Raw genomic sequence first — 144,179 nt, 5'->3', positions numbered from 1 at the left:
TACCAAGTCAGCCATGGAATGAGTCAAAATCTCTCCTCATTTTCTTTTTCCCACCTTCCCCTGCCCCCCAATCAATTACAATGCTCAAATATCCCAAAGTGAGATCTGAAACCAGATGGAGCAGTTAGTACCTTTGTTTTCCTATCATTCACTGCCCTAGATCACCTGGGAAGTAAAGAAAGCTGGCGAAACATAGCAAAGATAGCATCTTTGCCACATAAAAGGGAAAAATTGGAAAGCCATTACAGGTGCTGCCCATCCCTCTATGGGCTGATCTGATGCCTGGATAAGGTTGGGGGAGACCCCCATGGAGACAAAGATCAAAGAACTTTCATCATTCCTCATCTTTAGCACTCCTGAGACCTCAGTTGTCTAAAGAAAATCTTTCAAAAAATCTCATGTTGGATACATTTGTTCTGTAGCTAGGTTCTTCTTCTTTCCCTAGGATGTGTTACTTACCACAGTTTAAAAAGGTATTTACCATCCAGTGTGTTAGCTATCCCTCCAAGCTTTGTGTCCTTTGCAAAAATGATAAGCATACTACTTATGCCTTTATCCAAGTCACTCATTTTAAAACACTACCACCAGTAGCAACAACAGCAATATTAAAAAGCACAGGGCCAAGAATCTCAGGGACTCCCCTGGAAATGTCCTGCCAACTTGACACTGAACCATTAATCATGACCTTGATGTGGCCATTCAACCAATTCTGACTCTAACCGTATTACGATCTAGCCTACCTCTTTCTAGTTTTTATCTCACACAAATAGAATGAGATACTTTAGTAAAAGCTTTGCTCAAAATCGGCTAGGTGGCAAAGTAGATTGGGCCTGGAGTCAGGAAGACCTGAATTCAAATCCAGTCTCAGAAACTTATCAGCTGTGTGACCCTGAGTAAGTCACTCAATCTTTGACTACCTCAGTGATACCTACCTCCCTGGGTGGTTGTAAGGATCAAATGAGATAATAATTGTAAAATGCTTAGCACAGTGCTGGCCACATAGTAAGCTCTATTTAATGTTAGTTTCTATTATCCTAAAACTTGCTTGTGCATGTCATCCTTGCTCCTTCCCTTAGCATCCCCAAGCTATTTTTCCAGCCTCTAAGATGACCAACACTAGGCTGCTTTCTGACATATTTAAATAAGCTTGGGGGAAAAAAAAACCAACTTGCAGCTGCTTACCTTCACAGTCACAGATACACAGTTGTTCCTCCCTACCCATCATTTGACATTTTACACTACAACTGACCTGCAGAGCTGGTCAAGTTTGGAGGGGCAAGGAGGAAGAAGAGAGATGATGTTAGAAAATAAATATTATAACCACAAATGTGCTTGTTAAATTTTCAGTTTGAGCATTCACACCTCAAAAATCATAAACCTGCAAACATTGCACATCAGGGTCTGGTTCGTTGTTTTGTTATCTATCTAGTTCAGGGGTGAGGAGCTTCAGCCCCGACGCCACATAGGTCTTCAAGTATCGCCCTTTGACTGAATCCAAACTTCACAGAACAAATCCGCTTAAGGAAAGGGCATAGAGAGAACTTATCGTTAAACATTTACCAACATAGCCCTGATTATAACAAAATAACATAAGACTTAAGGACTAAAGATCACAGACTCACAAAATTTCAGGATATAAAGGGATCTTAGTTGCTATCAAGTCTTATCACTACATAAAAAGACACTCCTCTACCGCATATTGAAAAAGTGGTCTCAGACTTTTTCTTGAAGATGTCCAGTGAGGGAGAACTTTGCTTTGATGACAACTACAATGTTATCCCGAGTGTTTTTTAATCCAGGCTAAAAATCACCAGTTTTTTCAATTAGGCTTTGCATAGATCCTTAGCATGGTAGATGCTTAATAAAATTGATTGATCAATAGTCTTCATATGGTACATGAAGTCCCATTCACTATCCCAGTGACCTTCCTCTGGATACTCTCAAACTAGTAATGGTAGTACCTTAAATGTAGTGGCAAGAACTAAACACAATACTCCAGCTGTGGTCTGGATGAGGCAGAGTTATAGTTAGAACATTATTACCTCCATTCATGAATGCTTTACTGTCATAAGCTAAAATTGCATGAGCTTTCTTGCATGACTCAAATTGCACTTATGGTCCACTAAAATTCCCAGATCAATCTCTCATCCCTCATATTGTACATTTGAAGTTGATCTTTTCGAGCTAAGTTCAAAATAAAACCCTCCATACTTAGTTTCAGAAAGGACAGTAAGAGAGTTACTTCCCCATCCACTACCTTAAGGCAATGTCCAGGTGCTTCCTTGAATCCTTTGGTTAAAATTATTTCACTGAGTCTCTGTTCCTTTTGCATCCTTAATGCTGACCCTGAACTCTCACAAACTTTGATGAGTTGGCTTATGATCAGAAAGGCAAAATAAAGAAGAATTTCTCTGTTGTTTTATTTCCATTTTCTTTGTTGCTATTTTAGGTCGCCCACTGGAATGATGGAAGCTATAAATACCAACTTTCCCATATGGCACAGGTTACAGCCCCTAAACAGTCTTTACACATGAAATTCAATTAACCACATGACTGAGACCAAACTTTAGTTGAAAGACTTTGGGGAAAATGTGCAAAATATTTTGGGGATTTTTTGCATATTATTTTGCCAATGGATTCTATAGAACATATATCAGAATCTACTGAGCTCTTCCATTCACTGATGGACTGATTGATCTCATTTGTGACAATGATCCCTTCTTCCCACCATTTACCCTTTCACCTCACCTAAGCCCTCTACCTCAGTCCTGATGCTGATGGGCCCGGATGAGAAGAAGTTAAAGCAGTATCACTTATAAGGCTTTTGGGTCAGTAGGGCCTAGGACTATCCACCCCCGTTGATCTTAGACCAAAACAAATTTTGATTATTTGACCTAATTTATGTCTTAATTTGGAGGATAAAAATAAGATCAAGGAATTTAATGGGGAAAGCACAGATAGTTTCTAGACTACAAGTCTAGAAACCTCTGGTGTAGTGGGAAAAGTTTAGACTATGAAGCAAGAGAGACCTGAGATGAATTCTAACTCTGATACTTATTGGTTGAATGATCTTGGTCAATTCACTTAGCATCTCCAAGCCTCAGTTTCCCCATCTATAAAATGGATCATTTCATTTGCGTGATACATTCCTCACAACACTTCTCTAAGGTAAGTAATTTAAATATTACTATCTTCTCCATTTTAAGATCAAGAAAATGAGACCCACCGAAGAGAAATAGCTGTCCAGGACCACAGAGCTAGCAATTAGTAAGACCAGGATTTGAATTCAAGCTGCTTGACTCTTGGACCAGTGGATGCTCTTTCTGCTACACCATAATGTAATCTTCTTGAATATATTTGAAATATGAATAGAGCCTATTCAAGGCAGTGGAAGTTAACATTTTAGAAAGAATGAGTCATAGCAATGCCTTCACAAGGGGGCCATTGTTAACTGTTCTGACCATGCTGATCATTTCAGTAGGATGACATAATATCCAGAAGTTGAAGGTCTCAGGGTAGGGTTCTGGTTGTCCTAGATGTATTTGAAATTTGCCAAAGTATTACTGATGCTACAGATCTATTTAGAGCAAACATTAGTTTTTGCTTTGTTTTTCAAATTTTTATTTTTTCTAATTACATGTAAAACAATTTTAACATTCCTTTTTAAAATTTTTGAATTCCAAATTTTCTCCCTCTCTCTCCTCCTTGAGAAGGCAAGCCAATTAATATAAATTGTATAATTACAGTCACACAAAAAAATATTTTCGTATTAGCCATGCTGCAAAAGAAAACAGACCAAAAAAACCCTCAAGAAAAATAAAGTAAAAAACAAAATATGCTTTGATTCGCATTCAGCTTCTAACAGTTCTTTCTCTGAAGACAGATAGCATTTTTTCATCATAAATCCTTTGGAATTGTCTTCATCAGAACTGAAACAATTCAAATACCCACTTTGGGGATTTAGATAGCAATGTGCTAAGTCTGGGTAGTTATGTTTAGCTGTTGATGCTTCTTTACCTTTTGGGAAAGCATCAGCTGCTCTCACCTAGACACTTGAGAACAAAGAAATCACTTATCATTGGTCTGCCCAGTTAGGCCTTGCCCCGTGCAGTATGGCCCAAAGAGGTTGCAAATGGGGCAGCTAGGTGGCACCATAGTGCATAGAGTACCAGTCTTGGAGTCAGGAAGACTCATCTTCCTGAGTTCAAACGTGGGCTCGGACACTTACTAGCTGTGTGACCCTGGGCAAGTCACAAGTCAATTACCTCAATTTAACCCTGTTTGCCTCAGTTTCTTCATCTGTAAAATGAGCTGGAGAAGGAAATGGCAAATAATTCTGGTATCTCTGCCAAGAAAACCCAAAAGTGGGGTCACAAAGAGTCAAACACAACTGAAATGACACAACAAAAATAAGTCAGGACCATAGAGTGTGGGAAAGGGACTAGTAATAGTGTCTAATAGGCTGGAAAGGTAGACTTTGGACAGGATGTGAAGAGCTTTAAATGCCAAGCAGAGGAATTTATATTTGATCCAGGAAGCAGTTTCTTGAGGGGGAGAGAGGCAGTTTTTGAGGGGCAGCATGGGCAGATCTACATCTCAGGAAAATCATTTTGGCAGATGTTCTTACCTGTGCATATTGTTCTCTCTTTTTCCCTGACCTCTCTTCCCTTCTCCCCCACCCCCCATCAATAAACTCCCTATTACCTCCAGTCAAGTTGGGTTTTTTACTCTTCTTCATGCTTGGCACTCCAATTCCCATCTCCATGACTTTGTGGTGGCTCTCCCTCATGCCTGGAATACTCCTCACCACCACCTCTTTGTATTTTTAGCTTCCTTCAAGACTTAGCTCAAGAGTCATCTGGGCATGAAACGTCTCTTGATCCCTGCAGCTACCAGTGCCCTTCCCCTCCGGTCACCTTATAGTAATTTTGTATATGTTATACATTCCTACATACTTATGTCACAGAATGTTAGGAGCTAGAAGGGACCTCAGTGATCATCTAGCCCAACATACACCCAAAAGGAATCCCTACTGAAACATGGCCATCTTGAAGTACTCATCTTGAAGATCTTCCAGGGGGATCCACCTCCTGGTCCACTTCCTGAGGAAGCCCATTCACTTTTCGGACAATTCTAGCTACTAGGACATTTTTCTTTACATTAAGCCTCCATTGTAACGTCCATGCATTGCCCCTGGCTTTGTCCTCTAAAAACAGTCTCCTAGTGACATGTGAATCAATTTGATGCAAAAGCAGCCAGGTGATGCCCATGGTGTAAACAACCTCCACACTAGGATCTTTCTTTTCAGCATGACTACCAGCAACAAGCACAAGCTAGAAGTTCTCTGATCTAAAAAGCATAGCTACTTGTATGCCCCAGAGCTATTTATGGAGTCCTTTGGGAAATTCCAACATATTCCATTCTATAGCTGAACCCACCTCTCTGTGTTGTCTTACTCAATTAGAAAGTGAGCTTCTTGAGATATGGGTGTTCTCAGCTGGGCCTGACTCAGGCCAGTCCCCTGTTAGTTTGTGTTAGGTATTGGAATGAAATGAGACAGTGGTAGGTCATTCAACAGTTAACAGAAGGAGATTTACTTAGACATAGCAGGAGAAAGATATTCAACAAGGATATGCATTGAGGTCCCCTTAAATTGATTTCTTTGCACAAAATTTCCTTGCTTGATTGCCCAACCTGGTTGAAAAGCCAAGTATCAGAGGGAGTGTACCTGGAGCTTCTCATGGCTGTTTTGTACTCAGACAACCAGGTAGAAATGCCAACAGTCTAAACCTTTGATCCCCTGAGCCAATCAAGTCTCAAGGATGTCTTCAATCCTTTTCAAGGAAAAACTAGCCCAATCTGCATGGGGTTGGGATTGCTTTCTCCTGACCATACTTTACCCACCCCGTTGGTGGTAAGACAATTAAGGTCTTCCACAGCTGAAATGTCAAACACCCTGTGTGCAGTTCCAGATCAAAATGTAATTGAGAAATATTTAACAAAATAAAAATACAATAGAACTTAGATAATGTTAATATGTGGTTTTCTGAGTCAATATGCTGACCAAAGGGATACTTATGCATGGTTTAGTGGCCCCCATTTCTATTTGAGTTTGGTACTACTTTTCTAGAGGACTTTCTACCAGTTAAATAATTGTAGGGCTGTTAGTGGTCCAACTGGACCTCCAATATTCAAGGAACCTGATATAGGCAGCACTGAAGACAGACACATAGCAAAAAAAACAAAACAAAACAAAACAAAAAACCCCAAAACAAAACAATGTGACTACTCCCTGAAGGAGTGACTAAACATGGAAGGACAAAGATCAGAAATCCCAGACCTCGAACCTCCCATGCTCTTGAAAGGACCAAGCCCCAAATCTAAATGATCAGGTCTATGTGGTGGGTAATGACAAAACTTTGCAGTTCATCATGGGATGGGAAGGGTCCTCTCCATGAAAAGGAGTGACCATGAGCAGGAATAGCACTAGGAACATTGGGGCTGCTAAAAAGATGATGACAAGTGCTGATTAGTCACCAATCCTGATCACGGGTCAGGCAGAATTACCCTGTACTGCTAACAATGTTGCCTAGCCCACTACCCAGGACCTCTCTCTCCCTAAGAACCTTTTGGAGTGGGAAGAAGAAATAACAAATCCTTTCCCCTTACAGGCCTATAAGGGACTGCCCCTTTCTTCTGTGGGGATCTAGTAGACACTTTCACCTCTGCCATCCCTTGATCTGCTAAGTACTCCCTGGGTGGGGGGGGAGGGCATAATACTGGCATCGAGTACAGCGAAGAGTCAATCATTTCTAAATTACAGTAGGCAAAGGGCCACGGTGGTCCTGATTTTGCCACTGTCCATGCCAGTGCTTATTCTGCTGCCACTGGGAGCTACTCCCACCGTCCACTGCCACTGGGGCTGATGTCTGTGCCAACTATCCCCCAGCTACTTCCTAGGGCCCCATATCTGTGCCCACTGACCCCATATGGGGTTTTCTTGGCAAAAATACTAGAGTGGTTTGCCATTTCCTCCTCCAATGGATTAAGGTAAACAACAGTTAAGTGATTGGCCCAGGGTCACACAGCTAGTGAGTGTTTGAGGCTGGATTTGAACTTAGGTCTACCCCACTCCAGGCCCAGCACTCTATCCACTATGCTACCTAACTGGGGGGGTGAGGGATGGGGCGGGGAGGGGTAGTGAGGAGTGTTGGCGGGGGAAGGGGAAATGGATATGGAGATGGAGAGTTCCAAACAAAGTTGCAGTTCACAATTCAGGAACGAGAGTAGAAACTTTTAAAAATGATACCCCTGCCTATTTTCAGCAAATTAACTAGGGTACAATTGGTATATTTGTTCATATCCTCAATTCTAGAAATGTCATTTCAAGTGCTTCCCTCAAAGGCTTGCACCTAAGAATCATGACATAATCCATAAGGCACAATTCTGGTAGTCAATTTTTTTAAAAATCTCTAACAATGCCTTCAGTACAGTGGTTAGGCAATCCTAAAATTCCAGGAATCTATCTTGGTTTACATGATCTCAGTGTTAGAGTTTCTCATGTCATCCCATAAGTGGCTGGTTACATCCATATACAGATAAGGACAGCTTATTTAGCTAAATGGTCGCTTCTGAAAAGCCATTTAAAAACAAAAGTTCCCCCCACCACCATTTACACTCAAATATAATTCCTTTAAAACTAGGAGGAACCTTTTTTATTAGGTCTTCTCTGAGGCGTGATGACCAAGGCAAGGAAAGAGCAGATTTCATTCTTCTGAATCTTTCCTTCTCTATTAAGGGGAAAAGCTCTTTCAATCCCCCAAAATTCAATCCCTCCTGGCTACTTTGAAAGTAAACTGAATTCTGAAAAAATTCTGAAGAAAAGAGGAGGCTTAAATTGCCAGGCTGGGAGGCCTTATGACAACACAGCTAGTAGGCCTGAAAGACGGTTTACTGAAATTATCTTTCTCTCCTAGCTAAATAGCCAAAAGCTGATTACTGTCTAATCTCCTAGAGGTGGAGACACATCATAGTAAACAACCACCAACTGTAGAGGCATCACCTAAATATATCAAAGGCATGAAGGCCAATCTGGGCTTACCTTCCTCCGCACTCCTCATACTCCTCTGCGGTAATATCATTCACAATTTTGCCAGTTTTCTGGAATAGGTCTGACTCAAGCCAATCAAACAATAAACATTTGTTAAAGCCTACTGTGTGCCAGGAACATGCTAAGCACAAAAATAGAGGCCTATCCACTGGTAGTTGATGTCTATATCAGAACAAAATGGAACACCTGGCCATTCAACAGTTAACAAAAGGAGATTTATTTAGCCATTGCAAGAGACAGAAATTCATAAGGATAGATGTTGAGGACACTTTGAGTTGATTCAACTGAGTAAAGTTAACTTGCCCAAGTTGAACATGGTCTTCTATCAGATGCCAAGAATCAGAGAAATAAGGCATGGAGCTCTTCATGGTTGTTTAGTACTCTGGCAACCACAACAGGAACAACAAAAAGAACAAGAAAAGCATGTATATGACCTCCAGAATCTAGGCTGCAAACAAGTTATAGTCAGGCATGATCAGTGTAAAACTATCTGCTATCACTTTTGTCTTTAGCACATCAGTGTCACCAGTGAAGGCTATCATGCCCCCTGTGTCATAGGCCATGGCATATCTGACAGGTCCTATATTTTTTTAACATGGACAAAGCTTTTCACTCTCTTAGAATGTTTCTGCTTACTTTCCCTAATGAAGCAGAATGGGAAAAGATAGCAGAAATACAGCCACCATACGATCTCCATTGACTCAATAGAATAACTATGGCACCTTCTAGGGAAGTCCAGGAAACACAAGAGATGCTTTAGAAAATATTTCACGAATGAGAGAAGCCATAGCATTTGTATCCTACAGGGAGAATAGAACATATATAGTTAAATAAATACAAACTAATTTCAAGAGAGTGAGAATATTAATAATTGCTAGCATTTATAAATATTTGCAAACTTATAAATTTGTAAATATATTTTAATATATAAATTTAATTTATAAATGTAAATTATATTATATATAATATGAATTATATATAAATTTAATATATAAATTTGTAAACTTTAAGGTTTACAAAGTTTACACAAATTAGCTCAATTTGCTTTTCCGTCGTATCTGACTTTTTGTGAATTCATTTGGGGTTTTCTTGGCAATGCTACTGGAATAGTTTACCATTTCCTTCTCCAGCTTATTTGACATATGAAGAAACTGAGGCAATCAGAGTTAAGTGATTTGCCCAGGGTCACCCAGCTGGTAAGTATCTGAAGCCAGATTTGAACTCAGGAAGATGAATCTTCCTGACTCCAGGTTTGGCACTCTATCCACTGAGCCACCTAGCTGCTTTATCTCATTTATCTTCACAAATAGCGTAAAACACAAAATAAAAACTAATTTCAAGACAGTGAAAATACTAACGATAGCTACAATTTATATAGAACTTTAAAGTTTACAAAGCAGTTTACATAGATTATCTCATTTTAATCTCACAACTACCCTGGGAGGTAGATACTATATCATCCCAGTTTTGTGAGGAAACTGAGACAGACAGAGGTTTAAGTAGCTAGTCCAGGATCACACAGCTACTAAGTGTCTGAAGTCACATTTCAACTCGGGTTTTCCTGGCTCCAGGCTCAGCGATCCATTCTCTGCACTACCTAGCTGCCTCTTGAATACTAACTAGGCATTTGTCATTTCTGGTGTTGGTACTGGTGTGTAGTCATGCCCAACTCTTCATGACCCCATGGACCGTAGCACGCCAAGCCCTTCTATCCTCCACTCTCTCAAAGTCTGTCCAAGCTCATGTTCTTTGCTTCCTTGACACTGTCTAACCATCTCATCCTCTGCTGTTCCCTTTTCCTTTTGCCTTCAATCTTTCTCGGCATCAGGCTCTTTTCCAGTGAGCCCTATCATTACATAGCCAGAGTATTTAAGCTTCAGTTTCAATAGATTGAATTGATTTCTTTAAGTATTGACTGCTTTGACTCTTAGTGGTCTCCTCTAGCACCATAATTCAAAAGCGTCAATTCTGCAGTCCTCAGATTTCCTTATAATCCAACTCTTACAGTCATACATTGCTACAGGAAAAACCATAAGTTTCACTATGCAGATCTTGGTCAGCAAGGCAATGTCCCTGTTTTTTAGTATGCTGTCCAGATTTGCCATATCTTTCCTTCTAAGGAGCAAGCATCTTTTCATTTCATGGCTGCAGTTAGCATCTGCAGTGATCATTGAGACCAAGAATATGAAATCTGACACTTCTCCCATTTCTTCTCCCTCTGTTTGCCAGAAAGTGATGAGACCAATTGCCATGCGCTTAGTTTGTTTTTTTTTTTATGTTAAACATTTATGTTTTTTTATGTTAAGCATTAAGCCAACTTTTAAACTCCTTCACCTGCATTAAGAGGTTTCTTAACAAATGACTCTGGGCTTGATTTAACAAGGAAAATAAGACCAGCCAAAAAGCCATCATATTTCACAATGAGGTATTTATGAATGACCTTGAAGAAGATGGATAGCAACAGAAGCCAAATCATAAACCAGATTGTCTCATACTAAGAGACAGCACAGCCAGGGGAATGAGACTAGGCATGACATTAGAGATGAACTAAGAATGAATGGAAGTGTGGTACAGTGGATAGAACAAAATCAGTAAAGACCTGGGTTCAGATCCCTTCAACATTGAAACAAAATGCGATGTATAGCTCACTGTACAGTTAATAAAAGGGGGTTTTACTTAGCCATAGAATAGAAAGGACATTCAGCAAGAATACAAAACTGTATCAGGCAGATGTCCTCCCACTCCCACTCTTTAGTATCTTTATAAAAAGACTATCATGTCGTCCTTAGATCTTTTTTTTTCTTCATGCTAAACAACCCCATTTCCCTCCATTGATCCTCATATGTCATGAACTCATGCTTTTTCCTGCCTTCCTTCCTTCTTTCCTTCCTTCCTACTTTTTCTTCCTTCCTCTTTTGAGACTAGATCTCCCTAGCTCACCCAAGCTGAAAGTGCAATGACCATTCACAGGCCTAATCCCAGTACTAATTGGCATAGAAGCTTTAACCTTCTCTGTTTTTCCAATCCGGGCCCCTTCACCCCTTCTTAGGCACCTTGGTGGCCTTCCATTCCCCAGGGCTCACCACGTTAGTGACATATTTAATGTGGACACCCAATTGGTTTTAGCCCTACTACAATTCAGAACCCCCTGAACTCAAATTATCTACCATCCTTAAGACTCTCCCAAGAAATAATTAAAGAAAATTGTCCTGAAGCATTAGATCAAGGCAAGGAAGTAGAAATAGAAAAAATCCATCGATCACCACTTAGAAGATTCCTATGAGGAAAACGCATAGAAATATCATAGTCAAATTCTGAAACCCCCAGCTCAAGGATAAAATATTAAAAGTATCAAGATTAAAACAATTTAAATATGATGGTACCACAATTAGAATTACATGAGACCTAGCAGTGCACAGTACACAGCAGAGAACAAAAGAAAACTCACAAGGAAGCAAAGAAAAGATGGACAATTCTCAACATGTGTATTATTTATCATACAGGCTTTCTTGAAATGAAAATTTATTGTTACATATTTTGAAACCTTGCTTACGTTCTGCTATGCACGACACGCTTTTTTTTCTTACTTTGTATTTAAGTTTCAATGTTTAAGTTTATGATATGTTTTGTTTCTTTTCTTTATTCTATATTTGTGTTCTGGCCCTTGAGTCTAAAATACAATTTAAAAAAATACTCTCCCAAGAGCAGGAACTAGAGGCTTGTACCACCATGTCTGGCCTTTGGACATTTTCCAGTTTATCAGTGGCCTTCTTTAAAATGTGTCTAGCACTGAACGCCATATTCCAAGTGTGATCTGCCAGGACAGAATACAATGGAGCTATTACCTCTGAGATACCAGAGTGATATCCTCATTGCCTAGCCTTGTTAGAATGTAGACACAATTTGTCTTAACCATTTCATTCTACTTGGCTAACTAGTTTAGAGATGACATAAGCTAAAGTACCTTCAGAACTCTATCAGGCAATTGTATCATTTGGAGTTTGTAGGTTCAAGTTTAATATAAATCAAAAGTCCAATACGGTATCCAAGAATGCAAATGTTCTAGGCCTGAGTGGCTCCACTCCAACAACTAAAAATGTTTTTGTACACGTAGTGAATCTCTCAGGCCTCCCTCTCCCAGAGTGGGACTAGCTACATACCCACTCTCAGATATCCTGGGGGGTTGTGGAGTATCTTTAATGCTATCAGCTTAAGCTCCCATTCTGCAATGCTTCCCTACACCACCACCTCCAACTCCCAGTGATTAACACTCCAGTTTCGTTTAACCAATAACATAAATTGAATTTTACAAAGAGAAATTCACTTGGCAGATATAGCAATAATAGAAGCACAAATATCCCCCAACCAACACTTGGAGGGAAGGCCCTCCCCTACACCCCTCCAGTCTCTGGGGAGAGTAGGCTCAGATTTAACAAAGTTTCTACATAGCCTTGTTCCCGTGAAGTTTGGTTCCAAATCTAGCATAAATTCTGGATGAGTCCTCACTTCAGCTTCCACTGGGCTGGGTCCCAGATGTAGTCCTTTTCCTTGGAGCTTCAAGGCTGGATTAACTAGATGTGAAAACTCAGGATGGGCTTCACTCCCATATCTCCTGGTGACTCACTCTTTAAACTTTTCCAAGCTCATAATATTATAGCCATCTCCAATGTCCTTTAATCTGGAAGGAAGAAAAAAACGGACAAAACAGAGACCTAAGCAAAAGAAAGTCATGATGGCATTTCTGAGTGAAAGAAAGATTCCTCCCCCATTCAGCAGCACTTAGCCATTCATCCTCTTTCACCAATTCCAGCAAGTTCAGAAAGAACCCATTCAAGAGAATACCTTTGTTGTCTAGTGCCTTTTTTAATGCACCCTAGTTCTCTCTACTCAGCTAGTCAAAAATCTTCCTTTTCACTATGTGGTAAGCAGACCAGAACCAGTTTCACAGTATCTAGGCATGCTCTAATCCAGAAGTTCCCAAACTTATTTGGCCTATTGCACCCTTTTAAAAAAAATTCCTCAGCACCGCTTCCACCCCGGAAATCTACTTTCTTTAACTTTTTACTTTTTTTTGAAATTTGTGTCATTTCAAAAAATATAAAATATTTTTTTAAAAAAGAATGCATCTTAAACGTAATAATTTATTGTAAATTTGTGTTTTTCCCCGCATTGAAATTTTGATGATACAATATCACAATATAGTATCATAACCGTATAGTATGATAATATAAACAAGTCATTACACACACATTTTCCTGACAATGCATGCTGGGCTTCCCAACAATGCACAACATGCTCAACTGACAATAATTGCTTAAGACCTGCTGGCAGCCTTGACCACTGATGGGTTATAACTTACATTTTGTGCAAGAAGTTTTTTGGAAAATAATGAAATCACTATGACTTTAACTCTGTTACACAACAAATGAAGAAGAAGAATTAAGAAGTCTTTTGATGAAGGTGAAAGAGGATAGTATAAAAGCTGACTTTAAGCTTATCATCAAAAATATTAAGATCTTGGCAACTGGTCCTACCATGTCCTGGCAAATAGAAGGAGAAGAAATGGAAGCAGTATCAGATTTCATATATTTAGGCTCAAAGATCACTACAGACAGCAACTGCAGCCATGAAATGAAAAGACACCTGCTCCTTGGAAGGAAAGCTATGGCGAATCTGGACAGCATACTAAAAAGCAGAGATACCGCCTTGCTAACAAAGGTCTGTATGGTCAAAGCTATGGTTTTTCCAGTAGCAGTGTATGGTTGTGAGAGGTGGACTATAAGGAAAGCTGAGTGCTGTAGAATAAATACTTTTGAATTGTGCCACTGGAAAAGACTTTTGAGAGTCCCTTGGACATTGAGGAAATCAAATCAGTCAATACTCAAAGAAATTAGTTCAGACTATTCACTGGAAGGTCAAATATTGAAGCTGGAGCTTAAATACTTTTGCCACATAATGAGAAGACAGGACTCACTGGAAAGGAGCCTGATGCTGAGAAAGATTGAAGGGAAAAGGATAACTGGACAGCAGAGGATGAGAAATACAGCTAGTGTCCTGGAAGCAGTGAACATGAGCTTGGACAGATTGGAGAGATAGTGGAGGATAACTATGGTCCATGGGGTTGACTGAACTGACTGTTGACTGAACAACAGTGTGTTCTCTGATTGTTAAGTCCTGCTTGTTGACTTATGAATTCTGTGCTAAGGGAGGGGAAGGCGGAAAGGCTGTATGGAGAATCCTAGCCTGAGTCTGCCTCTGGAGGGAGCTAACTTCATTCTACAGTTGTCACACGACTATCATTCATTGAAATAACAAAGACGGCAGATTGTGCCAGGGGTGGGAGGGGAAAGGGGTTGGGGGGGGGGGTGGTTCTCAGTGCCATTTTGATTGGATAGAGCATCAAAGCAATACACACCGAGACAACTCCCACCTGTGGGGCAGAAATGGCATCATCCCATAGAAAGAAGTCCAATTGAGGAATAGGACTCTGGTAACCATAACCAACAGGTTATGAACTCCACATTTCCACCTCATTGGGGCATGCACAAATCAACAGTGAGCCCCTGCACATTGAGGGGCTCTTAGCACCACCTAATGGTTACAATGAAATAAATCATCTCTGCTGCTGGTCATTTAAAGACAGAGGGTTACCATGGGGAAGGAGGAAGAATGCTAGATCACCCATTTACTCTGTTCATGTCATGTCACAATTTGCTCTTTGGGGAAAAATTCTATTCTAAGGTTATTCTTCTCACTTAGAGAACAATCTGGGTGACACACGAATTCATCATCTCTACTTCCTTGACACTCATCTTTGTTGCAACCATGTATTTTACTTTCTCTGGACATGGAGACTGTTTAGAGGTTTATGGAATATGGGCAAGAAGAGAACCTATACACGCAGGGCAAAGTGGGGGGAGGGGAGTATGGACTTTGTCCATCAAACACTCTAGATTTACACATAGCCAAAAATGCTCAAAGTACTTTCTGAAAGAAACTTTAATTTACAATGACTCCGTAGGGCCTACTTACTGGTAAAGACCTATAATTATGCATAGGAAACCTCGTTAGTTCTGCCAGAGTGAAATGTGTGAGCAGCGAGTTTTTTGACTTTCACGATCTTTTTAGGGGAGCTTCAAGTGTGGTCTTCGGCATTTTTCTGAGGTTCTTAAACTCAGTCATGCTTTTCTCTGCTTGAGTTTGAAATAATTTCTTCTTTCTAACCACCTTTCCATATATACATCAGTGAGGGGTTTTCCATTCAGCCTTCACCCTCAGTTCAATTCTTTGTTGATACAGCTACCATGTAGGACTGAAATTCATTAGAGATTAATTGTGCTGGCAGCCATGTGTGCCTGTGTATTAATCTCCATCTTCCATCTTTCTGAGCTCTGGAACACTTTGCTCTGTATGTCATAGAGTCAAATTGGTGACAATTTATACGGCTGCTGTCAGAACAGGCTGGGTAATTTTCATGAAATTAATGTCAAGTCCTATACAGTTTCCTTGTTGAAGGACCTTTTAAATCTCTACACTCAGCCATTGGGTCACACCACTATTTTTAAAAGTTTCAGAGGCGGGTCAGATCTGGTCAAAGTAATTTGTCAGACCTCCTGGGCTCATTTCTATGATGATCTGACTCTGTGATCTGGCTTGCTGCCCTCACCTTTTGTACTTCAACCAGGACAATGGTTTCCTTGTTCAGGTTTTCTTCATTTGTTTATTTTTAATGTGGATGAGGAGTAGCATGAAATGAGGTTCAAAAGTTAGAGCATTGCTAGGTTATGGACAGCTAGAATCCTTGGGATTTTGGAATTTTTTACTAAGTAAAAAGGAGTAAGTCAATTAGATCTTTGAAATAAGGAAGATTAACCAAGAAATAAAGGATAGATTAGAGAAGGCAGAGTAAAAAACTAAAAACCTATTGCAGCAGGGTAGAGAAGGGAGGTTTTTGTTTGTTTGTTTAAGACAGTTCTGCTCAGATGTCTAGTTAAAGCAATACAGATAGACACTCGCTTCACATGCATTAGTTTCTGGCTTAGATTATTAAGGTCAAATTGCTGTAACTATCAAGTTCCAGAACATGAATTTAATACTTATCTAGATGATGCCATGGATAGAATGCTGGGCAAGCTCATCCATTCCTGTGGCTTCAACTATTACCACTGTGCAGATGTCTCCCAAATCTATCTCTCTAGTGTTAGCTTCTCTTCTGAACTCTATTCTTGCATTTAGAACTGCCTGCTTGATATTTCCACTTGGGTTTCCTCAGATGCAGCATGTTCTAACCTACATATACTATCTTTCTTCTCAAAACCTGGTCTTTCTCCTAACTTTGCTATTTTTGAAGCTTTAGTGTTATTTCGGACTCTTCTTCATTTCTCCGATCTAATCATTCCCCACTTCCTGCAGATTTTCCCTCTGCAATATCTCTTAGATCCATCCCAACCTTCCTAATTTCACTGCTATTACTCTTATGCAGGCCCTCTTTACAACCTGCTGTTTCAGTTCAATTATTTCAGTTGAGTCTCACTGAAATGACCCATTTGGGGTTTTCTTGGCAAAGATACTGGAATGATTTGCCATTTCCTTCTCTGGCTCATTTTACAGATGAGGAAACTGAAGCAAACAGGGTTAGGCGACTTGCCCAAAGTCACACAGTTATTAAGTGTCTGACGCTGGATTTGAACCCAGGAAGATGTCTTCCTGACTCTGGGCCTGGCACCCTGTGCACCATGGTACCACCTAGCTGCCCCATTTACAACCTCTTTGGGCCATACTGCATGGGGCAAGACCTAACTGGGCAGACCAATGATAAGTGACTTCTTTGTTCTCAAATGTCTAGGTGAGAGCAGCTATGCTTTCCCAAAAGGTAAAGATGCATGAGCAGCACTTCTCTCACAATCCCCAAAGTGGACATACGGATCCCCTCAGTTCTGAGGACTTTACCAGTCATCTTTGAAAGCTCTCCCTCCAGTCACAAGCATGCTGCCGGACTCTCTGGCAGTGTGGCTACCAGCATTCAGTGGCATGCTCTTACCTGAGGACAAAAACCATAAAGCAAATAGAAGACGGTCAAGGCCCAAACTTTGTAGAATACCAAAATTAAGGAGTTGGAGGGAGGCCCAAGAGCCAGTGAAGGAAATGAAGGACTAATTGGAGAGATAAGAAAAGAAGCAAGAGATCACTGGTAATTTTGGATAGAGCAGTTTCAACAGGGAAAGTGGTAAAAGTCAGTAGAGCATTAAGTGATAAAAGGAAGGAGGATTATATGTTCTATATTATTATATGTACAATATATATTATTATATATAATATGTATTATATTATACTTTATGATATATTATAAATGGGATTATAATTTCAAAGGCCAGACAAGTAATTGAAGCCTTTTGTTTTTAGTATGATCATGTCTGTAGGTAGTTGAGGCTGAGGCAGGGAAAATGGAGGCTTGAAGATGTATGAATGAGGAAGGTGAAATGGTTGATGGAGCAAGATCCTGGAAGTGGTAGAAGGAAATAGGATCAAAGGCACAGATAGAAAGATTAGCCTCAAAGGCAGCTAGGTGGCACAGTGGATACAGCACTAGCCCTGGAGTCAAGAAGATCTGAGTTCAAATCTGGCCTCAGACATGTACTAGCTGTGTGACCCTGGTCAAGTCACTTAACCCCAATTCAAAAAAAAAATTAGCCTCAGGGAAGAAGAGGGTTACTTCTTGACCTCATAAAGAAAAGTAAGATGAGAGAATAGATAAATGTTTTTAAAAGTTCAGGGTCAGGTTGAGGGAGCTCAGGCCACACGGCCCTAATCATCTCAGTGACATAAGAGAAGCATTGTAATGCATTTTAGCGGAACCAGTCAGAAGGCATGGAATCTAATCCCAGATTTGCTTTTTAAAATCTACATGACCTTTGTCAGGTCACATCCTTTCTGGCCCTTAGTTTTCTCATTTGTGAAATGAGATTGAACTATGTGATCTTTAAAATTTTTTCAAATCCTATGATACAGCTATGAGTGTAAGGTGTACCACAGGGGCTTTGAGCAGAAAGGAAAAAATGAAGAACAGCCAACAAGAGGAATAAAAGAAGAAATCAATGAGGGCTGTCTAGGACGTTTGCTGAGCAGCAGTGAGAGCCCAGATCATGTTAAAGACTGAAATTTAAAAAGAGCTTCTTCATGGCCCTGGCACACTTCCTCTGACATCCTTAGCTTGACAGATGCTCACAATATCTCAATTAGTTACTTCAATAGTTCTCCATTGTTCCTTATGACCAATTGAAACACCACTCCTAAACTAAAGGACAAATTAGCCCAATTTGGAACAATTACTTGGGACTGACCACATGGAACAGGCCATATGGAACTGAAACTATTATAAATGGTCAATTCCACCACAAGGTACAATTATTTCCTGCTTGCTATCCCTGATTTTTATAATACCTTTCTTTCCTTTATGCTGCTGCATTTATGACTCCTACATGTATCCTATATGCCAGCAATTGAGTATCTTTTAGGTTGGGCAGCGAAGTTGGCACGGTAGATAAAGCGCTGAGACTGGAGTCAGGAAGACCTGAGTAAAATCTGAGCTCAGACACTAGCTGTGTGACCCTGGGCAAATCACTTAACCCTGTTTGCCTCAGTTTCCTCATCTATAAAATGAGCTGGAGAAGGAAATGGCAAAACACTCCAGTATCTTTGCCAAGAAAACCCCAAAAGGGGTCATGAAGAGCCTGAAACAATTGAACACAACACAATGAACATAATACAAAAGCCAGCCATATTCAAAGAATTGTTTAGCCTCCTTCTTCTTTTAGGAAATTAATTCTATTAATATTTTAACTTAAATCAGTCTTCTTGCTTATTCCCATTAGCTCTCCTTCAAAGGGAAAGATAATAGAAACACCTGCTCTTCATTGCCTGCCTTTCTTCCAGAGTTACTGCCTTTATCTTCCTTCCCTACCTTGCCATTTCCCTGAGCATCTGTCTTCAATTTTATGGACTGTTTCTCTTGATGCCATGTGATCAATAGTGCGTTCGCACTCTTTTCCACCCCAGACTGGAATCTGCATTACAGGAAATAAAATGTGAGCTAGAGTCTAATGGATGCTAAAAGTTTGCATAAATGAAGAAAATAAATTCACCAAAAGAAGGAAGGAAATAAGAATGTAGAGGGGTTTAAAGTCTGCTTTCCATCAGTATCAAGACAAACAAGCCACACCTCAAACTTTCTGCTGAATCAACCAGATGATATTCCCCTTTCCTTCAAACAAGGTCAGGGAGTGCAGTTTTCTTTGATTGGAAATCTGGTCAATCTTTTCTTCATTCAGTCATTGATTTTGGAAACAGAAAATCATGAAAATGGCCAGAACAGGAAATAACAGAAGACAGGACAAGCCATGCAGTGGATCACAGTCTTCATTCTTCACATATTATGCATAATCTCCAAAAGCATAAGACTGAAATACATTCTTTTGATCTAAGAAAGTAATAGGAACTAGAGAGGAAAAAAAAAGCACAGAGTGAATTTGCTGGAGTAGCATGGTGATTTTTAAGACTTTTATCTCACTTTAATCTCATAGACAGGGCTGGCAGGAATCTGAATGGATGACATTTCCCTGGGTCTGGTTTCCTGTGTATGGCCCCCTGAAGGTTTTATAGTCATTATGAAAAGGCATAAAAATTAAAAATAGTAAATCCAATAATGTTGACAGTGCTTGGCAGCCTTGATGAAGCTAATTATAGAAGCATAAATACAGAAGCATTTCAGCTCAACAGTGCCTCGCAAATAGAAGATGTTCCATATCTGTTTGTTCAATGAATGAATTAATGAATGCACACACTATAAACCACATCCTAGGTGGTATTTGTGGAATTTAGGTTAAGTCTTCTATTGAGGTTAACTTCAAATTTTCCTTGCCTTCAAAGCCTCCTTAGAGAACAGCATGTCTCCCACCCAGAGAGCACCACAGCATGCCAGAAGGTTGAGCCCACTAGATTGGCATGGAACCTCCTGTTCTCCAATGGCCCTACCTTGAACCCTAGCCACCCAGATCCTACCAAGATCTCCCCTTCCCAACAAGGCACCCCAAGACTCTTGACCTTTGTCACTTGTTCTTCTGCTAAATCTTAAAGACCACTGGGATTTTCTAACCACCCTGCAACTATACCTTACATGTGCTACCTCCTTCAATTAGTATGCAAGCTCTCTGACAGAAGGGACAATATCACTTTTCAGTTAGTATTCCCAGAATTTAGAACAGTGCTTGGTGCAGAGTAAGCACTTACTACATGCTTTTTCACTCCATCCAATGAAGCTTTCCTTAATTCCCCCAGTTGAATTAAGCATTCTCTACGCACCCCCCCTCTCCCTCCCTCCCTCCCTCCTCTCCTCTTCTAAATTTTATTTGAACCACTTTTTTGCATTCATTACATTTAACTTTATGACCCTATTTTATGGGACCATGCTATGCTTATATTAATCTTCTGTTACTTGGCCTTGCTTCCACCTTATGTATATTTCTTTCTTTCTTTTGAGAGGGGGGGGGGAGAGAGAGAGAGAGAGAGAGAGAGAGAGAGAGAGAGAGAGAGAGAGAGACGTGGAGGATGAGCAGTGGACTAAGTCATTGCACTCCAGTCCATTCTATTCTTTTTTTTAACAGTATTTTATTTTTTCCCCAATTACACATCTTCTCCAACATTTATCATAATCTGATAGTGTGAGATGGTATCTCAGAGTTGTTTTAATTTGCATTTCTCTAATCAAAAGTAATTTAGAGCACTTCTTCATATGCCTATAGATAACATTGATTATTTTATCTGAAAACTGCCTGTTCATTTCCTTTGACCATTTATCAATTGGGGAATGGCTTGTGTTATATATTGTAAATTTCTTTTTTAAAATCTAAGCTTGTTGGTTAGTTATCTCTGCATCTACATTGATCTCTTCAGATAAATCCCATTTTCCCTCTCCATTGGAATTCCTCCTTCATGTCTTTAGATTTCTTGAACATTTCTCTTGGGCTACTTCCCTGGTAAAATTTTAGTTGTGGGATCCTACCAGCATTCCTCCAAACCCCTTCAAATCTGCTTTGCAAAATCTAAAGTGCATGTCTGACTTTGACTTTATATCTTCTCCTCTATCACACATTCTAGAAGGGAGAGTTCAGTTTCCCCCAGGGTTCCTATCATTTGCACCCCAACAGGCAGTAAGAATCAGATCAGGGATAGAATTTCCCTTTGTCAATTCCTCTACCTTTTGCAGGATGAAACTATTGTCAGGACAAGAAGCTGTTAGGTACTCATCTTTCGTCAGAGAGAGAACTTCAGCAGATGTCTGGATAATTGGAGTCCCCAGTTCTTAGACGGTTGTAGCCTGCTCCCCAATCTCCTCATCTATGTTTCTTATTTGTCTTGATGATTTAAAGTATATCCCAATGATAAAATTACTCTTGTTTCTTCCTCTTTTTAGCTTTACCCACCATTCCTTCATACCCCACACCCTCCACCATACTCTTCTTCCCAACCCCCACTACCTGGATTTCCTCATATAAATATATTGGGTTTTTTTGTTTGTTTTTAATGTACTAATATACCATGCTATCTTTGCTTTTACCCATACTATTGTTTTTGACTAAGGTGTGCTTATGCAGAGATATTTTCCATCCATGGGTTTCATCCCATCAAGTCTCAGAGGTCAAAATGTACCTCCTTGGATTAAGATTTCTAGTTCCTTTTGCTTGTTAACTAACCTTTGGCCATTTGTGTATCGACATGTGAGGACAGGGGTTTTACTACTGATTCCTTCTTTGGGTTTTGTTTCTTGTGAACTTCTGGGTGACTCTACTTTCTTTTTCATTGTAGGTAGCTTTTATGGTAATTCTCTAATGGGGTATTTACATCAGCAGGATTCTTCCTCCTCTACCCTTTTCAATTTTAAGATCTTTTGAATCACACATTCTTACCAGGCTTTGTTAGGTACACTCAGTCTCTGACCTGGAAACTATCATTTCCATATCTTAAGCCCAAAGCTTCTTAGTTTCTTAATTAAGTCAATTGTTTTTCTTAGCCAAGTTCACCTTCCAAGTCAATTTTTCTTCTCTACATCCTTTGTAAGAAATTAAGCACCAACGAGGAAAATCCAGGCTATGCTCCTATGGTCTTCAATTGCTGAAATATTCTGTAATATTCTAGGTACCTTCTAGCAGTATCATTTATATCTATGTGGATCACGGGAAATGGGTAATCTGTTTTGATAAGACTTGGGAGCTCTCTGTTACATTCATGAACATTATTTTGACACACCAGACGTTTCTCAAACATCCCCAACAAAATTGAACTGCCTAATAGTGTAATTGTGACTGATGTTACATGTCACTGGCCACCTTGATAATTTACTATTTGTTACTAGAAAAGAAAGATTTCCTATGTTGCAACATTCACCATTGGATCTGACCCTGTTTTTGTTGCCTCTTAGCAATGACTGTATATTGTTGTAGCAGTTGGCTATGTTATTCACTTTATATCACTTCATATATCTTCCTAGATTTCTATGAATTCTTTCTTTTTCTCACTCCTTATGGTACAATCATATTCCATTACATTTGTATGTGTGGCTTGTTACTACCAAAAATACTAATTTTATTATTTTGTATATGAATGTTTTCTTATTGTCAATAATCTCCTTCGGGTATAACAGCAGGAAAAATAGAAATACTTTCATATATAAACTGTTCTGGGCATAATTGCAAATTCTTTTCTATAACAATGGAACCAGGTCACAGTTTACAGTTGTACAAGTAGTGAATAGTGTGACCATCACTCAAGAATGCCTACAAAAATAGCTTCCCCTCTTTTAGCATCTTTGCTAATTTGATAATTATGAAGTTGTATCTCAGGGCTGCTAAAATTTACATCATTGTGGTTAGTAATGATTTCTAACAATCTTTCAGTTGGCGTTTGGAGTTCCCATTTCTTCTTTTGAAAATTGTCCACATTAGAGTGAAGCTATCCCAAGAGATGAGACTCCCCTGTCTCTTACACCAAGAGTGACCGGGACATGATGTACAAGAAGGGCCCCATGTAGCCAAGGATAAGTCCAACAAGGTCATCCTAGAAGCTCAGAGAAGAACAGAAGTAGAAACTTCCAAGGAAAGGGCTGCTGGCCAAAACAAACAGCACTCCATTCCAGAGAACACGGCCAAACTCGACTGAGAGACTGAGGAACTTCACCATGACAGAGTCATCTTAGAAGTAGGCATCCAAGAGGGCCTGACTGACACAGAAGGATCTAGCCATAAAAATCAATGGAAAGCTCCAAGTTATGGCTTTCTATGACCGAAGGCATGCTTTGGAGTCTATAAAACCTAGATTCAAGTCCTGCTTTTGATATATAAATGATTGTGTGATTCTTAGTGCCCCAAGCAACTCTCTTAAGCCTGAGATGAGTCCCTCATCTGAATTGTTGGAAAGAGTTTCTTCACTGGAAATGCCTTGCATTGGTGAAACTGTAGATTCAGAACAAGGCTAAAAAGTATATCTCTAATTAGACACCTAACTCATCCTTTGCATATTTACAATACCTCAAATGAAAAAAAAAATCTTTCCTGGGGAAAGATGTGCTTAGAGCTGTGATCAGATAAGAAGCTCAACACAAGTTGCCCAAGAAAGAAGAGATGAGCACATATGGTAGATATTCATGGCCTAACCCAGCTCCTTACACTTGCTTCAATAAGAACTGAGTGTGTGATTGCTGGAGGAATAGAAGGATGCAGAATGTATAGTGATAGCATGTATCACCAAGATCTGCAACTGTTACCACATGAAAGTTTGAAAAAGACAGCAAGACAGTAAAGCTGGCTCTGCCTTCTGAAAATGAATCAAACTAGAGCTTGGAGCTTAAGAAATCACTACCTAGAAAATATAAGCCTGAGTCTATTATCTAGCCTCAAGTTCAGAACATATACTAACTTACTGCATTTTCAGTTACTTTGAGCTACGAAGAAAATCATAAAGATAGAAATATCCAACACCACAGGGTACTAAGTGGAGCTGAGAATAGAATTTAGGTCACCTGCTGTTTCATCCATCATAACACCATTTCTCCTTAAATATAGTCATACCCATCACAGCTGAATTCTTGTTCTTCCTTTTTCCCAAAGACATAAAACTCTTTCTCTAGAAGTCCACAAATAACACTGTAGATTACTGAGTCATGCCCTCCAGATTTCTTAGAGAAATAATAAATCATATTTACATAGAATGTTACAGATTATGGATTACTTTTATCACAACAACCATGATGTAGATGGACCCTATATTATTATCCCCAGGGGACCTTGATGACCCCAGGGCTTTTATTCTTCACTAATTCCTAAATCTGTACCAATATCTAACCTTTGGCCTGAAACACAGCCCCTGGTTTTCCTGGTTTCTTAACATAATTGACTTCCTGAATTCAGAAACCTGAAGTATTTTAGCTTTCTTCCATTGTCTTCAAGACTGAATTACGTCCAATTATGACATCTGCTCCCTCCTTCCCCCGATTTTCAGAGTATCTTTTCCACAGTTTATTCACAAAAGCAAAAAGAAGATATAAATCTAAAAATAATACCTTAAGGCAGTAGCTTCCAAACTTTATTGAGTAATAGCCTCAGTTTTCCTAAAAAAAATTGTCCATCTCTGGACACTTTTCATAAAAGAATCTATATAATTTTCTTAGCTTGTATTTTATTTAAATAAATTTATGAATTTATAATTTTATAACTACATAAATCTTAAGCATACAATTAAAATAATATATCAGGTATTTACTTAAAATCCCACATCATTTTCATATTTTCATTATTATTATTAATTATAATAATCATATGACATGTAGCCTTGAGTTTTGGTCCAAATTTTCTCAAAACATGTCATTAATCATATTGTTACTCACAATTCTTTTCAACTACTATATCCATATTTTGCTTTATAGCAACTAAAGCAGAAAACCCAATGTCATACAAAGAATGTTAAGAGTGGTAGTAAAATAAGTCATCACATTATTTGGGAAATACTCTTTATTTACCTATAGGCAAAACCTAAGATATTTAGGTTCAAACACTTATTTCTGCATGAGAAAAAAATACTAATATTGTATTCCATTTTAGGCATGTCTATTAGAAACTAATTCTAATTAATTTAATGAATTTCATATTATTCTAAACCTAAATACTTCTAGCTTTGAAAGAGAAATGTCCAAACCAACATGTCCTCCTCCTAAACCCCCACTCCTCAAGACATCTACATCTCCCTCTCTCTCTCTCTCTCTCTCTCTCTCTCTCTCTCTCTCTCTCTCGTTCTATAATTTGAGATACATTTATAAGACTCTTGAATGAAAAAAGGATCACAATTATGTTAAAATATCTTTTGAGTTTATCATTCTAAAACAATAATCACCTAACAATTGTCATTCTAATCTTCTTCTAGAACTACTCAATTTCTTCCTTGACTATTCCCCTCAAGGATTAAAAGAGTCTCTCTTCCCTCTGATCTGAATGGAAAAAGAGAGTACTTCCCTTGAGTGGGATGTATTGAGTGAAATTTATCACTGTACCCAACAGTGTGTGTGTGTCTGTGTGTGTGTGTGTGTGTCTGTGCGTGTGTGTGTGTCTGTGTGTGTGTGTGTGTCTGTGTGTGTAATCTTCCTCCCATGACTAGGTAAGAGTGAGGTTCAAGAGTCAGCTGCTCCCCTGACCCCTACCTCCTAGAGTGCTATTTCTTTACCTTGATTATGTGAGATAATTTTCTTTAATCTTCCTTTCCTTTCCCTACATCCTAGTTTATTCCTCTTTTCCACTCTTTCCACTCTTCTCTTAAGATCATCATGATATAACAGAACCATTCCTGATCCTAATTGAACTCCTAATGACCCTTAATGATGATAGAGTTCAGAGAAGACACATGTATCATCTCGATTAGAGTGCAAACAGTTTATGTTGTTTTGTTCCTTGTGGCTGTTCATTTTTGTTTACCTTTTTATGCATCTCTTGATATCTGTGATTACACTTCAAAGTTTCTGTGCAGCTCTGGTCTTTTCATCAGGAATTCTTAAAAGTTTTTTATTTCCTATAACATTATAATCAGTTTTGATGGATATGTCACTCTTGAATGTAAACCTATATCCTTTGCCTTCTGGAATATAGTATTACAGGCTCTCTCTTTCTCTGTTGTGCTGGCTGCTAAATCTTATATGATACTGACTGTGGTTCCTCAGTACTTGAATTCATTATTTCTAGCTGCTTCCATTTTTTTAAATCTAGAAGTGCTGGATTTTGTCTATAATGTTCTTCAGAGTTTTCACTGTGGAGTTTCTTAAGGATGTTTTCTTTTCTTTCCACTTTTTCTTCTGGGTCTAAGAGATACAGGCAGTTTTCTATTATGATTTCTTGAAATACAGTATCTAAAGCAGAATGAAATGAGCACATCCTGAGGAACAATTTATACTATAACGTCAATTTTATGAGGGCTTTCATAAACTGATGAAGAATAAAATAAGCAAAATCTTTTAAGGGATTTTCATATGGTATGATCTGAGACATTTCACTCTCCTAGGTACCATCCTCTGGGAACCATCTAGTTTATCAATATCTTTCCCAAAACGGGGCACAGAAGCGATGACAATACTAGAAATGTGGCTTGGCCAGAGCGGAGTACAATAGGATTTTCACCTCCCTAGTCTAGAGAGTTTTGCTTTTCAGTGAAGCCTAATGCCACGTTCACCTTTTTGGTTACAATCTAACAATAAAATTACCCCTATTGATCATGTCATCTACTAAAAACAGTAGATCTTTGTCAGAAAACATGTTATCTAGATATTTCCCCCATTTGTAATTGTGAACTTGATAGTTTGAATCCATGTAAGACTTTACATTTGAGTCTATTAAATTTCATCTTATTAGAGTCAAACTAATGTTCTAGATTGTTGGGTTTTTTAAAATTCTGACTTTGTCATTCAATGTAGTATATATGCATATATGTATGTGTACACATATGTTTGTCTATGTGTGTATAATGTATACATATATATGTGTGTGTATATGTATTTCCTAGCTCTTTAGTTTCTGCAAATTGATAGCTATGATAACTATACTTTCATCTAAGACAATGATAAAAATGTCAACTATCACAGGGCCAAACATGGATCCCTGGAACACTCTACTGAAGACCTTCTCCAAACTGATATTAAACTGTTAATGAATAATCCTTGCATACAGTCATTCAACTATTTCTTAATTTCCCTAAATTAACTAACATCTGGACAACTTCTCTTCACCTTGTCCACCAAAGTAGAATGAATCCTCATTGTGTTTTTGTAGCATGCCTTTGGACTATGCTACCATATTTGTACTCTCCTTAGCAGGTTGGGTTCTCTAGAAGATAGGTGCTATCTTGGATTCTAGGGTGATTCTTTGGGTGGCTATTCACACTATTGCATCTTGTGAGCCCCCACCAGTGTGTTTTCAATTAACAATCAGTCAGTAGACTTAATTAACTCTAATTAAATGTAATTATTCAAAAAATACAGCAAAAGTAATAGTTACAAAAGCATTCCTCCTGACCCATGAGTCTAGGGCACACTTCCATAAATACCAACAGAATCCAAAGGAAAAGTGGGCTAAAACAGCATACAATATTAGTATTGTACAGGTACAGGATATGGCAAATGAAACTCACAAATTAGCACTGTAGGGCCTTGAAGTCCTTTCTCTCTTCATAAAAGCTTCACATAGTTCTTCTCCCCCATCCGAGGCATAGCATCACTGTTGAGAGTGATGGTTATATTAAGCAGTTTGCTCAACTGGGCTCAAAAGGCACAATGTCTCTGCTAGCAGGGGTCCCATTCCTTGAAGCTATTCCCTTCCTCTGGTGACTATTTCTCTATATCTACATCTGTCAGGAATGTATGTCTCTGGCCCCTAGTGTGCCCTAAAGTAGAACCTCCTACTGATTGAATAGCATCTCTCAAAGTTACATAGCTGATGTGGTAGAGAGAGGAGAGGAGAATTCTCTCCTGATTCCCTGCAGGGATCTCCTCTGGAAGCTTCTAGCTTGTAATCTTTCCTACTCTCTGATTCAAGCTGCAGAAATTCTTCCAGGGCTGAGCTCTTTAGAGCCCCCTCAGGTATGCCCAATTTGCTTACTCAGACAATTCTTATTATTCCTTTCTCTGACTCAATCAAAAATGTTAATCTCTCATAAAGGTATCCAAGAATAGACACATCTTTATATTATCATTAACATCTTGGGATTACATTCTGGGCTTTCTGTGACTATATGAACTGAGCAGGAAAATAGGGGGAGAATTATATTCTTCCTGTCTTGCACCTCAATAAAAATCTAAGTAGAATACATCTACAAGATTTCCCTGCTAGACCAGTTGTGTAACTCTATCAAAATAAGGTAGCAAGGTTAAGCTAACATAACCTGTTCTATTTTAAAATTTTATTTTTTTTAATTAACAAAAATCTAGTTTCTCTTCCTCCTACCTTCCTCCTCCCTAAAAAGAAAAATAAAAACCAAAATCTTTGCAGCAAGTATGCGTAGTCAAGTAAAACAAATTCCCACATTGGCCGTGTCCAAAAAGAAAAGTATCAATCTGCATTCTGAGTTGATCACTTCTCTGTGGGCAGGTGAGTAGGTTAGAATAATCTGTTCTTAAGAAAGTCATGCAGGTCCTTTGTGATCACCATTCCTTTTGTACAAATCCATTCACCATATCTTTAACAATGTATTCTAGAAGTTCACTCACTGACCTTTTTTGAAAAATCAAGACATTTGCCCTTATCTGATGCTGTAGCAACTGTCCCATTCTCCCTCATCTTTCAAAATCCAACTGATACCCATTCTATTAACCAAACCTAATAACTGCACATTCAAGACAAAGGCATTTAAGGAAACAGATTAACTTGGAATTAACCCAGCTATTAACCTCTCCTAGAACTTATTCTCAAATGGCTGCCACTCACCCTCTGACAGTGGTTAATCGATCATACCTTCTAGTTTCTTCATTACTCTGGGATGTAGTTCGTATGGTCCTAGTGACTTGACTTTGTTATCTTTTTATTTATCTTGGCTTTTGACTCCCCATTAGTCATATTTATTCTGTTCTTTCCAGTTCACAGACTAGTCTCCTTGGAAGAGAAAACAAAAGGAAATAAAAAATGAATAGTTATCCTTTGGCACCATCGTCAATTAGCATCATTTCATTCGCTAAAGTACCGGTCCTGTTCCTTCTTGATATTCCTTTTCTACCCAATATTAATTTTTTTAATCTTTTGTTGTTGCTCTTGGCATTCCTTGCAAGCTTTCCAATCATGACACTGTTTATGAAGGACTGTGACAGACTTTGTACTCTTCCTCAGTTACCTCTCCTTGCTTCCATCTTCCAGGAATGTTTTTTTTAGTCTAAATTATTTTATAAATTCCCTATGCATGCACTTGCATCATACTCCTCGGAAAATTTGTACTCTGTCTCCTCCTTAAAATTGTTTCTCTCTGTGTGCTCAGAATTTCACTCTTGAGAGTTTCCTTTTAGGCTGATTTCCTTTGTAGAGTTTGAGGCCATTGGATCCAACCTCTCCTTTCACTGACTCTTTTGAAATCTGCTCTCACCAAATCTAGGGCACATGTCGGACTGTGCCTAAACATTTTTATAGTGATTTCCACACATTCACTATCCAGATTATCAACTCCTTCTAAGAAGGGATATTCTTACCTTCTGTCACATCACTTAGCAGAAGGAGGTACGTCATCATCATCATCATCATCATCATCGTGGTCATCATAACTAACATTTATATACCATAATGTGCCAGACACTGTGAAAGCACTTTATCATTATTATCCCATTTGATCTTCATGGAAACCCTGAGAGATAGGTGCTATTGTTACAGCGTGTGTGTGTGCGCGCGCGCGCGCGCGCACGCTCAATTAGTCTATTCCTTTTCAGTCATTTTTCAGTAGTGTCTGACTCTCTGTGACCCCATTTGGGATCTACAGCCAATTAATCTATATATTGTAAGTGCTCTATATATACTCGTTTGGGGCAGCTAGGCAGCGCAGTGGATAGAGTGTAGAGCCTGGAGTCAGGAAGAGTCATCTTCTTGAGTTCAAATCTGACCTAAGATACTTACTAGCTGTGTGACCCTGGGCAAATCACCTAATCGTTTGTCTCAGTTTCTTCGTCTGTAAAATGAACTGGAGAAGGAAATGGCAAACCGCTTCAGTATCTTTGCCAAGAAAACCTCAAATGGGGTCACAGAGAGCCAGACATGACTGAAAAATGACTGAACACATGCACAAAATATGATTGTTTAATAAATGATCCATTTGAGGCCACTACACTGTATTTCTTTGCTATCTTGCCATTTGTGAAGAATTTGGGACACTTGAAAGGGCTATATTCGTATACTACCACCCCCTTTCTAAAAGAATTGTTACTATTTCTCTTTGGCAAAGGTCATATTATCTCATAATTTGTTTATTTTTCATCTTCCTCTGCTGACTTCTCAGTTCTTCCCACTACAAACTCCTTACATATTCTCCACCCCTACCTGCTACCCACTCTCTATCAGCTGGTGAGAAAACAACAGGATAAACTTCCTTTGTAGCAATGTTACACCTCGGATGGGGGAGAAGAACTATGTGAAGCTTTTATGAAGACAGAAAGGATTTCAAGGCCCTACAGTGCTAACTTGTGAGTTTCCTTTGCCATACCCTGTACCTTACTACTGTACCTCAATAATATCGTATGCTGTTTTAGCCCACTTTTCCTCTGGATTCTGTTAGTATTTATGGAAGTGTGCCCTAGACTCATGGGGCAGGAGGAATGCTTTTGCAACTACTATGCTTGCTATATATTTTGAATAATTACATTTAATTAGAGTTAATTAAGTCTATTGACTGTTAATTGGAAACACTCTGGTGGGGGCTCACAAACAAACAACTCCCTCTCTGGAGGGAGGTGTTTGGCTTAACAGTCCAACAAAAAGAACCAAAATTATGTTTAATAATAATGTCATGTGTGTGTATGTATATATATACATATATACATACATATATATATACAGCATTTAAAAGTTTATAAAATATTTTCCTCAGAACAACCCAGGGAGCTACATGCAACAGTATATAGATTGTGCACATAGACTGTAAGCTCCTCAAGGGCAAGGACTGTCTTTTGCCTCTTTTGTATCTCCAGTGTTTTACACATAGTAGGTGCTTAATAGCTGTTTATTGCTTGACTGATCAAATGAGACAAAACTAAACACACATATGCTTGTCCCCTTTCTCCCCAATGCGAATGTCACAGAGACATTATCACCCCCATTTTACAGATAAGAAAACTGGAAATCAAAGAGATTAAACAACTTCCCCGAGACCACATAGTTTATTTATCGACTGTTGATATTTAACCTGGATGTCTCATTGATATCTCAAACCCAACAAGTCCAAAGCTGAACTCTTTGGTTTTCCCCTCCAAACTCTCTCCTCTTCCTAACTTCACTAATACTATGGAGGTTACTGCCATTCTTCCAGGAACCCAGGTTTGCAACCTAGTTGTCATCCTTGGCTCCTCCTTCCCTCTCTTCTCCCACATCCAATAGTGGTCAAGTCCTTATATTATCTCTCATACACACTCCTTATTCTCCTCTGACACTGCCACCACCCTGGTGAAAGCTCTCATCACCTCATACCTGGACTATGGTGGTAGCCTGCTGGTTGGACTCCCTGCCTCCAGCGACTGCCCACTCCAGCCCATCCTCCACTCATCTGTCAAATTCATCTTCCTAAAGTGCAAGTCTGAACATGTCACCCCACTCTTCAATCAACTTCAATGGCTCCCTATTACCTCCATGATCAAGTATAAAATAATCTGTTTGGCTTTTAAATCAAATGGAGAAGATCCCCCTGTATACCTTGGCCCCTTTCTACCCTTTTCAGTCTTCTTACACCTTATATTTCATCCCACCCCTCCCACATCTCCCAGCTCTGGACGTTTTCACTGGCTGTCCTACATTCAGACATGTAGGAACTCTCTTCTTCCCCATCTGTGACTTGGCTCCTTTGGCTGCCTTTATGTCTTAACTAAAGTTTTGAGTTAAGCCAAAGTCACCTGAAGGTGAATCCTACATCTGAAAGAAGCTTTTTCTAGTCCACCTTAATGCTGGTGTCTTCCTCTGATAATTATCTCCAATTTATCTCGTATATATCTTGCTCGTACATAGTTACTTACATGTTGTCTCTCCCATTAGAATGTAAGCTTTTTCAGAGCAGAAACTGTCTCCCCCATGTGATTACGAGTTCCTCAAGGGTAAGGGCTGTTTTCTGTCTTTATATTCCCTAGACCTTAGCACAATGCCTGGCACACACTAGGTGCTTAATAAATGCTAGTTAACTGGCATCCTTCTGTTTCATCATGCACTCCCAGAAGGAAGTAGGATCCCACCCCCTCACATTTACAGTTGTGGGTTATTTATTCAGTCTGATTTTTGAAAAACTTTCACCTTTTGGTTAGTTAATCTAAATGTTGAGTTCATTCAGAGGCTACCAAATATTATTTTCCATCTCTCTCTAGCCACCCTCTATCCTTGACATGTTCCATAGGAGGTTCTTAGACAGGAAATTTGTACATGATGATGGTGATCCGGGAGTAGATTGAATTCTGAAGGCAGAAATACTTCTTGGGCATAAGCTGGGGATGGAAGGAAAGAATGATTCAGGTGGAGCATGTTTGCTGTTATTTAGAGTTATATACCACTCAAAACTGCGCTCAGACTGCAATACAGATGTCCCCTATTCACTTGTAACTTGCAGCTTAGTTTCTTGAAACATTTATCTTATTGGCAGAATGTCATGCATAGCAGCAGAGTAAATTGTTCCTGCATTTGCAATCGCTCCTTCTATCTCTTCCCTGATCTCTGGAGGGGTAAGACATGAGTTAAAACCCATGCTACATGAACAGCAGTCAAACCATGAAGACACAAGAGAATTCATAGTTGTACATTATAACCAAATTAAACTTGGTAAATGCAATCTGATATATGCTAATTACACACACACACACACACACACACACACACACACACACACAGAGGAAGACCTTAGTCCAGGGGTAGGGAATCTGTGGCCTCGAGGCCAAATGTGACCCTCTAGGTCCTCAAGCTCAGCCCTTTGACTGAATCCAAACTTCACAGAAAAAAATCAAGTCAAAGGACCCCACTTGAGGACCTAGAAGGTCCACCTAAAGCAGGGGTGGCCTCAAGGCTGCAGGTTCCCCACCCCTGCTTTAGTTTTTGATCTCCTATCCCCTTTCTGATCAGCTTTCCTTGTAAAGAGCATAAATCAGTCTGTCAGGCACTAAATATCTATTAAGCACCTACTGTATGCCAGGGACTGTGCTAAGCACTAGAGATGCAAAAGGAGGCCCTACACGGGAATGTGTGTACACACACACACACACACACACACACACACACACATGTATATACACAGAGAGACATGCACATACATATATGTATATTACATATATGTTGTATTTCATGATGAAGTAGGATTCACAGTGAGCAATTCAAAGAAATGTCTATAACTATTATCGTTTTAAGTGAGAATAGTCAAGGGATGTACATCATGCTTCCTTTGGGAAACGACATCATCAAAAACTAGAGTATAAGTCAGAAATTTTCATCTTGCTCACTTTAAGAAAAACAATGGCATAATAAAAATGATGGGGATGTTGGTTGACATTTATATGGCACTTCAAGGTTTTCAAGTTAGAAGTTTTTATCATTCTCAGTTTAAAAGGAACAATATGATAATAACAATACCTAACATTTAAATGGCACTTTAGAGTTTGCAAAGTGCTTTCCATATGTTATATCATTCAGTCCTCATAACTCTATGAGATAGGCAATGAGATAGACAAGCAAATTCTGGGACATATCTGGCGTAATTTTTTAAAAAGTATATATATATATATATATATATATATATATATATACATATATATTCTTCCCTCTCCTTTGAGAGTTCGTCCTCTTTGATTAAGGGGAAAGACCTAGACTGGGGGAGCAGCTGATCCATTAGATTGTGAATTCCTTGAGGGCAGGAACTTTCTTTAGCCTCTTTCTGTAATGCTTAGAACAGTTCCTGGTATGCAGTAGGCATTTAATAAATGTTTATTTCGTGACTAATTTATGCTTTTTACAAGGGAAACTTGTCAGAAAGGGGGAAGGAGAGCAAAGACTAAGACCTCCCAATGCCTCCATCTGGTAAGAATGAGAGCTAAGGCCCAAGTTTCTCATTTAAACTTCTCTCTTCTTCTAGGCTACCCATTTCCCTTTACTCAAGTTTCAAATCCAGGGATCCATGAGTGAGATAGAAGGGCAACTGGTGGCTATAAGAAATCTATTATGTAAAGGAAATAAGAATTATCATGGGGATCAGAGGAAAAGAGAGAGATGTTGGGAATGTGGAGTAATGCAAAGAAAAACAGGCCTTAGTGTAATACTGAAGTGGAGACTTTAGAGAGCAAAAGGACAGTGTGAGGGCTCCAGACTCATGTTTGGATAGCTCTGTTAAGTCTGGAATTAACGCCAATGCGTGCTAATACTCCCCTCAGAGAGAGTGTATGCTGGAATATGAGAGGACTAAAAAAATCTTGACAGGTTAGAACCCTGGGATAAATCTAATAAAATGTAATTCAGTTGGGAAGGGTGTGGGGTGTAAAGTCTTATTTGTTGTACTTGGGTTCAAGTATGTGGCTAGTTCTTTTGAAAGCTGTCTGGTGGTCTGAGTGGACTGCAAGCTCCTTACAAATCAACAGGATGACATGGTAGGCAAAAAACACTAATGGGATCGCGAGAGGCATAATGTCTAGATAAGAGAGGCAATTTTTTTCATTATCATCTGTCCTGGTCCCATCACTTCTAAAGTATTTATTTTAGTTCTTAGCAAGGACATTGATGAGCTCTGGAGCATCCAATGGCAGAGTGTGCCAGGAAATTTTGAGGAAAGAGAGATTACTTTGGCAGGAGAGAAAACAACGACATTAACCATGATGATAGCACCAACAAACACAAGAGGCATCATGATGTTGTGAATAGAGAGCTAGCCTTGGAGCCAAGAAAACCTGGGTTCAAGTCCGACTTCTCACACATACCCAGTTCAGGGTTGTGTGTCCTTGAACAAGTCACATGACTTCTGTTTGCCTCAGTTTCCTCAACTGCAAAATAAGGATAATAATAGCACCTAACCCTTTCCCCCACCAGGGTTTTATGAGAACAAATGAGATAATATTTATAAAGCACCTAGCATAATGCATGGCACATAGTAGGCACTCTATAAATGTTGATGTTATTATTATCATTATCATCTACGTAACTCCCTAAGTTGCAGACAAGGTGCCCACCTGCATTGCTAGGAGTTCCTCTTTAAGACCTCCCTAAACCATTGAAATTATAGTTCTATTCCCTATTTGGAATGCAATAAAAATATACAACCGGCAACTCAAACCCCTTTTGCATGAGACTCTCTTTATTGGTGATTAATTATTCAATGCTCTTTGTGAGATACAGAGTTGACAAGAGCCTGGGGGGCAGGGAATGTTCATGGTCCTTTGTGTTTCCAGCTTTGAGGAGAAAAAAAAAAAGATGTGTTCTAAATTCTCTTCAGGTCCTTGAAGGGAGAGCAAGACTCTGGAAGAAGTCCAAATGTAGAGAAGCCAGCACCTTGATCATGTCCCTATCCCCAGTTTACTAGACTAGAGATTTCAGGGAATTTCTCCTTGGGTGAGATCTGGAACTATCTTTCTTGGTTGAACTAAAGTTCCTCATTCCCAGTGGGAGATCTCATTTATTCTATATTGTCTGATATATTTTCGTCTATGTCCTTTCTCAGATTTCTGCTTGTTATCAACTTGGACAAATGGGTTTATTTGCTAGGTATTCATTGTGGAACTGGCATTTGGTAGGAAAGGGATTGATTCTTAGCTATATAACTTAGGATACCCCTTTTCCCCTAGACTAACAATATTTAAGGAGGTGAATAGACATAATTCTAGCCCAGTACCGTTTCTCTTAGGAGAGCAGAATGACTAGTCTCTGGTCCCGTCTCTTGGTTCCCTCCTGGAAGGAATCAAAATCTCCCTAGGACAAGGGAGGAAACATTCCTCTCTGTGAGCCACATCTAGAAGTTCCCATGTGGACACACATAATCTACATGAGCAACACACACACACACACACACACACACACACACACACACCCTTTATAAATGTGAAATGGACTTTCTATTCTATATTTAAATGATAAATGTGGCATTTTTCCCTAAATATTGGAACCAAAAATTCTGTAGTCTTTCAAATGCCTTTTATCTAGTCTTGAAGATTGTTACTGCTGCTTTGTGATGGGGACAATTTAGCCCCAGACGGAGGGACCTCTAAGTCCCTCCTAAGGATGAGGGACATCTGAGTATGCAAGGCACTGAGAAAAGGCCCTGAATAGGAAGCTTCACAGAGACAAAAGTAAAGAGTTCAATGAAAACAGGTCATGAACAAACTTGGCACTTTTTTTTTTCTTTCTTGGTAAAATCCCACAAATGAAGCCTGGGTAGAGGCATTCCTCAGAAATACAGCCCGAAACCATCCCTGCCAGAAATGACCAGGCAGTTTAGAAACAGCAGGCTGAGGCTAATTCCAGAGCCAAGGTTGTGGCCTTTTCTTTTTCATGCCTCAGGCAGAACAATTATGATTTTATCTTACTTCTTCCTCAGCTTCTATTAGTCAGTTTAGATCTTTCTCTTCTATCAGAGCAGCCTGGATTACTTACTTTCTTCCCATGCTTCAGGGCATAACACAGGGTCAGCCATGATCAAATAGGGGGATAGTATTGCTGTAGTGATTGGAAAACTCGGAATCTTCTTCAAATAACCCAACAATATTTCTGGACCTGCTTCGTCTGCTAGGTATACCACATCGGGAAACCAATCAAGACAAAAAGAGCAACGTATGGGTGGGGCTCTTTTCCCCTTTTGTTACCCTAAAAATTTATTTTATTTAGATAACTGCATGCTATAATTGTGGCTATGTTTTGATATAGTATTTCTCTTTTCAGTGGGTTGTAGTTTACCCTTCTACCAAAAAAAAAAAAAAAAAAAAACAACCCAAAGCCTTAAAAGACAGCTAGGTGGTGCAGCAGATAGAGTGCCAGCCCTAGAGTCAAGAGGACCCGAGTTAAAATCCAGCCTCAGACACTTACTAGCTGTGTGACCCTGGACAAGTCACTTAACCTCATTGCCTCCAAAACAACAACAAAAACTAAAGTAACCACAATAAAATGCCCAAAAGCTTTGTAACCAGATACTGTTGACTTCCAATATGGCTGCCAAAAGCCCAAGTCTCCATCCCTGAGTTCTTGTATCTCAGTACAAAAAGAACCTGGTTACAATCGAGTTTGAAGACAAAGAGCAGGGTAACTGGACCAGGCATCTCTCCCTGCTCCAAAGAAGAGGACTAGCCAATCGAGAGGGTGGAGTCTGTGCCTCCTGGTAGCTAGTGTATGGTACTTCAGGACAAAAAAAGTATTGTATGTTAATCTAGTATGGAGAGTCCTCACAAGTGCCTTCCTGTCATTCACAGGATTTAGCTCCCTCCTGATTCCATGCTCATGAACTCCAAAATTCCTTTATCTGATCAAAATCTTTTATCATTCCATCTTTCCCTAGGCTTTATGACCTATAACCTGGTTCTTCATCCTCAAAGTCACCCAATCCCTCAATCCCTTGGTTCTTTCCCAGGCCAATATCTCATCATCAGCTATATTCTCTTCCCTTCCTTATCTCCTCACCTTGGTGAATCAGTTCAATCCTGTACTGTCTCTATACTCGTGACCCCTGGTCAAATTATCGTCAATGATAATGGCCTGGCCAGATCTCAACCATGATTACTCCCACCATCTGCCTCCTTCACCCTTATTCACATACTGGGTTTTTTTTTGGAGGGGGGAAGGCAAGGCAATTGGGGGTTAGGTGACTTGCCCAAGGTCACACAGCTAGTAAATGTGTCAAGCGTCTGAGGCCGGATTTGAACGCAGATCCTCCTGACTCCAGGGGCTGTCCATTGTGATACCTAGCTGCCCCATTCACATACTGTTGAACAGAGCTGGAGAAAATCACGAAACCGTGAAGATTAGATCCACTATAAATTTATCTTACATAGTCTCAACTTATCCTTCAAGGCAGCAAGTCAATCCTTGCACACCTCCCTAATCAGTTCCCTATCCCACTCATGCCAGTAGCTATCCTAAACTTTTCCATTCCTTTCTTAAGTTCCTGGTGGCATCTCCTCCCCCTACCTTCTCATACTTCACTGAAAAAAAAAAACAAGGCCATTCATCAATCCCACCTTCTCTCCCCTCCTCCTCTTCTCACATCACTCAGCAATCTTCCCACACTATCTCCTCCTTCACCTCTGCCCTGAAGGTATAGCTCTGGAGTGAGTGATTGATTGACTTAACCATACCCTCCTTTAAAGTAAGTGATAAAATACACAGTCAGGCCTCAGACTAAGTGTGAATGACTTCTCACAAGACTCCTGTTCTGACAGTCCCAGGAAACTTGACCATACCCCAGAGATCATTTTAAAATTATCACGGGAGTTGAGAAGAAATTCAGTCCAAAAACTGGGGCAAATGTGACTTTCTAGCACCGCCCTCAGGAGTAAGAGAAGTAGTGAGTTATGGAAGAAGAAAGGAGATATCCAAGAGGGTCATTAGCTCTACAGGCATCAAAAAGAAGACCTGAGCTAAGGAAAGCCCCAAGAAAATGTTGGTTCTTTTCCCAGCTTCCACTCCTGGTACCTGTTTCTGGAAATAATAAGAATAGGAATAACCAGCCTTTATTTACCTCTTAGGGTTTACAAAGCATTTTACAATGTCCCATTTGATCCCCGTTTTAGCTAGCTCACAAAAACCCTGCTAGATAGGAGCATTATACAAATGTAGTAACTGAGGAGAGTAGAATTTAAGTGACTTACCCCGCCAGGGTGACCTATAGCTACTAATTGTCTGAATCTAGATTTGGACTCAACTATTCTTGACTCTAGCTACCCAAATGTTTCCAGTAAACCCAAATTTTGCCTCAACCACAAAGAAACCAGGGATTAGCTAAAGACAGATATAAAGTTACACAGAGAACCCAACCTCTACCTAAGTGCTAGTAATTTTCAGAACAAGGGGCTCAGAGCGACTGTGATTCAATTCAAAACTTTTTATCTAAAATAAACTACCTAAAACTGAAAGATTTTAGAGGCCAAAGACATGTGGACCTTAGAGGTTATTATCTTGCTCCCCATGGTTTAAAATGAGCTTTTTAAAAAAAAAATAGGGTTACATATGAAGTGGTAGCCCTTCTCTTTGCCAAAGCAAACCTCTCTACATGCACTCTTAATCCCCTTCCCTCCCGTCTTCTTCAGAAGACCATTGTCACTATCATTTCCACTGTCTCTAATCTTCACTCTTTCCCTATCTAGTAGCATTTTTTCTAGCCTGTACTGACACACTCATGTCTACTGATCCCTAAAACAAACAAAAAGCTCCCTTTATAAACCATATCTGCTAGCTATGATTCTGTATCACTCCATCCCTTCTCAGCTAAATTCCTCGAAAAAAACCCACCTGTCTACACTCAGGGCCCCTACTTCTCTTTTCACTTCCACCTAGGCCCTCTGCATTCTAACTTCCAACCTCATCATTTGACTAAAATAGCTCTCTTTAAAATTACCAATGATCTCTCAATTGCCAGTGGACATTTTTTTTTCAATACTCATCTTTCTTGACCTCTCTGCAAGCTTTGACATTATTCATCATCTCCCTCCTTATTCTCCTCCTATGTATCTGACGACTCCTTCTCAGTCTCCTTTGCTGGCTCTCCATGCTGGTCATGCCCACTGAGCATGGATATTCCCCAAGATTTGCCCGGGCCCTTTGTGCTTCTCTATAGTAGTATCTCGCTTAGAGATCTCATCAGCTCCCATGGATTTAACCATCATCTCTACGAAGGTGATTTCTAGATTTATATGTTGTCATTCTGTCACGTCCAACTCTTTCTGACTTCATCTGGGATTTTCTTGGCAAAGATACTGAAGTGCTTTGCCATTTCCTTCTCCAGCTCATTTTACGGATGAAGAAACTGAGGCAAATAGGGTTAAATGACTTGCCCAGGGTCACACAGCTAGTAAATGTCTGAGGCCAGATTTGAACTCAGAAAGATGAATCTTTCGGACTCCAGGTCGAGCACTCTATGCACTGCACCACTTAGCTGCTGCTCTAGATTCATATATTTAGCCATAATCACACTCTAGAGCTCCAGCTACCTTTTGGGCACATCAAATCGAATGTCCTGTTGGCATCTCAAATCAAGATGCCCAAAACAGAATTCATTATCTTTTTCCACCAAACTCTTCCCTCTTCTCAATTTTCCCATTGAGGGTGCCACTATCCTCCAGGCTCTCAGCCTATACGACATCCTTGATTCGGCATTAGAACTTGTCCCATATATGAAGTTTGTTGTCCAATCTTATCATTTTTACCCTCAGTATTTCTCTTATATTTCTTTTCCTCACACAGCCACCCTCTCTGTACATCACCTTACACCTGGACATTGCAAAAGCTTTCTAAAAAGTTTTCCTGCCTCAAGTCTCTCCACATTCCAATCCATCCTCCACTCAGGTTACCAAAGTGCTTTTTACTAGAGCTCAAATCTAACCATGTCACCTCCCTACTCAATAAACCCCAATGGCTCCTTCTTACCCCCAGGATCAAATACAAAACCCTCCATTTGTCACATAAAGCACTCTACAACTCGGACCTTTCCTCTGTTTCCAGGCTTCTTATACTCTACTTCCCTCAATGCACTCTGTGATTTAGCAACACCATTCTACCTGTTATTCGTCACACATAACACCGTGTCCAGGCTCCACACTTTTGCACTGGCTGTGCCCCATGCCTGAAATGCTTTTCCTTCTTACTTCCACCTCCTGGCCCTCTTGACTTTCTTCTAGACCTGTCTCAAATTCTACTTTTATCGGGGGGCCTTTCCCAGCATCCCCCTCCCATGCTAGTCATCCCTTTTCCCTGATATTGCCTTCCATTTATACTGTGTATATCATGCATCTATTTTACTAATACTACAAGAACAGTAACAGCATTTATACAGTGTCTTAAGGTTTGCAAAGTGCTGTATGTAGGTATTTGATCTGTAAGGTACATCCTATTTCTAACCCCATTTAACAGACGAGTAAACTGAAGCTGAGGGAGTTTAATGACTCATCCAGGGTCACACAGTTAGTAAGTTATAATGGCGTTTGCACGTTGTCATCCCCATTACCATGCGAGCTTCCTGAGAACAAGAGCCATGCTTTTACTTTTCTCTATAGTCCCAGCCCTTAGCTTAATGCCTGGCACATAGGAACTATTCAATAAATGCTTGTTTTCTGATTGACTTAATGGGACACCTTTGGAATGAGAAGGATGCTGCAGTCTCAGTCCGGACTGTGCTTGAGAGTCTTGAAAGAGACCATTAGTTGGAACAATTAGAAAAGGCAACTGTCCAAATAAAAGGAACCCAAATGAAACAGCTGCAGGTGCGTTTGGGAGAGCTTCACCTCATTACTGCACTAGACAACCACGTGCAAACGCTCCTTTCTGCACTCTAATGAGATCAAGAGTGTTCTCTGAGGTCCAAGATTTCTTGAATGATTGTCCTTGGGCCACACATAATGACTTCATTTACAAGTGTTGGCCTGACCATCTGCATGACAAACCATGAATTCTCAGGTTGGGAGCATGGTCACTCAAAAGTCACATCTATAACAATATTTGTGATCCTGTTGTTAAGAGGAACAGGGATCCCAGTTTTCATGTAATCTTACATATAACCGAGCTTCCTAGCAAGCATGAGATGTTTTGTAGGCTGCTACATATTTGGAAAGAGACAAGACTCCAGAATCTCAGGGGTGGGGAACCTACAGCCTTAAGGCCACATGTGGCCCTCTAGGTCCCCAAGTGTGGCCCTTCCACTGAATCATGAAGTTTGTATTTGGTCGAAGGGCTGCACTTGAGGACCCAGAGGGCCACATGTGGCCTCAAAGCTACAGGTTCCCTACCTCTGCTCCAGATTGGTAGAGAGAATGCTGAGTGCCGTGTCAAGCTGGATGGAATGTGCCAGAGTTTCTTGATAGGGAGACATGGAGATACAGAAACACTTGGAGATACATGGAGACATATGGACATATATGCAGACATATAAGGGAGGCTGAGTGTTCAATATGTCCCTAATTTCCATCTTTCTTCCTGAGTAACATTGGGCCTTTTTTCTTGGATCAAACTGATAGTTCATGCTCATCTCATCGTATCTGCAATATAGTTGGGCTGCATTTGCTGTATTAAAGTGTGGACAACTCCATATTTATAAGTCAATGAGAGTAATACTTGCTACTATTTATATGCAGCTTTAAGGAAGAGCATATTAAAAGTAAGATCCTAGAATTAATGATCAGGTATTGTATTCAAGATTAGTTTGTGCTAAATGCAAAAGGAAGGAGGGGGGTTTATTTGGATGTACATACCCCTAAGGCCTCAGTTATGTTACAAATATTAAGAAATAAAAACATGACAATGTCCTCTTCTAATGTTCTTGGTCTTATTTGATTGAAAGATCTAATTGGTCCCTAAATAAAAAGAAAATAAATTCTCCCCATTAAGGAAGGAATTTTGATAACACTTCCAAGAAATTTTATCTTGTTTGTGATGACCAAACTAAGATTGGAAGAATCTTTTTGTAATCCAGTTTAAAAGCAGTATCTCTTTAAGTTTACTTTTGATCAGATTGAAAAGGGAACTCAGAGTGGGGGTTCTTAACTTTGTTTTTGTCATGGACTCCTTTGACAATTGGGGAAGCCTATAGGCCCATTCTCAGAATAATGTTTTTAAATTTATAAAACAAAAAGCACAGGATTAAAATGAAAGCCAGTTATATTAAAATAGTTATCAAAATATTTTTTTAAAAGTTCACAAATTCCAGGTTAAGAACCCTTGTAAAGGGAGTGACTAAAGAAGAAATAATTGGTTTAGGGAAGCTATTTACCCAAGGATATACAGACATAAACATTATATTTCTGTTTGAACTGTCAAAAGCCCTAACCTATACAGCCTTATCTTGCTGTGGAATTATTTTGTCTTGTTTCTTGAACAGTATAAAATGGAAGTAGACATTGCCTGGAAAGGGAGAATTCCAATTAACAGGGGAACCTTTGTCAGTTTGGCTCTCCCTCCAAGCAGCAATGCTCATTAATATCAACAAATTATCTCTGACAGACATTGCCTAATAAATGAAGAATACAGTTTACTACCACTAGGCCTAGAAAGAAGCCTAAGATCCAAATGTTTCATCTTACAGACTCACTTCCTGAACTTTCAGGTGCGTCTAACACTATGGAACACCCTTCATAGTACAATAGCCAACAGGTTGGACTCCATTCAACAAGTCTCTCCCCACTCCACTCTATCCTCCTCTCAGCTATCAAAATGATCTTCCAAAAACACCAGTGTGACTGTATCCTACCCCTCTAAAATAAACTCTAGAGGCTCCCTATCACCTCCAGGATCAAATATAAAATCTTCTGCCTGACATTCAAAGCCCTTCATAGACTGCCCCTCTTTCCCTTTCCAGTCTTCTTATACCTTACACTTCACCCCCACCAAGGACTCCCCAGTCCAATGGCAATGGCCAGCCTGCTGATCCTCCAACCAGACATTCTAGGCATTTTCCTTGGCTGGCCTCCATGCCCAGAATGCTCTCCCTCCTCATCTCCAACACCTGGCTTCCCTGCTTCCTTCAAGCTCCAACTAGAGTCCTGCCTTCTACAGGAACCCTATAGTACTAACACCTTCACTCTGGTGATTATCTCCTATTTATCCCATACATAGCTTGTTTGTACACAGTTGTTCACATGTTGTCTCCCTCATTAGATAAGGAGTTCTTGAGAGCAGGGACTATTCTTTGTATCCACAATACTTAGTACAGTGCCTAGCACATAGTAGACACTTAGTGTTTATTGACTTTTATTGACTATCTCTTCCTTTGATTTGTTTTTATTTTTTATGGTTGTATTATTGCTTTTTGTTTTTATACCAGCATCATTTCCTTTGACCACACTCAAAAGGAGGGAGGAAAAAGGAGACTTTTTTGGTTTTGTTTTTTCAAATTACAGGATCCTCTATTGGCCCTGCCACAGTCTAGATCAGGGATGGGGTATTTGTGGCCTTAGAGCCAAATGTGGTCCTCTAGGTCCTCAAGTGCAGCCCTTTGACTGAATCCGAACTTCGAAGAACAAATCACCTTAATAAAAGAATTTGTTCTGTAAAACTTGGACTCAGTCAAAACGCTATAGCCAAGAAGGTGGACTCAATGTCTCAAGTTCCCCACCCCTGATCTAGATGCAATTTGGCTCCCTCCACACATACACACACACACACACACACACACACACACACACACACAGAGCCACACTCCCTACCCTCAACATATTCACATTGGAACATTCTTTTTGGGCCAGAGGAATTCAAATCCTATCCTGAACCAAGGAAGTAGTATGCAGAACCAGAATAATGGGGTGGGAGAGGGGAGGCTATTAGCTTATTTAATATTTTAGAGGACGAGTCTCTCTGGTATCAAGTTTTTTTCAAGGCACCTTTTACTTACATGGTACAGAACACACTTTGGGCTATTTTTCAAATGCTTTGATAATAGTGATCCTAGAACTACTTAGCATTTTAATGAAAGAAAACTTTTAATGAAAGAAAACTCCACTACTCATAACCAAAGTTTCTCATGTAGCTATGGATTTTGCACTACCTGAAGAAAGAAGCATTATGGAAGCCCGTAATAAAAGGACTGTTGTTTAAATTGCCTGCTGTGATAATTTTTAATTATCATAGTAGAAAGTAGTAGAAAGACCATAGGATTTAGAGTCAGAAAAGCTAATTTCACATCTAGGTTCTACTTTTTATTAGTTGTATGAGATCCATTCCCACATCCCCCACTGCTTGGGCATCTCTACCTGAATCCCCCATAGATCCCACAATGTCTTCCCTCTAAACCGCCCTCTTCTTATTTTCCCTATTGCTGTTTGAAGGCATCACCATCCTACCAGGTTATCAGGTTAACTCTCCAATTATCCTAAATTCTTCAATAACCCTCACCCCATCTCCCATATCTAATCAGCTGACAAATCATATTAATTCTACTTCAACAAAGTAGAAACAGAAATTTCATTTAATGACCCTGAAAGAAAAGAGGTAGGGGGAAGGTTGTTCCCCTTACGCAGTAAAATTCAGGAGACATCTACGTCTTTCTCTCCAGTTACACAGCCACCTTGTAATTCAGACCCTCATCCCCTCTGGCTTATATTACTGAAATAGGCTCCTTTGAAATTGGTCTCTCTGCTCTCCAATTTATCATCCACACAGCTGGCAAAGTGATATTCCTATATTATTGTTGAGTCATTACAGTAGTATCTGACTCCTCATGACCCCGTTTTGGGGTTTTCTTGGCAAAGATACTGGAATGGTTTGCCATTTCCTTCTCCAGCTCATTTTACAGATGAGGAAACTAAGGCAGAGTTAAGTGACTAGCCCAGGGTCACACAGCTAGCTAGTAAGTATCTGCAGGCTTGATTTTAACTCAGGCCTTCCTGACTCTAGGGCCAATGCTCTATCAGATGGAATCCTATTAAAGCTGCCTCTGCCCCAATATTCTAACTTTCTTATAGGCCCATTGAATAGCAGGCCCACTGCCTCTACCTGGCCACTCACCCCACACATACACACACACATTCTATACCCTAACTTTTTCATATATGCCTCACTGCTCACTAGAACAACAGGTGTGTCCATGAACTCATAGTTCTAACAGAACAGCAGGCATGCCCATGTGATGGGATCCCAGCAACTGCCTCTAGCTAGGCACTGCTCCCAGACCCATTCCTCATATTTCCCACAGAAAAAGCAGGTGCGTCCACGCACTTAACCACAACTACATCCATCTAGTCTCAGACAGGACCACAACAGTCAGCCAATCGGAAAGCAGCACCACCAGGATGCCCAAGCAGGATGTGGACTCCAAAACAATAGAAGGGACTTTCCCTAAGTAGGCACTTGCACAGTAATAGCAAAAACTGTCCTTTAGGTGAACTTGTGACGTAGAGAGGCTTATTATAATATCATTATCATACACACATACCTCCCAAATGGGTTTTTCTGTATGCATTGTGGGTAATCGCATACACAGTTCCACTGTGGCTGGGACCCTTCCCCTATAACCTAATCCCTTAACAAACCTCTCCTTCCTTTTTAATATTCATAATTTGTGTTATGTAATTGCATCTTTACCCTGTAAAAATCCATCTTGCTTTCTCTGAAGTTGTTGGTTCCTCTTGGAATTTAGCCTGCTTCATGAGAGGCGTCAATCTCAATAAATGCCTATACTTGGATTAGAGGTGGTCTAACTTTGAATGCTTTGGGATGGTTCCACCACAACACATCATGAAACCACAATATATCTACTGCACCAACTAGCTGCCCCAGTATTGCTATAGCACAGGTCTGAGCCTGTCACTCCCTGCTCAAATGGCTTCAATGGTTCCCTATTACCCCTGGGACAAAATATAAACCGTTCCATTTGGCATTCAGAGCCCCACACTATAGGAACCCAATTTAGCTCTCCAATGTCATTGACCTTGACTCCTTAGCCAAAATGTTCTATTTCCATCTCCTGCCTCAGTACCTATGCTGTAACCCCAGTGCCTGGAACATTCTTCCTCACCTCCACATCTTAGTGCTCCAGGCTCCCTTGAAGGCTCAGCTCCTCACCTCCTACTTGAGCCCTTTGCCAATTCCCACAAGATGACTTTGTGCTTCTTTCGAATCTATATTGCATCACCTTACCCATGGGTATGTTGTTCTTGCTATCCCTGCTGATAAAATATAAGCCCCTTAGAGCCAGGGAAAGTTTTCCTTTTAGTTTTTGTAGCCCCAAAACTTCTCATGGTTCCTGGCACATGGTAGGAGTGTTTATGGAATTGAATTGACCTTGCACAAATCATTTACATTCCTTATTTGTAAAATGACATTTCTCATACCTGCCTCAAAAAACTTTGAGGGAGGCCTAAGTGAGATAATCTATGGAAAATTTTAATTCAATATCAACTTCTTCTTCTTTATTATTACTGTTACTATTTCTGCTGATAATAATGCAGCATTCAAAACTGAATGCAACATTGGAGGTACGGCATGGTCAATGCAGGGGACACCTGTCAGGTGGGGACAACCATATCTGACCTTGTCCGGGATACTATGTCTCTCTTAACTGTAGACAACTATCAAAACAATAAAGATAGTTTTGATCTGAAACACTTGTGGTTTCTTTTTTTTTTAATCTAAAAGTGTTTTTTTTTTCCACTTACGTGTAAAGACCATTTTCAACATTCACTTTTTGAAAGATTGTGACTTCCAAATTTTTCTCCCTACCTTCTTCCCCTCCCTCTCCCTAAGATAGCAAGCAATCTGATATAGGATATATGTGTACAATCATGTAAAATGTATTTCCACATTAGTCATATTAGTGAAAGAAGAAATAGAACAAAAGGAAAAAAAACATGAAAGACAAGTGAAAATAGTAAAGCATTTGTGATTTCTAAGGTGTAAATGCTCACACTGGAAATTTAAATCAGGTAATCCTGCTCCTGCACACCCTTGATAACTCTATTCCTTCAGGGGTTGGGGAAGGTGATGATTTAAACCACACAGGAAATATTTTGTGTTTTGAATTTAGTTACCACCTTTAACCCATTTTCCTGTCCTTAGCTTAAGTTCTTGACCTTTTACACATTTTCTTTAAAAGGACTTTGCACTAGAGAAAGCTTAAATTCCTTATACAGTTATCTTTTCCACATCAGGACTTTCCCTGTTGAAGTTTTGATATATTGCAGGTCAGCATAAGAAATTAAATGGAAACCTGAGGGGAGTTTTGTGGATGCCACAGACAATACACAAAGGCCAGCAGATAACACAGAAAAAGTTTAGAAACTCAGAAATGCGTAAAATATATGCATAGAACTGTATAAAATCAGCATGTTTTGTCTTTTAGTACAATAATAATTCAGACTTCTTCTCTGGCACAAAAGGAGGGCCAAAAAATTTTACACCTACTTTCCAAACCGATGGGGTGCGATGCCCCTAACATTCACCCACCACCACACCATCCCCCTTCCGTGTGGAAGGAAGAACTGTATTCTGAGTTGTCAAGTCAACAAGTATTTATTAAGCACGAACTTTTGTGTCAAACCCTGCTAAGCCCTGGGGTTACAACGAAAGGGGAAAAAACCCAACAGACCTTTCTCCCAAAGAGTTCACAATATAATGGGGAGACAGCATGAAAACAAAACATGGACAGGATAAACTGGAAATAATCCAGAGGGAAAGCACTAGCAAAAAGGGAGGCTGGGAAAGGTTTCTTGAGTAAGGTGAGATTTTAGCTGGAACATAAAGAAGGTCAAGGAAGCCAGGAGGCAGGGGTGAGGAGAGAGCATTCCAGGTGTAGAGAACAGATGAAATGCCAGGGAACCAAGAGGGGCAGAGTAGCTTAGGAGCAAAAGTGAGGAGGCCAGTGTCACCGGACCTCAGAGTACCTTTAGGTGAAAGGTATAAGAAGGATGGAAAGGTAGACAGAACTGAAACATACTTTAAAAAAAAAAGGTTTCTAATATGTTTCTACAAGGGATAGGAGGCAGGCAGAAAGTTCACCTTCTAGGAAAACCAAGAGTCCAGGTAGAATAGACTTAGCATAAAAAGATATCAATGGTCTATCAACATAATATTCCAGAGCTGTTGCACCAGAGGGTATTGGGTGAGGGACAGTCTTTCTCTTTCTTATCAGAGTTATTATGCAGACTTTTGGTTTCTTTTGATACTTCAGGCCCTATCGACTCCTTGGACCTGCACATACTGCTAGGCCTCTTTTCTCCACCTTGTGTATGATGAGATAAGCCTTGGACTTGTATTTTCTTGTTTCACTCTATTATGAATTCCAGGAGAGACCTTCTCTAATCTCTGGCTGCTCAGTTATTTCAGTCATGTCTGATTCTCTGTGATCCCATTTTCTTGGCAGAGATACCGGAGTGGTTTAGCATTTTTCCTTTCCCAGCTCATTTTACAGATGAGCAAACTGAGGCAAACATGGCTGAGTGACTTGCCCAGGGTCACCCAGCTAGTAAGTGTCTGAGGGCAGATTTCCATTCAGGAGGATGAGGCCCAGCACTCTAACCACCTCACCACCTAGCTGCCATTCTTTAATGCCTAATTCAATTCAGTTAAACAAGCATTTATTAACCACCTTCTATGACTATATGCCAGGCACTCTGCTAGGCTCTAAAAATTAAAAAAAAAATCATAGTCCCTCCCTTAAAAAATTTACATTGGACTTGGGGTGGGATGGAAATACAAAATGTACATTGCTTCGCTAATACAAATGGCAGAGGGGATGAACTATAGCTACAGAATGAGACATACATTTTCAAACATTGCATTCTGTTTTACTTACTCATTTGTCACAAGTTTGCTTACTCATTTGTTGCACAGAGAGTTATTGAAGGAGGGGAGGGGAAGGGAATGATAGAGATACTAAAAAAGGAAGGAGTATTAATAAAATATTAAATAAATATACCAAAGAGAGCAGAAGGAAGTTCAGAGGAGGAAACAGGAAAGCATTGGAATTACCATGTTAAATTCTCTATATGCATTTTTTAAGAAGCTGTATGTAGAAAGGTTCATGATATCTTATGATATCCTCTTTTTCTGTTCTTTGTGTGAAGAAATGTTCATGTCCATGTATGTTCGTCAAGCTCATTGTAATAAAAAAGATAATTTTATTTTTAAAAATATATTAATATTTTTGTAGTTTTAAGTGGGGGAAGCTCTAAAAACCACGAGGATCAGGAAAAGCTTCCTGTAGGAAATGATGGATGACTTAATCCTTGAGGGCAGCCAGGAATCCAGAGGCAGAAGTAAGACGAAAGGGCATCTCAGGCCTGGCTGGGGGATGGGGAGGACAGCCTATGCCAAGGCAGGAGATAGACTGCCATGTACAAGGAAGAACTAGCAGTCTATTTTAATTGGAACATAAAGTAGGTGCTCAATATAGTTCAAAGATCTGTGATTTCATTACTGTGGATATTTTTCCCACCAAGGCAGCTTACAACCCTATCTCGAGTTCAGAGATAGTCTTCATGAATTAACATGGCTGAAAAATCCATCTCCCTGCCACCAGGAGTCTTTTTGAGCTGAATCTCATCACATTTTGTCTGGCTTGTCCTCAGATGAAAGACAAACAGATCATCACCAGGCCTGTACTCAAAGCCACTCCAGCTTAGTACCACCTGCCACAGCTTAGGCTCTTCTGACAGAGCTTTCAGAAAACCAAGGTTATCTTCAGGCTATATTGATGCATCAAAATAAGACTTCCTTCCTTTTCTTCCCTTCCTTTCCTTCTTTCCTTTGTGCCTTCCTTCCCTTCTCTTTTTGCCCCTTCCACCTTTCTCTTCCTCCCTCCCTCTCTCTCTCTCTCTCTCTCTCTCTCTCTCTCTCTCTCTCTCTCTCTCTCTCTCCCCCCCCAATATCCTCCAGTAGCATTAACATCTTGTGCCACCACTTTGCAGAGGATCTTCTCAGTCAACTAAAAAAGGCATGATCTGATTGTTCTAGAATAGAATCCATGTCATCTTCCAAGTTTACTTCTTGCCTTAAACTCCTCCAGAAAATGGACAGCTCAATCATCCTTACTTCCATAGCGAGCCACATGGTTCTATCAACAGGGATGAGTGATTATCCTGCAGGAAGAGAAGAAGGGCTCTTTCAGCCTCAAATCACAGATGCCGCATAACATTTCAAACAGCTTGCTCAATAATAATAATTTCATTAGTCTCTTTGCATTCCTCTTATGTTTCTCTTTTGTATAGACCAGGTGTTTTCTTCACATTTAGGGAGGCCCTAACAGACTAAAAGCCAAGGAGGAGGGGGAGTGGGGAAGAGGGAGACAAGAGAGTAGAAAGGTTCTCCGGACTTAGTCTTAGCTATTATTTCTACAGTCACTCCTGCTGCTTTTAATCACTACTTACCACTACCTGAGTAAGGTAGATTTCACTCAGTAGAGAGGGGAACAAGGGAAATATGTTCCTGGAGGCATAAGAAAGTTGGATGGGGTTATAGAGATGTCCCAATATACACATGTTTGGACAGTTAATGAAATGGAACAGATGCGCATTGCTGAAATTTTCTTCTCACTGAATTATAACAACTGGGAATACCTAATAGCATTCAAAAGTCAAATAGTGTCCAGAATTATTGGTAACTAGGTGGTTTACTGGATAGTGTTGGCCTTGGAGCCAAGAAGACCTGAGTTCAAATCCTGCCTCAGATAGTTACTAGCCATGTCCTTGGACAGTTCACTTAACCTCTCAGGCTCAGAGACACTTGTTTATCTCTAAAATGGAAATAATAATTGTATCTACTTCATGGAGGTTTTGTGAGGATCAAATGAGATAACACATATAAAGCTCTTTGCAAATCTTAAAATGCCATAAATGCTAGCTACGCCGTTGTTGTTCAATTACATGGCCAAATAAATGAGGGACAAGAAACCTAACTGAAGGAAAAAATTGATTTTTTAAAATACATGTATAGTGATGGAGCAAGTCTCATTTGTCGAGACAAGGGGAACTAACTAATGCAGAAAACAATTATAATTCAGAATATGGCAAAGGGCATACCAGTAGCAAATGACTGCCCAAAACCTGCCTCCTCCTAGAAACCCTCTGTCGGAGAGAAATCATCCCCAAAGTACTGAGAAGATCTCTTTCCCCAAACTACAGTCATTTTCCAACAAGCTATTTGAGACCCTCAGGTGAACAATGAGATGGGGAGAGAGACAAACCATGGAGGAAGTGGCCTTGAAATACTCCTTTATAAAAGTGACAACAACCATTCATCAACATTTGGTAAACAAGTCTCCCCTCTGTTGAACCAACACATGCAATCTGGATGTATAGAATCTAAAGGAGTGGTGATTTGGATTAAAAAAACAAGAGATTGTTCTATAACACACAGCCTCTGGGGCATTAGAATTTGTTCTTCTTCAATCATTTTTCAGTTGTGTCTGACTATTCGTGACCCCATTTGGGGGTTTTCTTGGCAAAGATACTGAAGTGGTTTGCCATTTCCTTCTCCACCTCATTTCACAGATGAAAAAACAGAGGCAAACAGGGTTAAGTGGCTTGCCCAGAGTCACACATCTAATAAGTGTCTGAGGCCAGATTTGAACTCAAATCTTCCTGACTCCAGGCTCAGTGCTTTTTCCACTGTGCCACCTAGGCTGCCCAGAGATGCAGCCTCCTAGAGCAAATGAGAAGGAATGCTATCAAAGGAATGTGTAAAGAGATTGGCCTTGACAAGGAGTAGGACCATCCCTTCATCAGACACTGGAGTGGAGGATATAGTGAAGGACAATGTCAGAGGAATGTGTAAGATGAAGAGGAAGGGAGAAGAGGGGAATTTTTGGCAAATGGCCTAAATGTTTTTCAACAGAGTAGGAGTCAATTTTTTCATCCTAGAGAATGGGAGGAAGAGTTGCCATGGAGGGCTTGAAAAGACACAAGAAAGTTTAGAATAGTCACTGGGGTGAATGGGATTGAGAACTGATTAGTGAGTAATAGAAGAATCACCCTTACGTAGCGAGGGCCCAGTTGAAATCAGGTAACATAAATTCATAGTGAACACAATCGCAATAGTTTTGTTCAACAGCTCTGTTCAGTAGTGTGTGAGGAGTGAAGGAGGCTGATGATGGCAACAACCCAAAGCTGGGGGTTGGCAAGTTGTGGTCAATGAAAGGATGGAGGTGCAAAAGACTTGAGTGTGGAGTAAAGAGTAAAGTTGAATTGGTTGAGGTTGGGAAAGAAGAAGGGTGTAGTCAGTGATGGCTTGGGAAAGTACCGAAGGGTAGAATGATGGGAGGTCATGGAGAAGAAGTCGTGAAAAAGACCAAAAAAACAGGGATAGAATTGGTAAGGCATACAGAAAGATGGAATGATAAAAGGATATGATTAAATAAAGGAATTTCAGAATTTGTGGGTGATGGCAATTTCAAGGGTATGACTGTGCAGTTGAGGTAGAGAGGAAGAGATTATGGGAATTGAGTAAATCAAGGGACTAGGAAGTTAGGGTATTTGAGGGAACACAAACACATGTATCAAAGTCTCCTAATATGAGGGAAGGTTTTGGGATATAGATGAAAAATGTGAGCCAGGCACTAAACCAAGGGTAGGGAAGCTGCGGCCTCGAGGTCACATGTGGCCCTCTACGTCCTCACATGTGGCCTTTTGACTGGACCCAAACTTAAAGTCTTCCCTGTATTGAACCAACATATTCAATCTTGATCAGAATCTGAAAGCTGCTTTAGCCAGCAAATACTTGATTCTACTGTCAAAAATATACACAGCAATGAAGGACAACACCAGTATAGAATATAAACTCTTGTCAAATGAGTCCAATATTCATTCATTATGTTCATTATATTCAAATAGAATATAAACTCTTCGAGCCAGAAGATATAAGATTATGAACACTACCACCTAATACAACATCAAGAAGCAGAGAAGTGAATGAGTTTACAAAAAACTCAGCAAGAGATCCAATGAAGCCAAATCATCTCAAGAGCCTCTAAGTATGAAATTGGAAGGAAAATAACCTCCAAAATGGAAAATATCTCTCAAGATGTTTATTAAAAGAAACTCTTTTTCCATCAATGATAGTGAAACTGCCACATCTGGATTCTAACATTATAGTCTCTGGTGTCCTGCACGAAGAACTAGAAATAGCACTAATGAAAAAAAGATGGGAAGAACAGGTGGAGTCAATCAAGTATACCCAGAGCAGGTCCATACTACAGGTGGTACAATTTGGAGGGCATTAAGGGATTATTACTGAGATCTCTGAAAGAGAAGAGGATGCCCAATTTTTGGGGAAAATCATGTATCTTATGAATATCAATAAAAATGGAGACAGAGAAAAATGACAATCATTATTACCTAATTTGCTTACTTTCCCATCTCTCCAAAATCTTGATGAGAACAACCTAAACACATGTGTGTGATGTCATGAGAAGGTATGAAGGTATCCAAAGGGAACAGGTACATTTTTACAAACAATATTCTATAACAACCCATCTCTCTGGACACATCATCGATGCAAGAAAAACAACATCCCACTTAAACATTATTTGTTGACTTTCAAAAAGCAATTCATTTGGCAGGGAAAAAATGCATCCTTAAATGTTCTCTTCCAACATAGCGTGACTTCCTCACGTGTATACTAATATTATATGAGTCCTTAAAAGTTTCACAACACAGATAATAATGTTCAATGATTCTCTGATTATTAATATTAAGCAATGTATAAAAAAGAGAGAGAGTAATACTTTCCAAAGGTATTTGCCACTGTCATAGTGGATATCTCATGCAGAGTTCAAATGAAAAAGAAGATTCCCTGAAGATAACAAAGTGCTCCAGAAGTTCCTGTTTGTGCATAACACTGTGAAGATTACATCAAGCTCTGGAATTTTACAGCCTCCTAAATGGAATCCACGCTCACCCAAGATTATCTACACAGTCTAACTATCCACATGGGAAAAACCAAATAGATGAAGAATGTCTATTGTCCAGATCATGATATGCAGTTAGATGGACAACCTATAGAGCTAATCCTTCAGCATATGTATGGACAGACTGCAAAATGAGAATAATCTAGGCTTGACTAGGTGGAGGAGAGTAGGCTTGATTCCATTTTGGAAAATGCATAATGCTTTTAATGACCTCAAAATTCTCCCTTAAGCAAATCTTCTCCTTTTAACATCATAATTCTTCCAGCGATGCTGTATGGCTTTGGGCCATGGAATGACAGAATGAAAGTTAAAGGCCATGCCAAGGAAAACAGTAAGATACTTAGTGGGTGGGACTACACCAAAACATCTTATTAACAAAGAATGGTGCAGAATGAGTATCATAAAGGATATCATGAGAGAGATTACAGTATCATAGGATTACAGATTTAGAGTTGAAAGGAACTTTTAAAGAGGTAGACCAATTATGTAGTGAAAGCCAGGGATGGACAGGCTACATGCTCCATTAGCATCAATGCACTGTCATGAGATCTAAAAGAAAGCCACCAACATGTCTAGTGGACTCCACGTCAAAGGATTTACAGAAGCCTATGGTCAAGAATAGCACAGGATGAGAAGGTGTATATGGGTTGCATCTCCACCATTGGAAAGAGTACTTCCATCTACGAGATCATAACTTGATATAAGCATTGAATCGTTCCTGAATTCTACTTATACTTTTCATCTCCATGACTTTTCCCATGTTATTCCCTACCTAATAGATTATGCCTTACACATCTTTAGATCCCTTTCAACACCTGTCATACTATAAGCATGTCAGTAAGTATGTGTTGAATTATTTGAAGTCTCACACATAGTGCTATGGTTTAACAGGGATGTAGTCTGTGGTTGATAAAAATCATAACATCTGATTCCCATTGCTAACTCTGTGTTTAGTTCCCTTGGCCACTTGAATTTCTATCTATTAAAAAAAGGAAACATATACTTTCTGTTTTACCTAATGAGGTGTTGGATTATTGAATGTAGGGAACTTGTGACCTTTTCCAGAAAGAAATGCAAGGTAGCATTTTCTTTTTGTCAAAACCAGAAATACACAGTGTTCCTTTATGAAAAGACAAAATGCTTCAGTTCCAAGGTTCTAGATCATAGTTTCCCATAGCAAGAGCATGAGGATCACCAGTAGACCACTTACTGACAGTAAAACACATTATTCCATACACACAGTGAAGTTTTTGTTTTTGAAGTGGGCTGTTATTGACAAGTGCTAAGACTATTTATGAAGTTCAGTCTCAAGTATGGACAGACAAATATATCGATTTATCTTTTGCTCATTGTTAAGTTGCCAAGCCATTGCTTATGAAAGGTATATAGTGGCTCTAGCACTATTAGTCCAGCATAATCTATCGGCTAAGGAAAACTGATGTGGATGCAGGTCCTGTCTCATGGGCCATATGAGTCTAAAGCTATGGCAGTGCTCACAGAAAGAGTGAAGGTGATTTCTGTAGAAATAACTGAAAGTCTGGGACTTCTGCTTGAGAATGTGCCATCAGTGAATGGGAACTTTGTTACATTGAACCAATTCTCCTTTTCCACTTCAATTCAACAAACATTTATTAAGCATCTACCATGTGCAAGGTACTAAAACTAAGCAGGCAAAAAAAAAAGCAACAAACCAGTACCCAGCCTCAAGTCGCTTATCCTATACTGGAGAAATACAACACAAAACTACATTCAAAGTATATGCAAAGTAAAACAATGTAATTTCAAGAAAGTACAAACGTCTAGGGAAACCAAGAAAGGCCTCATTCCTTTGTAGTAGGCTAAGGATGAAACGATGGCAAGGAACTAGGGTTGGGGGGATGAAGAGGGAATACGTTCCTTATATGGGGAGGGACACTTGTAGGAAGGCAGAGAGGGAGAAGATTGTATGTCATATTGAGGGCACATTGAGTGTGATGGGGAATAATGTGAAAAAGGACAAATACTATGGATGGGAGACAGACTATAGGAAACTTTAAATGCTGAGGATTTCGAATTTTATCATGGAATCAAGAAAAATCATTAAAGACATTTCAGTAGAGGAGTGAATGGACAAATCTACATTTTAGGAATGTCAGTTTGGCAGCTCTTGAGAGGATGACTTATTTGGACAACTGGCAGTGGAAGTAATTATGTAATGAAAATGAGGCATCTAGGTAGCACAGGAGATAGAAAGCTGGGCCTAGAGTCACATAGATCTGATGTCAAATCCCACCTCAGATGCTTACCAGTGCTTGGGCAAGTCACTTCACCTCTGTTTACCACAGTCTACTCAACTCTAAAATGAGACCAGTAATAATAGCAACTGCCTCCCAGGTGGTTGTGAAGATCAAATGAACTAAGATTTGTAAAGCACTAAGCACAGTACCTGGCACATAGCAGAATCTCTATAAATGCTATCTATTATGAATATCAGGCCACTGGGTCCAGATGGCTCTGGAGGTGTAGCAACCATCCAGCTAGCAGCAGCTGTGGCTGTGTAAAACCAACAATGGCCAGCAACAACAGCTGCCAGCACAGGTTCTTTGATCTGCTTTACTAAAGAAAGTAACTGTAAGGGGTTAACAGTCTTACTTTAATCCAACATATAAATATCATTCACTTAATTCAGGAGGAAAAGCCAGCACCCTGAACTTCAGAGCAAATACAAACAAATTACAAACATACGCAATATAAACAGACCAAATCACAATTCATAGTTACCAGGAAAGCATCAACATCTGGGTTTACAAGTCAAGGAGCTCTTAAAATGGCTGCCCAGAGTCCCACACCACTCTTCCAGTGACTGAGAGCCCCAAGAGAAGACACAAATCTTGAGTTTATATATTCTGTTCAGGGTCAAAGGGCCTCACAACATACAACTCACCCACATGGCCTACGCTTTCCCTTGAGGTAAAGAGGTCATCAAAGACTCCTGATTTAATAAAAGAAACAAAGGCTGGACTCATCAAGGGCACTTGGTTAAATAAGTGCTCCAAAAGAGAAAACAGTAAAAAAGTCCCACCTTAATTAATATTACAGGAGGAGAAAGTGAGGCTGGTGACTTTGCACAGCCCTCCCTCACTCAAATCAAAGTCAACTGCAAGTCATGCCATCGTTTCCCTGATGCCATGGTCCTCTTTGAGAATGAAGGACAAAACAAAATGAACAATTATAAGAAGTGGTGCAAGTCAAGAAATGATACAGGCATCATCCTCAAGGGCATAAGTTTTGTTCTCCAAGGGAACACTGTACTGATAAGAGAATGGCAGAAATTGGAGTTATGCAATTAAATACTGAACCACATTATATATAACTGATGCCCTATTCATTGCTGTTACCTAAAGTATTTCACTTATCATTAAAGCACTATAGAATGACTTTGAATATATGTGTTGAAAGAAAACCCTGGAACTGGTATGAAATAGATTCTACTAGACCAAAATGGCAGCAGATGCTTCTAGAAATAAATATGAGACATACACTTAATAAGTTCAAGGCAAAATGATGACTAATTTGTGCTGCATAGTTGAAGACAATAAGTCCTTTGGTGCTTGAGTGTGTAGCCTTTTTAACTTTGGAAGAAGATGGGAAAATATAAGCAATAGCCTAGAAGTGTCAGAACCTTCACTTGGTGTACAAAAGCATACCTGATCAGGAACTAAAAGGCTTCTACAGTTGCTAAGGTGTTGGAGGAGGAGTTTTCCCTATATGGTTTCCTTGCCAGATTCCACTTTAACCAAAGTAGAGGCTTTGAAAGCTAACTATTTAAGGAGATGTTAACTTTGGCAAGAATCAAGAATTCTAGAACCATACCTTACCACCTTTAGGGAGACCCACGGTCTGAACATTTCAATTGCATACTTGCTGAAAATGCTGGAGCATCAGTGGATAATGATTGAAGGCAATGGTGTCAGCAGTGGCATCGCATTATTTATTAGTGTATCCCTATTTATATTGGTCAAGTAGGGATTCAGATTGGCAATACCTTCTGGGAATTGTGTCAAGCTTGGAATTCAGCTTAATGATCAGAGGCCAAGAATAAAACCATAGACAGTGAGGATGATTCATTCATTCAATACTTTCTTCAATAAACATAAGACCGGCAAACACCTACCCAGAGCTGTTTGTGGATTTCAAGTCAAATGTGGTCAACGATGGGCACACAGAGTCAACTTTCTGTCCTGAATTGCTGATAACTAGAAAAGGGGAAGCAGCTACAATTTATGCCAGGGGGTCATCATACCATTGATAAGGAGAGTATGGAGCTGGTCCTTGATCAAATTCACAGACTCTCAGATTTGTGCCCTGCCGGACTTCCTCATATCCCTTAGCTTTAGAGGGGGCACTGGTTCCAGAGTCTCCATCAAGGCCCATAGAAAGTCTCCTTGCTGATTATGGCAAAAAGTACAGACTAAAATTTGCCATGTAGTGGGGCCCATACTACTCCATTGTCACTACACACACAACCCTGGAACATTCCAATAGCAGTCTTCATAGTCAACATTGAAACCATTTATGATATATGTCAGTCTACAGATACCAATTAAATTGTATTATTGGGCATATTATCTCATCCATTTAAAAAAGGGGGGAGGTGTAGCTAGGTGGCACAGTGAGTAGAGTACCAGCCCTGGAGTCAGGAGGACCTGAGTTCAAATCCAGCCTCAGACACTTGACATACTTACTAGCTGTGTGACCTTGGGCAAATCACTTAACCCCAATTGCCTTCCCTTCTCCACTCAAAAAAAACAGAAACAAACAAACAAAAATCAAAAAAGCTTTGCTGTTTCTATGGGGTGTTTAATGTCAACCTGACAATTTTAGACCAACCTTGTGCCATATCCATGTATCCATTTCCCCTTGCCATATATACACCTATCTTGTTGTCTAGAGAGGCCTTCCCCAAGTAGCTTTGTATGGCAAAGATCACTAATGCCTGCTTTGAGCCAGGCAATCAGATGGCAGAATGTTACCCCTACCATAAGTATATCAACTGTTCTCTGTTATCATTGACATGATATAGTCCCCAAAGATTTAAACACAGAATTTACTACTATCAAGACAAAGCGTATGTTTAGTTTGGGGATTGCTACTGAGTTGGATTTAAGGTAGATGTTAACTAACCCACCTCCTACTACCTTGCCAGGAGGTTGCTCGTCCAAGCTGTAGCTTCTCATCTGTGAGCTCAGTAACACTACTGCATTGACAGAAGTTTGGCCCTCATTGGGCCATAATTTTAACCTGAAGTATATAAAATATGCCTTTGTATACTGGCATGTTGGGGAGGGTATGGAGAAAGGTGAATATCCCAAGGCCAAGAAGGATCTGGCTACTCTTAAGAAAAATTATAAAGAAGTGGGGGATGATTCCATAGAACCAGAAGCTAAAGAAGAGGAAGAATACCAAACAGAAGAACAATGTCAGAAAGCCCAGCTTTGTAACTCACATGCATTTACCTGGTTACATAACTGATTACAAATAAAAGTTTCAGTCTAAAAACAAATAAAGAAAAATTGAAGAGCGTGCTAGGGTTCCTGAGGCCTAAAGAAGGCACAATGGAGTCAATATGGTAACATTCCCAGTACAGGCAAAGCATAAGTTACATGCCACATATATTGTGGTTATATACTAAGTATTCCCCATAAAAAGAATTGTTTCCCCCAGGGAATGCATGCTAGAAAACCAAGCTAATATACTTCCCCCAACTATACCTTCTATTTTAAGTGTGACTTCTAATCAATTTCTGGCAGGGTTTCTTAACTTTGGGGGAGGGTGGTCATAGACCCCTTTGACAATCTGTTAAGGCTTATAGATTCCTCCTTAGAACAACTATTTTTAAATAATTAAAGGAAATGTTAAATTTCAGTTAAAAATTAGAGAAAATAAAGATGTAATTTTTTTCTCCCACTCAAGTTCATGGCTCCCTGCAATTACAAGTTAAGACTCCTGCCCCTAAACTGTTACCATTTTACTTGAAAGAAGTATTCCTAAAAAACAAACAAATAAACAAATGTGAATGTGGGATTTTAGTGGGGGGGGAGGGGAGCAGGAAAAGAGTATGATGAAACAGAGATCTGGGCCAGGAGGTGAGTGAAAGAATGACACACCTCACATGTAGAACTTAAGAAAAACAGGGGACAAAGGGAGGATGAGGGGGACTCTTCCTGTGGCAGAGTGAGCTGAATATTATGAGGAGGAAGTTGGTGCTTTTCCTTCAAGGTGGAAATGACCAGTCAATGTGGGACATGAGGGAGTAAGGGGGCACTGTTCCCTGTGTAAATAACAAGGAACAAGGTCCAGAAACATAGCTTTGTGGCTCTGAGTCCAAGAGCAGAGGAGGGACTCAGTTCTAACCTTTGGTCTACTTTGTAAGCCTTCAGTGGAATAAACCAGGGGATGAGACCAAGACCAAGGCAGGGCCAGCAGTTCAGTCACTCTGAACCTGCAGAACATTCCAGTGGGCTAACTGTGACTAAGTCCAGCGGCAGTCTAAGGAAATGTACCCATGCACAAGCCAACAGACCCAAACTGGGTGAGCAATTTGCAGAACGCAAACCAGGAAAGCAGAAAATAGACTGCTCATGTAAGTCTATGGTTTTTCCAAAAGCATCCTACTTATCATTTCTTATAACACAATTGTATTCCATGTCAATCATCAGTCACAACTTGTTCTGCTGTTTCCCAATTAATGGGCATCTCCTCAATTTCCAGTTCTTTGCCACCAAGAAAAAGTGCTGCTATAAATATTTTTGTACATATACATTCTTTTCTTTTTATTTTTTAAATCTCTTTGGGATATAGACCTAGTAGTAATATTACTGGGTCAAAGGAATGCATAGTTTTATAGCCCTTTGGACATAATTCCAACCTGCTCTCCAAAATGACTGGATCAGCTCACAGCTCCACCAACAGTGTCCCAATTTTTCCACAACCTGTCCAGCATTTGTCATTTTCCTTTTCTGAGGTGGTACCTCAGAGTTGTTTTAATTTGCGTTTCTCCAATTGAAAGCAATTGAGCATGTTTTCATATAACTATAAGTATCTTCGACTTCTTCTGAAAACTGCTCGCTTCTCTTGAGTTTTGTATTTGAAAGTCACATTTTCTATTTAGGTCTTTTCATCAGGAATGCTTGAAAGTCCTCTATTTTACTGAATATTGATTTTTTTCCCCTGAAGGAGTATACTCAGTTTTGTTGGGTAGGTGATTCTTAGTTGTAATTCTAGCCCCTTTGCCTTCTGGAATATCATATTCCAAGCCCTCTGATCCTTTAATGTAGAAACTGTAAAATCTCATGTTATCCTATGATTCTGTGATACTTGAACTGCTGCTTTCTAGCTGCTTGCAGTATTTTCTCCTTGACCTAGAAGCTCTGGAATTTGGCTATAGTATTCCAAGGAGTTTTCATTTTGGGATCTCTTTCAGGAGGTGATTGATGGATTCTTTCAATTTCCATTTTACCTTCTGGTTTGAGTATATCAGACAGTTTTCTTTGATGATTTCTTGAAAAATGATGTCTGAGCTCTTTTTTCAATCATGGCTTTCAGGTAGTCTAATAATTCCTAAACTATCTCTCCTCAATCTGTTTTCCAAGTCAGTTATTTTTTCCAATGAAATGTTTTTCAATATCTTTTTTTTTCATTCTTTTGACTTTGCTTTGTTTCTTGGTGTCTCGTAAAGTCATTAGCTTCTGCTTGCTCAATTCTACTTTTTGAGGAATTATTTTCTTGAGTGAGTTTTGGCTAACTCTGCTTTTTAAAGAGTTCTTTTCTTCAATGAATTTTTGCATCTCTTTTTCCATTTAGCCAATTCTGCTTTTTAAAAAGTTCTCACAAAAAAATTTCTTCTCTTCAGTGGATTTTTGTGCCTTTTTTACCATTTGGCCAGTTCTGGTTTTTAAGATTTTTTTTTAGCATTTTTTGTGCCTCCTTTACCAAGCTGTTGACTCTTTTCCCAAGTGAATTTTTTCAGTGGATTTTTGTGCCTTTTTTTTATTTCACCATTTGGCCAATTCTGTTTTTTAAGGTTTTTTTCAGCATTTTTTGTGCCTCCTTTACCAAGCTGTTGACTCTTTTCCCAAATTTTCCTCTACCACTTTTATTTGATTTTTAAGAATATTTTTCAGCTCTTCCAGGAATTCTTTTGGGGACTTTGGCCAAGCTACTTTTTTTTGGAGGGGAGGAGCTTTGCATGTAGCTGTTTTGACTTTGATCTTCCCTGTCATAATAGTAACTTTCCTATGGTCAGGTTCTTTTTTTGTTGTTTGCTCATTTTCCAGCCTATTTCTTAACTTATAACTTATGTTAAAGTTTGTCTCTGCTCCTGAGGTGGAGGGGGCACTGTCCCAAGCTTTAGGCTTTTCTTGCTGCTATTCTCAGAGCCAGCTCTGGGGGTCTGTAGGTTTTTGGTTCTTCTAAAGTGATATGATCAAATGAGAACTGTGGTTGCTGCTTTCCTGGTCCATGCCAATCCTGTGAGTGATTTATAACTATGAACAGGGTCCCTGAATCCCTGCAACCACAAGCACTAGTACAATAGTGCTCCTCTTTACTCTGGGACTACAACTATGAACTGCACATGGGCAATCTGACAGGTTCCTGCACCCAGTGCCAGCAAATCTTCTTTTGACCAGTTGTCCAACCTCCTTACTCTCTGTGTGCTGATTGCTCTGCACTGGGCTATAGACAGATCTTTCCTGATGACCTCCTATGTTGTCCTGGGCTAGAAAATTGTTCCACTACAACCTTTTATTGGTTCTGCCATTCTACAATTTGATTTGAGATGTTATTTTAAGGTTGCTCAGAGGAGAGTTTGAGAGAGCTCAGGTAAGTCCCTGCCTTTACTCCACCATCTTGGCTCTGCCTCTCCTGTCTCTTTTTAATTAAAGAAAAGAGAGTTGCTTACTGATGCCCCACACAGAAGATGGGGCCTTGTTAACATGGCAGAAAGTACTGAAGTAACTCTCTGAGGCAGGGTCCCTGGTATTCAACAATGGTCAACCCATACCTCTTAGTCTTACAAACCCTTCCCCCCAATATCTTCATTATCCAATTTAGAATAACAATAGTATGCGCTGTGAGCCATTTCCATGTAAGTAAAGATGACAGCTGAACTCAGAAATGATGGGAGTTGTTAAAAGCGGGCATTAAATATGCTTTTATTTAATTCATATTGTTACTAATTTTTTCTTAATGTGTGCCCACTTTGCCTCCCAAATAGGTCTGCAAGCACCTTAGCCAAGAATCATTTCATATATTTATTTGTATATCCCACATTTGTATAATGCTGGACAGCATATGGGTGTTCATTTAATATCACTGAACACATAAATTATTCAAATTCTCCTTTGAGTCTGTATCTAGTTACACACTGGATATCCTTTATCTGTGAGGGAAAACTACAGACGGAAAAGGATTCAACAACGCAATTCATTAAGTAAATATTTATTATTAAGTCCTTAGATTTTTCCTCTTTTTCTTCTTAGACAATTTTGATGATAATGATATTTAAAGAATCATGGAAAATAGGAGAGGTGCCACAAGATGGAGGAGGGGTAAATATTGTCCCAACTTCAAAAATGAGGAAGGAGAACAAAGTCTTCAAACTATAGGCCAATGAGTTTAGCTTCTATTGCTTGGGAAATTCTAGAACAGATGGGGACTGAACATGAAGAAAGGGAACTGGTGAGAGCCAACATGGCTTCAAGAACAGAATATGCCAGAAAAATTTCATTTCCTTTTTTTGGGCAGAATTATTAAAGTGTTAGATAAGGGGAATACTGAGGGTAAAGTTTACATCCATTTTTAGCACAGCTTTTGATAAAATATCTCATACTATTCTTCTGGAGAAGATAGAGAAATAGGGATTAGATGATATAATCTGACAGATTCCTGAGTTGTTAAATGGCAGGAATCAAAGGGTGATGGTTAGTGGTTCAATACCAGTGTAGGAGGAGGTCTCCAGCACAAGGATCTGTGTTTGGCCCTGTGTTGCTTTGCAGATGACACAAAGCTGGGAGGAAGAGCTGACTCACTTAAAGACAGTCAGGATCCAAAAGGATCTTTACAGTTTAGAGAGCACCAGACTGAATTCAATAGGGAAAAATGTAGCCTTGGCTTTGGGTATAAAAAATCAACTTCATAAGTAAAGTTTACATATGAGACTGTCTACACAGAGTGAATGAGATTTCCTTTTGGGGGTGAGATTGCTGAACAAAGAGAAGGAGTCCCAGATCTCATCTAAGGAGAAAATTTCCATAGTAAGCTGAGAATAAGGACATGGTCAAAGTTCTAGTTCCTCTACATGTTGATCTCTTCCCAGAGTCTTCTTTACCTTCAGGGACCTGAAGAGAAGCTGAAATGATTCATCTTCTCTCTTAACACTGGAAGATAGGTGTTTCAATTGAATTTTAACAAAAGGGTAAACTGGGGCAGATCTCCAAGCAAGATAACATTTATTAGCAGAGGAGTGCTACCTGTCAATTAATGGGTCAATGACTTGCCCTCATTAATGCCAAATACCCTGAGCAAAAGGACAGTTCCCCCTATATAGGTTTTGGGGAGTACAGAACAAAGGACAGGGTAAATGGCATCATGGAATTAAGGGCAACATAACTGGTTATAGAGCTGAGGCACAGTGAACAACATAATTGGCTGAAAGTTTGGTCATGGAGACTAGCAAAGATCCCCACACACACACACTTCTTCTCTCATGAGACTAAGAAGTACTCTTTGTTTGAATGCAAGTGCCAGATGGTGGCTCGGACTTTTGGACAGCAAACCAGACATCCTTGAAGGCTGACTCCCTTTCTTTTCACATGCATTCTCCTAGGTCAGTTAAATTCCTTGAGGAAGGAGAGCTGGATTTTTTAACTTAACCCATTACAGGCCAGCTGAACTCTGCACCAAGTTCAGAGACAAAGAACCATGACTTTAAGCAGTTACAGGACAAAATCAATTAATTATAAATAGGATCAATAATAAAATGATACAGAATCAATTTTAATCTTCTCACAGATGAGATTTATTTTCTCTCATGTACTTGCCAACTCTGGCCCATCCTTCACACCAGCATGGGAGTAATAAATTTCCACCAATGAGGAGAGAGTCCTAATTGACCTTTTGAGCCAAGAGGTATAGAGGGATAAATATAGTCTTGCACTTGGATAGTAGAAGTCAAATTCATAAGTAAAAGTGAAAGGACTGGATTGTTTTTGGGTTGGTTTTTTTTTTGGTCCTGTTTCTTCTTTCACATGATTCATTTCGTTGATCACAGTTCTTCTCCATAACTTGACTAGTGTGTAAATTAACTCAATGTGAAGTTATACATGGAAGCTATATGGGACTCCATGCCATCTTGGGGAGGGAGGGGGGCAAGGGAAGGAAGAAAATCTGGAGCTCAAAATTATGTAGAACCGAATGTTGTATACTAAAAATAAAAAAAATAAGCACAGTTAAACAAAAAAAAAAAAAAGGACTGGACATGTATAGCCTGGAAAGAAGAATATTTGGTGGATGGGGTGTCATTGAAAAGCTGTCATATTTTGAGAGAGATGAGATTTATTCTATTCATCCCCCAGAGAGTAGAACCAGTAGTAATGGGTAGACGTTGCAAAGAGACAAATTTAGACTTAATATCAGGAAAATGTCCTTAACAAATAGAGGTGTACAAAAGTGGAATAAAGTACCTCAAAAAGGAGGTAGGCTCCTCCCCCTGAAGGTCTGCAGTCTGAGGCTAGACAATCTCATTTGGTGTGTTATAGTGTAGAGTTGAATAAGATAGCCACTGAGGTCCCTTCCAACTCTTAGAATTATGTGATTCTAAGATTCCTACCCTTTCTCAAGCTGCCCTTACTCCATTGGTTCTTCCCAAGATTCCAAGCTGGAATGATTAATGCCACCACCACTGCCTGATCTTGCTGAGTATTCTGATGCTCCTTTTGACCTATTTGTATAAAATTCCTTTTTCCCTTTAGTTTAGGTCAGATGATTCTAAAAGGAATTTTTCTAGGAAACAAAAGCAAAACAAAGAAAATACAAAAACATGACTGCAATTAATTGGGTTGTCTGATGTTCAACTATGTAGTTCACTGTGCAAATTAGCTATTATCCTATATTCCTCCTCCCCTTTGTGGCTGAACTTCTTGAGAAACCTAGCTACACTAGATGTCATCGCTTCCTCTCCTCTCACTTGCTTCTTAACCCTCTCCAACCTGGCTTATAATCTCATCATTAAACTGAAACTGCACTTGCCAAAGTTATCAATGATTTCTTAATTACCAAATCTAATTGTCTTTTCTCAAACTTCATCCCTCTTGACCTCTATGATACTCTTTGATACTGTCAGTCACTCTTTTCTCTCTAGATTTTCATGACATTGATCTCTCCTGATTCTCCTACCTGTCTGACTGCTCCTCAGTCTTCTTTTCTGGATCTTCATCCATGTCATGCACACTACTATGGGTGTCCTCTGAGGGCCCTCTTCTCTTTTCTCTCAATGCTATTTCACTTGGTGATTTCATCAGTTCCCATGGATTCAACTGTCATCTTTATGCAATTGATTTTCAGATCCATAAATTTGGCCCTAATCTCTCTCATGACCTCCAGTCTCACATCATCAGCTGCCTTTTGTAAATTTTGAGTCAGATGACCCACTACATGACCACAACAGAGCTCATTATCCTTCCCCAACAAACCATCTTTTCTTCCTAATTTTCCTATTACCATCAAGGGTACCATCATCCTCCTGGTCATTCAGGCTTTTGTGACATATGTTTATGTCTTTAGAACTTTTTTATACGTCACACTTTAAACCCTAGTGTTATCTTCAATTCCTTACTCATACTCACCACATATACCAACTCTGTTGCCAAGTCTCATTTCTGTCTTTACAACATCTTTCATATAGGTCCCATTCTCTTTACTCATACAACCAGCACTGTGGTGTAGGTTTTCATCATCTCATGCCTGGACTATTGCAAAAGCCTTGTAATTAGTTCCCCTACCTCAAGTCCTTGCTCATTCAAATCCATCCTCCACTCAGCCATGAAAGTGATTTTCCTAAAGAGCAGATCTGATCATGTCGCTACTGCCCACCCCTCAACAAACTCCACTGGCTCCCTATTACCTCCAGCACCACACATAAAATGTTCTTTTTATCATTTAAAGCTCTTCACAGCTCTGCCCCTTTCTGCATTTTCAGTCTACTTACCTTTTAGTCCCATACACCTACTCTGCGATCCACTGACACTGACCTTCTTGCTGTTCCTCAAATACTACACTCAGTCATCCAACTCTGTGCCCTTTCACTGGCTGTCCTTCATGCCTAGAATACTCTTTGGCTTAACTTCCACCAACTCGCTTTCTTAACTTCCTTCAAGACTTAGCTCTAATTCTTACATTTTACAGTAGGTCTTTACCAGTCCCCCCTCCCCTCACCCTTGTTAGTACTTTCCCCCTGAGATTATCTTCCATTCATATATATGTGTGTCTATATATGTATATGTATATATGTGTGCATATGTATGTGTATGTATATGTGTTTGTATATATGTATGTATATGTGTGTATATGTATAAATGTATGTATACTTGTGTGTGTGTGTATATATCATATATACATGTATATATATGGATGTGTGTGTGAGCTCCTTGAGTGCAAGGACTGTGTTTTTGCCTTTCTGTGTATCTCCTGCATTTAGCACAATGCTTGGCACATAATAATAGATTAATGAAGATCCATTGACTGGCTGGCAAACAACCTGTCCTTTTTCTTCCACTTGATTTCTCTGACCTGTGTAGACTATCTGACGCATACTCACTAACTGGTTCTTAAAGCTAGCTCTACCCCCTCATGAAGCTGAGCTTCCTCATCTATTATTCTGTATTAACACTTCAACCTAGCCTCCCTAAAAGCCAAGAGGCCTTGTTGGTGGGCACCATCATTCTCTAGACTTTGTCTACATTAATAATAGCTAGCATTTATATAGCACCTACTAAGAGTTAGGTACTGTGCCAAACACTTTAAAAATATCTCATCTATACTCACAAGTACTATGTAAGACAGAGGCTACTATTACCTTCATTTTACAGATGGGGAAACAGGCAAACAGAGGTTAAGTGGTCCAGGGTCACACAGCTAGTAAGTGTCTGAGGTCACAATTGAACTCAAAATCTTCTTGACTCCAGCCTCAGGACTCTATTAACTACACCATCTAGAAACCTATATCAGCCCCTTCCAACTGCCAGACACTGATTCCTTATTTCTTCCAGTTTCAAAAGTATATCGTCAGTGGGCTCTTCACTAGGTCTTTGTGTTATATCTGAGATATGGCTCCCGCTCTCATCTAACGTGAAGACCAGACATGAGTCCAGAGAATGATCATGCCTTCACGGACTCAGGTTACTTACTCTTACTAACTCTTGTGCATGACTCCTCACTCATGTACTTCTGGGGAACTTTTTTTCTACAATCTTATCACTAAAGGATTACACTGTCAAACATTCAGATACGATAAGGATAGCTTTCTGTTTAAAGTTTATCAGGAAAGGGTCTGTCATTTAGCAGGCTACTTACCAGTATATTGTGAGATCCCCAGTTGAGCTGATATATACATATATATATATATATATATATATATATATATTTCTGTGCATGTGTAAATGCATATGCATATGTAGATGTAGACATAGGTACATACACATATATAATATTTCTATTTTGCATTTATATATAATTTTATAGTTATATAATACTTATTTCTATCACATATAATATTTGTTTATTCTATGTGATTTATTTATATATTTAAAAATTTAATGTATTCTTAAGTAAATATTTTAAATATTCAAATATTTTATTATCTATTTAATACAAAATATTAAATGGCACCTATTAAGTACTATTAATGACATTGGCTTTATTATGCTTATACAAATAAATAAAATATAATATAGTTATTTAAATATTATATGTTAATAAATTTATTTTAATAATGGATTTATTAATATAATAGATTTAATTGAAATGTATTAGTACTTATAATTATAGCTTATATAATTATAAATTTATATTCCAACATTCCTGATACATTCCAGATGACTATTGAAGAAGGCAAACTGGAACCAGGATAAAATCTGAGATACATGAAACCTGTGTGCCACCACACTCCAGATTCACACAAATTAGGGTTCAGATGTGGAGCACAGCTAGGTCTTGGATTAATGCAAATAATGAATCCCATGAAATGGCAACATGTATTGGAATTCACACCATTGTAAGTTATAATTATGTAAAATATGGTCATTGGTTCCAGGCTAATGAAAATAAGCAGTATGAATTCAAATAATGGGACCACTTCAAAGGAATTCATCATTAGCACTAAATGAGTTACCTGTATTTTAAATAATTATAATTTCTTCCAGTTTCAAAAGTATATTATCAGTAAACTTCCCATTAGATCTTTGTGTTCTGAGATATGCCTCCAGCTCTCATCTAATTTGAAGACCATATAAGAGTCCAGTGAATGACCATGCCTCAGGTACTAAATCACTGATGCTGTCTCACTCTGTGCTCCACAGGTAAAAGCATACTAAAGACCAGGCAAGGTATATGCAAATTACTAGCAAATTATTTAATTAGGATGGGAACAAATAGCAAAATAACAGGGAGGCAATCTCACTCTCACTCATTCATTCCTAAGTGAATGCAAATCCTCTATTTCTTTCCCTCTCCCAAGTATTTGTGAAACAAAGCTCTCCAACATACATATCCAATATGGGGGCAAATGTAACCCCCCAGTACAGAAAGCCTTGCCACTGTGGTTTGAAAATTGATAGGGACTGCCGTCTCCTCCCATTCTCATGTTCCACATCTCTGCAGTTCTCAGGTCAGCTCCCCATTACCCTGTCTCAGTCATCCCAGTTTGTTTCTCTTCCCTTAAGGTCAAAGATCCCAGGATAGACAACACACTTCTTTCTCTTCCTCCTCCACCTACATGACACCATCACCCAGTTACCCAGGCTCACAACCTAGCTGTCATCTCTGACTCACTCTCTTTCACCACACATATTCAACCAGTTGCAAAGTGCTGTTGTAAAATCATAATGTCTCTTGGTTGCCTCAGATAAACTGAGATCCAGGGAAAGACCTTAATCTAGAAAGGTCAACGTCACCCACTGCATTCCAGGGCATCACCAGTCATCTTGACTTTTGTCTTGCCATTGGACTTCGATGACTCTGGAGGAGTGAGGCTGATGCCTCTGCACGGCTCTGCCTCACTTAAATACAATTCATTCATGAGTCAAGACATCATTGTATGATGTCATTGGTCCTCTTCGAGAATGAAGGACTGACATCAACAACCTCAATATCGCCTTGTGCCTAGTCACACTACCCCATGGAAACTGGAAGTCCTGGGAACTTCCCCAATGAGCAATCACACTCCAGGCCCAGGATCCTGGGAAATGCAATACTTCTATGCATGAGATAAGCCTCTGTCCATCTTCCCCCTCAATTAAAAAAATTGCAAGTCTTATAAATGATATCTGGTATATATGTATAATTGTAGAAACAGGTGAAACATATGCATTAATTTTCATACAGCCTAGACACTGAAAATTCTCACAGATGCATAGGCAACATAACACGGAATATAATATTCACTATCAGGTTGTATATAGCAGACTAAAATACACAGTTTACCTGTAAGCCCATAACATGTAACATTACATGTTGGGGTTTAGTAATAGCTTGCATTCTTATTGTGTTTTAAGGTTAGCAAAGCACTTTACATTTATTATTTCCATTAGCCCACGCAACAATTCTGTAAAATATTCCCATTTTACAGATGAGGAAACTGAGAAAGACGTTAGGTGACTTGCCTAGAGACAAATAGCTATTTAGTGTCTGAAGCTAGATATGAACTCAGGTCTTCCTGACATTAAATCCAATGCTCCTCTGTTACCTAACTGCCTTGGGTTTCATAAAAAACATATATGATATATCTTCCACTGATGGACACTTAGGCTAAACTCTGGGCCCACCAATGTTGCTGGGCAACATTCATTTCAGACTGCACCAATCTGGTGGCTGAAACACATCCATCAGACTCACAATGACAATCAAGTGTCAGAATAGTTATTGAATACTTATATTCATTACAAGGTGGGCTGATGCTTGCATAAATGAAAGGGGCACAACACTGGGCTTAGTCATGCACATATCCATTCAGGCCTCTATACAGAAATGCTGCTATTATCAGAGGTTATCCCTGGATCTCCTTCCTTCAGTGAGCCACTGACAACTACCAAGTCCAGAACCTCCTTAAATAGCTTGCTCACAAAGGTTCTTCTGGTATTTAAGTCCTACCCAGAAAAGCATTTTTCCCACAATTCTGCAGAAGCCTTTTGGTTCTGGTAGGCCTGTGGGTACTGGGCAAATTTTTCTGCTAACAGTAGGACATTGCATACGTTCTGCCACAATAGATAGAGTTCTGGATTCAAGGGTCAGTGCTGGACTTGAATTTGAATCCTCCTTCCAAAATGTACTAGCTATGTGAAGCTGGGCCCCAATTTCCTTACCTGTAAAATGAGAATGATAATAACAGCAGCTACCGAACAGGGGAAGTACTCAGCGTACAGCCCTCTCAAACTTCATAAAGCACTGTATAAATGCTAGCTGTAATGACTTCCATCCACATTCACATAGCAGGTGGCTGACCAAGTTTCAGAGATCAGAACTCTATGTGATAGCTCCAAAGTGGGAAGTAGCTGCTTATTCTTCCAAGGATTTCACGTCACCAGTCACTTTTTCCAATGAGCCTCTGCAAAGTGTCAGGAGCCCAGAAGCCTTTGGAGGCATTGCTCAGCTAGCAGCTGGGTGGTGAGCACTGGACCTGCAGGCAGGAAGACCCGAGTTCAGATTTCCACTTGGATACTGACTGGCTGTGTGACCCAGGTGTATTAGGAGGGCAGAGTTTATAATTTCAAAGAGGATCACATATATGTCTGAAAGGTTCGGAACTGCTGGATATAAGAAACTCTCAAAGTAGGAGGCAGAAGAATCAAAGCATATATTTAGGCTCCACAGTAACCAACCCATGAACCAGCATCCCCATTTTGATATATTGATCAAAAGCTTCCAGGCCCAATAAGTATGCCTCGCAAGAGTAACCAGGAGGCCACAGAGAAGCATGATGGTGTACAGCAAAATCATATACATGCTTCCCCTGTATGGTAAAAAGATTACCCACTGGCCTCAAGTTCTTGTTCAGCTTCCTCTCGTAGGTCAGCTTTGCTACCGGCAGCTCCTGCTTCAGCTTCGGCTGTGGCTGTAGCTGTAGCTGTGGCTGTAGCAGCCTCTGGCTCCAACAGAAGCTGTTTTTAACCATCTGGCTTCTGCGGGGGTGTAAGGTACGCCAGGGAAAGCACAGGTTCTTTCGATCTGCTTAAGCAAGGTGAAGAGGTTGACCGGGAAAGCACAGGTTCTTTCGATCAGCTTAAGCAAGGGAAGCAAGGTGAAGGGGCCGACAAGCTTACTCCAACCCAACATACAAACAGCACTCAGTTCAGGGGTAAAAGCAAAACTAGTCAAGGGCACTTGTTGACTAAGTGCTAAGGAGCCCATTTTTGGTTACCAACACACTCCACCCCTTGTTCTAGGATACATAATCTAATCAGCCATGTATCCTAGAACATACATTGTGATCCAATTACAAAGGAAAGTAAAACATATCATTCATAATAAAGCAAAACATATCATTCAGTGACATTCCCAAATATTGGTTTACAATTCAAATGTGATCCACCCCTAGGTCCCAGCAAGATAATCTCTTCAATCAATCATCCCCAAAATAATTATTAATAATTCAAATGTCCACCCCTAGATCCTTGTATCCATTACATAGGATCAATAATAACATAGCAAGGACAACACAAAATAAGTACACAGAACACTATCATCATTCCCACTCCTTCGAACGATTGGGGCTCAAAATCTTGGGGTAAGGGGTGAAGGTCTCATTTTCCATAGCTTCTTCTTGATGAAATTGGATGTAGAGGTGTCCCTGCCCCAAAAATTCCCATTCCAGAGGTCAGTTCTTTAACGAGCTGGCAGGAATTCCAAGAACGCTACGTGCTTAGGCAGTCACCGGAAAGTGCAGGGTGCTTAAGCCTAAAGGAAACAGAACTAGCAACAAGGTTAGCCAAAGCAAAGGACAAAAAGAGTAGGCAAGTATGGGCTATTATCCTTCAAATAAAATCATCTCAAGTTTGGTTGAGATTTGAGTTATGCAAAGATCCAATATCAGAGCCAAACTCAGGTGGGAAATGTTTCTTTTCAAAAGGAACATAATGAGGAAGCCAAGAGGATCCCACCCTAGATAGAGACTAAGATTGTCCTCTCAGCCTTTCCCCAGATGTACAAGGAAACACAATGGAAAAACTAAACTAAGAGGATCCCATCCTAGGTAGAGACTAGGATTGTCCTCCCAGCCTTTCCCCAGATGTACAAGTTTTCATCCGTTAATCACACAAGGTCACCTTCCCTCTGAGTGGCTTGTGGGTTTTCAGGAGCAGTTCTTATTTCCCTATTTCTCCTGTTATTGAGTCCTTTATCTCGGTACATTCTGTACAATTCATTGGTTGGAATGCCATCTATCATTTCAAAACCTACCCCTAATCTCAATAGAGCAGTAAACATTTCTTTTCTTGTTACTCTATTTTGGCGCCAAGTTTGCTGGTTATTCACCCTTCTCCTTCGAGGAGATCTATCCCTTCCCCAGTCTCCTAAGTCATGTAACTGTAGAATCTTATTTATCACTGTTGTAAGACGGCTCCCTACTTCCCCAAGTAACAAATTCAAAATTAGTTGTTTATAAGCAGGGGGAGCTGTCCTAATTATTAAATTCCTATGAGGCAGTCCCATTGGATCATTGTAATATTTGTCTGCAGTTCCTATCATGATAGCAGTCTTCATTACCTCCTCCTTTAGTCTCATGATACAATCTCTAAGTGAATACCAGGGTCTGTGCTCAGTGGGCCACATAGAATCAGTAGCATATCTCTTACTGCATCCCACAGCAGCTAACGCCAACAGAGTAGTCCTGCTATCACCATCTCCTTGCTGATGATGTTCCCTAAAAGCTTGTTGAACTAGAGGATCGTGGCTGATACCTATGAATCTCATACAGTCTGTCCTATCTACTGATATTCCACTGGCCCCTTGATCACTGAGTCTTACCATCCAAGATATTAATGGTTCTCCTATTCTTTGGCTGAATCTACTCAAAATATCTGTGACCTCTTGCGGTGAGAAGTCTTCCTGAATTTCCCTTGTAACTGAATCGTCACCTCAGGTTTCCGTCTTCCTCCTTTGTATGGGTCGAGCCCTTGTCTGATCATTTAACCAGCTCCCATTCTCTACGTGAGGGACGTCCTGAACCCTAGTAGTGTTTTGTGCCTCAGCCCCTAACATTGTCTCATTTTCCCCCCACTCACTTCCCCTGCCACCATGGCAAGGATGAAGCAGGCAGTCAGGCTCTGTCTGGGCTGGGTTGGAATGCACTCTTGGCTTATTTGGTCTCCTGTTGCTCCTAGCCACATTAATAGAAAAGTTCTCATTTGAGTCAGTTTGTTCTCCTGCTATCTGAGATTCTCCTTCTTGCCGTGGGGTAGGAGTGCCCCCATCTCTTTCACTTAATCTCAATCTTTCATATACTAGCCGGTAGGCTGATAACACTATCCAGCTTTGCCTAGATAGTGATGCCCCTGACTGAATCCCAACCTCTTGTAAACACCTTTCCAAATCTCTAGGATCTCCTCTCTGTAGCCTTGGTTCCCAGTTTTCACAGCATCCAGCTTTTTTAGCCAATTCTTTTGCTAGGGAGGAATAAAATGGATCCTCCCATCCTGGGATATTCATCTCTTCTTCTGAAGTTGTTCTGCTTCTAAACAGAGATCTTATACCTAGCAATCCCATCCTCATCACCAAACGTATTAGGAGGGCAGAGTTTATAATTTCAAAGAGGATCATATATATGTCTGAAAGGTTCGGAACTGCTGGATATAAGAAACTCTCAAAGTAGGAGGCAGAAGAATCAAAGCATATATTTAGGCTCCACAGTAACCAACCCATGAACCAGCATCCCCATTTTGATATATTGATCAAAAGCTTCCAGGCCCAATAAGTACGCCTCACAAGAGTAACCAGGAGGCCACAGAGAAGCATGATGGTGTACAGCAAAATCATATACATGCTTCCCCTCTATGATAAAAAGATTACCCACTGGCCTCAAGTCCTTGTTCAGCTTCTTCCCGTAGGTCAGCTCTGCTACTGGCAGCTCCTGCTTCAGCTTCGGCTGTGGCTGTAGCTGTAGCAGCCTCTGGCTCCAATGGAAGCTGTTCTTAACCATCCGGCTTCTGCGGGGGTGTAAGGTACACCGGGGAAAGCACAGGTTCTTTCAGTCTGCTTAAGCAAGGTGAAGGGGTTGACCGGGAAAGCACAGGTTCTTTCAATCTGCTTAAGCAAGGTGAAGGGGTTGACCGGAAAAGCACAGGTTCTTTCGATCAGCTTAAGCAAGGGAAGCAAGGTGAAGGGGCCGACAAGCTTACTCCAACCCAACATACAAACAGCATTCAGTTCAGGGGAAAAAGCCAAACTAGTCAAGGGCACTTGATGACTAAGTGCTAAGGAGCCCATTTTTGGTTACCAACACACCAGGGCAAATCACTTAACTTCAGCCTGCCTCAGTTTGCTCCTCTGTAAGATGGAGGTAATAATAGCACCTACCTCCCAGGGTTGTTGTGAGGATAATATTTGTAAAAAGCACTTAGTAGCACCTAATACACAGCTACATAAATGTTAGCTATTACTATTTTTAAATGGGTAGAAATCCACTGGAAAAATGAAGGCTATCTTCTCTATCTCCCTCTATATGAGGCTAAACACTATGGATACCAAGATAAATATATAACACTTCCTGCCCTCGAAGAACTTACATTAGAGGTGGAGAGGAAAAAGGGGATACGCAATATATAAAATTATTTCAGTCATGTCCAACTCTTTGTGACCCCATTTGGGGTTTTCTCCACAAAGAGTCTGGAATGGTTTGCCTTTTTCTTCTCCAACTTATTTTGCGGCTGAGGAAACTGAGGCAAACAGGGTTAAGTGACTTGCCCAGGGTCACACAGCTAGTAAGTACGTGAGGCTGAATTTGAACTCAGGAAAATGAATCTTCCTGATTCCAAGCCCAGTGCTCTATCCACTGCACCACTTAGCTGCCTACACAAATTAGTACAATACTAATTAAATTGATGTGTGAGAGAAGATTAAGAAAGGGGCTAGGAGCAGCATTGGGGAATAGCATTTACAAAGAATTTTAAGGTTTGCAAAGCATTTTACATATAGTAACTCACTTGATCCTTACAACAACCCTGGAAGGTAGGTGCCATGGTTATCCCATTTAACAGATTATGAAACTGAGGCAAACAGAGGTCAACTGATTTGCCCAGGGTCATACTGTCAGTGAGTCTCTGACGCAGGAATCACGTTCAGATCTTCTGGACTCCAAGTCTCACAGTCTCATCGACTGTTGCACTTAGGAAAGATTTCATAGCAGAAGGGGCAACTAGGTAGAGTCTTAAACCTGACCAGGTTTAAGACAGTTTTCCTGGGGCTAAAAAACCTGGGGTCTCAGGCAAAAGCCTCCTACTTCATAAACCCAGGTCTAAGATGCCACACCTGAAACCAGGTGACTCTCTTATCCCTCTTCCACCAGCAGTGACATCATGAGCCCTGGGGGAAAGGTGGGTGCCACTCTTGTTAACTCTGCTAATAGACTAAGAGCTAACAGACACATCCATGTCTTCTTAGGCTAGAAGCCAAAATTTGGTAAGAGCTCCGCTTGGCCACACCCAACTGGATCAGGAGCAGAAAAAAATCTCCCTAATAAAGAAAGTTACCCAAAAGTGGAAGGCATGCGCTAGGTGGTTTCTTCTTCCTGAATGTTTTTAAGTAAAGGAAATTGTAAAGAGATTTTTTGAGGATAAGATACCAGACACTGAGGTCTTTTCTCCAACTAAACAGCCAAGCACTCAAACTCTGCTTCACAGAGCACAACTCCAATGGGCTGGCCACCTTGTTTGAATGCAAAACTTAAACCTCCCCAAAAGACTATTTTATGGAGAACTCACAGAGGTCAAGCGTTCACATGGTGGTCAGAAGAAGCAATACAAGGACATTCTCAAGGTCTCACTTAAGAATTTTGGAATTGATTGTGTGACATGGGAGACACTGGCACAGGACCGCCCAGCATGGTGTGCCCACATCAGAGAAGGTGCTGTGCTCTGTGAACAAAGCAGAATTGAAACAGCTCAAAGGAAAATCAGGATGCACAAATTTAGAGTATACACCCCAAATGTTCACACAGACTATTTGTGCCCGACCTGTAGTAGAGCAACCCAAACTCTTATTGGTCTGATCAGCCACAGTCAGACACACTGAAACTTGACTCTAGCATGGTGATGTCATTTTGGTCCACTTCGAGAATGAAAGACAAAAATCTACTGGACAAATAGCGTCCTAATCCCTTCCACCTAGAAGATTCAGGATGTAACTAAAAAGATTGTGAAATGGAAATGTATTCATGCTTGTTTTTGTTTCTCCAGCACTATGGAACTGGTGGTGGTTGTCCAATCAAGAATTGGGTTGCAGAGAGAAGTAGACCCTAGAGACCCAGAATGGGAAATCTACAAATTAATAACCGACTTCCAGTCCCTGCAGTACCAGACTTGTGAGATACCAAATGTATCCTACAGGTATGCCTCACTACAGAGTATTCTAATCTTGATCCTACGCTTCCCATGGAAGCTGTATGTCCCAGGTTTATGGGAGAAATGTTTTATAGAGACTGTTTTTACATAGACCATATGAGTAAATTATTTTTTCTTTTTTTTTTCTTTTTTTTGCTAAGGGCTAATTGTATGTAGGCAGTTAGGTGGTACAGTGGACAGAACAGTGAACTTGGAATCAGGAAAACTCATCTTCATGAGTTCAAATCCAGCCTCAGACACTTACTAGCTGTATGACCCTGGGCAAGTCACTCAACAATGTTTGCCTCAGTTTCCTCACCTATAAAATGAGCTGGAGGAGGAAATGGCAAACCCCTCCAGTATCTTTGCCAAGAAAACCCCAAATGGGGTCACAAAGAGTTGGACACAACTGAAATGACGGAACAACAACAATTGTATCTACTGAATGATTGTTAATGGAAAGCACAAAGGGTTCATGGACCATAATGTTAGGACTGCAGAACTACAGGATTAACTAACCCTAGAGTCCAAGGTAGCAGCCACCCTATGGGAATCAAAACCCTGAGTGCAAGAGCAAGTTTGAGGAATAACCCCAGTTAGAGTGCTACATAGATGAAATTTGTACATAAATAACCACAATATAAAGTAGAAAATAACAGCATAGAGACATACCAACAAAGCACTCTAAGAGTCTTAAGGAAGGAGAGATGGCCTCCAGGTGTCTAGGGGAGTAGAGAGAAAGTATCAATAGAGAAGGTAGCGTTTGAACTGGGTCCTAAATAGAATGAGTATAACTTTAACGAATGAAGAATAGGGACAAATGTATTCCAAGTATATGGAAAAATATGAGCAAAGACAAAAGCAGGAAAGCTTAGGATGGATTTGTGAAACAGTGATTAGTTCAATTTGATTAGAGTATAAAGTTCAAGACCAGAATAGTTTGAGATAAGACTGGAAAGCTAGTCTGGAGCTTTAGTAACAGAAGGTCTTCAATGCTAGGGCAGAGTTTAGACCAGGGGTGGGGAACTGGTTTAGACTTTATCCTACAAATAATAAAGAACCACTGATTAAAAAAAAAACCAAAACAAAACATGGAATGAAGTGACCAGCTGTGAACTAAAAGGGTTAGCTATGTGTAGGTAACCGTGTGTAGAATGCATTATAGGTATTATGGGAGCTGTGTGCATGATTAGAGGAGGGGAAAGGACAGAGGAAGGGACAACTATTTAGGAGTAGTCTAGGGAAAATGTAAAAGCAGAGACATCACTTTGTCAACAAAGGTTCATATAGTCAAAGCTATGGTTTTTCTATGAGAGTTGAACTATAAGAAAAGCTGAGCACTGCTGGATTGCTGCTTTTGAATTGTGTTGTAGGAGGTGACTTTTGAGAGTCTCTTGGACAGCAAGGAAGTCAAATCAGTCAATACTTAAATTAATTCAAGGCTATTCACTAGAAGGTCAAATACTGAAGGTGAAGCTTAACTACACTGGACACATAATGAGGAGATGGGACTTATTAGAAAAGACCCTGATGTTGGGAAAGATTGAAGGCAAAAGTAAAAGGAGATGGCAGAGGATGAGATGAATAGATAGTATCTTGGAAACAATGAACATTAACCTGGACAGACTTCAAAAGATAGTAGAGGATAGAAGGGCCTGGGGTATTATGGTCCATGGGGTCATGAAGAATCAGACACAACTGAACGACTGAACAAAAACAAAAGGAAAAAAAATGTAATTAGGACACTCTTATTCAAGAGTGGTGTTCATTTTTCATTCGTTTGACACCTCTGCTCCGTACCATTAAAGATCCTCTTTTTCCCCTGTAAGATATGCTCAACTTTGCAGGGTAAATTATTCTTCATTGTAAGCCTATCTCTTTTGCCAAGATACCTCATTTTTAGGAAAAGCTACCCAGTCTTGTGAGATTCTGACTGTAGTATCTTGTCACTTGAACTGCTTCTTTGTATAATACTTTTTCTTTGCCATATGAGCTTTGAATTTTGGCTGTGACATTCCTGACATTTTCTTTTTGCGGTATTTATCAGGGAGTAATCAATGGATTCTCTCTGTCTTTACCCTCTGGATCTAAGAGATCTATGAAGTTTTCATTTATGATTTCTTAAAATATACTATCCAGGTGGTTTTTTTAATTATAGTTTTCATAGAGTCAGTGGTTCTTAAATGATTTCTCCTTGACCTTTGCTTTCAATCATCGAATAGCTTACATTTTCTTCTATTTTTAAAATCTGATTTTATTCTAATGTGTCTTGCTGTATTGCCATCTATTTGTCCTCTCCTATTTTTAGGGAGTTCATTTCTAAATCTAGTAAATTTTACCATTTTCATTCTAAGCTACTTATTCTCTCTCCATTTCCTCTAAAGCCTTTGTTTCATTTTATATTCTTTGATGCATTTCTTTTAAGTATTCACATAGTCCTTTAGAAAATCTTTTTTTTTTTGACTGCTTGTAGTTTTTGCTGAGTTACTTGCTCTTTCTTTTAGGGGATATTTAGATTCAAAATAATTTTTTTATACTGGTTTGTATTTTCTTTGATTTATTCCTGTCTCTAACTACAATTCTTGAAGTGGAATAAGTCTACTCCCCCTGCTGACCTTTTAGGTGGGATAGTCAGTATTGCTTGGTCTTAACCAGAGTCCCAAGGTTCCCAAGATAACCTCTGGCTGTTGGGCTTAGGTTCCCCTAGATCTTTAAAGTTTAGAAAACTGGATCTTCAGGGACCTCCCTGGAAACTCAAGACAAAGTATTAGGGTCTTCAGTGCCCCTGGGCCTCAGATGTCCTGTTCCAAGCCACTCCCACACACATTAAGCCTATCCGACACTGGTTCCAAGGTCCTCACTGTAGGGCTTTTTGATCATTCTAGATCTTTCTCATTACCTTAGGGCTTTTTCAGGGGAGTCTTCTACTCTTGCTGCCTACAGACACAAAGCCTTTCAGGCTGTATGAGTCAGCTATTGTTTCCGAGTTTTTGAAACCCCATTTGGAGTGATCCTGGAGTGGTCTGCCATTTCCATCTATAGCTTATTTTACAGAGAAGGAAACTGAGGCAAACAGGGTTAAGTGGCTTGTCCAGGATCACATAGGTAGTAAGTGTCTGAGGCCAGGCCTAGCAGCTCTATCCACTGCACCACCTAGATCCCACACCTGTAGTTTGCGTCATACACAAAACCCTTTACAGAAATAAAGATGGGTGAAAATAAGTAGAGAAATATTAATTGCTCATAGCTGGGGTGGGCCAAAATTCCCCAAATGACAGTACTACCCCAATTAATTTCTATATTCAGTTCCATACAAATCAAACTACTAAAGTATCACTTTAGAGAGTAAGAAAAATAATAATTCACCAGGAGGAACAAAACTATCAAATGGAAAAAATGACAAAAAAAAAAGAAAAAAATTGGGAAGGAAAGGGTCCTAGCACTACCAGATTTCAAGTTATACCACTAAGTAATGACCAGTAAAAAAAGAGAAGGATCCATTGATGGCACAGATCGCCACTGTGCCAAAGCCCACCAGAGGTCTTCTGTCTTCACTGTTATGCATGCCTCCTGCCACAACAAAATAAGTATTGATCATCATTTCAGATGATTTGAACTCAAAGCCTGAACTAATTAATCAGACTGCTTTGCTTTCTTCTAACAGTGCCCCTTCCTGGGTCAGCAACTTCAAAGACTAGATATTGACAAGGAATATTCTTGTTTGTAACCACTAAAGGATAGGCGGGAATAGTGGGACTTCTCTTATCTCTATATCCTAAAGACTATGCTTATGTGAGGGAAACACCATGCTGGGATCATAATTTCCAATTGACACTACTTTGTCAACTGTCTTGTTGACACAGATCTGAGGGACGCAAACATTCTGACTTGTGATTGTTCTGAAATATATTTAAAGCTGTTCATTGTTTTGTCAGGCGGTCAGAACTTAGGTTTTGGCTCCGTGCAGCACGTATCTGCTAGCTTTAAGGGAATAAACAATATGAATTTATATGTCACCTAGCCTGTTTGCCTCTTTTAACCAAACTTTCAATTTGGTTCAGACAGTATCTATCACTTTAGACAGTATCTATCCGCATTTGGAGTGAAGTTATCTGGGGTTTAAAAAGGCAGTCTAGCCCACAGGGGGCTGCCTACCGTGCCTACTCTTTGTCTTGGCTCTGGAAGGGAAGAGAGTGACCAGCATAAAGCTGCAGAAGAAATGCTATCTGATCTGGCATTGAAGGAGTCACTGGCGACTGGGGGAGAGGGAGTTTAAATGTAGCGCTCCCCGCTACAGTGTGAGCTCCTTGAAGGCCGGCTCAGTGTTTTTGCCTTTCTTTGTATCCCCAGCGGTCACTGCCTGGCACAAATAGCAATTATTGAATGCTTGTTGACTGAATGATGTGGGTGGCTGGGGAGTGGGGAGGAGGTGTCCTTCACCTGGGGGCAGATCATGCTGATTTAAGCACACGTTTGTAGGTTGCAAAGCTCACCCCGGCCCCCACCTTCCTACGCCATTCACCCCGATAAACGACGCAGGGAAAGGAGAGGACTTAAAGTAGCACGCACATTCACACTCGCACACACTTCCTCTCCGCCACGCAGCCCTGAGCGCGGCTCACAAGCTCAGGCTCACCGGCTAACCGCTTGCTGCTGCGAAGGATTCTCCGCCCTAAGCTCTACCCGAGCGGCCGAAGCACGCCCCGGGGGCTGTTCCCGTCCTTAATCAGGGTCGCATCCCGCCGAGGGCCCTAGCGGCCGCGCTCCGGGGCTACCTCTGCGCCAGCGGGCAGCCGCTGAAGACCCCGCGGCCCTTTGGAGCGCCTCTCCGGCTCCTCCCGGTACTCTCCCTCCCCAGTCCTGGGCCGTGTCCGGGGCGGTGCAGTGGCGGCGGCTGGCGGAAGAGGGTAAGTGAAGCCGCCCGCGCGGCCCCTCGGCTCCCAGCCTGCTTATGGCTGCCGTCTCCTCTTCCCCGCTCCGCGGCATGTTCTCGGCAGTCACTGCGCTTGCACGCAGACGGCCGCCCCTTGCGGGGAGCACCTGGCAAGCTCGGGAGCCGCGGCTGCCCCGGAGCAAAGAGGACCGGAGCCGCGAAGCCAAGGGCGGGGGCGTCAGTCCCCAGGCCCTTGAGCCGCTGGCGTTGACGTTGACCTTGGCCTTGGGCTCACCGCCCCTTCCTCCCGTTCTCGCCTCCCCACCTTCCAGAGCTGTTTTGGCGACTACATTTCCACCGAGGTCTTCCGCTTGTACTCTGTCCTTCCGCGTCCTCTCTCGCTCCCTCTCGTTCTCCGTCTTTCTCTTTTTTCTCTTCGCCTTACCTTTATCTATCCCTCTCTCTCTTTCCTACTTGCCCAGGGTCACACAGCTACTAAGTGTCTGAGGCCGGATTTGAATTCTCGATTGTGCCCCTAGTTCAGATATTATTCACCCTCATTTTACAGATATGGAGACTCTGGTTCAGAATGATTGTACCTTTCCCAGGATCTGACCATTCCAATATACCAGAGTATCTGAGGACAGGTTAAGATCGAATCTAAGTTAACACACTTGATTTCTGCCCTGCTTTACCTGTGGTTGTTTGTTTGTTTCTTTGTTTTCCTTTTGAGCAAGATTTTGTGTGAATTCAGGCTGTTCACACAATTCAGATTGCACAGTGCCTGGCTTGTAGTAACTCTGAAAAGTTGTTTTTTAATTGCATCAGACCTTTTTGAGACCCCATTTGGGATTTTCTTGGCAAAGATTCTGGAGAGGTTTGCCATTTCCTTCTCCAGCTCATTTTACAGATGAGGAAGCTGAGGCTAACAGTGTTAAGTGACTTGCCCAGGGTCACAGAGCCAATAAGTGTCTGAGGCCAGGTTTGAACTCATGAAGAATCATGTTCCTGACTCCAGGCCTATAACTCTATCCGCTGCATCACCTAGCAGTCCCTAATTTTATTTATTTAGGTACAAATACATGCAGTAACATTCAGCTCCCTGGATTTTGACCAAAAATTTGGGGCAACATTCCAGATTGCATAATGGTGTCAGGTGTTAAGTATGCACAAATAATTGTTTTTGTTTGTATTTTGTTACAGAATCAGTGGCGAAGTTTTGTCAATTCTACCACCATAATATTTCTCACATTTCCCCCCTTCTTATCACTTACTCAACTACCACTCTACTTCAGGCTCTTATCATGTCCCACCTGCACTATTGCATGGACTTCCCTCTCCAGTTTTTGTTGGTTGTATTGTAGGAGAAGTCCATTTAGGAATAACCTAAGTAGGAAACTTGGCCTTTGTTAGAGGGACAGCATGGTATGTCAGAGCAAGAATCCTAGATTTGGAGTCAGAAGACTTGGGTTCTAATTCTTCTTCTGACCCTTAATGTCCCTTGCTCATTCTTACTAGCCTATTTAGCCTGGAGAAAAGAAGACTTGGATGATAATGAGGTACTTAAAAGATTGACTTGTGAAAGAAGGAGTATACCTGTTTGGCCCCAGAGGGGAAGAATGGGAGTCAAAGAGGGAAGTTTGAAGGAAATAGATTTCAGCTCCTTCTAAGGACAAGAATTCTTAAAAATTAGATTGTTTAGTAGCAGAATGTGCTGCCAAGGCTTCATGACCACTTATTGGGAATGTTACACTATGAATTTTGGTTCTGATACAGGTTGTACTAAATAGCTTCTGAGATCCCTGTAAACCTTGAAATTCTGTTACTGACTAGTTATGCATCCATAACCAAGTCATTTAATTCCCCTGGGCCTGGGTTTCTTTGTCAAAATCATTCTCCATTCTTTTCTCCTTTGCTCTAGCAGGAAAACCCCTGCTTTCTTGCCCAGAGACTCAACTAGGGCTTTTGACCGTACTAAGTCAAGGGCTGGACCTGAATTCAATACAACAGGGATGGGGCCTGACATATAGGAACAGATGCCAGCCTCAAAGAAAGGTTGCAAATCAAGCTGGGACTGAGGAGGGTACTTGAAGTGGGCTGACCCACAGCAGTACAGAATTGAATAGCTACTGTGTGACATGGCTTTAGCCCCCAGTCACATCTGAAACCTGTAGCTCAGTGACCAGGGCAGGGAGCTCCAACTAAGGGACAGTCGGCAGTTATCTTACTCTGAACCTAAAAAGCGTAAAGAGACTAGGACCAAAAGCAGTCTACTGGAGTTCCACCAAAGTTATGTCTGCAGTTGTATCATTCATACCCAAATTAAGGTCTGGAGTTTGTAATGCCCAGAGAAGGAAGCCAGAAATCAGAATTTTTAAAAAAATTTTTTTTGGTTACATTTTGAATTCTAAGTTGTCTCTTTCCCTCCCAACCACACATTAGAAAAGGCCAACATTTGATATAGATATGTATATGTATATGTAACAACAATGTGGCTAGCAGCTGCTGTGGGGGCATAAACAATAATACCAGCACACAGGAGGGCTGCTAGCACAGGTCCTTTGATCTGCTTTTCTAAGGAAAGCAACTTTAATTAAACATATATATACCATTCACTTAGTTCAGGGAGGAGAGCCAGCACCCTGAACTTCAGAGCAAATGCAAACAGAAATTACAGAGATAATATAAACAGATCAGCAGACAGATTTCTGTCTAACAAAATCACAGCATACATAGTTACCAGAGAAGCACCAACCTGGGTTTTCAAAGGCGGGGGGCGGGGGGGGGGGGTGGCCTGCTTCAATGGCTTACCCAGAGGCTCATCACCAACAGTCTTTCAATGATTGTAACCCCCCCCCAAAGGCAAAATGCCAACCTTAGAGCTCTTATACCCTGTTCAGGGCTCTGAGGTCTCAGAGCCTACTTAGCAAAAAGGTGTGAGGCCTGGGGCCTCACATCTAGTTAGTGAAAGGATATGGGCCTGCCTCTAATCAGGCCTCCCTTTGTTGGCCCCACCTGAGGCCTATTCAATGAGCAGGAAAGATCCTTCACTTACAGATTGGCCTTACATTCAGCGCCAAGATCTTTCACTTCCATGACATAGACAACTTGGTGTCTGAATAGGCACAAACGTTTTTTCAAGTACAACAGAATCCCCTTAAAATGAACATAGCACATTTGCAAAATAGTTAACATAACGTCTCATCACCAGAGTGCCCACATGGCTTGCTCATTGGCCCCTAGATCTTTGTATCCATTAGATAGGTCAATGGGAAACTGGTGTCACACACACACACACACACACACACACACGTATACATATACATATACACATATACATATATACACATATATGTACATATACACACACACACACACACACATACACCACTCACTTAGTTCAGGGAGAAAAGTCAGCACCCTGAACTTTACACACAGAGACAATATAAACAGATCAACAGATGGGTATCCATCTGACAAAATCACAATATAAATAGTTACCAGAGAAGCACCAACATCTGGGTTTTTAAAGTGGAGGGGAGACTGCTTCAATGGCTTACACAGAGGCTCATCACCAACAGTCTTTCAGTGAGTGTGTCCCCAAAGGCAAAACACCAACCTCAGAGCTCTTATACCCTGTTCAGGGCTCTGAGGTCTCAGAGCCTACTTAGCAAAAAGGTGTGAGGCCTGGGGCCTCACATCTAGTTAGTGAAAGGGTGTGGGCCTGCCTCTAATCAGGCCTCCCTTTGTTGGCCCCACCCAAGGCCTATTCAAATGAGCAGGAAAGATCTTTCATTTATAGATTGGCCTTACAGTATGTGGAATCATATAATTCATACTTCCATAAAGCAGTTCTTTCTCTGCAGGTGGACAGCATTTTCCTTCCTAAGTCCTTTGTAGTTGATTTAAATGGTCATATTCTTAGAATATCTTAGTCATTTACAGTACTCTTTGAATAATATTGCTGTTACTGTGTGCAACTTTCTCTTGGTTTTCCTCATTTTACTGCATTATTTCATACAAATCTTTCCATGTTTTTCAAAAACCAACTTGCTTGTCATTTCTTTCAGCACAGTAGTATTCCATCACAATCATATACCATAACTTATGCAGCCATTCCCCAATTGATGGGCATCCCCTCACTTTCCAATTCTTTGCCACCACAAAAAGAGCTGCTATACATATTTTAGGACTTATAGATTCTTTTCCTTTTTCCCTTTGGGAAACAGATCTAACAGTGGTATTGCTGGATCAAAGGGTATACACAGTTTTACAACTCTTTGGGCATAATTCCAAATTGCTCTCCAGACTGCTTGGATAAGTTCACAATTCCACCAACAATGTATGATTAGTGCCCTAACTTTTCTGCCATCTCCTACAACATTTGTCATTTTCCTCTTCCATCATTTTAGCCAATCTAATAGGTGTAAGGTGGCACCATAGAGTTGTCTTAATTTGCATTTCTCTAATCAATATTGATTTAGAAAATTTTTCATGTATGCCTTTGATTTCTTCTTTTGAAATCTGCCTGTTCATATCCTTTGACAGTTTATCAATTAAAGAATGACTCATATTCTTATGAATTTGATTCGGTTCTCTATATATTTGTGATTGAGCCTTTATCTGAAAAACTGGCTATAAATTTTCTTTCTAGTTTTCTGCTTTCCTTCTAACCTTGGCTACATAGGTTTGTTGTGGTTTAGGCTCTGCCCATCCAGGAAAGCCAAAAACTTTTTTGGTTTCATGATGTATTGTGGTGGAACCATCCCAAAGAATTCAGAGTCAGACTACCTCTAATCCAAATATAGGCATTTATTGAGATTGACACCTCTCGTGAAGCAGGCTAAGTTCCAAGAGGAACCAGCAACTTCAGAGACAGCAAGATAGATTTTTATCAGGTAAAGATGCAATTACATAACAGAAATTATGAATATTAAAAAGGCAGGAGGGGCGGAGCCAAGATGGCAGCTGGTAAGCAGGAACTAGTGTGAGATCCCTACCCAGTCCCTCCAAAAACCTATAAAAAAAATGGCTCTGAACCAATTCTAGAACGGCAGAACCCACAGAACAGCAGAGGGAAGCAGGGCTCCAGCCTAGGACAGCCTGGATGGTCTCTGGGTGAGGTCTATCCCACACGGAGCTGGGAGCTGGGAGCTGGGAACGGAGTGGAGCAGAGCCCAGCCTGAGCAGCGTGGACCAACAAGACCTGCAACCATGCAGAGCATGCCCTAACACCCTGAATCAGTGAGCTGCGGTCTTCTCAACCCACAAACACCAAAGACTGCGGAGAAGGTTAGTGGGAAAAGCTGCGGGAGTGGAAGGAGTTCACGGTTTGGCTTCCAGCCCCAGGGGCAGCGGAGGTGGGGCAGCTACAGTTGCTGCTGCTTCTGGCCCCAGGCCCACCTGGTGGGAGGAATTAAGTGGCGGATCAGAGCAGGAGTGTACGGCCTGCTGAAGATCTAAGCCCTGCCCGGGCTGGGGGTTCTTGGGGAAGGAGTAGTGCTGGTGTGACAGAGCTGGCACCTCCCCCCCAAACGTGGAACATAGAACTCGTTAGTCTACAAGCGGTCATACCCCGCTGAAAAACTCAAGGGTCAAGTTAGTTGGTTGGGAATATGGCCAGGCAGCGAAAGCACACCCAGATTCAGTCTCAGACTTTGGATTCTTTCTTTGGTGACTAAGAACACCAAAACATACAGCCTAAAGAAGACAACAAAGTCATAGAGCCTACAACAAAAGCCTCCAAGAAAAACATTAACTGGTCCCAGGCCATGTAAAAACTCAAAAAGGATTTGGAAAAGCAAGTTAGAGAAGTAGAGGAAAAATTGGGAAGAGAAATGAGAAGGATGCGAGAAAACCATGAAAAACAAGTCAATGACTTGCTAAAGGAGACCCAAAAAAATACTGAAAAATACACTGAAGAAAACAACACCTTAAAAAATAGATTAACTCAAATGGCAAAAGAGCTCCAAAAAGCCAATGAGGAGAAGAATGCCTTGAAAGGCAGAATTAGCCAAATGGAGAAGGAGGTCCAAAAGACCACTGAAGAAAATACTACTTTAAAAATTAGATTGGAGCAAGTGGAAGCTAGTGACTTTATGAGAAATCAGGATATTATAAAACAGAACCAAAGGAATGAAAAAATGGAAGACAATGTGAAATATCTCATTGGAAAAACCACTGACCTGGAAAATAGATCCAGGAGAGATAATTTAAAAATTATTGGACTACCTGAAAGCCATGATCAAAAAAAGAGCCTAGATATCATCTTTCAAGAAATTATCAAGGAGAACTGCCCTGATATTCTAGAGCCACAGGGCAAAATAGAAATTGAAAGAATCCATCGATTGCCTCCTCAAATAGATCCCAAAAAGAAATCTCCTAGGAATATTGTCGCCAAATTCCAGAGCTCCCAAATCAAGGAGAAAATACTGCAAGCAGCCAGAAAGAAACAATTTGAGTATTGTGGAAACCCAATCAGAATAACCCAAGATCTGGCAGCTTCTACATTAAGAGATCGAAGGGCTTGGAATGCGATATTCCGGAGGTCAGTGGAGCTAGGATTAAAACCTAGAATCACCTACCCAGCAAAACTGAGTATCATGCTCCAAGGCAAAATATGGACTTTCAATAAAATAGAGGACTTTCAAGCTTTCTCAGTGAAAAGACCAGAACTGAATAGAAAATTTGACTTTCAAACACAAGAATCAAGAGAAGCATGAAAAGGTAATCAAGAAACAGAAATTGCAAGGGACTTACTAAAGTTGAACTGTTTTGTTTACATTCCTACATGGAAAGATGACATGTATGATTCATGAGACCTCAGTATTAGGGTATCTGAAGGGAATATGCATATATATATATATATATATATGTTTATGTATATATATATAAGTGAATGTGTATGTATGTATATATCTATGTGTATATGTATGTGTATGTATGTATATATATATGTGTATATATATATGTGTGTATATAGATATATATATATATATGTAAAAGAGAGAGAGCAGACACAGGGTGAGTTGAAGATGAAGGGAAGATATCTAAAAGAAATAAAAGGAAATTAAGGGATGAGAGAGCAACATACTGAGAGAGGGAGATAGGGAGAGATAGAATGGGGTGGATTATCTCGCATAAAGGTGGCAAGAGGAAGCAGTTCTGTGGGAGGAGGGGAGAGGGCAGGTGAGGGGGGAATGAGTGAACCTTGCTCTCATCACATTTGGCCTGAGGAGGGAATATCATACATACTCAGTTGGGTATCTTACCACACAGGAAAGAAGAGGGAGGAAGATTTAAAAAAAAATAAAAGGGGGGGATGATGGAGGGGAGGGCAGATGGGGGTGGAGGTAATCAAAACAAATACTTTGGAAAGGGGACAGGGTCAAGGGAGAAAATTCAATAAAGCGGGATGGGTTGGGAAGGAGCAAAATGTAGTTAGTCTTTCACAACATGAGTATTGTGGAAGGGTTATACATAATGATACACATGTGGCCTAGGTTGAATTGCTCGACTTCTTAGGGAGGGTGGGTGGGAAGGGAAGAAGGGAGAGAATTTGGAACTCAGAGTTTTAAAAACAGATGTTCAAAAACAAAAAAAAGTTTTTGCATGCAACTAAAAAATAAGGTACACGGGCAATGGGGCGTAGAAATTTATCTCGCCCTACAAGAAAGGAAGGGAAAAGGGGATGAGAGGGGAGGGGGGTGATAGAGGGGAGGGCTGACTGGGGAACAGGGCAACCAGAATATATGCCATCTTGGAGTGGGGGGGAGGGTAGAAATGGGGAGAAAATTTGTAATTCAAACTGTTGTGAAAATCAATGCTGAAAACTAAATATGTTAAATAAATAAATTTAAATTAAAAAAAAAAGGCAGGAGGGATTTGTTAAGGGATTAGTTAATAAGGGAGGGGTCCCAGCCACAGAGGAACTGTGCATGTGATTACCCACAGTGCATATAGAAAAACCCATTTGGGGGTTATGCATATATGATAATGATATTATAATAAACCTTTCTAGGTCATAAATTCACTCTAGGTCATTTCCTTACTATTACAGAGCAGGTGCCTACTTAGGGAAAGGCCCTTCTATTGTTTTGCAGTCCACATCCTGCTTGGGCATCCTGGTGGTGCTCCTTTCTGATTGGCTGAGTATTGTGGTCCTATCTGAGACTAGATGGATGTGGTTGTGTTTAAGTGCATGGACACACCTGCTGTTTCTGTGGGAAATATGAGGAATGGGTCTGAGGGCAGTAGCTTGGATCCCATCAGTTGCACATGCCTGCTGTTCTGTGAGAAATATGAGTTTATGAACACACCTGTTAAGATATTCAGTGAGGGGTGGGGTGAGTGACTAGGTAGGGGCAGTGGGCCTGCTGTTTAGTAGGGCCTATAAGGAAGTTAGAATGTTGGGGTTGGGGGCAGCTTTATTAGGATTCCATCAGATTTATTTATACAAAATCTTTTTTAATTTAATGTAATCAAAATCATCTATTTTACATCCCACAATACTCTCTCTCTTGTCTATTCATAAATTCTTCTCTTTTCCATAAATGTGATAGGTAATATGTTCCATGCTCTTCTAATTTACTTAGGGGTCTATGGAATGTTCAGAGAAGACTATCACCTGTTGTGTGAGGGCTTGCTGAGCTCTTTTCATCCACCTTTGGTGTCCACCATCACCCAGTTCTTATGCCTGCCTCCAAGAAGCTATAGTGGCCATACCTGGTAAACTGTCTCAGCAGATGGGCTAAACCAGGTTGAGGAAAACCTGACAGACCTCAAACTTGTGAGTTAGGGGGATGTCTACCTCAAGTATTTGAAAACTTCCTCCATGATGGAATGGGCATGAGAACAATTTGTTCCAGTGGACATGAAGGTGGCAGAAGCAGGCACTGTGGAGTGCTGAGAGCTAGATCAGGCATTGAAGATACCAGGGTCATCCACTGCATCCCAGCTCAGTGCTTGACTTTTTTCCTGCCCCTGGACTTTAATGATTGTGGAAAGAGGGAGTGAGGCTGACAACTTTGTGCAACTCTGCCTCACTTAAATCTAATTAACTGGAAAGTCAAGGCATCACCCCCATGATATAATTGGTCCTCTTTGAAAATGAAGGATGAGCAACTGCGATTGACTTATGATATCTCCCTTTATGGCTAGGTCCTATATCCATTTTGTTCCTTATTTTGGTAAATGGTATAAGATATCGGTCTATACCTAGTTTCTACCAGACTGCTTTCTAGTTTTCCCAGCAATTTTTACCAAAAAGTGAATTCTTATCCCCAAAGCTTAAATCTTTGTGTTTATCAAACATGAGGTTACTATAATATTTACTACTGTGTATTATATACCTACTCTACTTCACTGATCCACCGTTCTATTTCTTAGCTAGTACCAGTTAGTTTTGATAATTACCCACTTAAAACACAGTTTAAGATCATACTAATAGACCTCCTTCATTTAGATTTTTTATTACTTCCTTTGGCATTCTTGACTTATCGTTCTTCCAAATGAATTTTGTTATTACTTTTTCTAACTCAAAAAATAATTTTTGGTAGTTTAATTGGGATGGAACAGAATAATTAGATTAGTTTAGGTAGATTAGGTAGATTAGGTAGAATTGTCATATTTATTATATTAGCTTGGCCCACCCATGAACAATCAATATTTCTCCAGTTATTTAAATCTGACTTTTATTTGTATAATAAGTGTTTTGAAATTATGTTTATATAGTTCCTGGGTTTGTCTTGGATAGTGTACTGCTGCGTATTTTATATCATCTCAATTATTTTAAATGAACTCTCTCTTGCTATCTCTTCTTGCAGGGCTTTGTTGGTGAGATATAGAAATGCTGATGATATATTGGGTTTATTTTATATTCTGCTGTATTACTAAAATAATTCATTGTTTCAACTAGTTTTTAATTGATTCTCTAGGATTTTCTAAGTATTCCATCATATCATCTGCAAGAAGAGATAGTTTTATTTCCTCATTGCCCTTCGATTTCTTTTTCTTCTCTTATAGCTATTGCTAGCGTTTCTAGTACAATATTGAATAATAGTGGTGATAACGGGCATCCTTGTTTCATTCCTGATCTTACCGGGAAAGTTTCTAGCTGATGGTTTTAGGTAGATGCTTCTTTGTCATTTTAAGGAAAAATCCATCTATACCTATGCTTTCAAGGGTTTTTAATAGAAATAATTGTATATTATCAAAAGCTTTTTCTGCAACTATTGATATAATCATATAATTTTTGTTGATTTTGTTATTGATATAATCAATTATGTTAATAGATTTTCTTATATTGAACCATCTCTGCATTCCCGGTATAATCCTGCGTGGTCACAATGTATAATCTTTGTGATATATTGCAGTAGTCTCCTAGCTATTATTTTATTTATGATTTTTGCACCAATATTCATTAGTGAAATTGGTCTATAATTTTTTCCATTTTTTTATCCTCTTTTGCTAGCAATTACCAATAAAAGGGATGTTTCAGCTCTTCAATAAGCCAAAAGACCCTCAATGAAGGCAGACAGATCATTTTTCAGACAAAAGGAGGACCATCCAAAAATTAGAAGACAGCATGCATCAGAGATGGGGAAAATAGTATGATTGGCTGGAAATTTGGAATCCCGGCTTTCCATCTTGTTACTATGGAGAGCTCACTTGTGGTGTCCACCTGTGCGGCTAGTTAGAGTCACAGCCATAATGGACTAGACTTTCTTGAAGAACAGCCAGTGTTGCAGAGTTAACAGACCAGACTCCCTGACATCCACCCGCATCCTTCAAGGACATTGTTTGGACACAAGAATAGGACAGTGATTAGCAGGAAAACGGATTTTTTTTTGGAGGGGGGGGAAGTCAGGGCAATTGGGGTTAAGTGACTTGCCCAAGATCGCACAGCTAATAAGTCTGAGGCCAGATTTGAACTCAGGCCCTACTGACTCCGGGGCCAGTGCTCTACTCACTGTGCCACCTTGCTGCCCCAGAAAACTGAACTTTTAAACTTAATTCGGAAAGGAAAGCTGAACTTCTAAACTTAGCTCAGAGGCAAAGAAACACTTACAAAATGTTGATAGTGATACAGAATAGAATGAATTACAAAATAGAATCAATTTGGTTTTCTTAATATACAAGAAGCCACCATGATCAAACTCACCCCATGCCTTTGCCTCTCTGATCAAGTTCTAGCTCTTTCCATAAGGCCTTCTTTTGACCCCTCCAGCCCACTGGGATTGTTCTCTTCTTTGGGCATTGAATATGTTGTTGTCCTGTGTTGTGCTTTGCTTCATGACTGTATGACACGTTAAATTCTGTGTCCTATATTTCTTTGGTATCTCTCACAGCACCAAGCACAATGCTAAACATTAAGTCATGGAATTGTTTTAAAAGATATTTTGATCACTGTATTTCAATATTATCGATTTCCTTTGTAATCCTATGTATTTATACATCTGAAAACATTATTCTGAGAAAGGGCCCATAGACTTCACTAGATTACCAAGGGGGTCCTTGACTCAAAGAAAGCTAAGAACTCTTTCAGTAGAAGCAACTAGGTGGTGAAGTAGAGTTCTGCACTTGGAATCAGGAAGCCCTGAGTTTAAATCCTGTATTAGATACTTAGCTCTAAGTATCTACTAAGCTATACTAAGACTACAGGCAAGTCACATGACCTCCTTCAGTCACAGGTTCTTCATCTATAAATTGAGAATGATAATAGCACCTACCTCACAAGCTATTATGCAAATTGCTCCCCAAACCTTCTGGTGCTATAGAAATGGTAGCTATTTTCTTCATCATCATCATCATCACCATTAATTATTTGTTTTTATTGGCCTTGTGCCTTCCTTTAAGAATAAACATCTGCTGCCATGGGAACTTTTCCCTTCTTATTCCTTATCCAGACCAATTGTAGGCACTCACTATATCATTTGCTAACTCAAAGAGCCCCAGAATCCTAGAATCTGCTTTTCTTTCACAATATATCTAATGAGCACAGTTTCTTCTTAGCAAGGCCACTCTCACATGTGCATCTTTTCCAAAGTGTAGATTTACATTTACTCAACAGATTACCCAGGCACATCCACAATGATGCCAGACAACATTACTTTCCATCAGTCCAGCTATGTTTTCTTAACCTAAAAATTCCCTGTAAGCATTTTTAATTAAACTTGTATATATATATGTGTGTATATATATATATATATATATATATATATATATATATATATGTATATTTTAATTAGAAAGCCTAAAAGGCAACATCCAAGAAGTATTTAAAACATAATGAGTTTTAAACTCAAAACTGAGATAATTGTTAACAACCAATTATTACCCACATGTACAAAAATATTTATAGCAGCTGTTTTTGTGGTGACAAAGAATTGGAAATTGAGGGGATGTCCATCAATTGGGGAATGGTTGAACAAGTTGTGGTACATGAATGTAATGCAATACTATTGTGCTGTAAGAAATGATGAGCAGACAGACCAGAAAAACCTGGGAAGACTTATGTGAACCGATGCTAAATGAAGGAGAATATTGTACCTAGTAACAGCCACACTGTGAGGTAACTGACTTTGATAGACTTAGCTCTTCTCAGCAATGCAAGGCACGAAGACAACTCCAAAAGACTCATGATAGAAAATGCTGTCCACATCCAGAGAAAGAACTTTGGAGTCTGAATGTAGATGGAAGCATACTGTTTGCTCTCCTTTTCTTTTGTTGTGTTGTCTGTTTCTTCTTTCTCGTGGTTCCTCCCATTAGTTCTAATTCTTCTCTATATCATGATGTGAAAATATGTTTAATATGAATGTATAAATAGAGCCTATATCAGATTGCACACTCTCTAGGGGAGGGGGAAGGAGAGGGAAGGAGAGAAAATTTGAAACTCAAGTTCTTATGGAAGTGAATGTTGAAAACTAAAAATAAAGAAAGAAATTATTTTTAAAAAACAACCAGTTATTAATACCAGGGGATCCAGGGTTTTTCCCTTTCTATTTCCTCATTCAAAGCCCAATCCTTGTGAAGGACAGAGCTGACAATGAGACATTCTCTTCAATCTTGGGTGGGACCCCACCCAACTGGAAGAGCTTATTTTTGATTAAAGGGTAAAGAGAATTTAATTTAGGTGAATTTTGGCCCACTGTTCTCCTCAGGTAGGACTGGATGGAGAATAGATCCTTTTGCCTAAATTACTCAAGGAGGGAGGCTTAAGATGAATCTCTTTGTCCAAAACTGCTAACATAATTACAGTCACATCTCCCAGCCCCTCATTAGAATAAGGCCACCTATCATTATAATATTCATTCTCTCATTAATTGTTAGCCATTCAGAGTTGATTTCTACCCATCAGGGACAACCTCTTTTTCAAAGGTATTTAACCATTCCATGATCTCCAAGGCTGGTCTTTGGTTTTTGAGAGAACCACTGACCTCAATTTATCAATTGTCTGCTAACCATAATTAATAAATTGATTGTTAGTTACCCAGAAACTCTGTCTCTTGGGCTTTTCATTCATCTCAAAACCAAATAAATTGTATTGAGAATTTACCACTGGCCTTAGAGTAACAAGATTTATTCAATACTATAAATGAAGTTATGGGTGAATGCCTTTTTTTGGGGTGGGGAATGTCTTTTTATGGTCTTTTGATGTTTGGGTTGTTTTTATTGTTGTTCAAATAGAAGATGGAGGGGAGCTTCCAAGAAGGTTGATTACTATTTTAGTTGTTCTTTGAAATTGGTGGTATTTTTCAATTTCCATTCACCTTCTTCTTCATTACAAAATTGAAACCTACATACCATGTTGATCTTAAGTAATAAAAGGTTATATGTTTAGGTTTATAGCAGCAACTCTCAACCTGGGATTCATAGATCCATTGATAGATTTCGGTGATATCTATGAACTTGGATGAGAAAAAAATTTTGGCAGTTGGAGATTTGAGATTGGAGGTCAGCAGAGAGATTGGGACAGAATAGGTAGAGTTAAGAATCATCATCATAGAGATGGTCATTAAATCCATGGGAGCTGATGAGATCACCAAGTTAAGGAGTATAGAGGAGAAGAGAAGAAGACCCAGGCAGAACCCTGAGGGACACCTCCATTTAGAGGATGAGGATCTGTTTCGGTTTCGTGATGTGTTGTGGTGGCATTGTCTCAAAGAATTCAGTCATACCACCTCCAATCCAAGTACAGGCATTTAGTGAGGATGCCCCCTCAGAAGTGGGCTAGGTTCCAAGAGGAACCAGCAATTTCAGAGAAAACAAGATGGATTTTTATAGGGTAAAGATGCAATTACATAACAGGAATTATGAATATTTAAAAGGCAGCAGGGGTTTGTCAAGGGATTAGGCAATAGGGAAAGCCCCTTCTATGGTTGGGTGGTCAGACACCCTGGTCATGTCACTTTCTGATTGGCTAGCTATTGTGGTCCTGTCTGGTCAAGATGGATAGTTAGGTATTATGGTCCTGTCTTGAGCTAAATGGATGATGTGACTATGGTTGAGTACAAGGACACACCTGGTCAAATATGTGAATTAGATCTGGGGGCAGTGGCTAGCTAGGGCAGTGGCTATATCTGGGGGCCTGTAGTGTGGCTAAAGCCAGATTGGGTTGTTAAATCAGGACATGCCTTCTGTTCAGTGGGGCCCATAAGGAAATTAGAATGTTGGAGCTGGGAGCAGCTTTATTGGGATTCCATCAGATCCAGCAAAGGAGACTGAGAAGAAGCCTTGAGTAAGGGCTTAACACTTACAGGGGTGGGGAACCTGTGGCCTCAAGGCCACATGTGGCCCTCATGCCACCTGTGGCCCTCTAGGTCCTCACGTATGGCCTTTTGACTAAATCCAAACCTACTTAAGGACCTAGAAGGCCACAGGTTCCCCACCCCAGTAGGGACTTGAATTGACAGTGTATACACTGACTAAAAGAATAATTGTAAAGACCAATCTTGGGCCCAGAGAACTGGTGAAGAAATGTACTTCCTTCAAATCAGAGATTTTTAGTCATTTTAATCCTGATAATGTATCCCTTCTTAAAGTAATGTTTTTAAGTACATAAAATAAAATACATAGGATTACAAAAGAAACTAATGGTTAGCGAAAATAACAATTTAATTTTTTCCCATCCAGATTCATAGACTCCCCCCACAAAATATCTATTTATTGACCCCCCAATGGGGGATCCATGGATTCCTAGTTAAGAACCCCTCCTCTCAATAGAGAGACATGAGGAACTATGAAAGCAGAACATTTTGTAAAATGCAACTCAAACACGCTCTGGGATGCTTGACTGCTCACAGTGCTTGAATGGGATGGAAGCCTTATCATATACCTTTGTATCACATCCTAAGGTCCTCCAAGCCTTGCCATCGGCTCTACCTCTAGGCCCTCCAGGACCCTGAGCACTACCATCTGATCTACTGGCTCAACTCAGGGAACCCTGGGTCGTGCCATTATCTCTACCTTTGTACTTTTTAGGACTTACAGGTCTTATCTACCCAGCAGTTGAAATTTGGTTTGTGTTGACTCTCGCAATTAGAGTGTGAGTTCCCTGAGAGCAGGGATGGTCTCGCTTTTCCTGTTTAATTCCCCAGCTATTAGCATAGTGCTTGAAATACACACCAAGTGTTTAATATTTTTTTGCCTTTTTTAAATTTTTTTTATTTTTAGTTTACAACACTCCATTCTACATAATTTTGAGTTCCCAATTTTCTTCCCTCCCTCCCCCGCTCCCTCCCCAAGACGGCATGGAATCCCATATAACTTCCACCTATAACTTCACATTGAATTAATCTCCACACTAGTCAAATTATGGAGAAGAATCATGACCAATGAAATGAATCATGAGAAAGAAGAAACAGGACCAAAAAAAAAACCAACCCAAAAACAAAAACAAAAAAGAGAAAAAGAAAAAAAGTGGGGGACGGGAGGAAGGCTAGCATGAAGTGTGCCTCAACCTGCATTCATACTTCATAGTTCTTTCTCTGGATGTAGATAGCATTCTCCATCACGAGTCCTTTGGAGTTATCTTTGTACCTTGTGTTGCTGAGATGAGCAAAGTCTGTCAGGGTTAGTCCTCACAGAATCCATATATCTGTGGTTGTGTATAATATTCTCCTGGCTCTGCTCCACTCACTCAGCATTATGTCGTTTAGGTTTTTCCAGGTTGTTATGAAATCTGTATCATCCCCATTTCTTATGGGACAATAGTATTCCATTACCTTCACATACCACAGCTTGTTCAGCCATTCCCCAATTGATGGGTATCCCTTTGATTTCCAATTCTTAGCTACCACAAAAAGAGCCGCTATAAATATTTTTGTACTTATGGGTCCTTTTCCCACTGGTGTGATCTCTTTGGGATACAACCCTAGAAGTGGTATTGCTGGGTCAAAGGGTATGAACATTTTTATAGCCCTTTGGGCATAGTTCCAAATTGCTCTCCAAAATGGCCGGATCAGTTCACAACTCCACCAGCAATGTAACAATGTTCCAATTTTCCCACATACTCACCACCATTTATCATTTTCCTATTTTGTTATTTTAGCCAATCTGACAGGAGAGATGTTGTATCTAAGAGTTGTTTTGATTTGCATTTCTCTAATCAGCACTGATTTTGAGCATTTTTTCATGCTGTAGATATCTTTAATTTCTTCCTCTGAAAACTGCCTGTTCATGTCCTTTGACCATTTCTCAATTGGGGAATGACTTGTATTCCTATATATTTGGCTCACTTCCCTGTGTATTTTAGAAATGAGGCCTTTATTAGTGATACTAGCTGTAGATTTTCTCCCAATTTTCTGATTCCCTCCTAATTTTTGTTGCATTGGCTTTTTGTACAAAAACCTTTCAATTTAACATAATCAAAATTATCCATTTCACATTTTGTAATGCTCTCTGTCTCTTGTTGGGTCATGAATTCTTTTCTTTTCCATAAATCTGATAAGTAAACTATTCCTTGCTCTCCCAAATTACTTATAGTATCAGCCTTTATTCCTAAATCATGAACGCATTTTGACTTTATTTTGGTATATGGTATAAGATATTGGTCTATGCCCAGTTTCTGCCCTACCATTTTCCAATTTTCCCAGCAGTTTTTGTGAAATAGTGAATTATTTTTTATTGTTTTTTTTATTTTTATTTTTAGTTTACAACACATGGTTCTACATAATTTTGAGTTCCAGATTTTCTCCCCTTCCTCCCCCCTCCCTCCCCAAGACGGCATGGAATCTCATATAACTACCATGTATAACTTCCCATTGAATTAATTTATACACTAGTCAAGTTGTGGAGAAGAATTATGACCAATGGAATGAATCATGAGAAAGAAGAAACAGAACCAAAAAAAAAACCCACAAAAACAAAAGAGAAGAAAAAAAGGCGAGCATGAAGTGTGCCTCAATCTGCATTCAAACTTCATAGTTCTTTCTCTGGATGTAGATAGCATTCTCCATCGTGAGTCCTTTGGAGTTGTCCTTGCACCTTGTGTTGCTGAGAAGAGTGAAGTTTGTCAGCGTTGGTCCTCACGGAATCCATATATCTGTGGTTGTGTACAATGTTCTCCTGGCTCTGCTCCACTCACTCAGCATTATGTTGTGTAGGTTTTTCCAGGTTGTTATGAAGTGCGTATCATCCCCATTTCTTATGGCACAATAGTATTCCATTACCTTCATATACCACAGCTTGTTCAGCCATTCCCCAGTTCATGGGCATCCCTTTGATTTCCAATTCTTGGCTACCACAAAAAGAGCCGCTATAAATATTTTTGTACATATGGGCCCTTTTCCCACTTGTGTGATTTCTTTGGGATACAACCCTAGAAGTGGTATTGCTGGGTCAAAGGGTATGAACATTCCTGTGGCCCTTTGGGCATAGTTCCAAATTACTCTCCAAAATGGCTGGATCATCTCACAACTCCACCAGCAATGCAACAATGTTCCAATTTTCCCACATCCTCTCCAGCATTTATCATTTTCCTGTTTTGTTATTTTAGCCAATCTGACAGGAGAGATGTGGTATCTAAGAGTTGTTTTGATTTGCATTTCTCTAATCAGTACTGATTTTGAGCATTTTTTCATATGCCTATACATATCTTTAATTTCTTCCTCTGAAAACTGCCTGTTCATGTCCTTTGACCATTTCTCAATTGGGGAGTGGCTTGTATTCCTATATATTTGGCTCAGTTCCCTGTATATTTTAGAAATGAGGCCTTTATCAGAGATACTAGTTGTAAAGATTTTCTCCCAATTTTCTGCTTCCCTCCTAATTTTTGTTGCATTGGTTTTTTCTGTACAAAAACCTTTCAATTTAACATAATCAAAATTATCCATTTTGCATTTTGTAATGCTCTATAACTCGTGTTGGGTCAGGAATTCTTTTCTTTTCCATAAACCTGATAAGTAAACTGTTCCTTGCTCTCCCAAATTACTTATAGTGTCAGCCTTTACTCCTAAATCATGAACGCATTTTGACTTTATTTTGGAATATGGTGTAAGGTATTGGTCTATGCCCAGTTTCCGCCCTACCATTTTCCAATTTTCCCAACAGTTTTTGTGAAATAGTGAATTATTAGCCCAGAAGCTGGCCTCTTCAGGTTTATCAAAGAGTAGATTGCTATAGTTGTTGACTTCTCCATCTTGTATTCCTATCCTATTCCACTGATCCACACCTCTGTTTCTCAGCCAGTACCAGGTAGTTTTGATGACTGCTGCTCTGTAGTATAGTTTAATATCTGGTATGACTAGGCCACCTTCTCTAGCATTTCTTTTCATTAATACCCTAGATATTCTAGACCTCTTGTTTTTCCAGATGAATTTTGTTATTATTTTGTCCAGTTCAGTAAAATAATTTTTTGGTAGTTCGATTGGTATGGCACTGAATAGATAGATTAATTTAGGTAAAATTGGCATTTTTATTATATTAGCTCGGCCTAACCATGAGCAACTGATATTTTCCCATTTATTTACATCTGACTTTATTCGCATGAAAAGTGTTTCACAATTATGTTCGTATAGGCCCTGGGTTTGTCTTGGCAGATAGACTCCCAAATATTTCATAGTGTCTACAGTAACTTTGAATGGAATCTCTCTTTCTATCTTTTGCTGTTGGGCTTTGTTAGTAATGTATAGGAATGCTGAGGATTTATGTGGGTTTATTTTATATCCTGCAACTTTGCTAAAGTTGTTTATTATTTCAAGTAGTTTTTTACTTGATTCTCTAGGATTCTCTAAGTAAATCATCATATCATCTGCAAAAAGTGATATTTTAGCTTCTTCTTTGCCTATTCTAATTTCTTCAATTTCTTTTTCTTCTCTTATTGCTACAGCTAATGTTTCTAGTACCAAATTGAATAGTAGGGGTGATAATGGACATCTTTGTTTCACCCCTGATCTTATTGGGAATGCATCTATCTTATCCCCATTACAAATAATGCTTGTTGATGGTTTTAGGTAGATGCTCTTTATAATTTTAAGGAAGGCTCCATTTATTCCTATGCTTTCTAGTGTTTTTAATAGGAATGGGTGTTGTATTTTTTCAAAGGCTTTTTCTGCATCTATTGAGATGATCCTATGGTTTCTGCTAGTTTTGTTGTTGATATGGTCAATTATGCTAATAGTTTACCTAATATTGAACCAGCCTTGCATTCCTGGAATAAATTCTACCTGGTCATAGTGTACTATTCTCGTGATAAGTTGCTGCAATCTTTTTGCTAATATTGTATTTAAAATTTTTGCATCAATATTCGTTAGGGAAATTGGTCTATAATTTTCTTTCTCTGTTTTGACTCTACCTGGTTTGGGTATTAGTACCATATTTGTGTCATAAAAAGAATTTGGTAGGACTCCTTCTTCACCTATTTTCCCAAATAGTCTACAAAGTATAGGAATTAATTGTTCTTTAAATGTTTGATAGAATTCACATATAAAACCATCTGGCGCTGGAGATTTTTTCCTAGGGAGTTCAATGATGGCTTGCTCAATTTCTTTTTCTGAGATGGGGTTATTTAGAAATTTTACTTCCTTTTCTGTTAACCTGGGCAATTTATGTTTTTGTAGATATTCATCCATATCTCTAAGGTTGTCAAATTTATGGGCATACAATTGGGCAAAATAATTCCTAATTATTGTTTTGATTTCCTCTTCATTAGAGATGAACTCACCCTTTTCATTTTTGATACTGGTAATTTGATTTTCTTCTTTCTTTTTTTAAATCAAATTGACCAAAGGTTTATCAATTTTATTGTTTTTTTTTCATAGAACCAGGTCTGTTTCATTTATTAATTCAATAGTTTTCTTGGTTTCAGTTTTATTAATCTCTCCTTTGATTTTCAGTATTTCTAATTTGGTATTTAATTGGGGATTTTCAATTTGCTCTTTTTCTAGCTTTTTCAGCTATTTTATTCATGTAAGCATTTAGAGATATAAAACTTCCCCTAAGAACTGCTTTTGCTGCATCCTATAAGTTTTGGTATGTTGTCTCATCATTGTCATTCTCTTGAATAAAGTTATTAATTGTTTCTCTGATTTGTTCTTTGGCCCACTCATTCTTTAGAATTAGATTGTTTATTTTTCAATTAATTTTTAGCTTATTTTTCCCTGGTTCTTTGTTACAAATAATTCTTATTGCATCATGATTTGAAAAGTATGCTTTGACTACTTCTGCCTTTCTGCACTGGATTGTGACATTTTTATGCCCTAGTACATGGTCAATTTTTGAGTATATGCTATGTCCCTCTGAGAAGAAAGTATATTCCTTTTTATCCCCATTCAGTTTTCTCCAGACGTCTATCATATCTGCCTTTTCTAAAATTCTGTTTACCTCCTTAACTTCTTTCTTATTTATTTTGAGGTTAAATTTATCAAGTTCAGAAAGGGGGAGGTTGAGGTCTCCCAATATTATAGTTTTGCTGTCTGTTTCTTCCTGTAACTCCCTTAACCTCTCCTCTAAGAAACTGTATGCCATACCACTTGGTGCATATATGTTCAACAATGATATTGCTTCATTGCTTATGGTGCCTTTTAGCAGGATGTAATATCCTTCCTTATCTCTTTTAATTAAATCTATCTTTACTTTTGCTTTGTCTGAGATTAGGATTGCTACACCTGCTTTTTTTTTACTTTAGCTGAGGCGCAATATATTTTACTCCAGCCTTTTACCTTTACCCTGTGTGTATCCCCCTGTTTCAAATTCATGTATTTTCATTCATTCAGGCAGGACATGAACCTAGGTCTTCTCTGTCGTGCTGCTTATCACTAACTATTAAAACTTAAGAAAATGAATACATAAACATATACATGATAAATACAAAATTTTGTGGCTTAAATTACTTCTCCAAAAATCCTTCACTTTTATGTAATTTGTTGTCATTCAGTAGTTTCAGTCATATCTGATTCTTCATGACCCCATTTTGAGGTTTTCTTGGCAAAGATACTGGAGTGGTTTACCAGTTATTTTTACCTATTACTTCTTAGTTTAAAAATTAAATGTTATTTAAATCTTTGGTTTGTTTTTATCACCAACATTTTCCTAATAAAAAAGAAAAGAAAGAAAGAAGGAAGGAAAGAAAGAAAGAAAGAAAACAAACTTAGCAAAACAAACCAACATTTTGAAAAAGTTGTATGCAGTGTTCCACATCTGTGGTCCCCACCTCTGCAAAGAAATATGGGGAGATATCTTCCCAAAACTTTTCTTTGGGGATAAAGTTGATCATTATAATTTATCAGCATTCAATTTTGAATGTTTTCTTATTCTTATTCCTTCCATTTACACTCTCATAGTCATTGTGTGTAGCATTTTCCTGGTTCAGCTTACTGTGCTTTGCATTCATTCACATAAGTCTTCCCACGCTTCCCTGTAGTTTTCATATTCATTGTTTCTTATAGCATTAGATTTATGTATCACACAACTTGTCCAGTCTTTCCTCAGTCAATGAGAATCCATTTGTTTCCAGTTCTTGACTACTGCGGAAAGTGACGCCAAAAGCATATTTGGTGTATATTGAACCTTTCTTTTTTGTCTTTGATCTCTTTGGTGTATATGCCATTGATTCCCAATGTACTTATTCTGTGCCTAATTGGATCAGATTGTCCCCATGGAATCATAGTGTTGGAAGGGACCTTGGATGTCATACAGTCTAACCCACTTCTTCAACCTGACTCTCCTCTCCAGTTTCTCTGACAAAGGGCCCTCTAAACACCTTCTAAACACCTTCAGTGACAGAGCAGTCTTCTCCATTTAAAATATATATATATGTATATATATATATGTATATATATATGTGTGTGTATATATATATATGTGTGTATATATATAAAATGTTAGAAAGTTCTTCTTTATTGAGCCTATATCTGTTCTTGTCTTATCTAATAAGATAGCCAGTTCTCTATAACTTCTACTTCTGCCCTCTCAGACCATACAGGATAAGTCCAGTTTGTATTCTGCATGACGGCCTTTCAGATAGTTGAAGATCACTATCAAGATCGTCATGGCCTGAACGAGGTCACTTACTCTGTTCCAAAGAGCATAAAATATAATTGGTTTTATGCTGCTGACTGACTATAATTTGGCTTTTGTGTTGCTCCAAGTCAGGGCTCAGTCCTCAAGATTTGCTGTTGTGGTGGTGGTGTACTTGTCCTCTTAGCCTATACCCAGCGTTTATCTCCCCATCTCCCCATTGGCATCTTGTTTTCCTTCTTCTGCAAAGATTTACCAGTAAAAATGTGGTTCCTATTTCTCCTTCCTGAAGCCTTTACTTTTCTTTCCACTCAAAGTGCTTCCTGAGATGAGATGAGTGCCTGTAAGATTTCAGAGATGGTTTTCCCTTGTATTTTAGGTTACTGTGACTGAGTTCTTCCCCTTGACTCCTTATTGGAAACAATGACAAAAAAACTCAAACTGTTAGTCACTGTTAACCCATCGTAGGAAACATTTGCAATATAGTTAAGAGGTTAGTATTGCTTTGGAGGGTTATCGGGGACATTAGAATCAGTCTGTAAGTTGTCACATCCTTGAATGTTTGTAGGCAACTTCCAGCCGTGAGTTTTCCATCACTTCAGCTGCACATGACCAGTGGGACTATGAGAGCCAGTCAGGAAGACTTTGAGAGGGCAAACGGGCAAGTGAAACTCTTCAAAGAGGATCCAGGAAATGAAGTGAAACTAAAACTCTATTCGCTGTTTAAACATGTAAACAAAGCATGTTTGTCCTGGGTGGGGGATGATTGAAGGTAGTCTTTTTTTTTTTCTTAAATAAACTTTTTTTTAATTTAATATTTTATTTTCCCCAATTACATATAAAAATAATTTTTAATGTTCATTTCTTAAAACTTTGAATTCCAAAGTCTCTCCCCCCTCCCTCCCATCCCCCGCCTTTGAGAAGGCAAGCAATTTGATGTAGTATATACATGTGTAGTCATGTAAAACATATTTCCATATTAGTCGTGTTGTGAAAGAAAACACTGACCAAAAAAAAACCCCGGGAAAAATAAAGTAAAAAAAGTATTATCGAAAGTCATCTTGAGGTCATTAAATGTAAGTAGTCAAGTCAGCAAGCATTTATGAAATACTTATTATGCACCAGTTCTCCAATCCAGGTATTTTCCCTGGCTGTCTCCCATTCCTGGAATGCTCTTCTTTCTCATTTCTACCTCCTAGTTTCCTTCAAGCCCCAGCTAAAATCCCACCTTCTACAGGAAGTGTTTCCCAACCTTTCTTAATTCTAGTGCCTTCACTCTGTTGATTATTTCCTACTTATTCTGTGTATATAGCTTGTTCACTGACTGGATGTTGACCCAGACAAACTTGAGACCTGGGAAAGACTTTAGCTTAAAAAGGCCAAGGTCTCCCACTGCATCTGGGATCATTTCCAGTCATACTGACCTATGTCTTGCCACTTGACCCTGGAAGAGAGAATGAGGCTGGTGACTTTGGACAGCCCTGCCTCACTTGAATCTAATTCACTTGCAAGTCAAGACATCACCCTCCTGATGTCATTGGTCCTCTTAAAGAATGAAAGACAAACAACGTAGTAGCTTTTATGTTGTCTCCCCCATTAGACTGTAAACTCCTCAAGGGCAAGGACTGTCTTTTGCCTTTTTTTTGTATCCCCAGCTTTCAGCACAGTGCCTGGCACATATTCATTGTACATTTCAGTCACATCCTACTCTTTATGGCCTGGTATAGAGGTTTCTTGGCAAAGATACTGGAGCGGTTTCTTATTTCCTTCTCCAGACCATTTTACAGATAAGGAAACTAAGGCAAACAGAGTTAAGTAATTTGTCCAGGATCACACAGCTGATAAGAGTCTGAGGCCAAATTTGAATTCAAGAGGATAAATCTTGGGAAGATAAAGCACTCTACTGAGCCACTTAAGCTGCCCCCTGACACTTAGTATGTGCTTCATAAATGCCTATGACTGACTGACTGCTAGGTGCGGTGTCATAGGTATTCTCCCTAAAAAAGTGAAAACCTAATCCCTCCGCTTAAAGAACTCATAGTCTAATAGGGGAGGGTATCATCTACTTTCCTAAAATTTGATTTACAGTTTAATTTACTATCCTCCCATGATAAAGAAATATAGTTACCTTATAAAACATATCTTTTAAATGGTAAAATGGTCAAAAAATTACGTTGGAATATTTCCATATGTGACCAATTATAATAAATTATTATATATGGAGTATCTCTAAATTGATTGATTATGCCTTGTATTGACTCATCCAAATCCTTTGCTTTTCTCTTGTTTTCCCTCTCAGAAAAGCATGTTGATGTAGTAGCAAGCGGGCTAAATTTTTTTTTCTTCTTATTTAATTTTTTACGTAATATTTTTAGTTTTCAATATTGATTTCCACAAGATTTTGAGTTACAAATTTTCTCCCCATTTCTACCTTCCCCCCCACCCTAAGATGGCATAAATTCTGATTGCCCCTTTCCCCAGTCTGTTTTCTCTTCTATCACCCCACTCCCCACCCCTACCTTATTCTCTTTCCCCTTACTTTCTTGTTGGGCAAGATAGATTTTTATACCCCATTGCCTGTATATCTTATTTCCCAATAGCATGTAAAAATAACTTTTTTTAAAACATTTGTTTTTAGAACTTTGAGTTCCAAATTCTCTCCCTTCTTCCCTCCCCACCCACCCTCCTTGAGAAGGCAAGCAATTCAACATAGGCCACACATGTATCGTTATGCAAAACACTTCCATAATAGTCATGTTGTGAAAGACTAGCTATATTTCCCTCCATCCTATCCTGTCCCCCTTTATTCACTTTTCTCCCTTGACCCTGTCCCTTTTCAAAAGTATTTGCTTTTCACTACCTCTTCCCCCAATCTAAGAGGGCTAAATTATAATCCCACCTCTGACACTTGGAGCTGTGAGACCTTTGGATAAGACAAATCACTCTGTGAACCCCAGTTTCCTCAGTATACCGTGGGGATAGTTATATTTGCTCTGCTTGCCTCACATGGGTGGTAGCAGGGAAAGTATTTTGTGAACCTTAAGATGTTCCATAAATATTAATTCACCTTAAAGGATATATTCTAATGCCATGGGCAGAAAGTACTCCCTGATAAGGAGGAGAGGTGACTTTCAGGTTTGTTTAGTTTAAGGGTAAGAAGGCAACTGGGTGGCACAGTGGATAGAGTGCTGAATCTGGAGTCAAGAAGACTCATCTTTCTGAGTTCAAATCCAGCTGACACTTTGTATCAGTAAGGCAAGATTCATGACCTTGAGGATGACCATGAGCATGCCTGTATGGTTTAGAATTGCAAAGTATGAAAAACTTTCTAGGTACAAAGTATAACATTTATTTAGACACCAGAGGATCCAATCCCAAGACCAGTAACCCCAATTTAATATAGTAGTAATTATATTCCAAAACCAGTAAGCCCACCTCAATGTAGCAACAAGGAAATTATAATACAGTATTATAGCAAGGAATCAAGTCATCCTGTAACCTTCCCCCCTGCTGGGGCCTTCCCATAAACAATCACTCACAAATCCTAACTGTCTGCTTGCCTGCATCTTCTCCTGCAGTTCTTAAAGCCCCTGCAGTTCTCAAAGTCCTTGCAGTCTCCGGATTCTCTGGATTCTCAGTTCTCCAATCTCTCAATGATCTCTGCAACTCTCTGCTCTGCACTCTCTGCTCTGCAGTCTCTCTCAATGCTGGCTCTCAATGTCTGTTGCCTCAGAGTCTTCTTGATGTCTGCTTCTCAATTCTGCTTCTCTCACGCTCTGGGCACTGTTTATATACAGTGCTCCCGGCATCTGATTGGCTAGAACTTGGGACTCTGATTGGCTGATTTCATGCACATCTAATTGGCTAGAACTCTGTGCATATACAGTTGGCTCTGGTCTTAGCACCTCTCCTTAGGGCCCTGAGGGCTCATGCCTAGTTAGTGAAAGGGTGTGGGCCTGGGGCTTCGTACCCAATAAGTAAAGTAAATGCCCTATCGAATAGTCAGGGAAGATCTTTAATCACATTAACACCACACACTTACCAGCTGCATGACCCTGGCCAAGTCACTTAACCCAGTGTGCCTCAGTTTCCTCATCTGTAGAGTGAGCTAGAGAAGGAAATAGCAAACCACTCCAGTATCTTTGCCCAGAAAACCCCAGATGGGGTCATGAAGAGTCAGACAGAACAGAAAACAACCCAATCACAACAACAACAAAAGTTTAAGGTTAACCGCTTATTGTTCTTGCTGTTCTCAGCCCTGAGTCACCATCATCATCCACCTTCTTCCTTCCTTTTCTCCAAGACTCCCAAACAATACTAGAACAAATCAATAAATCGAGTCAACTCTAAATACCCTTTTATTCTAGATTTACTTCCTGTCACATTCTCATCAGCAACTGTTCCAAACCTTCAGCTCTCCCTCAAGCTGTATAGGGGGGTACTGCCTCCACTTTGCAGTATTTCCGCAGATAAGCTCAACTCCTGTTTTATTTAGAAAACTGATCCTCTTAAACAGTCTCCAGCCTCAGTCCTCTCCATTCTCCACACAATCCCTCACATAGCTACCAAAATCATCTTTCTTAGGCACGGGCTTGGATATGTCCTTCCTTTGTTCAAACTTTCAGTTGCTCCCTGTCACCTCTAGGATAAATTCATCTCCTTAGCCTAGTATTTAAGGAACCCCACTATCTGACCCCAGCCTACTTTTCCAGCTTTATTTAATATTATTCCCCTTCACATTTTCTTTGTTAGAACCACTGCTAGCAATTCCCCCAAGTAGCCATTAAGCTCCAGACTTTATGTAGCACACATGTAAGCTATTTCCACATAATCTCATCGCTTCCTTTCAGATTCCTCCGACACTTAACTAGCTTTGTGACCTTGGGGAAATCACTTAACCTCTCTATCAGCCTCAGTTTCCTCATCTGTAAAATGGAGATTTTAATAGCACCTATCTCATAGGTTGTTTTGAGGCTTAAATGAGTTAATATATGTTGAGCACCTTGCAAACTTTAAAATGCTATACAACTGTTAGACATTAGAGAAAAGAAAATATCCAATTTGCTCCTCACAGCAATGCTACAAAGTAGGTGCTATTGTTATCCCTCTTTTGCACCTGAGGAAACTGAGTCAGACAGTAAGTGTCTGAGGACAGATTTGAACTAGAGTTCACTCCAGTATACCACTTAGCTGCCTCTGACTTTATTATTTCTCCATGTCCCCCAAGTCTGCCTACTTCATAGCCTTGGTATTTGGGGCTCCCACATGCATGTGTAATTGAGGGCTGACTTTGAATCTTTTCTGCTCTTTTTGTAGGCTACTGAAGGGCCGTGTTCGTCCCCCAAGCCAGGGATGCTTAGCTTTGTCAACAAGGCCAAATGGAATGCATGGAGTACCCTTGGCAACTTGCCCAAGGTGAGTCTCATGGTCAATGCTACTGTCCCTCCTTTTTCTTACATACTAAAAGAGTTTCTCAGTGATGCTTGCATTTCAAGCTGCCTGCGCTCAATCTTCCCAGCTCCTCATCTGGATGTTCCCCCTCTCCCTCCATAGTCTCCTTATCTGCTGCTTTACATGGTGCATTCCTTCCTTAACAGAATTGTTATTTCTCCTAAACTGTCAGCAAGATTTGCAGTATATATGGCTGGCCTGATTTTATTTCTTTGTCATCTTCATTCTAGGATACTGCCAGACAGAATTATGTGGATTTAGCAGCAAGTCTGGTTTCCTCTCAATCCTTAAATCAAGGAAAGACTTCTTCTAATGATAGGAATTCTGAATATGAAAACCTGATAGTCACCAAGGAAGGCAATATTACAAAGATCATGTTAAACCGCCCCACCAAGAAAAATTGTATTAATCCTAAGGTAAGGAGATTAATCATACTTAATGGTACTTTTGCTGTTCATTCATTTCAGTTGGGTCTAACTCTTTGTGAGCCCATTTGGAGTTTTCTTGGCAAAGATACTCTAGTGGTTTGCTGTTTTTTTCTTGAGCTCATTTCACAGCTGAAGAAACTGAGGCAAACAGGGTTAAGTGACTTGCCTAGAGTTACACAGCTAGTAAGCTGTGTAACTTTACCTTTTTTCAATGTTTCTCATTTAAATACTCTAGACTTTCAGAAAAGTCATTTCAGATAATCCCTTATTGTGATCAGCTCCCACTGCTACCTTTTTATTCATCTAGATTTATTTCCTGTCACATTCTCCTCAGCAATTGTCCCAAACCTTCAGCTTTTTACCTTTACCTTTACCCTTTTTTCAGTGCTTCTCATTTAAATACTCTAGATGTTCAGAAAAGTCATTTTTTTTTTCAGATAATCCCTTATTGTGATCTGTACAATACCATTCATTTAGGAGGGAAATCTTTACTTCCTCTACACTTTACTTCCTCTAGACTTCTTACAAACAGAGAAGCAGTCATTAAAGATCTGAGTCAATATTAAGAGCTCCCAGAAGATACACAATGTTAATTTTTCTTTATAATGAATGACATGATACAGTGAGAAGTATGCTGTCACTGGAATCAGAGGACCTGGGTTCAGATCCCACCTCTGACACTACTAGCATTTGGGCAGGTCACTTAATTCCCTTGGACCTCAGTTCCCCTACTCATAAAATGAGGGTGTGGGACCAGATGGCCTTTTAGTCCATTCTGTCTCTTCATCCTGTGTGGGGTGAGACCACCCGCCAGCAATTAATTAAAAGAGTCAGAGGTCTCTCAAAGTAGAAACAGAAAACTTCTTTATTATGATCTCACAAAAAAGGGCGTCATCACTACCAGCAGCAAGCTAGTAGGAGAGGCCCAGTACAGGAAGTGAAGCAAGATTATATACCTTAACGCGTTCCATCCTCCTCCCTCCACTGACCTTCACTCTCATTGATGGAGTTCAGGCTCACAATCTCGTGAGAAATCTAACTCAGGAACAAGGAAGTGCTAGTTTAGCCAATGCAAGCTCATAAAAACATCTTTATCCTTATTTGGCTAGGCTCGTGCTGAGGTGGTAGTGGGGAGGAAGTGGGTCCAGCTTCTCTAGGTTCTAGATTCCTATAAAGCAAGTGATTTCTCAGTAACTCAAGACTTAGGCCTAGCTGTCACAGAAGCCCTGAGCCATGCTGATCCCATTCAATTTACAGAAAGATTGATGTTTAGATTTCATGAGAGGTCCTCACGATCCCACTTAATCCTATGACCTGCCAGGGAGAAGGAAGATGCTCTGAGGCCTCAAAGGTACCCTTTCAAGTCAAGCAGAGGAGAAAGATGGACTACATACTAATTAGTGTTTTTATCAGATTGCGATCAGCTATCTATCTTTTGTCTTTGATTTTCCCATCATTGAATTATACAAATACCTGAAAAAAAAATCTCCACAGCATAGGAAATTCCTAATTTGGGATCTCCTACCAATAAAGGTTGCAACCAGTCTTTGACTTGATAGATACGTCCTAGGAAGGTGCCTCAGGTGCATAGTAACCACCACAGGATCCCACAAGTAGTAAGTGCTAAAAGCAGTATTTAAGATTTCCTGACCCCAAGCCCACCACTACATCCACTCTGCCTCCCTTCCTCTGCATCGTTGAATTGTCCACCCCCAATTAAAAAAATAGATTGAACAGTTACTTGTCATCAATACTACACACTAGGATGAGACACGGTTGCAAACCTTGTCCATTGGACTTATACTCTACATTTTAGTGAACACATGATACTAATAAGAGAATGCTCATGGACAAGGTCTGGATAATGTCAGATGTATATCATTTATTTAGAGCTCTTGATTCTCAATATGTTTTCTCTGTTTTCCCCAACACTGCTGTATGTAACCCTGCCAGTTCTTCTTATTTCCCCATCCCGTGGAATAGTGGTGTCAAACTCAAACAGAAACAAGGACCACTAAATCATATATACGGATCCCTGCAGGCAACACATTGACTTAGAAAATCACATATTAATATTTTTTACATTGTGTTTATTTTTATTTGTTTTGTTAAATATTTTCCAATTACATTTTAATCTGGTTTGGGCCACACTTGGGAGTGTTGGGGGCTGTGGGTTGTATGTTTGACAGCTCTGCCATGGAGTATATTTTGATCTTTGACCACATATTACATATCACTCATGTTATTTATGAGAGACAGCGTGGTAGAGCATAAAGAGAACTGAACTTAGAATTACAGGACCTTTGAGCTCACTTCCTATCCGCATGACCTTGGGAGATACCCAGGTTTTAGTTTTCTCCTTTGCAAAATGAAGGAATTGGACAAGATGGCCTCTGAGGTGCTTTTCTTGCAGCACTGGGCCACTTCAGTATCTATCTTCTGAGTCATTTTTCTGTCAAGGCATATATCAACATCAGTGATATCAGTAAACTAATATGTTGCTGTTAAGTCATTTCAATCGTGTCTGACTCTTTGTGACCCCCTTTGGGCCTTTTCTTGGCAAAAATACTAGAGTAGTTTGCCATTTTCCTCTCTACCTCATTTTATAGATGAGGAAACTGAGGCAAACAGGGTTGAGTGACTTGCCCAGGTTACATAGCTAGTCAGTGTCTGAGGCTGGCTTTGAACTATGTCCTCCCTATTCCAGGGCCAGCATTCTTATCTATTGTACCACCTAGTTTAGTGAATGTAAATACTAAATAATCCTTAGGGTCTTTCCCTCCCAGTTTGATTTTTTTTTTCAGTTTTGATTAAAGTGGCCATCCCTTGATTAACTTCTTAAAGAAGCCTGTTCATTGAATGGGCGTTACCTCACTCAAAGTGAGAACCTGAAAAGACCTTAGCCTGAAAGGGCCAGGGTCTCCCATTGCATCCCAGGCCATCTCCAGTCATCCTGGTGAATATCGGGTCACTGGACCCAGATGGCTCTGGAGGAGAAAGTGAGGCTAGTGACCTTGCACAGCCCTCCCTCACTCAAATCAAAGTCAACTGCAAGTCATGTCATCATTTTCCTGATGTCATGGTCCTCTTTGAGAACGAAGGACAAACACAACAACAACCAACAATACAACCACTTAGCTGCTAAACTAACAGGGTTTAGCCCTCCTACAGAGTAGAAACCAACTTCCCTTTGTGGTACATGCTGCTTCACCATAATGGCTAACAGATAGGCCTTTAATAAAGTCATTGGTTCATGATCCTTCATGTTAAGAGTAATTCTTTCCTTCTGTCTTCCACTCCTGTAGATGTACAATGAAATTATACTAGCCCTGGAGGCTGCGGGCAAGGATGATTCACTCCTAACTGTTATCACAGGTATTCTGTTTTGTGAGACATCTTGCTCCTATATCTGAATAGATCCCTAACCTGGGTGGGAGGTTGGATTAGATGTTCTCAAGGGTCCTTTCCAACTGTAAGATTCTATGATTTTAGTCGACCGATGCTGGGGAAATAACTTTCTTTCCATATATAGTGTTGCTATTCTCTGTAGTTTGGCCTTCAGACTTGATCAGCTGTGGTGTATATAAGTGGAAAATGAAAACATGAATGTTTCCTCCTCACTAAGAAATCAGCACCCTGTTTATCTAGAGAAATGGGCTACTATTTGTGTACTTATGGTTCTAGAGAAGTCACTTAACTATTTCTCTGCTGCATTCTTCCTGCTCTGGAGTGAAAATACAGATGATGGGCCCTGCTTAGGTTTGAGAATACATGGGCAACAGATAGGAAAGCCTAACCAATTTTAAAAAAATCTTTTAAGCCATTCACCTTCATTTATCCCCACTTTGTCAGATGGGAGTTCTTCATAAAACCTGGTGACATAATGAGAAAGCATTTAGTCATAGGTAGATTAAAGCAGCTTAAAGATTAATACTTCATTAGCATCAGTGCCTTGGATGGTATTTGTTAATTCTATTGGCTGGGCCTTGAGCCCAGGGCTGATTTCTTTAAGATTCTGTAAATCTGCCTGTTGATTTTAATAATTTATCAGGGTGCTTTTCAGGATATAGTGCATTGAAGTTCCTACTTGCAGAAATAATTGGTTTTACATATAGTGATAGCATGATATCTATTTTTATTTAGTAATAACTACTCATATTTATACAGCAGTTCAAGGTAATTGAGCATTTTTCTTGCCAGAAGCTGCCAGGTGAGAAAATTGAGCCTCAGAAAGGTTAAGGAACTGTTTCAGGGTGGCACAGTAAGTTTCAGCAATCAGGATTTGCACCCTGGTCTCCACACTTCCTTGATGCATCATCACACCATAGTAGACAACTTCATGAGTTTCTCTTGCCAAAAAAAAAAAAGTTAATTCCAACCTACTAATGATTAAAAGATTTTGAAAAATCCCTTAAAATATCTATTTTTTCAGGAATTGAAGGAAAAGCTCAGACTTTGAAGATTGTAGACCATCCACCCCACCTGTTAATAAAATAAATACTGAACATCTGCTCTGTTGAATAGGCCAAGCTGGATGCCAAAGGAGATTAAAAGGGAATGAGCACCCCAAGGAGCTTACAGTTTAGTAGGGAAGATGAGATATAAACGCAGATAATATAACATACTATTTATATTATGTATATACATACTGTACTAACCTAACTAAATATACTATTTAATAAGTACCGTAAGAGTGGATCTCTGGGGAAAGGAGGGAGAGGGGTACAGGGGGAAATGCAGTTGAGATAGATACCAATAAAGATAAAGATACCAATAAAATGTATTCCAAAATAAAACATATAGGCATTAGACAAAACTAGAGATCTCTGCCAGTTTGGGAGAGGTCTTTGAGCCAGGCCTTGAGAGATGGGCAATATTTAAACAGGAAGAGCCCTGGGAAAGCAGCCCGTGGTAAGCAGAAGGATCATAGGAGAAAGGAACAAGAAGCCCCAGGCCATTTTTAGGCCATGACTGGTGTGTTGGATTTGTAGAGGATAGATAGTATTGGGAGATAAGGCTAGAAAATGAAGATGGCACCAGATTATGGGAATATCAGCCTCAGGAATCTGTACTATATTTAATGGGCAGGGGAGAACCAGTAAAGATTTGTAAGTGACACTATAAGATATTAAGTTAGAAAAGAATCATCTGGCAGAAGTATACAGGGTAAATAGAAGACAGGCAATGAGGTAGAAGCCTATTGTTGCCTTGGGTTAAGTCTGCTGTAATATGAACCTAAATTCAAGTGAAAGCTGTAGGAATGGAAAGGAGGGGAGGGAGGAGAGAGACAATTACGAAGTTACAACTTGGTAACTATTTAGCAAGGGAAAGGGAAGAGTCAAAAATGACTAAAGTATTGAATCTAGGTAACTAGAAGAATGAAGGTCCCATTGACAGGAGTGTTTGAAGTAGATTTTCTTTGGGAATACTAGAGGAAGAGGTGGTGATAGGAGGAAAGATGATGAGGTCAGTTTTAGGCCTTTTGTTTTTGAGATGCTAAACTGGAATTTGGAAGAGAGGACTGGCTGAAGACAGATTTGAGAATCGTGCATGTGGTAGTAGTATTGGAAGTTATGGGAGAGAATAAGATCACTGAGAGAATAGGGAGAGAAAAAAAACTAAGGACAAGATTTTCAGAAATGTCTACATTTAAAGGCTAGGCAAAGGAAAAAGATCTGTGAAAGAAAACATAAAAGAAACAGTCAATGAGGTTAGGAGATCCAAGATCATGCAGTGTCATAAAAAAGACAAAGATTTTGGAGAAGAGGGTGATCCACAATGTCTGGTACTATAAAGGTTAAATCCTCTTTTATATGTTACCACTTTGCTTTGCATAGTATAACAGAACATAGTATAGTGGGCCTACTTTTTAAAATCTATTAGAACAAGTTGTGGTATATGATTGTGGTGGGATACTATTGTGCTAAAAGCAATAATGAGTGAGGGGCAGAGCCAAGATGGCAGCTTAAAAACAGGGACTTGCTTAAGCTCTCCCACAAATCCCTCCAAACACCTGCAAAAAGTGACTCTAAACAAATTCTAGAGCTACAGAACCCACTAAATAACAGAGGGAAACAAGTCTCCAGCCCAAGAAGGCCTGGGTGGTCTAGGAAGGGTCTATCACACCATGCCGGGAGTGGAGCACAGCCCAACGTGGGCCATGCCAGGACAGACCAGGCACAGAGTAGACTGGGTGGAGCAGGTGTCAGGGCCCCGAATCACTGAATTGTGGCAGTTACCATGTTTCTTAACCCACAAACACTAAAGACAACTGAGCAGGTCAGTGGGAAAACTGCTGGATCTGGGTGAGAGAAGTGCTTGGTCCGGCCCCAGCCCCAGGGCAGTGGAGGTGGCTGCAGCAGCAGCAACAGCAGCACCACAGCGGCTGCTTCCAGCCTCAGGCCCACCCAGTGGGAGGAATCAAGCGGCTGATCAGAGCAGGAGTGAAGAGATTGCTTTGCTGGTGCTTGAGGCAAGATTCTCTTGCTTTACTGTGCTTGGATCTGGGTCATGGTCCTGGTTGGCAGTTCTTGGGGGAAGAGGAGTGCTGGTGTGGTAGAGCTTTGTGGTGGCTTTGGGGAGGGAGTCCTCCTGGTGTTTACACAGCAGAAAGGATTACCTGCACTCACAGACCAGAGCACAGGCCAGGAGAGGAGCATCACACTACCTCAGAATAGAAGTAGCTCTGACAAAAAGCAGTGCAAAACCCCTGAAGCTTGGAACAAAGCACTCTACACTCTGAAAGCAGTTGTAGCCTGAGAAAAAGCTCAAAAGTCAAGTAATTGGCTGGGAAAATGAGCAAGCAGTGAAAAAGGACTCAGATAATAGAATATTTCTTTGGTGACAAGATCAAAACATACAGCCAGAAGAAGTCAACAAAGTGAAAGAGCCTACATCAAAAGCCTCCAAGAAAAATATGAATTGGTCTCAGGCCATGGAAGAGCTCAAAAAGGATTTGGAAAAGCAAGTAAGAGAAGTAGAGGAAAAATTGGGAAGAGAAATGAGAGTGATGCAAGAAAATCATGAAAAACAAGTCAACAACTTGCTAAAGGAGACCCAAAAATATACTGAAGAAAATAACACCTTAAAAATAGACTAACCCAAATGGCGAAAGAGCTCCAAAAAGTGAATGAGGAGAAAAATGCCTTAAAAGGCAGAATTAGCCAAATGGAAAAAGAGGTCCAAAAGACCACTGAAGAAAATACTGCCTTAAACATTAGAATGGAGCAAGTAGAAGCTAGTGATTTTATGAGAAATCAAGAAATTATAAAAGAGAACCAAAAGAATGAAAAAATGGAAGACAATGTGAAATATCTCATTGGAAAAACCACTGACCTGGAGAATAGATCCAGGAGAGATAATTTAAAAATTATTGGACTACCTGAAATCCATGATCAAAAAAAAGAGCCTAGACATCATCTTTCAAGGAATTATCAAGGAAAACTGCCCCAATATTCTAGAGCCAGAGAGTAAAATAGAAATGGAAAGAATCCACCAATCACCTCCTGAAAAAGATCCCAAAAAGAAAACTCCTAGGAATATTGTAGCCAAATTCCAGAGTTTCCAGATCAAGGAGAAAATAATGCAAGGAACCAGAAAGAAACAATTTTAGTATTGTGGAAACACAATCAGGATAACACAAGACCTAGCAGCTTCTACATTAAGGGATCAAAGGGCTTGGAATATGATATTCTGGAGGCCAAAGGAGCTAGGATTAAAATCAAGAATCACCTACCCAGCAAAACTGAGTATAATACTCCAGGGCAAAATATGGATTTTCAATAGAATAGAGGATTTTCCAGCATTCTCGATGAAAAGACCAGAGCTGAATAGAAAATTTGACTTTCAAATGCGAGAATCAAGAGAAGCATGAAAAGGTAAACAGGAAAGAGAAATCATAGGGGACTTACTAAAGTTGAACTGTTTTGTTTACATTCCTACATGAAAAGATGATATTTGTAACTCATGAGACGTTTCTCAGTATTAGGGTAGTTGAAGAGAATATGCATATATATAGACAGAGGGCACAGGGTGAGTTGAATATGAAATGATGATATCTAAAAAATAAAATTAAAGAGTGAGAGAGGAATATATTGGGAAAAGGAGAAAGGGAGAGATAGAATGGGGTAAATTATCTCACATAAAAGTGGCAAGAAAAAGCTGTTATAATGGAAGAGAAGAGGGTGTAGGTGAAAGGGAATGAGTGAATCTTGCTCTCGTTAGATTTGGCTTAAGGAAGGAATAACATACACACTCAATTGGGTATCTTACCCTAAAGGAAAGTAGAGGGGAATGGGATGGGGGGGGGGGTGGGAATGATAGAAGGGAGGGCATATTGGGGGAAGAGGTAGTCAAAAGCAAATATTTTTGAAAAGGGACAGTGTCAAGGGAGAAAAGTGAATAAAGGGGGACAGGATAGGATGGAGGGAAATATAGTTAGTCTTTCACAACATGACTATTATGGAAGTGTTTTGCATAATGATACATGTGTGGCCTATGTTGAATTACTTGCCTTCTCAAGGAGGGTGGGTGGGGAGGGAAGAAGCGAGAGAATTTGGAACTCAAAGTTCTAAAAATAAATGTTTAAAAAAAGTTATTTTTACATGCTATTGGGAAAATAAGATATACAGGCAATGGGGTATAGAAATCTATCTTGCCCTATAAGAAAGTAAGGGGAAAGAGAATAAGGTGGGGGGGCAGTAGTGGGGTGACAGAAGGGAAGGCAGACTGGGGAAAGGGGCAATAAGAATATATGCCATCTTGGGGTGGGGGAGGGTAGAAATGGGGAGAAAATTTGTAACTCAAAATCGTGTGGAAATCAATGTTGAAAACTAAAAATGTTAAATAAAAAGAATTGTGGAGAAAAAAAGAAATAATGAGCAAGATGCTCTCAGAAAAACCTGGAAAGACTTACATGAACTGATACAAACTGAAGTGAGCAGAACCAGGAGAACATTGTACGCAGTAACTGCAATATTGTACAATGATCAACTGTGAATGACCTAGCTATTCTCAGGAATACAATGATCCAAAGCAATTCTGAAGGACTTATGAAAATGTCATCTATCTCCAGAGAAAGAGCTGATAAAGGCTGAATGCAGATCAAAACATACTTTTTTTACTTTATTTTTCTTGGGTTGTTGTTTTGTTTTTTTGCTTTGTGTTTTCTTTCACAACATGACTAATATGGAAATATGTTTTGTGTGACTGCATATGTATAACCTGTATAAAACTGATTACTTTCTAAATGAGGGTTAGGGAAGGGAGAGAGAGAATTTGGAACTCAAAATTTTCAAAAACAAATGTTAAAAATTGTTTTATATGTAATTTAGGGGAAAATAAAATATTAAATAAAAATTTTTAAAAAGCAATACATACTTATATGAGTGTATATATGTGTGTATATATATGTATATATGCATGTATAGGTATATATGTATACACACAAACCCAAAGACAACAAAATAAAAGGTAAACTCTATTAGAAAACCCCATAACTTTTAATAATGGTAATGATGGTCTGGGATTTTGCCAAGAATGAAGAGAGATCCTTGTGCAAATATTGATTTAAAACAGATTGTTAATCAAAGAAAAGGTTGTTAGACTTTGGGAGAGATCCTTAGAGTGGGAGAACTAAGTCCTGCTTCCTCCAACTAACCCTCTTGGCTTCTAGATATGCTTTATGTAAGTGGGTAAAAAACTCTGTTTGTCAGTAGGTATATGGGTCCCCAGGGCTCAGCCACCTGCTAAGTTCAGCCTGAGCATAAACAGTTAGCCTACTCTAAGAATAGGTGTTCCCCCTGGAAGCTTTGCTCACTGAGGGTTCCCTGGTTCCCTCAGAGCTAAGCTCCTAGGTAAGCTACTGCCTAGATAACAGCTATAACACCTCCTCCCTCCCCTTAAAAACCCAAGGCAGTGTCAGGAGAGTCTTTCCGCTAGAGGACACATAGTTAACACTTCTCCATACCAGGAATTTCTTGGTCCCAAGTCATAGCCCTAAGGCGAACAATTACCTCTTTCTCTCATGGTTTACCCCATATTAGACAGCACTTGTACCAAACAAAGATTCCCCAGACAGAGAGTAGGAAGGTGATGACAATAATAGTAAGTAATAATCTCCATTTATATGGTATTTTTAAGGTCTTGCGAGTACTTCCCTTACCATTAACCTGTGAGATGGGTAGGTGTTTTATTGTCCCTTATTTATTAGCTCCCATAATATGAGCCTTGCTTATTATAAACACTCCCCTCTTATGCTCTGAAATGAGTATTCTTAACCTGGGATCCAGGTCCATGGATAGATTTCATAGAGTTAGGTGACACAGTGCAGAGGGGAACTAGATTTGGAGTCAAGAAGATCTGAGTTCAAATCTAGCATCTAAATACTAGCTATGTAACCCTAGGCAAGTCACTTAACCCCTGCCTCCATTTCCCCACCTGTAAAATGTAGATAACAATAGCACCTACCTTTAAGGATTGTTGTGCGGATCAGATGAGATGATACTTATAAAGTACTTGGCAAACCTTAAAGTGCTATATAAATGCTATTTATTATTATATCTGGGGGTCTATAAACTTGAATAGGAAAAAAATTACTTTCATTTTCATTAACCCCTAACTGAAATTTAGAACTTCCTTCAGTTACTGAAAAACATTCTTCTGAGAAGGAGTCCCAAGGGTTCACCAGAATGTCACCAGAATGTCCATGATGCAAATTCAATAGCACCTGCCTTAAAATCACATCGCAAGTGTAAATAGCATACAACTTGTGATCAGATGTCACTGCTGTTCACCTAATGTCCTAGGCTAATTTCGAATTGCAAATAAAATAAAAATCACGCTCCACTGCCTATCTGCAGACCATTTGAGTAGATTCTCAAGGATAAGCCATCCCATTTTCCCTGACGTATAGGCTAAGCTACACACATGGTGTTTTGGACTTTTTTCAATTTCCTGACTTCCCCAAATCAGGCAGTTGGTTATCATGGTATCCCTTCTCTCCTTCTCTCTGGAGTATTTTCTTCATCTGGCTTATTTTCCTAAATCTCCACATTGAGTTTAAACATTCTTTAGTCTCCCATCATCTTCATTCTAAAGAATCATCTAGGTATTGTTGGGGTGCCTGACATAACTGCGACTGAAAGTCACCTTTAGATCTCCCTTTGAGTTTCTGGCACACAGGGCCTATATGTTCAAATAAAGCCAAACTGACTCAATTTTGGAACAATTTTGGAACCCAGGCGTATTTTTACCAGTCCTTCATTATTAATGTCTTAATAGTCCACTTCAGGCTAATAGTACAGTATTAGAAAGAAAAAAATGGCAAGATGTAAACATGACCAAAAGCAAATATAATTCTTTAATTTATTATTGTGTTTTAAAACCTACAAAATCTATTGCATTTTTCCTTCTGAAATTCTTTTATGGTGATGTTGATTTCTGTTGGTTTTAGGAAATGGTGATTATTACTGCAGTGGGGATGACTTAAGTGAAGTTGCAAAAGTTGTACCAGATGAAATTGAAAAGAAAATTGAAGCAAGAACCACATTACTGAGGTAGGAATGGCATTTACTTGGTTCTAAAGAACTTTACTGTATTTCACTACATAATTGTTGCAGATTTTATGACAAATTTTTTTACAGAAAAGTGGGGTGCAACCATTATGTGGAGCTTTTAAAAAATTTATGCTGGTATTAACTTAAAAATCATTTATTATTCAACTATGTTTGGTACAAGATTAGGAAGCCCAGAATACTCGTGAATATATGGTAAAATTGGGAAGATGTAAGTCTTACCATATCACATGACTTACCCATGGCAGCTTTGCCTGCCCACTCCACCTTGGGCCTATGCTCTTCATTGGGTTGAGTAACAATACCTTTAATACTGCAGTGCTCCAAACAAACTTCACAAGTTGTCTTTTGGAAATATACTGACAGTGTGAAGGCAATGAGAATTCCACACTCACGGCTCTCAATGCGTGAGAGATAAATGCATATCCATATGCAACTGGTGAATACATTGCTGATCTGTTTATCTTTTAAGTGTCATGACAAGCAGAATTATACCATGAAACCATTACACGACGAAAGGTTATAAACCAATTTTTGGACTGAAAAAACAGGAGGCAATGATTGTGCAGTGGAGACAGTTACGTGGTGAAATGCAGTATTTGTTCATCAGAATTGCGCTTTTATGTGTAGAAGTAAAAAAGTTTTTCCTGTATGTCTATTGAGAAGATTTAGTAAGCAAGCGTAGTTCTTTATTTTTTAGTTACATTTTTTTGTTAATTTTTAACATTTAACATTCATTTTTAAAAATTTTGAGTTCCAAATTATCTTCTTCCCTCTTGCTCCTCCTCCACTCATGGAGAAGGCAAGCAATATGATATCAGTTAAACATATGAAGTCACACAAAACACATTTCCCTATTAGCCATGTTGCAAACACATACAAACAAGAAAAATAAAGTTTAAAAAATAAAACAGTTCTTTGTACTGCTCCTGTTTCTTTGATGTTCCTGCTTTTTACAATTTGTTAACTACATCTGATGCTACTGCCCATGAAAGTTTGATTAAGAAGCAATTGACATATGGAATGTTTCTACTTCTTGAGGTAACAGGCAACAGATTTTAGCAAATGCTCAACCCACCCAGAAGACTTCGTGACTAGAACCACCTCTTCCAATTATAAATTCTCCTGGATAGGTCTCATGATATTTTCATGAAAGTTTTTAATAATAGTATTAATGCAACTAGTAATCTTGTCTTTTAATAATAGCTTTTGATAATATTTTTTGGTTTGAACATTTCAATGGGAGAAGTGGGGGGGGGCGTCCATGTGTTGCTTCTAGGGTCCTTGAATTCCCACTGCTGGGACACTGTAGCATGATACCTAAAAGACTCATCCTTATCTAAAGGGTCACTGTCTCTTTACAGACCAATACTGCTCTTGACTTTAAAATTTTGGAATCTTGAAATTTGTGGGATACACACACACATACACACACACACACACACGTACATACGTAAGTTTTTTAAAGGCCCAGTGGAAGGAAGACCAAATCAACATTTGCAATGTCAGATGTGTCAGACACTCTAACATTAATATCTAAAATGAATATAATGGGAGGCCAAAGAATGTTTAATTCTTTGTAATGTAAAGACTATAGGCTCTTGTATTGGATACTCTTCATCTAGTCAGGGATCCATTAACTCAGGCTTAGAAATATTTCTCCTATATTATATAGTTTCATTATTGATGTTCTGGTTGGGGGGAATGTAGGCTATTATTGTCCATTGTTTTTCTTTGTTCGTCTTTTAGGAAATTTGTTGCGCATTTTATAGATTTTCCCAAGCTCCTAGTTGCGGTGGTAAATGGCCCTGCTGTAGGAATCGCAGTTACACTTCTTCCACTATTTGACATCGTATATGCGACTGACAGGGTAAGTTATCTTTTCATTTCTCTTTTAAAATTATCACTATCATTAATATAATTCTCTATAGCAGTGATATGATTACTGAATGAATTGCTACATTTAGATTTCCAGAGTCTAAGTCCGAGTATAATAAAAATGACTTTTTGTTTGGAAGAGGGATGATTCCCCTGCCCCCGGCCCCATTTTTTTTTTAACAGCTGGGTTGTTCTTAGTGAGGCATGCTGGTCAATATATCAGGCAGCCTATTATTCATTCTTCTGTTAAATGCTGCTTTATAAAAATGTTGCTTAATAATCATACAAAATTTGTCAAAAAATTATGAATGAATGAAAAAATGAAGAATCATTTTGAAATTCACTTCTCCCAAGTACACTAATCTTAAAACCATAAGATGTTAGAGCTATAATCAATTTTAACAGTTATATAATCCAATCAAATGAGAAAAGAGAAAAATAGGCATTGGAATAAGCATTTATATAGCACCTATTATGTGCCAAACACTGTGCTGTATTTTTTTTTTAACAAACATCATCGCATTTGATCCTCATAATGTCCCAATGAGGCAGGCAAGACAAATGTATTTATTCATAGCAGACATTTATATTGTACCTCCTATGTGCTAGACACTTGCTAAGCACTTTACAAATATTATCTTATTTGATCCTCACAACAATGAGGTAGGCACTATCATTATTCCCATTTTACAGTTGAGGAAACTGAGACAAACAGAGATAAAGTGACTTACCTAGGGTCACACAGCTAGTGTCTGACATCGGAACTTGGGTTCTGACAACATTGAACTTGGCTTTTCCTGACTCTAAGCCCAACACTTTATCCACTGCTCCACTAGCTGCCTCTGATAACATATGTAAAGTGATTTGCAGACCCTAAAGCACTAAATGCTAGCTAGATTATTATTTTTATTATATATAATCAAACCCCTCATTTTACTGAGAAGGAAACAGTTCCAGAAAGTTTAAGTGGCTTACTGAAATTCACATAGCCCAGGAGAGACTTTATGTTCCCCATAAGTTCACCTTTCATAAAAGAGTACTTTATTCTTTATTCTTTATGTCTAACTCAGCCTAAAAGTGTTTCACATGGCAATAATCTCCTTCCCCAATAATTTTTGCTCACATTTTTGTAAGCATTCTCAATTCAGTAAATGATCATGATCTGCTCATCATTTGGGATGTTTTGCTTTTCCTAGGGAATGAATTTCTTGTTCTGTGCTAAGTATTCCATTTAGGGAAGCTAATCAGGTATCAAAACACTCAGTACCTCAGTGATTATGCCATCCCTAGACTCCATTCAACCAGACCCTGTACAACACATTGTTAGAAATAATACTTTTAAGCAATCAGTCAACAAGAGTTTACTAAATACTTACTCTGTGACCAGGCACCATGCACACTGAGAATACAAAGAAAAAGAAAGAACAATCCCTAAATTGGAAATCCTGAAAATCAAAAGAGAGATTAATAAAATTGAAAGTAAGAGAACCATTGAACTAATAAAACTAGGAGCTGGTTTTATGAAAAACCAATAAAATAGATAAACTAATGGTTAATTTGATTTTAAAAAAAGAAGAAAACCAAACTACCAGTATCAAAAATGAAAAGGGTGAATTGACCAGCAATGAAGAGGAAATTTAAACAATTATTAGGAGTAATTTTGCCCAATTATATGTCAATAAATCTAACACTCTAAGTGAAATGGATGAATATTTACAAAATATGAATTGCCCAGATTAACAGAATAGGAAATAGAATACTTAAATAATTTTGTCTTAGAAAAAGAAATTGAATAAGCTATTAATGAGCTACCTAAGAAAAAATAACCAGGACCAGATTTCTACCAAACATTTAAAGAACAATTAATTCCGATACTATATAAACTTTTTAGAAAAATAGACAAAGAAGGAGTCCTATCAAATTCCTTTTATGACACAAATATGGTGCTTATACCTAAGCCAAGAAGAGCAAAAGCAGAAAAAGAAAATTATAGACCAATTTTCTTAATGAATTTAAACAAAATACTAGCAAGGAGATTACAGCAATATATCACAAAGATCATACATTATGAGCAGGTGGGATTTATAGCAGGAATGCAGAGCTGGTTCAGTATGAGGAAAACTATCAGCATAATTGACCATATAAACAACAAAACCAACAGAAATTATATATTTATGATCAAACAAGAGATAGAGAGCATTATGGAGTAAAAAAAAAAATAGATCATTAAATTGAAAAAGTTTTACACAGACAAAACCAATGCAGCTAGGATTAGAAAGAAAGAAAATTGGGGGAAATTTTTTTTTACATCAAGTTCCTGTGATAAAGCCTCATTTCTCAAATATATAGAGAACTGAGTCAAATCTGTAAGAATACAAGCTATTCTACAGTTGATAAGTGGTCAAAGGATGTGAACAGGCAGTTTCAGTAGAAGAAATCAAAGCTATCTGTAGTCATGAAAAAATACTATAAATCACTGTTGATTAGAGAAAAGCAAATTAAAATAACACTGAGGTTCCAGCTTGAATCCATCAGATTGGCTAATATAACAGAATAGGAAAATGACAAATTTTGGAGGGGATATAGGAAAATTGGGACACTGTTGGCAAAGTTGTGAACTGATCCAACCATTCTGGAAAGCAATTTGGAACTATGCCCAAAGAGCTATAAAACAGTATGTACTGTTGCAATAAAAATCAACAAATAAGGAAAACTCCAGTTCAAAGTTCTGAGCACAGTGATTTATTTGCAAGGCTAGCAGTTGCCAACAAATCAGGTTGTCTGCCTCCTCAGTCATCACAGACAAACACAGGTTTTACAGAGCGTCTTTTGTGGTAGTAAAATAGGAGCTGGGAAATTATAGAATCTTGAAAAACTTACTTGGATGAGACAAGTCACTTGACTTGTAGTTAGGCTAGGCACATCCTGGAACAGTGAAGATGTAATTTGTGGCTATTGACAGCATTCAGAGTGTAGGTGTGTTGGAAGTGAAAGTCACCAGCTAATTAACTTTAATTGGTCAAGATACCACATTAATCAATCTGTCCATGAAGGAAATTGGTAGTTGTTGTCCTTCCTTCTCCAAGAGGACCAAAATGACATCACTATGTCAGGGTCAAGGTACAGTGTGTCTGACTGTGACTGATCAGACCAATACAAGCTCAGAAAACTCTACCAAAGGTTGGGCACCAATAGTCCATATGAACATTTGGAGTGGAGATATCTTTAAATTTGTGAATCACTTGTTTCTTCCTTGTTTCTTTTTGACTGCAGTTCTGCTTTGCCTATAGAGCACAGTGCCTTTGATGTGGGCATGCCATGCTGGGCGGTTCCATCAAGGGAGTATTTCATTAACTGAAATGTCCTGTTACTGTAGTAGCTGTAGTTAAGATGTTAATTGAACGCAGAGCTAAACACAGAGGGTAACTTAGACTTGAGAAATGAGGTAATGTTTATGCTAGCTTAGTTCAGCTGCAGGGGCTCAGCTCTACAAAAATGAGGAACTTAGTCTCTGACTATGGTGATTATATACCTCTTAATCTTCCTTTCTCATTCTTTAATCTTTTTTTCATGCAAAACACATTTCTATATTAGCCATGTTGTAAAAAAAAATGTAAATGAAGTGAAAGAAATATGTTGCAGTCTGTGTTTAGTTCATCAGTTCTCTCTCTGGAGATGGAAAACATTTTTCTTTTCTTTTTTAAAAAAATTATTTCATTAAATACTTCTCAATGTAAAAAATTTTAGCATCATTTTTTAAAAAAAAATTTTGAGTTCTAAATTCTCTCCTTCCCTCCTGGTCCTCCCTTCTCCTTGAGAAGGCAAGCAATTTGATATCAACTATACATGTGAAATCATGCAAAACATATTTCCAAATAAGCCATGTTGCAAAAGAAAACAGACAAAGCCAAGAAAAATAAAGAATATAAGAAAAGTATGCTTCAGTGTGCATTAAGAATTCTTCAGTTTTCTCTCTGAAGGTGGATAGCATTTTTTTTGTCATGGCTGCTTTGGATTTATTGTAGATCATTGTCTTGATTAGAATAGCTAAGTCTTTCACAGTTGATCATCATAAAACATTGCTGTTACTCTGTAAAATATTCTACTGGTTCTTCTCACTTCACTTTGCATCAGTTCATAAGTCTTCCCAGGTTTTTCTGGAATCATCCTGCTTGTTATTTCTTATAGCACAATAGTATCCCATCAAAATCAAATATCACAATTTGTTCAGCCATTCCCCAATTGATGGGCATCTCCTCAATTGCCAATTTTCTGCCACCACAAAAGGAGCTACTATAAATATATTTGTACATATAGGTCCTTTTCCTTTTTTCTTTTTTTTAATCTCTTTGGGATACAGACCTAATAGTGGTATTGTTGGGTCAAAGATTATGCACAGTGTTATAGCCCTTTGGGCATGGTTCCAAATTGCTCTTCAGAATGGTTAGTCCAGTTCACAACTCTATCAATAGAGCATTAGTGTACCTATTTTTCCATATCCCTTCCAGCATTTGTCATTTTCCTTTTTTGTCATGCTAGCCAATCTGATAGGTATGATGTGGTACCTCAGAGTTTCTTAATTTGCATTTGTCTAATCAGAAGCAATTTATAACATTTTACATATGACTATTGATAGCTTTGATATCTTATTATGAAAACTGCCTCTTCATTTCCTTTGACCATTTGTCTATTGGGGAATGGCTTTTATTTTTACGAATTTGAATCAGTTCCTTATATATTTAAGAAATGAAGCCTTTATCAGAGAAACTGGTGTATCAGTAAGCAAGTGTCACAATATTGATGGTGACCATAAATATGCCTGTATAGTTCTTATCACAGAATATAAGAGATTCTCCATATAGAAGGCAGAAGAAGTAAAAAACATTTATTCAGACACCAGAGGATCAAATCTCAAAACCAGTAACTCCAGTTCAACATAGCAGCAATTATATCCCAAAACCGTTAAGCCCACTTTATCATAACAGCAAGGAACTTAAAACACAATATCACAGCAGGGAGCCAAGCCATCCCATAACCTCCCCCTCTGCTGGGGCCTTCCCATAAATACTCACTGGCAAATCCTAGCTGTCTGCTTGCCTTTGTCCTCTCCTCCCACAGTTCTGAGAGAGTGCTTAAAGGCTACCCTCAGAGTATATATACCCCTTTTAGAGCCTGAGGGCTTCACAACCCTCATGACCTAATTAGCAAAAGGATGTGGGCCTTCCTACAAACAAGCCTCTCCTAATCAAGCTTCCCTTAACTAGCTCTACCTGAGACCTACTAATGGGATTACATTAATTACATTACATTATTACATTACATTAACACCAAAACAGCTTGTAAAAATTTTCCCCCAGTTTTCTGCTTTCCTTCTAATCTTGACTGCATTAATTTTGTTTGTGCAAAAACTTTTTAATTTCATGTAATCAAAATCATCCATTTTACTTCTTGTGATCCTTTTTATCTCTTGTTTGATCATAAACTCTTTTATTATCCATAGAGCTGACAGTCTTATCCTCTAATCTTGACATTTCTCTATCTACTATTGGTTCCTTCCCTACTGCCTTCAAACATGCCTAAATCTTCTCATCCCTAAAATCCTTCCATTGCGCTCTACCATCCACTTCCTATATTGCTCCTCCCTTTCTCAATTTAACTCCTAGAAAAAAACATCCATATTTACATTGTCTCTACTTCCTGTCATGCCTCAGCGCTTTGCAATGTGACTTCCATTTTTTCATCATTCAACTAAAGTTGCTTTTTCCAAAACTATCAGATATCTACTAATTGCCAAATTTGAAAATCTTTTCTCAGTCCTTACCCTTCTTGGCCTCTTAACACTTTGACACACTAACCACTTTCTCTACCTAGAACCTCTTTCTTTTGGTCTTCATGACACTACTATCTCCTCGTTCACCTTCTACCTGTTGACAGGTCTTTTTTGCCGACTCATCATCCATTATCATACCCTCTGACTATGAGTATTCTTCAAGACTGCTTCAGACCTTCTTCTTTTCTTTGTCCACACAATCTTTCTTTTTCCTTCAAAACCCCTCTTTCAGACTTCCATATTTCTGTCAAAGTTCCCACCATTCTTTGTTTAGTTTGTTCTGTCTCAGAAACTCCATGATTCTAAGACCCTCCTTTCCCTCCACGTGAGCAAAAGGCATATTCCCCTGCCTTCTCTTTCCTACATACTAAAAAAGAGTTACATCATAGTAAATACACCCCTCCCCCAAAATCAGTTTTTGAAGCCAAGTTCTTCTCCAATGTGTGCCCCATATCTATCTTTTAGTATTTTAACAGTACTACCTGTCTAATTGGTATGTATTACTGATTTTTCCATAACTATAGCTAAGATATTTTGTTTATTTCCCTTTATTTGCAATTGTGTCTGCTTTATTTAATCAAAGAGCATTTTTAAGGCAAGATTTCATCTGAAAAGTGAATGAGGAAAATTTAAAACGCTCTTGATTTCTTGCTTGCTCACTAATTCAGCTATAAATTTTAAAATCACCTTTGAAAAAAATTGAGGGAAAAACTTGGCTCATGCATCTAACCACAATCTAAATGAATGAATGAATGAATAAAATGAATGAAATCTAAGCATCCTGTTTATACTATAATTATTGTAAATTGGTTCCCTTCCATCTAAAATTCATGAAGACTTTTATTCTTTGTGAAGCAAAGACCTGAGGAAAATCTAAGAATATCCAACTAACTGGTTTTCATTTAAAAAAGGTGGTAGCACACACTTATAATACCTGCTATTGGAAAGACTGCAGCTGGTGATTCTCTTGAGTTCAGGAGATCTGAGCTATAATAGGGCTAAAGCTGATTAGGTGTCCATACTAAGTCTGGCACTAATGCTATTAAAGCTCACCTCTTCCTCCACAAGGAGCAAGGGGTAACCAGTCTGCCTAAGGAGGGGCAAACCAACCCATATCAGAAACAGATCAAAAGGTTGGTGCCAGTCAACAGTGGGAGCAAGGCCAATGCACTTTCAGCCTAGGCAAGGGAGACTTGGTCCCCCCAAAACAAAATGAGAGAAAGAGAGAGAGAGAGAAGAAGAAAGCTAACTGAAAAGTCACAGCAAGAGTGTTTTTGTTTGTTTCTTTTAACAGGCAACATTTCACACACCATTTACTCAGCTGGGCCTGCGTCCAGAGGCATGTTCCTCTTATACATTTCCAAAGATAATGAGTCCACTCAAGGTAAAATTGAAAACTTGGTGGATGGCATGGGGAGAATAAAGCCAATGTGTTACATAGCACCTTCTTTTAAAATTTTGTTAATTGTTTTAAGTATAAAAGAATACCATATATTGTTTTGAAGAGCTGTACACAACTAACTCCTTGAGGCATTTGCCTGTTAACCTGTGGGGAGAGCATGTTACTTAACCAGAAGACAGATTGGTTTGTGGACAGGAATGAAAGCCTGCTGAATTTGAGTTGACCTTTCACATATCTGTTCTTCACAGTTCATCGGGGTCTGACTATCTGCTCCATAGGCCGAACAAACTCAGATCAAGTAGGCTGACCCTAGAGACAGAATTCCCAGGGTGTCAGGGAGCAGAACGTCTAGATGGGCAGTCCCACCATAAGGAAAAGGAAATGAGATACTGGAGGAAGAGGCAGTCTATGGCAGCATGGTAGTAAATAGGTTTTATTGAGGAAGCTTACTTACAAGGCCAGTCCTGGGTGGCAATCAGTCCTAGTCAGATGTTATATCGGAACAGAACAAAAAAACACTTGGTGTCAAAAAATGGCCCACGGTTACATAAGTGGTTATGTAAGTTTTACAAGGGCAGTTTTATAATAGAGCTGAGTTACTGTTATATAACCATGACACCCAGACATAAAATATACTGAGATCAAATCCTTGCTTCCTCCCCTGTACACAAAGGGTTTTACCTTCTGTGGGGAGGAGTTCCTGAGAGCTGTTAGCATTTTTAATGAGATTTTTTTGGGGTAGAAACTAGGCATGCAGTGAAGACCAAGCTTAGTATTTGCCCATCCCTGCTTCTCACCCATATCTCTCTTTCCCAAGAGGTGCAGATTGCACCAAGCAAATGTCAGAAAATGTCCCAGTGCCCACAGAGGATATGTTTATTTCATCAAGCTAATATCTTCACCTTGCTCTTCAATTTAGGCAATTGAAATGCTTATTTTTGGAAGGAAGTTGACAGCCCAAGAAGCTTATGCTCAAGGACTGGTTACTGAGGTTTTTCCTGATAGTATTTTTCAGAAAGAAGTTTGGACCAGGTTGAAGACATACTCACAACTGCCCCAGAAGGTAAGTGTTCATGTTTTCACATACATAGGTCTATGGAAATAACTTTCCAAAAAAGGAGGAAATGCACTTTAAAGAAATAAATAGGAAGACAGGACTTGGAATGGCATCTTGGTTTCTAAACTTTTTACTTTTAGAAATCTGATATATGATATTTGCCTTTGAAAGTCCTACCTTTGATCATTGTATTAGCCAAGCAATAAGCACAACATAGACGATAATGGTGATTATTCCTGTGTAGTTATGTATCACAAAATATGTGACTCTTCATATATAAGGTAGAAGAAGTAAAACATTTATTCAGACACCCGAGAACTAAATCCCAAAACCAGTAAATCCAACCCATCCAAGAAGCAACCAAATCCCAAAACCAGTAAGCCCACTTTATTATAACAGCAAGGAACTTAAAACACCATATCACAGCAGGGAGCCTTGCCAGCCCATTAGCCTTGCCTCCTGCTGGGACCTTCCCACAAACACTCACAAATCCTAGCTGACTCCTTGCCTTCAATCCTCTCCTCCCAAAGTTCTAACTTGCTCTGAGCATTTCCTGCTCCAGCCTTCCAGTTCCAGTTCAATAAGCTCCTCCCACCACATATGACTTAGGCTTCCTGTGACATAAGCAGGTCACATGGGCCTATTAATGGATGGGAAAGCTTCAAATTTATATTACCATTACAGTCATTCAAATACTGTATTAAATCTTGAAGCCAATGACAATATATTTTTCAGAAAACCTAAAATCACAGTCTTTTGATACACAGAAGCTCTTAGGGTGAGAAAGACCTCAAGCAAACATGAAACATTTCATTTTCCTTGTATAAAACATGTAGTTGACATTTGTTATTTTAGTGACCAGTAATGGAGAGGGGGAATTGAGGGAAATAGAGATTATTCTGTTCGTAACACTACCAGCCTTAAAGCTTACAGCTTTAAAACTTACAACTCTAAAGCCAGTTTTCACTTTTTAAAAAACAATTTTGATTTAAAGGGCTTCCACATGCCATTTAATGCTATACATAATTATTTTTCTGGAACAGAGTGAAATCTCTTCTTAAGAAAGATCACATAGCACCTCATTTTAGATATTGCAAGAAGTAAAAAATGAACTTTGTAGTACACTGACTAAGATTTTTTATTCATTCAATTCATTTTACTGGCCATTCAGTAATTTTAAATTTTTTTCTATTTTTTTAATTAAGAAAAAAAATCTATTTTCTTTCCCTCTCACTTCCTCCACTAAAAAAAACTCTTAAGACAAATATACGTAATCAAGCAAAACAAACTCCTTCATTCTCCACATCCAAAAAATAGATGTCTCTGTATGCTAAGTCTGTCTGTCAAGACATGGGTAACATGCTTCATCATCAGTGCTCTAGAATCATGGTTGATCATTACATTGGTCAGAGTTCTTAAATCTTTCAAAGTTATTTTTCTTTCTAGTGTTGATAATTGTACAAATTGTCCTGGTTTTGTTCAGTTGCTCTCATCAGTTCATACAAGTCTTCTTAGGTTTCTCTAAGATCTTTTTTCTTTTTTCTTATGGAATAATAGTATTCCATTACATTCATGTACTTTACTTGCTCATTCCCAATGGATAGGCAGTCCCTTTGTTTCTACTTATTTGCCACTAGGTGAAGTCTGAGTTTTAAAAAAAATCCTTTTTCTTTCCTTCTCCACCTTAGCTTCTATTAAACTTACTCCAATTCTGCAAAATGAAGAAAACCGTGTTTACCTGAAGTCGTTAGCAAGGTTAAAAGGCTAAATAGACTCGAATTTTTCCATCAGTAGCCTTGGGATCTTGAAAAATCAATGAGGTGTTACATGGGCATATGTATAAGCAGGAGCAGAAATGTGATACAAGGGCCTTCTCGGACTGTTCAGCCCCATTGATTTATTGTAAATGGAGTTGGGGGAAGGCCGTAGAGATATATGCTATCAGAAAGTGAACAAGAGACAAAAGGGCTGCCACTTTGTGACTTCTAAGTGGATAATGCAACTACCTAAAGTGACAGCCTTGTAGATTTGTACCACTTGCTTATTTAATATGGTAGCTAAATCACTTGTGCTTTTGTACAACCCTATGTCTAAAGGTTTTATAGAATGGGGTGTTGGAGCATACAGTGGGGGAAAAAAACAAACAACTCTGAAATAGCACTTACAACACTCTGCCTTTTGTTACAGTGATATGTGTGTGTGTGTATAATATGTATGCATATACACACACATATATATATGTGTGTGTCTATACATATGTCTGTATGTATATGATGTCCCTAATTACATTGCAAGGTCCTTGAGGGCATAGACCATACCTTTATAGCATTTGGCCCCGGACCTTGCACATAATGGGTACTCAACAAGTAATTTTTTTTCTTGAATGAATGAGTTAAGGATGGAATAATCCTATATTTATCATACTTTTGCTTTCGTTTTTCTACAGACTATGATGTCTTCAAAACAGTTGATTCGAAATTTTGAAAAAGAGACACTGCACAGAGTTAATGTTGAAGAATGTGCTTTACTTGGTGAAAGTTTGCAAAACTCTGATGACCACCTAAATGCCCTTGTAAACTTTCTAAATAGAAAGTCAAAACTCTGATGGTTTTGAAAATGAAGATCAAACATTTTTGAAGCCATAATTAATTTCCTCTTGTTTAATATACATGGACTAAAATCAGGGTGCCTTTTGCCATTATTAAACTACTGTTTTGATAACTATATTTCAATTGTAGACCCACATAATTATGTTAAATGATCTTTAGAGCTTCAGTAAAACTGTTTTCTGTAATTATTTACATTTCATATTTTTTGCCATGAATTTATGGTACCAATAACACTGTAGCCTTGTGCCTGGAATATTAGCAGGAAAAGCAGACACTGCTCTACAAGCCGAAATAATGTCCTCATATATAATTAGAGCACTTTGTCGTCCCAGGGTAGTGACTGATTCAATAGGGCCAAATACTAACATCTCTTCGGTAACCGATTTTTGATTCATTGATGGTTTCATATTCCTTTCCAGCCATCTAACGTAAGAATAAAAGGAGAAAATGGTGTTACAAAAAAATTAATTTAGCTACAGTTATTCACAGTGTAATAAAGAGAATAAAAGAAAAATTGGTCCCTGTGGTTAATAACTATTACCTTATTTATTACATGGTGCTTACCATCCTACTGGAATTTGGTGGTGTATGAATAAGGTACCTGAAAGATGCTGTTGCCTTCTATTCAGCTACCTGTTTGCATTTACTACAGGATAAAGACTAGATGTGTGAACAGAGCCTCTGAAAAGTGTTCGTAGACAATTCTGGCATCTGAATCACAGAATCTCAAATTTGAAGGGACCTTAGGACATCTGATCCATTCCATAAGTGAACAAGAATTGAGGGAGGTGAAGTCAAGATGACAGAGTAAAAGGGATCAATGCAGCAAGCTGCCCCTCTCCACAAAACTCCTCCAAATAGATCTAGAAAATGCACCAGATCAAACTGTAATGGGAAAATCCAAAAAAAAAATCATGAGTCATTTTCCCACCATCAGGAGACAGAATTATGGACACTGGGGACAGGTAGAGCCATGGGCTCCAGCACACACAGAGAGGCTATGCACCAGGACCAGAGGAGATCTCAAATATGGGCTGGGGCACCACAGGGTTCAAGAACAGGTGCCAACTAGCAGCTTTGTCTGTCATTACCTAGTTCTGGGTCACAAATCCAAGGCATACTGTTTAACAGGCCTTGTACCCTAGGCTGCCATCCTGTGGTATGGAACAGCTACAGGCCCTAGGCTGAGAGGAATGAGTCCAGAAACAATCAACAGCAGTTATGACTAATCCCAGGGACAGAGGAGAGTTTCAGTTCCAACTTCTAGCCCAATCTGAAGCCAGCAGAGGAGTAATCAAGGCAGAAATCACAAAACCAAAGGGGAGCCTACAATTCTGTTCCTCAGAAACACAGGGCTTCCTAGCTGCAGTGTACCATTACTCAGACTCAAAGCCAGGTCAGGAACTTACAGAATTTAGACAAGCAGAGTAGAGAACAGACTTTGTCCTAGATCAGACTGTTCTGGGAACACTGAAAGTTTACAGGCCTTCACTCTCAGCTGTCTCTGAGATCCTAGAATAACACAATATTCAATACTCCAAGAAGGCCAAGACCAGCCCAGACATTCCCTCCAGAAGTATGTAGGAACTAAACTTAATATGTACAGTGCAGAAAAAGTAGGCTAGAAGAATGAACAAGAAAAAAATCCCTCCATAAAAAGCTATTATGGTGACAGGTATGCTCAAGAGAAAAAAAAATCCAGAAGAGAATATCTCTAAACCATCTACAAGCCAAACCTCAAAGGAAAACACAGCTTGGGCACTACTTCAACCAGAATTCCCAAAAGAGATGAAGCAAGAGTTTTTTTTAAGAGTTCCAAAAAAATCTTTATAAATGAAATGAGAGGACTAGGAGGAAAAATGGAAAATAAATGGAAGAACTGGAAAGGGAATTAACTGCTTGGCACAAGAGGTAAAAAACCTTGCCCAAGCAACAAACTTCCTGAAAATGGAAATGAACCAAATGGAAGCCAATAACTATGAGACAATAAGAAATATTAAGACAAAGTCAGAAGACTGGGAAAATAGGAGGTATAAGGTCTCTCACAGGAAAAAAAAGACTAACTTGGAACACAGAGGAGAACATAATTTTAGAAACATTGGACTACATGAACACTATGTCAAAAAAAAAACAACCCCAGACATCATGTTTCAAGAAATCTTAAAAGAAAACTGCCCAGATCTCCTAAAACCAGAAGGTAAAGAAATAGAATCCACTGGTCACTTCCAGGAGGAAGAAAAACCTTCCAGAAATGTTGTAGCCAAAATCCAGAGCTTCCAGATCTAAGGAAAAAAAAATAATGCAACCTGCCAAAAAGAAAGAATTCAAGTACCAAGGAGCCACAGTCATGATCACACATAATTTAGCAGCCGCCACTCTTACAGAGCAAAGAGCTTGGAATATAATATTACAGAAGCAAAAGATACAGGTTTACAGCCAAGAATAATTTACCCAACAAAACTAAGTACAATCCAGTAGGGAGAAAATGTACCTTTAATTAAATAGAAGATTTCTAATCGTTCCTGATGAAAAGACCAGAACTGCATAGAAATTTTGAAGTTCAAACATGAGAGTTAAAAGAAACAAAAAGGTAAACACAAATGAACAATTATAAAGAACTAAACAAGGATAAACTACTTATATTCAAATATGGGGAGATAATACATTTGTTCGCTCTGAGCCCTTTCATCATTAGGGTTCTAGAAGAATTCTAATTAGACAAGGACTGAGAATCTTTTAAGTCTTGATGACCTAAAGAGAAGATAAGAAGCATGGGTGGGGAGAAGAATGCTCTGGAAGTTAGATTAAGGGGAAATATATAATCTTATATAATACACAAGTAGACATCTTTACAAAGAAGGAAGAGGGATTTGGGGAGGGGGGAACTAACACTTGAACCTTACTCTCATCTGAACTGGTCAAAAGAGAGTGGAGTGTACATACATTTCATTTATTGGAGAAATAGAAATAGAAAGGAAAGGCCTGAAGAGGGAATTAGAAGGAATTAGAATTAGATTAAGGGAGGGATTAGTTTTAAACAAAACAAACTAAGGATATACAAAGATATAGCTCTTTTTGAGGTGTCAAAGAATGAAAATCTAATGGGATGTCCATAAATTGGGGAACATATGAACAACTTATGGTAGATAAATGTGATGGAATGTTATTGGGCTGTAAGAAATGATGAAGGAGATAATTTCAAGAAACCTGGGAAAACTTGTATGAACAGATTCAGAGTGAAGTGAACAGAACAAGAACAATTTATACAATGACAACAATATGGTAAAGACAAATGACTTTGAAAGACCTTAAGAATAATGACCAACCACAATTCCAGAGCACTAACGATGAAACATACTACTCACCTCCTGATAAAGAAGTGAAGGTGCAGAGTAAGTCGTAATTTTTTTTAGCTATGGGCAATACAGGAACTTGTTTTGCTTGACTATCTATGTTTGTAATGGGTTTTATTTGTCTTTGGTTCTCAATGGGGTGGGGTGGGAGGGAAAGGAGTTGGAGAGGCAGAGAGAGGAGGCAGATTTTTACTATTTGAAAAAAATAAGATATAATTTTTTGAATGAATAAAAATCCCTCCTACAAAATCCCCAAGTGGTATCCAGCCTTTGCTTGTAGACTTCCAACCAGAGAGACAGCACTACATCCTAAGGCAGCCCATCCAATTTTGTGGCAGTCCTAATTGTTAGGGAAGTGTTTTCCTTATGGTAAGCTTAAATCAGCCTCTCCTAATCTTGCATGGATTGCTTCTATGAATCCATGTTGATAACCCATTTGAACCTGACTTCACAATTCCTAGTCCTCCTTGACTCCTTTGACTCCTATGCTTTAGGTTAATTCAGAACATATGAATGAAAGGTATCTGCTCTAATAAAACTATAATCTATACAAATTTATGTTACCCAGTACAACTTGCCTGTCCCTTGGAATGCCACTGTTAGAGGCAAACTTATTTTCAATTAAATTCTGTATTTGAAAGTTCTTGGGGAAATTGGGCTACGTAACTTCCTTTCACCAGCCCTCTGTATCCTTATATGTAAAAATGAATGAGTTCAATTCTATGATTTTTAAGCTCTCTCCCATCTCTAAATCTGTGAGTCTTTCAGGAAATACATAAACATTGACACTTTATGTTTGTGGTAATTGGACAGTTCTCCTTAGAGTTATGTGACACACATGAGCTTTTATACCTACTCTTTGTCCTTACTGAACTCTCCCATTGCTCAGCCACTCCTCCTGGACTCAGTCTATTAGCTCTTTCTTAAATGCATGAGACTTAGTGAGGCTTCTATGGTCATCTGCTTCAGCATTGCCCCATTACTTCATGCCACTTCCATTAGCCCTTGATTGCCCACTTTGCTTGATATGGCAGGCTCTGACCCTACATCTCTTGTACCATCCACTGCTAAACCACAAGACATCATTCCTGGCTTCTGCCTTCCTTCTATTATCTTCAGAATAAACCACCCCTTCTCTTCAGCTTTTAGATATCTACAGATCACCCCTATTCATCTTCTCCAATAGTCTTGCTTACATTATTTTCTTATTAAACCTTTTCTTCCTAATTAGTGCAAAGATAAAGGACAACCTCCAGGTTTTATTCTGTAAAACTTGGACTCAGTCAAAAGGCCACTCCCAAGGACCTAGAAGGCCACATATGGCCTTGAGGCTGTAGGTTCCCCCCTCCTGATGCTACCCCATTTAGAACAAGTTCAGAATTTCTGATGTGCCTTTCAAGGAGGGGGGCAACTAAGCGGCACAGCACATGCCAAGCCTGGAGTGAGGAAGATCTGAATTTAAATCTAGCCTCAGACATTTATTAGCTGTGTGACCCTGAGCAACTTACTTAACCCTGTTGCCTCAGTTTCCTCATCTGTAAAATGATCTGGAAAAGAAAATGGCAAACAGCTCCAGTATTTTTGGCAAGAAAGCCCCAAAAGGGGTCATGAAGAGTGAGACAAAAACCACTAAACAACAATCAACAAGGCTTTATTTTACAAATACTGCAGGTGGCAGGTGATAAGTATGTATCAGAACCAGTTTATTGTTGTTGTTACTCAGTCATTTCAGTCATGTCCAACTCTGTGACCCCTTTTGGGGGTTTTCTTGGCAAAGATACTGGAGTGGTTTCTAGTATCTGGTTTCCTTCTCCAGCTCATGTTACAGATGAGGACGCTGAGGCAAACAGAGTTAAGTAACTTGCCCAGGGTCACACAGCTAGTAAGTGTCTGAGGCAAGATTTGAACTTATGAAGATGATTTTTTCTCAGTTTAGGCCCGGTGCTCAATCCACTGTGCCACTTAGTTGTCCCAACAGAACCAGTTAGCCCTCATAAAAAGAGTAACTGGAAACAATTGGACATATTGATAAAGTACAGAATGAAATAGATCAAAGGGATAATCAAACCAGTGAGGACATTTTGAGAACAACAAATCATCAAAATAACAAAGTTCTAGATAACTGCATTTGTAAAGCATCCATCAGCATCTACAGATGAAGAGGAGAATGAGGAAGCTCCTCCTAATTTGCCTGAAGCTGGAGGGGCAGAGTTTGAAAGCAAGTTGTAGGACTGATTTTGATTATGATAAAAAATACATAGAAAAAAAGTTCTCTCCAATCTTGATGGAAGTAGAGATTCATTTTGAAAATGAACTAAGATCAGATGGAGGTCTAGGACAAACTTGACAAAATGTTCAAGTCAGAATAGAGTACCTGAGACAGAAGGAAGATGGCAGAGTTAACAGGAAGAAGTGTAGCTTATATCCACATCCAGAGAAAGAACTTTGGAGTCTGGTTGCAGATGGAATATTTGCTCTGCTTTTCTTTTGTTGTTTTCTTTTGTTTCTTCTTTCTTGTGGTTCCTCCCATTAGTTCCAATTCTTCTTTACATCATGACTAATGTGAAAATATGTTTAATATGAATGTATAAGCAAAGCCTATATCAGACTGCATGCTGTCTTGGGGTGGGGGGAAGAGAGGGAAGGGGAGAAAATTTGAAACTCAAAATCTTATAGAAGTAAATGTTGGAAACTAAAAACAAATTAACTTTTTTAAAAGTATAGCTTAGCTCCCCAACACACCTCCTGCACAAAGTTCTACAAAATGCACCAGACCATATTCTCATTAAGAAATTCAGAAAAACAAAACAAAACAAAACCAAAAAAAAAGCAAATCAGATTTTCAGCCGTAGTGAGCATAGGGAGATAACTGATAGGTAATGTGGTTCCTGGGTACAGGGATGAAGTCAAGGATGGAGCATTCTGGGACATGGCAAATGAAAAAGGACAAAGGCTGTGCAGCAGGGCAAGAAGGAGGTCCTTGACTTTGTGCAGATTGCAGGGACAGGTGCCAACTAGCAGTTCCATCATTCATTATCCAGTCCCAAGTAAAAGATCCAGGTCAGCCTGAGGGAGCAACCTGAACCTAGATGTGGTTTCCAGAGCAAGTCAGTCAATAAACATTTAAGCACCTACTATATGCTTACACTGTGCTAAGCTTTGGGGATAAAAACAAAGGAAAAACATGATTCTTGCCCTCACTGGAGGGCACAAGGAGCTCACAGTCTAATGCTAAGAAGTAGCCACTGGCCCCAGGCTATGTAATAAGCTATGAACCAGCGTGGAAGGATGCACAGCCCTGTGGCTCTGACCCCAGGAGCTAAGCAGAGTCTCATTTCCTTCCTCTTGCCTTCAGGAGACTAATCAGGGTAGGAATCCCAGAACAAATGGGAGTCTATAGTTCTGTCATATTGAACCTGCAGAACTTTCTAGCTGAGTCCTATAGCAATCTACTGAAACTACAAATGGCAAGGCCTGTTGCTCAGACCCTAATCCAGGTCAGGAGCTTGCAGGGCTTAGACCAGGAGGACGCCGATCAGTTTGGCTCAGACCATTTGGGGAGCGTTGAAACCTTTCACATTCTCAGCCTGCACTGTCCCTGAGATACTGATGTTGTACCAGAAGCGAGTGAGACACGTCACAGAGTATAAGTTTTAAATGGAGAATTTATTAGCCAGCGGCCATTAGGGGTTTGCTACCCAAATCAAATGGCCCCGAGTTGGGGTGAAAGTGTGGCTTATATAGAAAATACGGGGTACAGAGGTTAATTATCTCTTGGAACTTACAGGCCAGGTCACAGGGTGGTGGGTGGTCCCAGGGAACAGGAACAAAGGTCTTGACAGATCAAAAGATTCTGACAGGTTGTCGTTAAGTGGGATAATCTTATCTATTGACATTCCTTGGAAGAGCCATGGAGTCCCAGGGATGTAAGGGTCTGACAGGTTATCATTCAGTGGGATGGTCCTATCTATTGACATTCCTTGGAAGAGTCAAAGGGCCCCAGGGATATTTGCTAAATGCTGAAGAGATCTGAGTCCATTCTTTCTGGGGGTGTTTGTCAGAGTCTAGGGGTTTCTCAGGGGTCTCCTTAGCAATAACTTATTTTTCCAGTACCTGTAGCCAGAATGGCCTTTGTTTTCTTTGAGTGACTCAGCTTACCTCATTGAGCCTCGCTGGGCCATACCTGGGAGCAGAGAACTTCCTGTGTGACCTCTTCCGGGGCAGGAAGTCCAGAGACTCATGGCCTGCAAGCAGAGAACTTCCTGTGTGATGAGTCATGGGGCTGGCTGAGGGGAGGTGTGTTAACCTGGTCTATGCTAGGGGGAGGGACCAACTCAAGAACCAATCGGCTCTGGTCATTCAGGCAGTGCTTGATGATGTCAAAAACTCTATAAGAGGGGAGAGGACAGCTTGAAGATCCCTTTTCCGGTTGGAGCCAGAGATGCCTACAGCCGAAGCTGAGCTACCGGTGGCAGAGCTGACCCACGTGGAGCGAGGAGTGCTGAGCGAGGACTGGA

The 144,179-nt window shown here is 39.5% G+C and overlaps 1 protein-coding gene across 1 annotated transcript; it reads left to right on the top strand.

Annotated features, from left to right (window-relative positions):
- The first annotated feature begins 83,272 nt into the window (after window positions 1-83,272).
- On the top strand, window positions 83,273-136,823 carry ECI2 (enoyl-CoA delta isomerase 2). The gene is made up of 9 exons (XM_036738305.1): window positions 83,273-83,660; window positions 111,398-111,496; window positions 111,763-111,948; window positions 115,266-115,335; window positions 123,413-123,515; window positions 125,283-125,403; window positions 132,536-132,625; window positions 133,563-133,706; window positions 136,147-136,823. The coding sequence occupies exons 2-9, from the start codon at window positions 111,434-111,436 to the stop codon at window positions 136,303-136,305; spliced, it is 936 nt and encodes a 311-aa protein (XP_036594200.1). The 5' UTR covers window positions 83,273-83,660; window positions 111,398-111,433; the 3' UTR covers window positions 136,306-136,823.
- Window positions 136,824-144,179: the final 7,356 nt, after the last annotated feature.

This window comes from Trichosurus vulpecula, chromosome 1 (genome assembly GCF_011100635.1).
Source record: "Trichosurus vulpecula isolate mTriVul1 chromosome 1, mTriVul1.pri, whole genome shotgun sequence".
Lineage (NCBI taxonomy): Eukaryota > Metazoa > Chordata > Mammalia > Diprotodontia > Phalangeridae > Trichosurus > Trichosurus vulpecula.
The sequence above is the reverse complement of the archived record's forward strand: the minus strand, read 5'-3'. Positions and strand labels throughout refer to the sequence as shown.

Excerpts from the sequence above, each read along its gene's own strand:
- ECI2 (XM_036738305.1), top strand. The coding sequence starts at position 111,434 with ATGCTTAGCTTTGTCAACAAGGCCAAATGGAATGCATGGAGTACCCTT. Across the intron at positions 125,404-132,535 it reads TCGTATATGCGACTGACAGG|GCAACATTTCACACACCATT; the intron begins GTAAGTTATCTT and ends TTCTTTTAACAG. Across the intron at positions 133,707-136,146 it reads ACTCACAACTGCCCCAGAAG|ACTATGATGTCTTCAAAACA; the intron begins GTAAGTGTTCAT and ends GTTTTTCTACAG.